Genomic DNA, 144179 nt, shown 5'->3' with positions numbered 1-144179 from the left:
GAATAAAGCACTATAACTTGAAAAGATGTATGAGACATTAGTATAAATTTTTAAACAATGACATTTAAGGAATAAAACAATTTAGTTGTATTTTGTTTATTATTAATTTAATAGCTGTAGGAACTAGTGAATGATATTTAGCAATATACATCAAAAACATTTTTAGAACTTTGGTAGAATGAAGCCTTAGTAATTTAAATAATTTAAAGGGTAAAAAACATTAATCGTAGTTATTAACTTAGTATGATGAATGCGCTGTGTGTATGAATGGACAGTAGCCCAAGAATTTAGGCTGCAATGAACTCTTTTTCATTATAGCGCCATACTATACGTGATAGTACAGATAGGCAGTGGGGGTTTTCTTATTGCACTAGCAGCGGGTCGGCGGTGTAGAAGTGGCCAACGGTCACTTTTATTTCAAATAACACCCTATAACAATAACGTTTTTTAAGTAATAAAACTCTTTTTTGCCCAATGTGTTATTTAAAATAAAACATCCTAAGCATTTCGACATGAAGAATCAAGGAATAACGCGAGCGATCCTTTTTAAAATGACTCTCGCTCTCTCTCCATGTCGCACTTGTGCGTAGAGCCACGATCCCCACACAACACTATCTTTTATTGAAAACAGCTGAGGCAAGTAGTTTTATGAATTTTAAAGTGTGTATAAAATAAGTATAAAATGTGTTATAAAGTATATAGCCAATGATAATTAATAAAGAATTTAAGCATAATATCCCACACGTACCACAGCCTATAGTTCCATCCATAGCTCCATCCTGGGGCCTACAAGATAAAAGCAATAATTTTAATGGGGTCACTGGATGCATCAAGCTTTTCTAGCTAGAGAGGAAAGACAGTCTGGCAGTTTTGAATGGTAAAAGAAGTAGTTGTGTATTGTGAACAGTGTATTTTTTTAACAAAATGTCCTATTTTATATCGGTAAAAACACAGCCATCCTGTTTTTAGGGGGATTTATGTGTATTGCATGTCTAGACATGTCGGTCAACTAATGTCCGTGGCAGTGTATAATGGGGCGTCGGCGCAAGAGCTTTTGGAATCGTGAGCAATAAGCTCATGAGAAGGATGCTTCAATGAAACAAAATGGCCGCCGGTTGACAAATTGTTGTATGGTGCAGAGTGACTGTAACATTTCGTTTAACCACTGGTCCTGAGTGTGAGAAGCAGACAGCCAACAGCCTGACAGAAAGCACATTACCTCTATTTGTTAATATGTCTTATTCGTAAATAGTATAAAATAATATATTTCTAATTTAAATAAAAGTCGATCTCTAACACCACAGCTCTGGGGCTCTGGCATAAGACTGGATACCCACTGCGGGCCTGGGGATTGGATGAATTATCTAACTACAATTGTTTAATCAGCGGGATAAAGTGCCATAACTTAAACGGTTGTATGACAAATTAGTATAAATTTTTAAACCAATAAGATTTAATGAATAACACAATTTAGTTGTATTTTATTTGTTTTATTTTAAATAAGATTCACCCAGTTTATTATCAATTTAATAGCTATAGGAACTAGTGAGCGGTATTTACTGTAGCAACATACATCAAAAACATCTTCGAGATTCCAATATGGAAGGTAACCAACAAAGTTTTCAAGCAGATTTCATAAAACAAGACATCGCAAGGAGAGCATTTGATTACGGAGATGGCGCCGTAGTCCCGGATAGGAACTATAGTGAGCCGTATTTAGCTACGTTCAAACATTTTAAAAGCTTTGTTAGACTAATGCCTTAGTTATTTTAATAATTTAAGGGATAAAAAACATTTGTCGTGTTTGTCAATGTGTTATTTTAAGTAAATGCGTTATTTTCTAACAGAAAGAGCCCTGTCATCATGTATTATGTGCGAAATTATATGGTCTAGCATTATATGGACTAGCAACTGTCTCTGGGGGAGCAGCCCTGGATAGGAATTATTAAGTAGCATTTAGTGGCAAGCATCAAAAACACATTTTAAAAAACTTTAACAGAATAAAGCCTTAGTTATTTTAATAAACAAGTTTTTTAAGTAAATCTTTGTTCACGCTCATGTGCACAAACACACATACTGCTGGTCAGGGGGCTTCAGAGTTTAACTTTAGGCCTGTGAAAGTGTAGGACGATGTGTATTCAGACCCCAAAACATACCAATTTAGTTGTTCACTAACTTGTGAAAAATTGTGAAAAACCAGACAAAATAGACTTGTAAATTTTAAAGAAAAGACATTAACGGCTTTTGTTAATGTTTAAAGGTATATAAACAGTCAAACAAAAATGTATTATTTTAAATTAGTATAAAATATAACCTTAACTTTAGACGCAAGATGAACAACTTACACACACACACATACACAGCAAAGTTTTGGACATGCGCACAACCAAGGGTTGGCCTTTAGAGTTTGATAATCAAACTCAGTCAAAAAACACCTGACATATATAATTTACAGTTTTTCTTAAAATGTATAAGAATCACTCCATTATAGCAAAATTTAAAATTAGTATGAGTGTGATAAAAATCATTTAGGCAACAAGATTTGAGGAATAACTGATTGACCAGGCAGACAGAAGTCTGCTTTTCTTATCTCACAAGCCATGGAAAGGTGTGGGGTGTACAACTGTGGATCAGGCAAGGGTGTAAGAATTTAGGATACATTTTTGTTATTTTAAAGAAGGTGGACATGATTATTTCATTACGTTTAATAGAAATTAGTAAGCTGTATTTATCATCATGCATCAAATACACATTTAAAACTTTAAAGAATAAGGCCTTAGTTATTTTAATAAAGACATCCTACAAGGTGCCCCTTGGCCCCAGTTTATATAATCTACAAGCTTGATTTGAGATGCTAGCTGGAGTACTATGTTAAGTTGAAAATGGTAACTGAGATGTAGCCTGCTTGATAGTTAATGAAACGTAGTCCAGATTCAACATTGCCAGCAGTCATCCACTATGCAGTGAGACTACAGACTGACAATAACGACCCCGTTTATTGACTGACATTTTTTAAAATTTTAACAGAATAAAGTTAAAATAAAGCCTTAGTGTGACGCCCGCTCCGTCCGCTCCTCGTGTGTGCCACGCCCCCTAATTACCCACGTGTGATTTCCTGATCGTGCCCAGTCGTGTCTTGTTTCCTGCTGCCTTGTTTCATGTATTTAAGTTCCTGATTTGTACTAACCCGTGTCTGTCATTGATGTTAGTCGGCGTGCCATGTTCCCAAGTCCTCGTCTGTCTAATAAACCCCCGTTTGCCCTGATTCTGCCTGCTCGCCTGCTTCCTGCCCGCTCGCCCTGTCCGTGCGCCTCACCCGCAGACGCCGAGCGTGACAGAATGACAGACCTCAAACAAGCAGCTTCCGTAACTGTGGAGGACTACCGCAGTTACGTCGATCAGCTGCTATTTTGGATCGCCCAGCCCGGCATCCGGGAAGATCCCCCGGCCTGGGATCTCATCAGCTGGAGCTGGGACATCCTGGACCGGCTGTCCCTGGAAAGGGACGCGCACCTCGCGGAGGAGGTGCGCGATAACTTCCAGCGGGTGGCCGAGCTCCGTAAAGAGCGGTGGGTTGCGCCACGCGAACCGGGGACCATCCTCCCGCCGTCTGCTTTCTCGGACAGTGCGCAGCCTACCCCCCTGACGGTGACGCGGAGAAGGAGGAAGAAGCAGACGGTCGCCCGGACGATCGTCCTAGGGGCGTGCGCTCTCGTCCCCGCCTCCTTCCCAGCTGGTGAGCCTGAGGAGCTCCCTCTGCTCTTGCCGCCCACGCAGCCGCCGCCCTCGGACTTTGCTCCCACGCGGCCGCCTACGCCGTTCGCGCGGCTGCCTACGCCGCTCGCGCAGCCGCATGCGCAGCCGCCTGCGCCGCTCGCGCAGCCGCTCCCGTCTTCGCCTGCTGCAGCCGCTCCTGAGGCACCCCCGTTGCAGTCCCCTGCAGTTCCCGGGCGAGCGCCCCCACGACGACGGTCTGCAGTTCCCGGGCGAGCTTCCCCACAGCACTTGCCTGCAGTCCCTGCTCAGGCCGAGCAGGCAACCCCTGTGCCTGCAGTCCCTGCTCAGGCCGAGCAGGCAACCCCTGTGCCTGCAGTCCCTGCTCAGGCCGAGCAGGCAACCCCTGTGCCTGCAGTCCCTGCTCAGGCCGAGCAGGCAACCCCTGTGCCTGCAGTCCCTGCTCAGGCCGAGCAGGCAACCCCTGTGCCTGCAGTCCCTGCTCAGGCCGAGCAGGCAACCCCTGTGCCTGCAGCCCCTGTTCAGCCCGAGCAGCCGCCTTCGCAGTCGCCGCTGCCTCCCCCATGCGCTGCGCCCCAGTCGGAGGTCCCGAGTGAGCCCCTGGCCATCGCCAATCGGTTCTTTGCCCTCCAGGGGCTGTACTGGAGGATGATGGAGGAACCTGCCACACGGGGCTTCCCGGAGGGGGAACAACTAGCCGTGCACCTGGGGCAGGCTTTCGCCGCGTTCTCCCCTACCTCGCCTCTGAGTGACCTTGAGAGGTTGGCCGGGGATCTCCGGAGGCTGATCTCTCTCCGGAGAGCAGTCCCTGCGCCCCCTCTGCAGCCGCCTGCTGCAGCTCCCGGGCAGGCGCCCCCTCTGCAGCCGCCTGCTGCAGCTCCCGGGCGGGCGTCCCCACTGCAGCCGCCTGCTGCAGCTCCCGGGCGGGCGTCCCCACTGCAGCCGCCTGCTGCAGCTCCCGGGCGGGCGTCCCCACTGCAGCCGCCTGCTGCAGCTCCCGGGCGGGCGTCCCCACTGCAGCCGCCTGCTGCAGCTCCCGGGCGGGCGCCCCCACTGCAGCCGCCTGCTGCAGCTCCCGGGCGGGCGCCCCCACTGCAGCCAGCTCCTGTTCCTGACCGTGCTCCTGTTCCTGACCGTGCTCCTGTTCCTGACCGTGCTCCTGTTCCTGCAGAGGCGCCCCCTCTGCAGCCGCCTGCTGCAGCTCCCGGGCAGGCGCCCCCACTGCAGCCAGCTCCTGTTCCTGACCGCGCTCCTGTTCCTGCAGAGGCCCCCCACTGCAGCCACCTGCTGCAGCTCCCGGGCAGGCGCCCCCACTGCAGCCAGCTCCTGTTCCTGACCGTGCTCCTGTTCCTGACCGTGCTCCTGTTCCTGCAGAGGCGCCCCCTCTGCAGCCGCCTGCTGCAGCTCCCGGGCAGGCGCCCCCACTGCAGCCACATGCTGCAGCTCCCGGGCAGGCGCCCCCACTGCAGCCAGCTCCTGTTCCTGACCGCGCTCCTGTTCCTGCAGAGGCGCCCCCTCTGCAGCCGCCTGCTGCAGCTCCCGGGCAGGCGCCCCCACTGCAGCCACCTGCTGTAGCTCCCGGGCAGGCGCCCCCACTGCAGCCAGCTCCTGTTCCTGACCGCGCTCCTGTTCCTGACCCGGCGCCCCCTCCGCCTGCAGCAGCTCCAGAGGCGCCCCCTCCGCCTGCAGCAGCTCCAGAGGCGCCCCCTCCGCCTGCAGCAGCTCCAGTGGCGCCCCCTCTCCCTGCTGCAGCTCCAAGTCCTGTCACCCTAGTCCCTGAGGTGGTCCCAGAGGACTCCATCGTGGATCCTCCCTCTTCAGAGGTGGAGGAGCTTGAATGGGACCCCTCGGGGACCGCACTAGTGACTCCTTCACCCTCATCCCGGCGACATCGACCCCGACCGGGGGTCGGTATGTCTGTCCCGCAGGGGGAGGGGGCACAGACGTCGGACTGGGGTCCCTCCCGCCCTGCCCCCTGGCTCGCCCTCCCTCGCCTGCGCTCTGGCTCGGTTGGCGCCTGCGGGTCCTGGCCCTCCGGGTCGGCTGTCGCCTGCGGGTTCCCCTCCAGTACCTCGTCGCCCCACCTCGCTCCCCCCTCCGGTGCCTGGTCGGCCGCCTGCGGGCTCCCCGACGGCGGCTCCTCGGTTGCCTGCGGGGCCCCTACCTCCGGCCCTCCACCGGACGTCGCCGCCTGCTGCGGCTCCCCCCTCCTCCGGGCCTTCGCCGTGGGCCCCTCCTGCTCCCTCGTCCCCTTCCCCGGTGCTCCCTCCTGCTCCCTCCCTGGCCCCTCCGCAGGTCCCTCGCCCTGCCTCCTCGGCCCCTCCGAGGTCCCCTCCGGCTCCGGCCTCCCGGCCGCCTGCGGCCCCTCCGGCTGCCTCCCGTCGCCCGCTGGGGCTCCCACGGGCTCCCCTTTGTTCCTCCTCCTTCTCTCCCTTCTTTCCTGTCTCTGTCCCGCCTGTCTTTGTTCCTCCTCCTGCCTTTGTTCTGCCCCGCTCTGTTCCTGGTTTCCCGTCGTTCCCTCCCGTCACTCCCGCTCCTTTTGTTCCGCCTGTTCCCTCTGTTTCTCCCTTCCTGGTCTGTCTGTCCGCTTTTCCTGTCCTGTGTGGTGTCCTGTCTTGGCTTCTGCCTCTGTGTCAGTTTTGCCTGTCTGTCTTGTTCCCTGTTCCCCATTGATTTTTTTGCTCTTGTCTTTCAGGTCCTGTTCTGCCTCGTCCCGTCCGTCGCCCCCTTCCTTGGCGCGCCCGGTGTAGCGCGCCTTTGGGGGGGGGTTCTGTGACGCCCGCTCCGTCCGCTCCTCGTGTGTGCCACGCCCCCTAATTACCCACGTGTGATTTCCTGATCGTGCCCAGTCGTGTCTTGTTTCCTGCTGCCTTGTTTCATGTATTTAAGTTCCTGATTTGTACTAACCCGTGTCTGTCATTGATGTTAGTCGGCGTGCCATGTTCCCAAGTCCTCGTCTGTCTAATAAACCCCCGTTTGCCCTGATTCTGCCTGCTCGCCTGCTTCCTGCCCGCTCGCCCTGTCCGTGCGCCTCACCCGCAGACGCCGAGCGTGACACTTAGTTATTTTAATAAATACATTTTTTTCAGTAAATGGTTGTTCGTGCTCATGTGTACAAACACACACACCGGTGGTCAGGGGCTTTAGAGTTTAACTTTAGGTCAGTGAAAGTATAGGACCGCGATGTGTATTCAGACCCCAAAACATACTAACTTAGTCGTTCACAAGTCTTATTGCGAAAAGCCAAACAAAATAAATTTTAAAAGAAATGACATTAACGGCACTTGTTAATGTTTAAAGGTATAAAAAAACTTTAGCCGCTTTTCTTAAATGACCAGAAAAAAAATTGGCTCAACACTATTAATAGTTTATATGAGGATTGGGTCTTTGCAACAGTCAAAATCCTATCAGTCAAGTATAACATGACAAAGAAACATCTGTTTCATTTATATTAAAGCAGACTCTGTGCAAAAGTTGTTTCCTCATTTCTCTAATGGCCACCAGAATTGGATGGTCCTTAAAGACCTTTCATAAGACTTGGGGGGCCCTGTCCTGAGGTTTATCAAAGACAAGGGGCCTCGTGTATAAATGGTGCGTATGCACGAAAATGTTGCATAAGTCCGTTTCCATGCTCACGTCGAGATGTATAAAAACGAAACTTGGCGTACCCCTACGCACATTCTCACGGCAGCTCCACACATGGCGTACGCACGTTTCAACTCGGTTTTGTAAACGGACGGCTCCCAGTGGTAAGTCATTGCTACTGTGGTTTCCCTTTTTAAACTCACAATCATGACGCTGACTTTATCCAATACACCGACATTAATTGCATGTTGTTTACAAATGTACGGCACCTGACTTTTATTCAATTTGTAACACTAAAACGGTGCAGAAAATGACCGAACTATTACAACTGCCATGGCAGCTCTTGCGTTATTGGAAGACGTAGCTTATGGAAGAATTAGAAGAGAGTGCGTATTCAGGGATCATAGTGATTTAGTCAACACCAAGTCGCGCTATGCCAGCTGTATGGGATGGAATAATCCACTTCTCACCCAGATATATAAAATTTCCTTACACTGTGAACATGCAAACATTAAAGCGCAATTTGCAGTGATGTCCGGTTTTCCTAATGTAACTGGAGCCATCGAACGCACTCACATTGCTATAAAGGCACCTTCAGAGAACGAATTTGCTTATGTAACTAGAAAGCACTTTCACTCTATTAACGTACAAATTATGTGCGATTCGAACATTTGTCTCATTAATGCATGGGCGTCACTGCCATTAAATCTGACAGGGATTTGTCCCCCTCACATTTCAGAATTATTCATTTGGATCCCCCCACATTTAACATAAAATATTAGGTTTATGCCAGTGTGTCCCCCCACATTCAAAATGCTTCTAATGCCCCTGAATTAATGTTGTGGCTAGATGAACTGGCTCAACCCATGATTCATTCATTCTCAGAAACAGTAGTGATGGAAACAAACTTGAAAATGGGGTGGTACGTGATGGCAGGCTGATCGGTAAGAAGATTTTCCCCATTGTATAATTTGGTTCAGTATTGTAAGTTTTGTTTGATTTAACCATTTGACAGTTCCTTAGGGAACAGTGGGTGCCCACTGAAGTCGTGGTTTCTCACGAAGCTCACAAACCCCGAGAATGAACAGGAGCTGTGTTATAATAATAATAATAATAATAATAATAATACATTTTATTTATAATGCCCTTTACATCCCAGGATCTCAAAGGGCTACAAGTTAATATAAAGAGAGACAAAATAAATAGTTTAAAAGTAAACAAATTTAAAACTTCTAAGTGGAAGAACCAAAGGTTTTGTTAAAAAGAAAAGTCTTTAGATGCTTTTTAAAACAGTCAGTGGGTTGTGGTGCCCTCAGGAAGTCAGGGAGGGCATTCCATAGGCTTGGAGCAGCAGCACAGAAAGCCCTATCTCCCATAGTCTTCAGATTGGTTCTTGGTTTGTGGAGGAGGTTAGCCTGCGTAGAACGGAGAGAACGTGTTGCGCGTTGTGGGTTGATAAGTTCTTTGAGGTAGGGGGGGAGGCATGTCCATGGACGCATTGGTGTGTAAGAAGCAAAACCTTATACTCAATCCTGGCGGAGACGGGAAGCCAATGAAGTGAGTGGAGAATGGGAGTGATGTGCTCATGTTTTCGCACTCTCATCAGGATCCTTGCTGCAGAGTTTTGAATGTATTGGAGCCTCTGAAGGCTCTTGCTAGGTATCCCAAAGAGAAGTGAATTGCAGTAGTCCAGTCTAGAGGAGATAAAGGCATGGACCAGCTTTTCGGCATCAGATAGGGAGAGAATGGGGCGGAGTTTGGAAATGTTCCGGAGATGGTAGAAGGAGGTCTTACAGAGATGGTTGATATGGGATTCAAAGGTGAGTTGGGGATCCATTTTTACGCCAAGATTTGTGACTGTTGATGAGAGAGAGATATTAGAGCCAGAGAAGATGATACTGGTTATGGGTGATGATTTTATCTGGTGAGGGGTGCCAACCAGAATGGCCTCGGTTTTGGAGCTGTTGAGTTGAAGGAAATTGTGATCCATCCAAACCTTTATCTCCTCCAGACAGACGGTGAGTTGAGATGGGGATGATGGGGATGATGAGAGTGGCGTTGCAGCTGTGGCATTTACATAAAGCTGTGTATCGTCGGCGTAGCAGTGAAAGGAAAATCCATGGCGGCTGATGACCTGACCGAGCGGGGAAAGGTAAAGAATGAAGAGCATGGGGCCAAGAACTGACCCCTGGGGAACGCCACAGGAGACTGTGTGTGGCTTTGAGGTGGAGTCACCCATAGCAAGGTACTCTATCCGGTTTGCGAGGTATGATTGAATCCAGCTGAGGGCAATGTCAGTGAGTCCAAAGGTGGAATGGAGTCGATTTAATAAGATGTCATGGTCAACTGTATCAAATGCAGCAGATATGTCCAGGAGAATAAGCAAGGAGGAAGAGCCAGCATCGGATGACATCAGGAGATCATTTGTGACTCTTACGAGTGCAGTTTCTGTACTGTGGTTTGACCGGAAACCAGATTGGAATTTTTCATAGAGGTTGTTAAGTTTCAGGTGGTTATGCAGCTGGATGGCAACTACTTTCTCAATCACTTTGGATATGAATGGGAGATTGGAGATGGGCCTATAATTGGAAAGGACTTCTGGGTCCAGGTTGTGTTTTTTGAGAAGTGGTCTTATAATGGCTTTTTTTAAGACAGAGGGGATATGACCAGTTTGAAGAGAGTTATTTATAACAGAGGTGATAAGGGGACTTAAGATAGTGATATGGGTCTGCACCAGGGAAGTTGGGAAAGGGTCTAAGGCACAGGTGGAGGGTTTCATCTTCCTGATGATGTTTTGCACCTCTTCTGATGAAGCCAGAGAAAAGCAGTTTAGGCGCTGAGAAATAGCACATGTTGAGGAAATGGTTTGGATCTGAGGACCGGAAAGGGCAGAGCGAATATGTGCAATTTTGGATGTGAAATAATCCATGAAATGGTTGCACTGCTCTGCTGTGGTGCCAGTAAGTGGGAGGAGGGGTTGCAGTTCGAGGAGATGGTTAACAGTGGAGAAAAGCTGTTTGGAATTTCCCGCACTATTTCTGATGGCATCAGAAAAAAATTTCGACCTTGCCTCTATGAGAGATTTCGAATATTTTTGTTGGTGCTCCCGGTAGGCTTGCTTGTGAACGGTAAGGCCAGATGCTTTATAGCGCCGCTCAAGGACCCGACCTGCTGTCTTCATTTTCCGAAGCCCATCTGTGAACCAGGGCGCTGAGCGAGAGAAGGTCACAGCTCTGGTTTTAACAGGGGCATGGTGGTCCAGAAGGCTACTCAGATGGCTGTTATAGTAGTCCACTGCTTCATCAGCTGATGAAAAATTTGTGGAAAGATGCTGAAGGTCTGCTGCCAGGTGTTCTGGGTTGATGTTTTTGAGGTTCCTAAAGCAGATATTGCGTTCAGGCTTGGTGAGGCTAGAAGGAGATGGCAACTCCATAGAAATTACCTTGTGGTCGGAGACACCTAGGTCATACACCTGCAAGTTGGTGAGAGAAGCAGAGTTTGTGATGACCAGGTCCAAGGTGTGCCCCCTGTTGTGTGTAGGGACATCAACAAGTTGTTTTAAATTAAAGCAGTCGAGCAATTGAAGAAATTCAGCAGCAAGGCGACAAGTGGGGGAGTCAACATGGATGTTCAAATCTCCTAAAATGATGACATTGACAGAGGATGTGCAAAAAGTTGTAAGGAGATTAAACATCTCAGAGATGAACGATGAGTTTGGTTTTGGTGGTCGGTAAGTCAGAAGAAATAGCAAGGGGGAAGGGAGCTTACATTTAAATGCAAGGCATTCAAATGAAGAAAGTTCAGGTAGTGGTAATAGAGACAACTCCAACTCGCTGCGGTGGATGACTGACAGGCCGCCACCACGACCAGTACTGCGGGCTTTCTGGAGGTAGCTGTACCCTGTGGGACAGCTCTCATTCAGAGAAAAATAAATATCTGGTTGGTGCCAGGTCTCTGTAATGCACATAAAATCCAAACATTTGTCGATTATATGGTCGTGTATTAGGCAAGATTTGTTAGTAATAGATTGAGCATTAAACAGTTCAATTTTGGAGCTAGATAAAACAGCAGATCTTTGCAATGGCCGAAGCAGTGTGGAATCCACTCCACGTTTTCCATCTGACTCCCGAAGAGTCATAGGAACGCCCAAACTACTTATCCAGTAGGAGACACTGCTCTGATGACGTTTGTGAGGAGCGACAGTTCGCGTGGCCGACCAGAGAGCCGGGATGGTAGAATTAGTCTGTGAGTAAAGGAACTTCCTTCGGGAACTTCTGTGGACATAACGCGGTCGGCGAAGAAGTCCGAGTTGTTTAATAACTGTAACGCACGGTGGGATACATAAACTGTTGAGATTCATCAGCTGGTCGGCGGAGTAACTCAACATAGAGATGAAGGCAGCGGCATAGATGTAGAATGCAGGCAGAATGTTATTTCGCCGCTTGGCTGTTTTGCCGAAGGTATAATATGGATTTTCGGCTATGCAGCGGCGATGGCGATAGCAATGAATAGCAGCAGGCTTTTCCCAGATGCGCTTCTTAATGGCTGGACAAGCAGAATCGCGCCACGGTGGCAGTGGCAATGAAACTGATCTGTCACGCAGATAATAAAAAGAGGCAAAATATTATTTAAAAACTTGCCGTAATTGTATCCTCAACTCTTGTTATTCGGCTTGATTTGACTGGAGAAGCGGCGAACAGACAACGCCAGCGTCCTCCCCAGCGTCTTGCGTCTTGCGTAGTAAACAGAGTGTGTGGAGAGGAGCTGGTTCTGGTCTGATCTGGTTGATCCTCTTGACTACTCCATGTAGGAAACAATACTGCATCCATGGATTCCATCCATCCACCCATCCATTTTCCAAACCGCTTATCCTACTGGGTCGCGGGGGGTCCGGAGCCTATCCCGGAAGCAATAGGCACGAGGCAGGGAACAACCCAGGATGGGGGGGCCAGCGCATTGCAGGGCACACTCACACACCATTCACTCACGCATGCACTCCTATGGGCAATTTCCAATAAGCCTCAGCATGTTTTTGGACTGTGGGGGGAAACTGGAGTACCCGGAGGAAACCCCATAAAGACATGGGGAGAACATGCAAACTCCACACACATGTGACCCAGGAACCCAGGAATAGAAAAAAGTAGTAAATGACTGCATCAGCTACAAACCTGCTTAGCAGTGTTGATGCCATATACAACAACAGGCAAATGAAGGTCCCAATCATCATGATTCTCATTACCATACTTTCTCAAAACACGTTTTAATTAGTCCTTTCATCTTGCACATTTCAGAAGATTACTGCATTATTCATAAAAAGCAAACATATTTTGTTTCATGGCACAACTATCATTACCTGTCCATTTGTCTGAGGATGGTGGGCATTTGAAACTGTATGCATTATGTTTAGTGTCCCAAAAATGTTCTCATTTAGTTGTGGAAAAGTTAAACAGGATTAATAACAGTACTGCTAACAGTGAGTCTTACAGGGAACATTGTTAGACAAACTTAGTAGACATATGTTAAAAAAACTTAAAGTGAGAAGTAATGCAAAAACTGGCAATCAGTGTCCATCTTTAAAAAGAAACTAAACATCCATCCATCCATCATCTCCCGCTTAATCCGGAGTCGGGTCGCGGGGGCAGCAGCCTCAGCAGGGAGACCCAGACTTCCCTCTCCCCGGCCACTTCGTCCAGCTCCTCTGGGGGGACCGCGAGGCGTTCCCAGGCCAGCCGAGAGACATAGTCTCTCCAGCGTGTCCTGGGTCTTCCCCGGGGTCTCCTCCCAGTGGGACATGCCCGGAATACCTCCCCAGGGAGGCGTCCCGGAGGCATCCTGATCAGATGCCCGAGCCACCTCATCTGGCTCCTCTCGATGCGGAGGAGCAGCGGCTCTACTCTGAGTCCCTCCCGAATGACTGAGCTCCTCACCCTATCTCTAAGGGAGAGCCCAGCCACCCTGTGGAGGAAACTCATTTCGGCCGCTTGTACCCGCGATCTCGTTCTTTCGGTCACTACCCAAAGCTCATGACCATAGGTGAGGGTAGGAACGTAGATCGACTGGTAAATCGAGAGCTTCGCCTTTTGGCTCAGCTCTCTCTTCAGCATGACTGCTGACGCCGCACCGATCCGCCTGTCGATCTCCCGCTCCATCGTTCCCCCACTTGTGAACAAGATCCCGAGATACTTAAACTCCTCCACTTGGGGGAGGACCCCATCCCCAACCCGGAGAGAGCACTCTACCCTTTTCCGGCTGAGAACCATGGTCTCGGATTTGGAGGTGCTGATTCTCATCCCAGCCGCTTCGCACTCGGCTGCGAACTGCTCCAGCGAGAGCTGAAGGTCACGGCTCGATGAGGCCAACAGAACCACATCATCCGCAAAAAGCAGAGACCTAATCCTGAGGTCACCGAACCGAACGCCCTCAACGCCCTGGCTGCGCCTAGAAATTCTGTCCATAAAAACTAGGAACAGAATCGGTGACAAAGGGCAGCCCTGACGGAGTCCAACCCTCACCGGAAACGAGTCCGACTTATTGCCGCCCATGCGGACCAAACTCTGGCACCGGTCATACAGGGACCGAACCGCCCTTAAAAGGGAGCCCGGTACCCCATACTCCCGGAGCACTCCCCACAGGACCCCACGAGGGACACGGTCGAATGCCTTTTCCAAGTCCACAAAACACATGTAGACTGGTCGGGCAAACTCCCATGAACCCTCCAGAACCCTGCTGAGAGTATAGAGCTGGTCCACTGTTCCACGGCCAAGGCGAAAACCACACTGCTCCTCCTGAATCCGAGGTTCGACAATCCGGCGGACCCTCCTTTCCAGGACCCCCGAATAGACCTTACCAGGGAGGCTGAGGAGTGTGATCCCCCTGTAGTTGGAGCACACCCTCCGGTCCCCTTTCTTAAAGAGGGGGACCACCACCCCGGTCTGCCAATCCAGAGGCACTGCCCCCGATGTCCACGCGATGCTGCAGATGCGTGTCAGCCACGACAGCCCCGCAGCATCCAGAGCCTTGAGGAACTCTGGGCGAATCTCGTCCACCCCCGGGGCCCAGCCACCGAGGAGCTTTTTGACCACCTCAGCGACCTCCACCCCCGAGATAGGCGAGTCCACCCCCAAGTCCCCACACTCTGCTTCCATGTTGGAAGGCGTGTCGGTGGGATTGAGGAGGTCTTCGAAGTACTCCCTCCACCGACCCAAAACGTCCCGAGCTGAGGTCAGCAGCGCACCATCCCCACCATAAATAGTGTTGATGCTGCACCGCTTTCCCGCCCGGAGCCGCCGGATGGTGGACCAGAATTTCCTCGAAGCCGTCCGGAAGTCGTTCTCCATGGCCTCATGAAACTAAACAGGAGAAACTAAACAAAAACATTTAAATAGGATAAAATATTTCTTTCCCTGGTACCTCATTGACAAACTATTTCCTTGGTTTTCTTTGATTTTTCTGATAAGACCAAATGTGTACAGCTTTCCGATTATAGCTGCAGAAACTTCAGATGCAGACTTAGACTTCAAGGGCTCAACCACGACCAACTTTGTGATTAAATCTCTCATGGTTAAAACATATTTATTGCACCTTGCAGTTTCACGAAGTGGGCCGATGAGGTCCAAGCCCACAACTGTCCAGGCTTCTTTAACCTGATGTAATATTATTAGCTCAATACAGCATATATTTTAAGTGATGCTGCAATAAATGTTACATGGCACACCTTAATAGAATTTAGGACTGGCGCCACTGTCTTGATTGGGTCGTTAATTTGACAGTAATGACAGCATCTCACTTTGAGTAAGAAATATAGGAAATTTTAATTAGTACCACAAATGAACCTAACAAGATGTAAACCATTTGGAGGAAAAGCACAACTTGAAGTTTAGTGCATATATTAATTGTAAGATGATTATACCACCAAACAAAACAAGCAATCCAGAATTGTTCATGTTGAAATATTAAGACACATGTAAAATAATGGTTTTGGGGAAAACAAAAAGATTTACTGATTGCATAACAATACAGCCTTCACAACTCACCCAGTCTGTCACGTCTTTCTTCAGTGTTGGCCAAAAGTAACTAGCAATAATCCTGTCTCTGATCCCTATTACACCATGATGGTTGCCAGTTCCAGGCTTATTGTGGCACTGCGTTACAGCTGACCTCTTTTCCTCTTCAGTTAAGAGAACAAGGTGCATGTACTGCTTGGCTGGGCCAGTGTAAAACAGCTGTTCATCTGTCATAAATATCATCATTGACATAAAAAAGAATTTTGGTGAAACTGCATTAGCAGCTTAGAAGCTTTAAATAAACTTTTTTGACATGGATACCATAGGGATAGAATATCCTACATCTGTATTTATAATAAATTGATATGCATCCTTTATCCATGTTGAGCTCAGATACTTTAACAGAAAAAACCGTTAACGCGCATAATATAATATATACATGCATAGCAAAACAGAATGTGGGTTTGCTTTAAATAATTGCATTTCACTGCATATTACTGCATTTCATCAAGATTTGGTTGTACTGAGATGCAGACACTTATGCAGGGCTAAAATAAATAATAATGATAAAAGTTAATAATCGACATGAAACCCACTTTAATTTTTAGGCACTTAATAAAGGATTCTAAAGAATTGCATAGCAATTCATTAGTTAACACGGTTGACTCCACAGTGATAAAGATGGCAAAAGACATTTTCAATATTAAAAATTTAAATAACCTAAATTTTGGATGGATCGATGTCGAATTTGACACAGCTGCACGAACACCAGTACTTTTATCCAGGAACTTCTATGCAAGAAAACTATACTGTGACGATCGGCGTCTGTAGGTGAGGCGCACGGGTGCGGTGACGAGCGGAGAGGCAAGCGACCAGGCAGAAGTAGGGTAAACGGGGATGTATTATGATGACAAGGACTGGGGAACATGACACGCCAACGACCATCACCACCCACAAGGGCTACAACATCAATGACGGACACCGCTAACACGTAAGACCAGGACTTAAAACCAGACAAGACTAATCAAAGTAATCCGATACAGCGGGGTACAATCAGGGAAATACACGTGGGAAGGCAGGGGGCGTGGCACACACGAGGAGCGGACGAGCCGGGCATGACAGAGCCCCCCCCCAAAGGCGCGCTTCACCGGGCGTGCCCAGGAGGAGGCGACGAACGGGACGAGGGGACCAAGACCTGAAAAACAAAACCCAAAACCAAGAACAAGAGACCGGGAATTAAACAGAGAGACAGAACAGGCACAAAGACAAGACCAGGGACAAAACCTGACAGAGGACGGGGAACACGGACCGACAGATAAAGAGAGGGGACACAGAAGGAACAGGCGGGACACAAGGGCCAGGAGTGAACGGAGGGCACAGAGGAGGACGGGTAGCAAAGACAGGAGGAACAGAGCCAGAGGGAGCAGAGAGAGGTGGGACAAAGGTGGAAGGAGGAGAGAGGACCAAAGGGACAAAGGGAGGAGCGAAGGGAGACAAGGAGGGGGAAAAGAGGGGAGCCCGAGGGAACGCAGGCGACCGGGAGGCCGGAGCCGGAGGGGCCCGTGGAGGGGCTGAGGAGACAGGGCGAGGGGCCCGTGGAGGGGCCAGGGAGGGAGCAGGAGGGAGCACCGGAGGCGGGGACGAAGGAGCCGGAGGGACCTCCGGCGAAGGCAAGGCGAGCGGGGGAGCCGCCGCAGGCGGCGACGTCTTCCGACGAGCCAGAGCGGGTGGGACTGCAGGCGAGGGAGGAGTCGCCGTCGGGGGGCCCGCCAGCGACCGAGCAATAACCGGAGGGGGAACCGAGGCCAGGCGGCGAGGCCGCGGAGAAAATCCGAAGCATTCTAGGTGTTAATTTAGTTCTCAATAGTATGATGTGTTGGAAACATCTACTACATTCTCTATTCGAGTAATTCATTCTGGATATATCAAACACATTTACACAATGATCATTTATAGTCTTTGCATATGCAACAGTTATATTTAATTGAAACATTTATTCAAAAGGGCACAACCCGAAGGAAAACTGGTAAAAAATGTCTCCCGTAGACTTACATTGGGCTGTTGTACTCTGTACTCCATTACTCTGCTCATCAATTCCCTTTCTAGTCACCTTCTTCATGTCAGCTTTCTCTAACTTTCAAATTCTCTGGCCTCCCTTACATCGTTTTTCCTTCTTTCTTCCATGCCATGTCTATGTCTTCCATTCTAGCCATCTTCTCCCCATATGCTTCCTTCTGTCTGTCTGTCTGTCTGTCTGTTTGGACTATAGTCACAATGTAAAACGTAATTCACAACACCATTACATTAAAAATACCTCTTGGCTGCATTAAACATGTTGCCATTAATCAGAAAGGATTTTCACCAGTTTACATCAATATCAATTGCTTACAGAACACAAAATTCTTTTACCCCAATTTAATTCAAAATTCAACAGGTTGCCATTTGTGCTATAATACTGGCATCTAGTGGACACTTAGCTGAACATACCACATCAAATGAATGTCAAGTATGATGTTGTACATCGGCAACATTTTTCTCTCAAAGAGTAACCAGTAGCCTACAAAAATTCTGATGTTATACATATTTCCAAGCATGTGCAATATACAGGGGGCCCTTGGATTACGACACAATTCCGTTCCTACGACAGTGACGTGACCCGAATTTTTTTGATATCCTTACAATGTCGAATTTCACTTACATCGTGATGGCTTTCCTCTGCACAAATGGTACACTTGCGCTTTTAACAGTCTAAATTGGCGTAGGTAAGCATACTGGGGGACACAAACTCCCTCAGTGATATGCCGCGTTACTGTGTATTCTTGTGCCTCACGCAACTAAACTAGCAGCGAACAACCCAGGATGAGGCGGCAACCCATCGCAGAGCACACTTACGCACCATTTACTCACACATGCTTTCAAAATACATGTAAAGTTGCCAATTTTTTATATTTAAATATGTGTGAAACAGATTGCAGACATATATGGGAAATACACACAACCAGTCAAAAGTTTTTGGACAGCGCAGGTTTTTACCTCTTTTACATTTATTTCATAAACTGCACATTTTTTATTCTTGTTAAGCATTGGAAAGTTGAGTGAACATCTATAATTTAAAATATGTCAAGTAAAACAAGTTTCCTTTACAACATGGAAATGGTTTATAACAGTGCATGTCTGATATCCTGTTAACTGGTTGAGTGGTGATGACACAGTCAAATTCTAGGCTGTCTTTAATTAATGTGATGTAAGAGATGCCTGTCCAGACTGATTTAAGATAGATAAATAAACCATTCGCATCTGCTTATCCTGTATGTGTGATGATACATTGACTTGGGTAAGTGCTGTTTATTACCTAGAGAAACTTAAACCGCCAGGTAATCAGTAGCACCACATTTCCCCTGATTGTTCCCCTGTTTTCATGTCATCAGTTACCGACCTAACTTTACCTGATGATTTTTATGTGTTTTATGTTCACATTGTGACATTTCCTATTGTCATTTGAAGTGCTGTGGTCTCTGCAGTCGGTACTGAATAAGCAGTGTGCTGAATAAGCAGGAAAATGGATGGATGGATAAATTGTTTAAACGTCTTTAGTTATGCTATTCATAAGATTTGTACATATCAAACAGGAGAGTAATTACTTCCCTTTTTTTCTTGCTAAAGCATTTCCCTGGTTCGGAATAGACATTGGTGGGACCCTTGTGAAACTAGTGTACTTCGAACCAGAGGAGGAACAGGCAGAAGCGGAGAACCTGAAGAACATCCGCTCCTGTCTGACCTCTAATGTGGCTTATGGCTCCACCGGCATCCGAGATGTGCAGCTGGAAGTGAAGGGTCTGGAGCTGTGTGGCCGAATGGGGAACCTCCATTTTATTCGTTTCCCCACCCAAGACCTGACTACCTTCCTGCAAATGACCCGTGACAAGCAGTTCTCCGGGCTCCATACCACACTCTGTGCCACAAGTGGTGGGGCCCACAAGTTTGAGGCTGATTTCTGAACGGTGAGTTCTGTTGATGTTACATTTCATTACAATATAATGCAATTCACTTTGTCTTTGAAAATGGGAAATTTCCAGAGGAAATCACAAATCCTATTATGAGCTTTTTTTCCCCGTAACCCCTTCAGATTGCTGGTCTACAGCTCGTACCACTGGATGAGTTGGATTGTGTCATCCGTGGGGTCCTGTTCATGAACTCCAGTGGACCCTCCGAGTGTTTCTACTTGGAAAATCCTACTCCTCCAGAGCAGTGCTTCCTCAAAGCATACCAACTGGAGAACCCTTTCCCATTCCTACTAGTCAACATCGGATCTTGGGTCAGCATTCTGGCAGTCTATTCCAGAGACAATTTTAGACGTGTCACTGGAACAAGGTGAGCTAGGCTCTGATGATAATTTTCAAATCTTCTAAAGCTAATATTGATATAACAGTTTGAAACTGTCTGGCTTTCAGTCTTGGTGGAGGAACTTTCCACGGACTGTGCTGTTTGCTGACGGGTTGCTCCATGTTTGAGGAAGCACTGGAGATGGCCTCACATGGGGACAGCACACGGGTGGACAAGCTTGTGCAGGACATTTATAGGGGAGACTATGAGAGGTTTGGTCTCCCAGGCTGGACTGTGGCCTCCAGGTAGGATGTAGTCATATAATATTTAAGTCAGCCTAGAATGAGCTGCATCCCCGGTCCTGAATCAAGGCTTAAAATTGTGCTTAAACAATGTAATACTGTAAAAAGTCACTACAGCAAGGAAGGATGTCTGGAGGTGGTGGGTGCTGAGTAATCTGAAAAGCAGCTGGCATGCAGTAACCCTCAGTCATGTTTAAACCTAGAATTTAATGATCAGTGTTGACACACCACTGCACAACAACGGGATGTGTCCTCCGCATTTAACCCATATATATATGTGACAATGTGACATAGCAGGGGGCAGCTAATTCAGTGCCCAGGGTGCAGTGCTTGGGGGCGGTACCTTGCTCAGGGTATCTCAGTGGTGCCTTGTTGGTCGGGGATTCAAACCTGCAATCTTTCAATTACAAGTGCACTTCCCTAACCATTAAGCCACCACTGCCCAGAGGTGTTAGCAATAATCTGCATGATACTGATGCTGCAGGAATAACCAAGACATGTCAGAGAAGAAAAAAATAGGGTTTATTTACTATGGATAAATTATTTATCTTTGTTTCAGTTTTGGAAACATGATTTCCAAGGAGCAGCCCGATTCAGTGTCCAAAGAAGATCTGGCCAGAGCAGCATTAGTTGCCGTCACAAATAACATCGGTTCCATCACCAGGATGTGTGCCCGGAATGAGGTAAACCTTTGTCAGGACTTACACACACCGTGCCTGTGTGCTCCGTTCACATATGATTCACATACCTGATGCAGAATGGGACGAACCGTATTACTAAAGAAATTTGCCACTATGTTGAGCAAAACCATATCCCCAGAACAAAGACAGAATTCTGGCTTTTCCCTAATAAACAGCGTTGCCCTCTATTCTGTCAAGATATTAAAAGTTTCTTACAGTTTTTTATGTCTAACAAGCATCAGAATGCAGTTACTCTCTGGTGTCTCCCATGATTTAAAACCCAAACTCCAATAGTAGTAAAAGCCTTTCCTTCATGCTGTTCAGTGACCACCGGGGCAACAAGTATATTTTTGTTTTAAACGGGGGAATTTGTTTAAAACTGCTTGCTAACTGCTTTCTTTATTCTTTGAAGAACATAGAGAGAGTGGTGTTCGTGGGCAACTTCCTGAGAGGCAACATGCTGTCCATGAATCTCCTGGCCTACTCAATGGAATACTGGTCTGCTGGAAAGGTTAAAGCGCTGTTTCTTCAGCATGAGGTATGAGTCATTTTAACCTCAAGCCTCCCTTGACGTCTTGAATGTTAATGAATGTTAATGGCTGCTAGCTTATGAACTTTTCCTATAAGCTGCTAAAGAATCAGCCATTTTGTTGATGTGGTTGATGCACAGTTTTTATTTCCGTTATTTATGATTTTTTTTCTCATAAAGCAGTTATTTATTTGCTATGAGCACCACAAAATGAATGTATACTGTTTATAATGTGCATAATGGTTTTTATTTTTTTACAGGGCTACTTCAGAGTTGTCGGGTCACTGCTGGAACTTTTAAAATCCTCCTAAGCCCAGAAGTATAAATGACCAGAGTGATATAAAATTCTACTGCCCTCCTGTACCTCTGTGACTACATCTTTGCCATGTGATCAGGTAGTGTACTCTATGGTCTAATTCAGATACTATGCATTCTGTTTTCATTTTTGTCTTCTAACTAAGCTTTTCTTTCTAGTGTAGGTAATGGAGAAGAAGAGAAACAGATCCAAGAAGTTTGTTTTATAATAAAAACCTTTAAAAATATTCATGAGAGTGTGTTTCCTGACCTATTCCTGAATAAACTAAGCTTATTTCCTGAAGGAAGATTAGAGCTAGTTCAGGGGGGTATTCCATGAAAGTAGCTAAAGAAGGCCCTACTCCCCCGAAAAAGTGAGACTCAAACTAGCACCATCTCCCAATTAAGCCTGAAGTCATTCCATTAACGCAGAACGAGACTTTTCTAATCAAGGCTACTTCAAGACAGACTTGCATAGTCTCACTTAGTGCACGTACCCGAGATATTTAGGTGGTAGATAAAATGACGCAGAACAAGAGCAAACAGAGCTGCTTTTTTTCTGCAGCAGAACAAATACTTCTGAAGGAGCTATATGAACAATACAAAAATATTATAACAAAAAAAGGCAATACTGTAGCTATCAATAAAGCCAGAGTGATGGCTTGGCAGAATACTGCAGACAGACTAAATGCGTAAGTCATGTATATGTTACGAGTATTTGTGATTATAGTGATTCGGAGATACAGTGATTAACACTGTTGCCTCGCAATAAGAAGGTTCTCGGTTTGAACCTACTGGCTAACAGACTCCTCTCTCTATTGGTTTTATACCATGGTTGCCTGGATCTTCCTGTTCTTGTGTTATTTGGCAGGACAGAATACCCCGCCGCCACTATAGATCCTCAAGACATTCAGGATCAACTCCAACAAGCGCAGACCCAAATCTTGCATCTAACTGCTCGACTGGTTTTCAACCTTCCCAAGTTCTCCCACACCACTCCCTTGCTACGCTCTCTCCACTGGCTTCCTGTAACCGCCCGCATCAAATTCAAAACACTGATGCTCGTATACAAAGCCAAAAATGGTCTGGCACCATCCTATCTAAAAGACCTCATCACACCCCGTACTGCACCCCGATCTCTCCGATCCTCCAGCACTGCTAGACTGGTCCCACCACCCCTCAAGGCACAAGGACGACACACATCTCGGCTCTTCTCTGTCCTGGCACCTAGTTGGTGGAATGAACTCCCCCTTGATGTCCAAACAGCGGAAACCTTGGCTATCTTCAAGCGACAACTCAAAACTTTCCTTTTTCAGAAATACCTGAAGTAGTACTCTGTATTCTTATTCAGCTGTTTTCCGTGTGTGTGTGTGTATATGTACAAAAAAAAATAAAAAATTGTTGCACTTTCTCAACAGTGTTTGGATAGATGGTATTCATAGCTTGGGTCCTTATTGAGCTAGTATTGGAAAAAATTCATCGCAGCGTCTTAAAGCACTTATGTAAGTCGCTCTGGCTAAGGGCGTCTGCCAAATACTGTAAATGTAAATGTAACTGACATGGTAAATCAACTCCAACTTTCCGGAGCGACTGCGGTACCAATCCCTAGTTCAACCCCACGCCCTCCGGTACCGGCAGCCCTGCAAAACTGGTATGATGGGAACCCTGACCAGTGCAAGGCTTTGCTGATGCAATGTGGTTTATATATCGAGCATCACCTTCTCCTCCAATCAGGATCAAGTACACTTTGTAATATCCCTGCTCTGTGGAAAAGCCCTTACCTGGGTCACTGCTCTTTGGGCGGAGAATAGCACTCTGCTTCAATCCTCCTGTGAGTTCCAAAGTGCATTCAAGGAAGTATTCGATCATCCTGCAGTGGGGTGGAATATCAGCGATCAGCTTCTGGACCTACATCAGTGAAATCGGTCGGCAGCTGATTTCTCCCATGAATTCTGAACGCTAGCAACCAGTTTGGATTTGACCACCGACTGCTTATAAATCCTCTATCGCCGCACTCTTCGCTCTGAATTACGGGCTGAACTGGCATGTCGGGGTGCTACCCGGACCTTTGGAGAATACAAGAGGCTGTCAGTCACCCTTGACACCATCCTCCGCGAGCAGTGAAGCATGGCAGTACGATGGGAAGGACTGGCTGCAGCCTCATCACCACGTTCTACAAAGCTCGAGCCAATGGTGTTAGGACATGCGCCACTCACCCTGGAAGACCGTGGGAGATGCTGAAGCCAGGGTCTATGTATTTATTGCGGCGAAGTGGGGCATTTTATGCACTTATGCCTAAAGTGGCCCACACGGAACTGCCACGAGGAGACCCAGGTAAGAATCCTAATTCCTCCTGACCCAGAGGAAGAGGCCATGAAAACTTATGTACAGGAGTCCCTAAAAAAGGGGATCGTTTGTCCCTCCACCTCTCCTTTTGCTTCTGGGTTCTTTTTGTAGCTAAGAAGGATGGAGGCTTGCGACCCAGTATAGATTACAAGACAATATCACCAAGAAAAGAAGAGAACCTCTTCCACTAATCCCCTCAGCCTTAGAGCAACTTCGTTCCGCACGCGTTTTACAAAGTTGCACATGAGAAGTGCCTACAACCTGATCAAGATAAAGGAGGGGGATGAGTGGAAAGCCGCTTTCATCACTACTACTGGAAAATATGAGTACCTCATGATGCCTTACGGGCTTGCTAACAGCCCCTCAGTCTTCCAGTCATTTATCAATGAGGTATTAAGTGACATGTTACATCTCTTTGTGATTGATATTTTGATTTATTCTGAAATAGAAGAACAGCACATCGGGCACGTACGACAGGTACTTCAAAGTCTTAAACAGAATCGACTTTATGTTAAAGGTGAAAAGTGTGAATTCCATTGTGTTAGAGTGAAGTTCCTAGGGTATGTCATATCCCCAGGGAGAATTGCTATGGACCAAGACACGATTGCTGGCATTTCAGATTGGCGCAAAACCGTTCAGGAACTTGAGCAATTCCTGGGTTTTGCAAACATTTACAGATGGTAATTCCGGAGTTTTAGTGCTGTGGCAGCTCCGCTTACAGACCTGATAAGTAATGGAGAGAAGAGGCTAAAATGGACTCCAGGGGCACTTCTCACCTTTGAAGATCTGAAGCAATGCTTCTGCTCCGTCCCTATTCTGAAACAACCCGACTCCCAACTTCCAATCCAGGTAGAGGTAGATGCCTCTGAGATGAGCAACGGTGCAGTCCTGGCTGAAAGAGACCCTCTTACTGGTAAGATCCATCCATCGGCCTTCCGGTCAAAAAAGCTTACTTCAGGCGGAACGCAATTATGACGTCAGAAATCAATTAGCCATAAAAAGGGCATAAGAAGAATGGAGACATTGGTTGGAAGGGCCATTACATCCCTTCTAGGTGCTAACAGATCACTGCAACTTGCAGTATTTGCAAGAAGCCAAGCGTCTTAACGTCCGCCAGGCTTGCTGCCCACTATTCTTCACCTGTTTCAACTTTCAGGTTACCTACCTCCCTGGTCCCAAGAATGGCAAAGCAGATGCCCTTTCTTTCTGATTCCCCTTGTCGAAGAACCCTGAACCTTTGTTGCACATATTGCCTTCCTCTTGTTTTCTGAGCCCTGTCACCTGGAACAGTGTCTCCTTGACTTTAATCAGAACATTCCCCCTCCTCCCAAATGCCCTCCAGAGAAGACCTTCGTTCCCTCTCAGCTATGCAATGAAGTCCTCCAGTGGGTGCGAACTTTTCTAGGTTCAGGACATCCTGGGATCAAAGCCTCTTCTTGCATCCTGGAGAAACACTACTGGTGGCCAGGGTGGCCTAAGGAAATGGTAAGGTATTTTCTCTCTTGCCCTCTGTGTGCTCAGAATTAAACTCCCACTGGCCCACCCTCAGGACTCTTACAATCTACCGGTGCCCGACCGCCTTTGGTCACATATTGCATTATACTTGTGGTAGAAAAATTATAAATCAACCTCTCTGATAAGACACTTAGAATAAAAGTCTGGACCTCTCAGTTTGGTGAGTAAAAAAAATCTCTTTTATTCCAGCAATTCCAGCAAAGCGCTCCCGTCACACTCTGATGATGATGATGATGATGATGAGAACCCTTGCTGTTGCAATACACCATGTCACTAGTCACAAGTACCAGCGAAAAAACTGGCCATCAACCCGACAACACATATACACAAACATCACAGTAGGGGGTAGACAGGTCGGGAGACAGGGGCAAACAGAGAGAAGAAAAAGAAACAGAATAACATGAGGAGAGAGGAGGAGAATAAAAAAACAGCCCCCAGACTGTACTCCAGTGGGGAGGACATTGTAGGAACCGAAAAAAAAACACCTCAGCAACATAAGCACATGGTCACTACACCTTACAACATAAAATGACACAACTTGCAACAGGTGAGGGAAATGGGAATGTGGAGGTAGTCCAGCATAGACAAACATCCACAACAGATCAGCCTGTCCAGGATGGGGGGAGGGTGAGTCTTTGGGATTGGGGGAGAGGAATGCAAGAGAATCTCACTGCCTTGTTCTTCTGGGGGAGTTGTTAGTTCAGCAGCGGCCTTGGCCGAGGCCAATGCTGATTGGGGGGAGTCAAAACCAGATAGGATGGGGTTGTTTGGGTTTCCGGGCCAGAAGCTGTAATTTCCAGCTCCCCTAATGTCCAAGCTGGTCTCTGCCATCCAATAATTTTTGCAAAGCTGTGAGCTTCTCCGTGATATTACCCAATTTGTGATCAATAGTCACAGTCTGAGTGCTAACAGCTCTGCCCACTCCATCAATCATTCCGGCCAGCCTAGTGGGGCTTTGAGCGGCTGTCACCGTTTTCTTCAATCTCCGATAAACCAGGGCAATGCCTAATCCAATCAGCATAACACCTGTAATCATGGTTCCGAAAAGGTAGATGTCCTCGATGTCCTCCACAGAAAGAGCTGCCAGGCAAACGACCCTCCACTTCTCCCATCCGTCCATCGTGTAGCCAGCTGCGTACATTCCTGCAGGACAGTCAGGTTCCCCCGAACCTAGGCTTCTCGTCGAGAAGATGGTGTCAATTGCGTTGAGAGACCAGTTGATCAAATCCATGATTTTACTTAGTTTGGAGAGCAGGGCTGAGAGAGTTTCTCAAAGTATAAGACAGTAGACTAGACGAGACGAGAGGAGCAAAGCAGGGAAGATAAGGGGAGGGAGAGGGAGAGAAGTGCGTCCGCCTCCGCTGAGAGCCAAAGAAGAACACTCTGACACTCGGTACCAAGTCACCCCCAGCACACAGAGCAACCAGTTGATAAACCATAACTCCCAATTCTCAATAAGGACTTCTAAGTCCTGATCGGTCACGAAACACCAACAAACCGAGCTCAAACGTAAGAAACACAATTCTCCTGCTTTATTGGTTCACCTTGGTAGCAAGGTAAAGTCCACCCATTTTGCTCAATTTACCGGAATCTGTCCTGGCTTCTAGACACTACTTGAGATATGTATATAGATATTAATCATATGACGTTCAATCACTGTTAATGTTTGGGTGTTCCATTGATTAATGATTAACACATTGACGTATTGTCACTGAATCACACCAAATACATGGTTAACATATGATTAGTATGATTAATATGATTACTTATACTTTTGCACTCCCATGTAACATACTATATGTTGTCTGCTGCAACTATTTTATAAAGCTACAACTCATTGTGCACCAGTTGGGGCAGTTTCGAATCTCTTCTTGCAAGTGGTTTCTCCCCCGTTTGCTCCACTGTCTGCCTGTCTAAGGTCCGAGCTTTCCTCAGGGTCTGCGGAACTCCCAATAATTAGGCAGCTATCACAAAGTGAGGTTATACAGTATTCAAAACAATGTCTTCTTGCGTAAGGCCTAAGACATAACAGACCCAATATGCTTCCCCTCCCGGGCCTACCAATGTCCAATTTTACTTCCATACTCCCCCCTTTGTGAGATCTGCGCTGTTCACAAATAATCAGAATCCACAGTGTAGTAAACCTCCGGACAAATGCGCAACGGGTCGAAGTGGGCTGGTGGCGGTTGGATGGAACACGAGTCACCAGCAGTGTTGGCGTCGCTGGTCACATTGATGGGGCTGTGGTTCATAGAGCCAAGCAGGAATGGGAGGATCATCCACATATGGAAAAGGGGGAGCCCGCAGGAACATAACAGATTTTGCCTGGGAAAACAGAATACTAGAACAACACCTAAACAGCAACAAGATTAGTAGCAACGCTACAAGCAAAAGCAATATACTAAAAACGGTTTAAACACCCCTGATAAACCCAAAATCAGTGAGGAGAACAAATAGTCCCAGCTGTACTGAAACAGGCCATGCTCTTTGTGTATTTCATCTGTTTGTGCACTACATTCTCTAGATCCTGCACAGCATGAGAAGAATCAGGGTTGTTCGTGCAACATTCTTTCCCCACTGTAGCCATACAGTTTTGCAGAGCTACCTGCTTAACCGCATATATAATGGCTTATATATGTGGCCTTTACAGTGTCACTCTTTCAACTGCAGTCTGCAGGGCCGCTACCTCTTTCTGAAGGTCTGCCACTCCAAGGGATGGAATAAATACCCCACACCATTGCTCAGTTCGACTAAGAGACCGTCTGCTGTGTGAATATGACAGCCCATGTGATAATTATCTGGGCTGAGCAAACCCAGAGATTTTATGTGGTACCTTGCGCGGAGCTTAATATGGCTCCATTAATGACGTCATAAGCAGGAGGAGACGTGTCTCTTACTCTGATTGGTCGGGGGGGGGGGGGGGGGGGGGGGTTATATCCGTTATATATGGTATCATACATTCTTATGCCACGTGTTGCTGATAGGGCGCCATATGGTTTGGGAGATAAGGGTTGCCATTAAACTGTAATAGAATAAAAATACATTAGATGTGTTATTTTTAATTACGGTTTTAAGGGATAATAAAACATATAGTAGGATGAATGTAAGCTAGCGCATACACGTCCAGCAGGGGTCCGTCCAGCCACAGCCATGTGATGTTAGGAGTAGGCATAAGCGTCCCGGCAAGTTGCGTATTTTAAAAGAAGAAAGCACTTAAACTCATTATATTTAACCAAAATGTTTAAAGAAAAAGAAGAACTTTAGCAGTATTTTTAAATAAGAAAGCACTTAAACTCATTGTATTTAACCCTGTGTAGTGGAAAAATACGCAAGCATGCTGTTTGATGGTTGCTAAGGAAGTTAGGCTGCAATATCAGGTTGCTATGCAAATGCAAGAGACTGGAGAGGGGGGTATAGACTTTACCCAAGTTAAACTAGATGAGAGACAAATTTTATTCCATATATGGCAAATATAAGATGCTTGTGCTAGATGAAAAGCTTGTCCTGAGCGTAGACTGTTTAAAAGCAGAAGTGGGTTTTCTGGTTGTGGTTGCTGAGATGGGTTGTTTCTGCGCTAGTATAAAATGAAAGCAGCAGTTTGCTATTTGAGGAACTTCTCAGAATTGTCTGTGAAGAGTCTCCCCCAAGCTCGTACAGAAAGATATCTCAATAAATGAAACCAAGCTAAACCATTGGACTCATCTGTTCATTCCTACCTCCAAATAACCAGAACACCGGCTCTTGCACATGCGCACTGAGAACACTCACGCAGACACACATTTCAAAATGGCGACACCAATGGGGTTTAACCATAACGTTTTTAAGCAATGAAACTGTTTTTCGGCCAATGTGTTATGTAAAATAAAACATCCTAAGCATTTTGACAAGAATCAAGGAATAACGCCGGCAATCCTGGTTAAAATAACTCTCGCTCTCTCTCCATATCGCAATTGTCCATAGAGCCACGATCCCCCACACACCACTGTCTTTTATTGAAAGCAACTGAGGCAAGTAGTTTTCTGAATTTTAAAGTGTGTATAAAATAAGTAAGCGTATATAAAATAAGTATAAAATGTGTTAATAAAGAGTTTAAGCATAACATCCCACAAGTACCCCGGCCTGTAGTTTGTAGAAATGGCGCTATCCTGCGGCCTACAAGATAAAAGCATATGGCCCCAAATTTGAATCAATAGTCTTTAAAAGAATAAAATACACTACATGAATTTATTAATGCGATATTTTAAGTATGTTTTAAGGCATAATAAAACTTTTAACAATAATTTTAATGGCACCACCAGACGCGTCAAGCTTTTCTAGCTAGAGAGGAAAGAGGGTCTCACAGATTTATATGGTAAAAGCAGTAGTTGTGTATTGTTAATGGGGTATTTTTTAAACAAATTGCACTATTTTATATCGGTAAAAACACAGCCATCCTGTTTTTATGGGGGATTTATGCGTATTGCATGTCTAGACATGTCGGTCAGCTAATGTACATGGCAGTGGAGAACGGAGCGTCGGTGCAAGAGCTTTTGGAGTTGTGACGCATCAGTGAAGCAAAATGGCTGCTGGTTGACAAATTGTTTCAAGGTGCCTACAGAGTGACTACAACATCTCGTTTAACCACTGGTCCTGAGAAGCACACAGCCAGCAGCCCCATCCTGGCAGAAAGCACATTATCTCTTATTTGTTAATAGTATAAAATAATGTATTTCTAATTTAAATAAAAGTCGATGTCTAACACCACAGCTGTGGGGCTCTGGCATAGGCCCAGATGCCCCGCTGCGGGCCTGGGGGGTTGGATAAAGTATCTATAACTTAAACAGTTGTATGACAAATTTCTTAAATAGGCAAACAAAAATGTGTTATACTAAATTAGTATAAAATATAACCTTAACTTTAGAAGGAAGATGAACAACCTAGACTGTGTGTTTGTGCGCATGAGCGTGAACAAACATTTACTGAAAAAACCTTGTTTATTAAAATAACTTTATTTATTTTATAGCTTTATTCTGTTAAAGTTTTTAAAATGTGTATTTGATGCTTGTAACTAAATGCTGCTTACAAGTTCCCATACGGGGCTGCTCCCCCAGAGACAGCGGGCAGTTCGGTGACAATATATTGACTCAGGCCATCAGACTCCTGAACCGGAACTGAACACAATCCCCCCCCCCCCCCCCCCCCCCCACACACACACACACACACACATCTGTACATCTGTATATAATATTTATTGTTATTTATTACCTCCCAACTCCTTACTCTTCTATACCACAGCATTTTTGCACAGCATTTTTGCACAAATAACCTTCGCTGCTACCATACAGTAACTTAAATACTGTATCCAGACTGTTACCACTGTTAATTTGCACTGTATGTTGTCTTGTCTTGTCAATCTGTATTGTTATGCTGTCCTGTCTGCACTTATGATGTTGCTCTGTCTTTGTCCTGCTCTGCGTTGCACCATGGTCCAGGAGGAACATTATCTCATTTCTCTATATACTGTGTGTATGGTTGAAATGACAATAAAACCTACTTGACTTGACTTGACTTGACCTGACATAATCATGTTGCGAGAATATGTCTCCCCGTCTGCAGGCCTGAGTCGCCATGTAACTGTTATAGTCCGAGGCGCATGTGGGAAAATATGTTTACATTTTTTATTAATTCTCTGTGCTGTAAAACATTGCTAGACCATATCATTTCCAGTGTTTTATTTCATTGTTAGGTTGAAGAAAGCATTTACCCAGCAAGCTTTTAGGAGGAATAACCTTTAAGTCCGACGGTAGCTGAAAGGCGAAATAAGCGAGTCCCACAGCTCTGGTACGTGCGACTTCCCTGTTTGAACAACGCGGCTGAATACCGCTCAGCCAAAACCTCCACAGCATTGGCATCCATCACCTCCCTTTTTCCTAGATTCAAAACCTGTCGTGGGTTTGGCTCTGTTGGAGTACAGCACTGGAAAAACCAGTTCTCCAAAACATTATAGCATCGATCCCAAATATAACTGACACAATTAAAATTGTTATCATGTAAAGACAACATATTTATGACACTCTCGAGGGCCAATCTCGAAAGAACCACCAGGGTTGGACATGCGTCTGCAGTGAACTTGATGGACCCAGGTGTCGATTCCCTCCACTTTCACTGCGTGAGGTGTCACCATCAGCACCTGGTGTGGTCCCCTCCATCTCCGCGTGTTCCATGTCTTCCTCCTCAAGTCACGAACCAACACCCAGCTCCCTGGCTCGAGCGGAGTCACAGCTTGCGGAGGCTCTCCCTCTGGATTCCTCCAATTGGCATGAACCTCGTCCTAGGCTGCACCTATCGCTGCCGCAAATCTGTAAGATAAGTCAGCAAATCCCCATCCAAGGTCTCCAGTGGTGCATATCTTGAGAGAGACAAAACACTCGTCGGCCTTCCTGTCAACACAAAAGGAGCTAACCCTGTTTGGTGATGTGTTCTGGCATGCATGAACAATAAAGCCAGGGGCAGGGCATTCACCCAGGGCAGGCCCGCTGTTTCTGAAATTTTTGTCAATTTCAGTTTAAGTGTCTGATTTGCCCTCTCAACTATCCCTCTACTCGACGGGTGATAAGCACAATAATGCTTCAAATCAATTTGCATCCAATGGCACAATTTAGCCTGTGTCTCTGTGACAAATGCAGGACCATTGTCTGTGGTGATTTTAGATGGAATACCCCATTGAGGAATCACCTCCTTTAGCAGACATTTTGCCATGCTTAGAGCATCAGGGCGGCAGCAAGGAAATGCCTCCACCCATCTGGAAAACAGATCTACAATCACCAAGCAATACCTGTATCCCCTGCACAGCATTAGCTCCATCTGCAGGTGATTGAATGGGCTTTGGGGACTCGGGGTCACTGCAGGGTCGGTTGGAATGCCCTTTCCCACATTGAATTTCATGCACACCATGCACTTCCCGCAGAATTGGGCAGCAGCTGCGGCAAACCCAGGGGCATGCTACACCCGAGTCACAGCTGCCACCAACCCGTCACGAGACACATGATCCAGGCCATGAACGGCTTTGGCCATCCCTGGATACGCAGATCTAGGGAGATATGGTCGGTTAGTCCCAGAATGCTGCCACACGCCTTCTCCATCACTCCGTGCTCCGCTCCATTTCTATCCGTGGAGCTCACCCTCCATAACACCTGTTTGAATCAAAACAAAGTCATTTTCAGCACATGATGATGATGATGATGATGAAAACCCTTTATTGCTGTTGCAATATACCATGTCACTAGTCACGAGTACCAGCGAAAAACAGGCCATCAACCAACCATACATATACACAAACATCACAGTAGGGGGTAGACCGGTCGGGAGACAGGGGAAGAGAGAAGAAAAGAAACAGAATAACATTAGGAGAGAGGAGGAGAATAACTCCAGTGAGGAGTACATTGTGGGAACCGAAAAAAACACCTCAGCAACATAAGCACATGGTCACTACACCTTACAACATAAAATGACACGACTTGCAACGGGTGGGGGAAAAGGGGTGGTGGAGGTAGTCCAGCAGAGACAGACAGCCATCCGGTCCTGCAGCCATACAGGCGCTGGTCAACAGACCCGCCTGTTCACGCTGGGGGTATGAAGCGGCGAAGGCGTTGGATGGGGGAAAGGGTGCGATGAAGCGGCCTGGTTTATCAACATTCTTTGCCAACAAAACCTTATCCCCAAACCCAGTGGAATCCTTAGCTAAACTTCCACAATGGCTTTCTAAAGTCAGGCACCCCCAAAGCTGGGGCTGACATTAATGCCTGTTTTAAATCAATCAGGGCCTCTTCAGCATCGGGCCACGTCAGTCTGTCTGTCAGTCCTAGTCCAATTATCAAATCAACCAAGGGCTGTGACCTCTGTGCATAGTCCTGAATCCAAGGCCTGCAATAGCCAATCATGCCTAGGACTGAAAGTAATTCTGTTTAGTCTATGGTTTGGTTATCTCCTGTATGGAGGCCACTCGGTCTGGTCCTAATGACCTTCCCTCACTTGTCAACACATGTCCAAGGTATTTAACCCTTTGTGACACCAGCTGCAGCTTTTCTTTGGAGGCTTTATGCCCATTTGGCTCAGCTGACACCACTCTGCCAAAATCATTTTTCCCTTTTGCCCACAAGCAATCAGGTGCTTCCCCTAACCAGTCGGGCAGAGGATCATCACCTTTCTCCTTATTTCCCTCTGCATCCCCCTTTTTCTTTACCTCTACACACTGATCTATTTTGTACCTTTGCACCTGTCCATCTCCACTCATCCACCTTCCATCCTCCACACAAACACTCAGTCCTTCTCTCACACTCTGTCACCCAGAGTCCTAAGTCCTTCCATTCTAATGACCCCTTTTTCCCATATAATACATAGGGGACCGAACCTCCCACATACCACTGCTCCTGGCCGACTGACAAACGGACAGATGCAGCAGACCTGTCTTCTGCCACATGGACGTAATCAAGCACAACAGTCTCTCCCAGTTTTCCTGCAACCTCAAGATCCTTTATGCACTCAGCCCCTCCTTGTCCAGAAAACTGAGCAGTGCAATGCAATCTTTCAGGCTGTTCTTGTCCTTCAGGGATACGGTCTCTCAGAATTGTGTCATCTGCGGCAAAGTTTTCTTTCTCCAATAAGCAAAACAGTCCCAAAGCCTCTGAAGTCACAGTGAAACCGTCTTCCCCCATTTCCACCTTCATCCCCAGCTTCCCCATTAACTCCCTCTCCAGCAGGTTGACAGGACAATGGGGGAAGATGGTCCAGTCTTACTTCCACAATGACATGATTTGTGTCTCAAAGATCACCATGCATTCACAGAACAGTCACAGTCAGTGCACCTGCATAATGCATTTATAATGCATTTATAAGAATAATGTAATTATACCTTAACATGTCTTAAAGCATGGCATTCACAATACTTTTGATTAAAGACATGACAGCTGTAATCTACATTAATAATAAAGTTAATAGTTAACGTAAAGCTTTACCTAATATGTAACTGTAGGTCTGGAGTTTTACAGCAATTTAAATTCAAGAACTTTATGTCTGTTAGAGTTGTTGCATTTCCTTTTTTATCTTTCGACCGTACTTCCCCAAGCTACTCTTTTGAAAGGGGGATGGGTGATCATTAGTAATAGCACCTGCCTGCTATCACTGCTATTCACCCTGTTTTGAAACTCAAATCTGAAAAAATTTGACATTGTGAATCAGGGTTTTGCCATTCTATTCATTTGACTTCTGCCGGCCCCTGGAGGATGGGCTCCCCCTTAGAGTCTGGTTCCTCCCAAGGTTTCTTCCTTCTAAGGAACTTTTCCTCGCCATTGTCACCTCTGGCTTACTTACTGGGGGCTTTGCTCACTTTAAGACAATGTAATGTTGTGAAAACGTCTGCTGTTCAGTCTGCAACACTCAATTCGTATTGTATTAACTGAATCATGAGCAGGGAGGCAGGTGTTGCGACCGCATGTCGGGCAAGCGAGCAGGGAGACAATGGAGCGGGGATGGAAATCCAAAAACACAAGGTTTATTAAGGTAGAAACACAGACGCACGGTAAACTACATCAATCACCGAACTAGGGAAACAGACTTGCGGACTTAAATACGCAGGACTACTCAGAAATAACACGAAACGGCTGAACACAATCAGGAATTCACACGAGGTAACGAGGGGGGCGTGGCACATGGAAGGATCCTACGACAAGGTCATGACAGCAGGGCCATTAGTGTAAATGTGACTTAATAATGAAGTGATATTTGAATACAATCATCCTGAAAACACCTCTAAACTGCCCTCTATTCTCCCATGATCCTCTGTGATGGAGATATTTGTGTCTCCTCTGGATCTGAGGCTACAGGGAAACGATGCTACAGACTGGCTATAGTGTGTCCTGGCATATTGTGTTGTTTTTTCCTGCTGAGGGTTGTCATAGTGCTGTTTGCTTACAGGAAGATTGTTAATAATACATTAATAATAGTCCCATACTTTTAAAATACACAATACTATTTTTTAATCTAGAAGAATATTTAGACGGAAAGAAGTGGGTATTTTCATTGCTGCTATCTTGTCTTTGCTTAAATATTGATTGTATGCTACAAAAGTATGTATGCAGTAATAGATAGCAGAAATAAAAATTAACCTCATTTCACACATATCCATCCATCCATTTTCCAAACCACTTATCCTACTGGATTGCGGGGGATCCGGAGCCTCTCCTAGAAGCAATGGGCATGAGGCAGGGAACAACCCAGGATGTGGGGCCAGCCCATCGCAGGGCACACTCACACACCATTCACTCACACATGCACACCTACGGGCAGTTTAGCAAGGCCAAACAGCCTCAGCATGTTTTTGGACCGTGGGGGGAAACTGGAGTACCCAGAGGAAACCCAATGACAACATGGGGAGAACATGCAAACTCCACACACATGTGACCCAGGCGGAGACTCGAACCCAGGTCCTAGAGGAGTGAGGCAGCAGTGCTAAGCACTGCACCACCACGCTGCCCCATTTCACCCATTTGATGCTTTAAATATCATATGTGTTATGTGCTGCAAATTGCAGATCACAAAGCATTACAGAGAGGAGTACAAGTACAGCTGGTTGCTGCGCATACAGACTAAAGGCAGAAATTCTAGTGATCAGTCTAGATCAGTACAAACTATAAAATGAATGAGGATATTTATGCTAATGCAGATATAATTGAAATACATACAAAATGCACATCCAGCCAAGGAGAACAGACTCCAAAGCGAACTCAACATTCAGGTAAGGACACACAGATAATGATTAATAAGAGTCTGTGAGTTTGTGTAGTAAAATTCCGGTAACTCCAGTTTTGTCTGCTGTTCGGTCTGCAGTACTCCAGACATTTATGTAATTCATGTAAATGTGACTGAATAATGATGTTGTATTTAAATAAAATCACTCTGAAAACATCTCTAAGCTGCACTCTATTTTCCCATGATCCTCTGTGATGGAGAGGTTTATGTTCCCTCAGGATCTGATCCCACAGGGAGACGATGCTACCGACTGGCTATAGTGTTTCTTGGGATATTGTGTTTTCTCCTGCTGACGGCTGTCATAGTGCAGTCTGCTTATAGTAAGTTTGTTAATAATACATTAAGACTTGTCGAGATCAGCTTCATAAAATTATTATAACACTGTTTCTGGGTACGTGTTACTTATAATGCAGTACAAGTTCTGGGTCTCTATTTCTCTTTTTCTCTTTTTTCCACAGATAACAGACTCCTAGGGGAAGCTAAGAGGAACAAAGCTGAAATGGCTCAGATATTTTCATATCTCACCTCCAATTACAGTGAGAATCTGCGGCTGCAAACCAGCTACAGCACCTGCACTGCAGAGAAAGAACAGCTACAAAGCAGTTACAGCACCTGCACTGCAGAGAAAGAACAGCTACAAAGCAGTTACAGCACCTGCACTGCAGAGAAAGAACAGCTACAAAGCAGTTACAGCACCTGTACTGCAGAGAAAGAACAGCTACAAAGCAGTTACAGCGCCTGTACTGCAGAGAAAGAACAGCTAAAAAGCAGTTACAGCGCCTGTACTGCAGAAAAAGAACAGCTACAAAGCAGTTACAGCACCTGCACTGCAGAGAAAGAACAGCTACAAAGCAATTACAGCACCTGTACTGCAGAGAAAGAACAGCTACAAAGCAGTTACAGCACCTGTACTGCAGAGAAAGAACAGCTACAAAGCAATTACAGCACCTGCACTGCAGAGAAAGAACAACTACAAAGCAGTTACAGCACCTGTACTGCAGTGAAAGAACAGCTACAAAGCAGTTACAGCACCTGCACTGCAGAGAAAGAACAGTTACGAATGAATTACAGCACCTACACTGAAAATACTAGAAAAGAACAAGGTGAGTAAATTATTGTAGTGGCTGGAGGACTAGGGCTATTTGATGTTTATTATAGGGCAGTCCTCCCACCTTTTTCTCTAGGGTTTTGGAGATGACGGGAATGAGGGAGTGGGCAAAAGGAGAAGTGGTGGGCTCTGCACGACCTTATATATACTGGGGAACATTACTGTAATTGTCTCTTGTTTTTGGGTCTGTTTGCATTGTGTTCCTGTTTTTGTGAGTTTGGCGTGGGCTCCGGCCATACGGAGTACATTAAAGTGCTCTAATGAGACACGCCTGTTGCGTGGTTATTACAATATTAATAAATGAGCAAATGCTGGGGACATATTAGAAGTTAAGGAACAATATTTTAAGGTAATGTACCAAATAATTCATTTTTGGAGGATGGACAAGGATTGGGACTCAGTTGTACTACTTCTCCACTGAGAAAAAAAACTGGCAGGAAAGCAGACAGGACTGTAAAAATAAAGGAGGAGATCTGATTATCATCAACAGCCAACAGGAACAGGTGAGACATGAAAGTAGAGCTAAGCGATATATCTGCTGTAATATTTTAGAACTTTATCAAAAAAATTTATAAATTAAATCATAAATGTCCGAAGCTGCTGAAAAAGGAAATAAGAATTATCCGGAGAAACATCAAATTCCCCTTTCCAAGAAATGAAATTGAATCAGTTCTAATACCTAAATCTATGCCTAACATTCAAAATCCTTGATTATTGTAACCGACTGCTGAATGTTACATTTACACATTTTCTCTTGATTTTCTCCCACTCCAGATAATAATAATATTGGAGAGGAAAGAGAAATAATGAAAGGATTGACCTGTACACTTCATAATTGTCCTCATCTGATTCTGTTCTAGTTTAAGAAAATATAATCATTGTAGACAATTTAAGTTAATGTTTTGATGATTTTTTTATTTCACTCAAGGACATTATTCGTGGTATGGATGTCTGGATCGGTCTGACAGACAGAGAACATGAAGGAGCCTGGAAATGGGTGGATGGGACACCACTGACCACAAAGTAAGAGAGGTTATATGTGCCATATCATTATAGACACAGAGAAGGATATGCAGTGATGTTCATGGAGCAGAGCTGTAGTATGCTTCTCCTGTTCATTTTGTATTTACATTTATTTATTTATTGATGTCTCATTTAAAGTGACATACAACTGAGAAAGCAGGATTGGCCAGTCTTCATATTAATTATGGTTAAGGGCCTTGCTGAAAGGACTCAAAAGTGAAATCACTAACCCTAACCCACAGAGCCACACAACACCCCCTTAAAATGGTTGCTGATTTGAGACATTTTTATTTAATATTTAGTTATAATTATTGTTATAAATGTTGTTTATTCTTGTTTGTTGTTCAGGTACTGGAGGGAGGGAGAACCTAATAACATTCATGATGAGGACTGTGCATATAACGTGGCAGGAACAACCCACCCGATTGGCTGGAATGATGCAAACTGCGATGCAAAATGTTTCTCGGTGTGTGAGAAGGCAGCTTAGCGCACACACAAACACAGACACACACATGCACACATGGTTGTAATTATATCATTTCTATGAGGAAAATGTTAATCCCAATATGATGACCTTAACCCCAACCTACACCTAACCATAACCAAACAAAATACGACTTTTGGAATTCACTTTTAAAACAACTTGTTAAAGTGCATTTAGTGCAAAAGGTTACTTAAGTAAGTGTAATGGAGTAAGTGTGTGTTGGTGTGTGTGTGGATTATGTTTATAGTACATTGTGGGGACCATATGTACCCCATAATGTGATTAAAAATCTTTTATTTTGTCGTTATGGGGATCATTTTTCAGGTCCCCACAAAGGCAGTAAATGTGCCTGTGTACGTCTCGCTACTAACCACTTCCTCTCACTTCTCACATCTTTTGATCACTTACATGAGTCTATCTCATCTCTGGATTTCTGCCATCCAATCAGCACTGCTTTTTTTTCCTAATGACCATTTCAGCTCAAACCACACCATTTGGCCACTGTGCGTCCTGACGAATAGTCATGTGGCCAATAGAAACCATGCATTGTGCTCCGAACCCAGCGGCCAGCGCAGTGCAAACAGCATTGTGTGTGAAAGTCCCTATGAGCACAAACCATATCCAAGATCAATTTCACTGAATCACAGAGCGTGGATCCACACCATAGCCCGAATTACAGATGAAAGGGCATAAAAACATAATTATAGTGACAGTTATCCGTACCATCACTGTATTCTTAAAATGTGCTTAAAATGTTCAAAAAGAACTGGTACACAAATTCTAATTATTTCACCAAGTTTACATTGAAAACCACATACAAAATTAGTAGCACTATGCACCATTTGTTTGCACAAACATTACATTAATAAAATAGCCAATAACTTGGAAACACATGAAAACCATATCAAATGCATTAGCGTTATTTTTTTTTAACTGAAGGAGTTTATGAACATAACAGTGGCATGAGTTGTCAAATAGGCAAATTGGATGCATGTATTGTAAGGATGTAAATTATTGGGGGGGGGGGGGTGGGTTCTTTGATTAAAGAACAGAATGATGGCAATGTTTTCCTATATTTGCATTTATGAATAAAGAATTTGCCTAAAATAATGATTATAGAACCAGTCGTATGTGCTTTCCCCAAACAGACACTAACTTACATGCATAAAACAGATGATTTTTATTTTCTGGTTTTGATTCCTAACAGAAATGACAAAAAAACAAAGCTACTGTAAAACATGCTCTCTAAAATTCTCCTGAGAGGTAGAGATTCCCAGTTAAAGTGATTTAACATGAATTTCTTTGGCTTTCAGTAAAATTGGGAGTTTGAGATAATTTGTCTTCAGGTTAGCAACATCCCTTTTGGAATATTTATTGGTGGGTAGATTTTTAGAGCAGAAAAGGGTATAAGTTGTCTGTGAGGAATTGTCATGTAAATTTCTTAGAAAATTTGACATTTAGGAAGTTAATTTATTAAAATCTTAGGGAAAGTTATATCCATCCATCCATTTTCCAAACCGCTTATCCTACTGGGTCGCGGGTGGTCCGGAGCCTATCCCGGAAGCAATGGGCACGAGGCAGGGAACAACCAAGGATGGGGGGCCAGCCCATTGCAGGGCACACTCACGCATCAGTCACTCATCAGTCACTCACACATGCACACCTATGGGCAATTTAGCAACTCCAATTAGCCTAAGCATATTTTTGGACTGTGGGGGGGAAACCGGAGTACCCAGAGGAAACCCCACGACGACATGGGGAGAACATGCAAACTCCACACACGTGACCCAGGCGGAGACTCGAACCCGGGTCCCAGAGGTGTGAGGCAACAGCGCTAACCACTGCACCACCATGCCGCCCCCGGAAAGTTATATGTATGGATAATTTTGTAGCCAAAGATACCCACAGCATTTGGTATGGGATTGATTTGATCACAGTTAAATACTGTATCCGATTAGGGACCAAGCCATACTTCACATGAAAGACTTCATGCATTTATAATTTAGTGAATTTTTTTATTTATTTTATTTTAATAGAGGTTATGCATGTGTCAGGTTGGGTCCTAGACTCCATCTCGGGCTCTATTCCCCCCCCCCCTCCCCCGCCACACTCCCTGCCGGTGGATGAGGCCCCTGGCCGCTGGTGCGTTGGTGATTCTCGATGTCCGGGGCTGGATGCTTGGGTGGGTACTGGCTCACTCTCAGTGGTTGCCTGGCAGGGCCTGGCCCTCCTGGCTCTGTCGGGCCCCTGCTGGGGGGTGGGGGGGCCCTTGGATCTCTGGGCCGGGGGACTGGTCTGCCCTGGTGTGGCCGGCCGCCGATGGAGCCTGCGGGCTCGCCGTCACGGCCCCCTGGGGCTCCTGCACTGTGGCTGCCGGATGGCCTCCCTCAGGAGCTCTCCTCTGCCCTTTTCTGGGTGGGGGCTGCAATTCTCCCTGCCGTGGTCCTCCAGAGGCTCCCGTGCCCTGGGTGGCCTCTGGATGTCTGGGGCCCTGGTCTCCTCCATGTCAGCTTCATGTCCTGGGGGGGCCTGTGGCTCCCCACACACACTACTAGACATTTACATGGAGAAACCTTATGAACACCAGCGCGGTCATACATACAGGTGTGCACACAGGTGTACAAACAGGTACTCACAGACACACACTGTCTTGATCAGCTGTTGCTTCTAAACAGATAATGTAATACTAGTTATTTGTACTGTTCAACAACATTTAACATTTAATGTTCATTGTTATGCATACAAATGTTGGGTATTGTTTTCTTTCATCAGCAGATATTGAAGCAGATTATCTGTTTTTTTTATTTTCTCTCCCTCTCTCTATCCCCCTTTTTCTCTGTTTTTTTTTTCCTTTTTTCTTCCTCTCTCTCCCTCTCCTTCTCTTGAGGAAATAAATAAAATTAAATAAATAAATAGAAATAAAGCAGTCCTCTGCATGGGGGAGTGGTGGAGGGACTTTAATAAAAAAAAAAAAATAAAATAGAGGTTCCTGACAAAGTCAAAAAGCCTTGATGCAGTAGACAAATTTATGTGGTGCTTTAATGCATTTTAAACTTACAAACGGGGGTGCGTTTCCCAAACAACGACGGAAGTTAGCATTAACGATGCATCGTACTATGGTCCGGTTCAAAATAACCAACATCCGAAATACGACTGTTTCCCAAAACCGTCGTACCACAGTAGCTTGAACCACATTAGTTCGTTGGAAATACAATGGTTCCAGCAATGATTGGTCTGACTGACGGTGAGTCGTGCGCAAAAACTAACAAACTTTATAATATTAATGGTCTAACTTGCGTACAAAACCTTGCAAACTGTGTAATATATAAACATATAACATAAATATATACTGTATATATGTCATCAATTTATTGTGTCAGTCACATAACCCCAATAAAGTGAAAAACTCGGAAATAGCAATAGCGGCAAAATAATGAGATGCTTCTTGGAGTGGTAAACTTTTAGCTATGACGCTGCATTTTGTGAAAGACGTTCTATCTGTAATTACATTGATTTCAGTTCATTGTGTTTCAATCACACTATGAACACTTACAATTTCCTGGTCCGACGTTGTTGCTTACAGAATGTTGGTGGCTGACTGTATTACAGATATTACAGATGTATGTAATATCCAAACATCACAGACATCAAAAGCATGAATTTGTATCTGACTGCTGTAGTATCGTTCCACTCTTCCATTATGGCACTGATACCTGTCAGTGAATAAGGAGTACCTCATCAAAGTGCTGTACTCTTTTCTAAGGTAACTGTTGTCCCTCTGAAATTATGTGTGTAATGAACAAACTGCACAACACCCAATGGTCTGCATAGGGCTACAAATACACACATGTACACATACAAGGGATTATAATTTATAATTATTTTTGGGTTTTATTTTTTTCTTTTTATTTTATTAACGTTTTTTTTATTATTTCTCTCTCTTTTTTAACTAAAAACTGGCGAAGTGTACGATATGGCACAATGACCACTGGGTACACAACATCCTTTACCAAGCAATACACAGTAACTGCATATGCTACTACAGGAGTGGGCAATCTTATTCAGAAAGGGCCGATTGTCATGCCCGGCTCGTCTGCTCCTCGTGTGTGCCACGCCCCCTGATTACCCACGTGTGCTTCCCTGATCGTCTCCTGCTGTGTCCGATTACTTTGATTAGTCCTGTCCTGTTTTAAGTCCTGGTCTTACCTGTTTGCCCTGTCCGTCATTGATGTTACCTGATGTGAGTTGATGTCCGTGCTTCATACCCGTAATAAACCCCTAGTTTTGCCCTGATTTCGGTTGTCTTCCTGTTCCTGCCTGCCGACCCGCACGATCACCGCTTTGTGAAGCAGTGATCGTGACACCGATGTGTTTGCAGGTTTTTTTCGGATAGCCATTTGATCAGTTGTTCAAACCCAGGTGTGCGAACTCTTCAGCATACCTGTCAAGTTTTGGATTTGAAAATAAGGGAAATTTTCCGGCGTCCGCCGCGAGCAGTCCCACCACCCCAACCAAGCTCCAGTATCCCTTACATTTTAAGACAGGTGACAAGAAAGCTAATCACCACTTGTCAACCACTTATAAACTACAATTGGCTTTATGCACAGCTGCACTACTTCCTGAACTTCAGGCAGCTCCTTTGTTTCCTGTCTGCCATTATTGGACAAACTAATTAATCCAGGTGATCAGTTTGTCCAATAATGGCAGACAGGAAACAAAGGAGCTGCCTGAAGTTCAGGAAGTAGTGTAGCTGTGCATAAAGCCAATGATAGGCCTACCTTTGCTGACACTGACATGCTGTGAACATTCATAGCCTAAATGAAAACACAAAAGGGTATATGTCATGCCCGGCCCGTCCGCTCCTCGTGTGTGCCACGCCCCCTGATTACCCACGTGTGCTTCCCTGATCGGCTCCAGCTTTGTCTGCTTACTTTGATTAGTCTCTGTGTATTTTAAGTCCTGGTCTGACCTGTTCCCCTTGTCCGTCATTGATGTAAGTTAGCGTCCCATGTTTCCTGCACCCTGTCCTTTAATTAAACTCCCGTTTTGCCCCGTATTCTCCTGTTCGCCTTTTCCTTGCTCGCCTGCCCGCGAGGTAAGCGGCGATCGTGCGGGCAGGCGAGCAAGGAAAAGGTGTGTCTGACCATTGCTAGGGTGGTTGCTAGGGTAAGTAGTGAAGCTGGGCATAAAGCCTATTGGAAACTCTTTCTATTATCTACCTGTCCCTGGAGTTATGTTAAGGCGAGCTGCAGGGTCCAGCAATTTCAGGTCCCTCAGGAGTGGAAGGTCGAGGGGAAAGGTGGAGAACATCTTCTTAAGCACTGCCTCATAGAAGCTTCTCACCGTTCTCACAGCATCAGAGTGAAAAAAATGCATTAGTGGTAATATTTTTAGGCACACTACAGCCCGTACTCTCATACTGTCAAAAGATGATACCATAATATAACTACTGGGTAATACACTCACTGAAAGATTTTCTTCTCGGCTGACACAGGGAGCTCAGCGCTTCTCGTGAATGCCTTTGTGTCTGCTCCGATAAAGAGATCTTCATCAGCCAACTGATGTCCATCTCCATACTCCACCTCCCTGAGAGGTACACCCACGATTGCCCTGGCTGGTATGAGGTAGCCCAGGATCCTCTTTATCAGCCTGCACATCTCCTCTTCAAGTCTGTGAATTTGTACTCCCTCTGACTGCAAATAATATCAATGGTCACAACAAAATAACAGTGAAATAAGAATGCTACAATAAACACAAACATTTAATTATATATTATTATTCACTAATTCATTCAATATCATTGACACCCACCTGGAAGGCAATGTTAAATTCAGATAAAGGCTTAAGGGCAGCACTCAGGAACAGGAAATAGGTCTTCATGATTGGATCACGCAGATGGCTTGCCAGATCACGCACTTTAACACTCCTCTCTACTTCCTTATGACTGTTAAAGTAGGCCTAAAGTACATAGAGATACAGGGTATAGTAAACTGCATAGTAAACTGTGTAGATATCTGCTGAGTGGAGTTACCATCCTACCTGTAGTGCATCCCACTGGTTCAGCACCCTCTGGATGCAGGTTAACAGACTTAGCCATCTTGTGCTGCAGTACCTGAGGAGCTTCAGGTGGTCTGAATCAGTGAAGTCTACAAACTCTTTGTAGACTTCACATCTTTTTGCACTGAGAGATAGAAAATTACTCTGTTAGTGGTTGGAATTGTGAGTGAGTGAGTGAGTGAGTGAGTGTGTGTGTGTGTAAAGAATATGAACTGCAGGTCTACTAGGCTACCTTGTTCATGAGCTAGCCACATGAATTGTTGTTACATTGTAACACACACAACATTAGGCGAGATAAATATCAGGCCTATATGTATGCATTTACCTTTTATCAAAGTGGGTGTATATCCCCACCAGGATGTCTTCCACCGGTACCTGGGCTGCTCTGATGCCACAGCCAATGGCCAGCTGTACCAGGTGGCAGATGCAGCCAAGGTCCTGGATGTGGGGCTGGCTGGTCTTCAGTCTGCTGATGACCTAGTTATGTCGGCCTTTCATAACACTCGCATTATCAGAGTTAAAGGCAATCAGGTTATCCCATGGGATGCCTCTTTTTCTATTGGAAACAGGAAGCAATGCCACAAAACGTCTCAGACAAAATGTAAGGTTGTAATTACATCCAAACTACTAAACATGTCAACAACACAGTGCAGTTCCCCTTACCTTAATGCCTCACTCAGCTTTCCATACAGATTTTCTGCATTTCCTACATTGCATGTAGGCATCTCCAGGAATCTTGTAGCGACCTGCAGAGTGGCCTCATCGTAGAGTCTAGTCAGGATGACGAATTCTTTGTCTGTTGTTCTGTTGTTGGATTCGTCACACATCAGTGAAAAGGGCTGAGATCGGCATGTTTTGGCCAACTCATCCTGTAGTTCTGCTGCTATGGCAACTGTTGAGTGTCCAGTAATTAGCTAGTAGCCTACAACATGCATGCCATGGGTTGATGCTCAAATGTTAGAATATTCAAACACATTTCAAACCCATTTTATACCGTTTTAGCAAACGTACAGTAGCCCAGCAGTAAGACAGGTAGCTAACGTTATATAGCTAACTTACCTTTGATGAGCTGAGTAGCCTTCGTTTTTCCCGTTGAGTATTTTTGTGCAATAGCAGAGTCCAGGAACATGTCAGCTACACACTTGTTGAAGTCATCATGGAAGGAGAAAGGAATGTTGTTTTTGGCACACGGCATTGCCATTTTTACCTCTGCACTTGTGACCTGGTCTGCCTCAGTGGCATTTCTCGTCACGAATGCTGACATCGCCTGGGCATGTTTTTGTGCCTTTAGCCCGCGCTTGTGCTTGGCGGATTTGTCATGCTGGCAACATCATTCCTTCCCTCGTGTGCGATGCTAAAGTCGCAGTTACAAATTTTACAAAACGCGTGACTGTCCCCCACCCTGCTCTTCTTCAGAAAAATTAATTCGTTGTCCCATTGATCACGGTATTTACACGAGGGTTTTGATTTTTTGGCAGGAGTGCCTTCCTTCTCTGTCCTGGCGTCCATCATCTGTCTTTTCTTCTTTTTTCCAGTGTTTTTTTTCCCGCGTTGTAGGCTACTGCAGGTGGTAGTTATCGCGAGGCTAGTGACAGAGCTCAGATGTTTTTTGGGGGGGATGTTTTTTTTTTTTTTTTTTTAATAACGCAGGTTAAAATACGGGAGATTTACGGGAAAATACTAATACGGGAGGACGGCGGTAAAGAAGGGTAAATTACGGGACTTTCCCGGCCAAAACGGGATACTTGACAGGTATGCTCTTCAGTCGATCAGTCCTCTACGCAGTACTTTAAATACAGAGTTGCAGCAAAAAGCTGCATGCCTAATGGCCCTTTCTGGATAAAATTAACTACCCGCATACTAATACAATACTTTGCAGTCCGAGAATTCTCCCTATTGCTCACTACAGACAGCTGCCGACTTGGTACAATCATACCGTACTGATGACCAGAGACCCACACAACAATTACGTTTCAAACTACATTTACAGACAACTTCACATTATATGTGATCGTAGAACTAAATTATTCCTTATTAGGTATTAAAGATTATAAAATTTCTTACTTACACGGTTGCTATGCCCTTCTTAGACTGCATTTTCCACCATCGCTGACGTATTTACCCTAAACTAAGTTTCTAACTACAGCTCGAGAACAGTAGTTCGAACTGCACAACTTAATGACAGTGTTTGCGAACGTTCGCTCAAACTATGGTTTTGGGAAACTGGTTTCCAAGTAGCAAAAAATATTTTTGCACAATTTTTGCGCAATTACAATTCCCTGAAATGTTCATTGGTCACCTGTGCCCTCATTAGTTATATTCAAGAATAAAACCAATAATTCACAAGTTAAGCTAAAGCCTACCTACTTTCACATGATCACTTTATGGGATTTACTCAGATTAAAGCAACATATTTGCACTCAGTTTTTATGGGTAAATTTATCATTTTTATGTGTAAATTAAACCCAAGTTTAGCAAATAATATACCCAATGCCAATTAAAGGACCCTGTTAAGCAATCTGAAACAAAGTCATACTAGGCATGAAGCAAGTGAACCACGTATAACAAAAATGAAGCAAATTTGCTCTTGAGAGGCAAAAAACCACAAAAAAACTCTGACATCAGGATACTGCCAGCACTTGAAAAAAGCCCCAACTGGTGACTGAGCAAAGCTCAGGAGCAATTGTCCTTTTCCGATGTTAGTTAATGTTACCGATGTTAGATAATATGTGTACAGGTATGTGTGTGTGTGTGTGTGTGTGTGTGTGTGTGTGTGTGTGTGTGTGCGTGCTCTAACTGGGCACTCTGTATGTGGTTTTCTGTATTTACTCTAACTGGGCACTGTGTGTTCTCTAACTGGGTGACATGTGTACATATATAGGGCAGGAGGAAAGCTCCCCCACTCATCAGGATTACATTTACACTGTACTGTAGTTACATTTTAATCAGAGAGAAAAACTTTACTGTAGTTATTTTTCGTTTATTCAGCACACTGAACAGTCATTTATTTTTGTCAAACATACACTTCAGAGTAAAAAGGATTAAAGGTTAAAAAGCATTTTAAAAGATTTTACCTTTTTGCCAGGAGAATCAGCAACACGTCACAGTGACACGGAAGAGTTTATATAAACAAAAAACCCTGGATAGAGGGACTCAGTGAATGAGGAGGTCAATCTGTGCAGGAGAGTCAGTCCATTAGAGGAGACTCTGTAGAAGGACAGAGCACCAGCCCCCCAGTCCAGATACACTCCTACTCTGCGGGGGCCTGAGGGCTCTATAGGTATAACAGTCCGTTTTTTATTGTGCCAGACAGAGTAACTGTCAGGATCACATTCCAGAACCCATGACTTGTTATTGTATCCAAGCAGACAGTCATCATTCCGTCCTTTCCTCCCGATTCCTTTATAAGTCACTCCTATCTCAGCTCCATTTCCATCCCACTCAGCCTCCCAGTAACAGCGGCCAGTCAGACTCTCTCTGCACAGAACTTGGGGGCGGCCGTCAAATCTCTCTGGATGATCATAATATGGCTGCTGCTCCTCTGGCCCCAAACTGGTCACCTTCCTGTTCCCCCCTGACAGAGACAGGCGTCTGTTTGCTGTGTTGGGGTCCAGCGTCACCTGGCAGGAGTCTGTAGGCAGGAGAAGGAGCCGCTAATACCATCAGGCAGACTGGCATCTCCACCATTTTATCACTTACATTTAGCCTGTACTGTATTTATCTCTATTGTACAATATAAAAAACAGCACAGCTTCCCCTAAAGAAACGGGAACTGAAGTATTTGAAATACAGTGATGCCTGCGCTTTACGAACACAATCTGTTCCAGGAAAGTGGTCGTGAACCAATTTTTCCCATAAGAAGACATTAAAATTTGATTAATTCGTTCAAAAGCCTACCAAATAATAATTTTTGTTACCTTTTGTGGTTTCTATAGAAAACCTTTAAAGAAAAACACAATATAGTGTGTTTCCTCTGGGTACGCCGGTTTCCCTGCACAGTCATGCTGAGGCTAATTGGAGTTACTAAGTTTGTCCATAGGTGTGAATGTGTGAGTGAATGGTGTATGTGTGCCCTGCGATGGGGTTGTTCCTCGTCTTGTGCCTGTAGCTTCCAGGATAGGCTCCAGACCCCCCGCGACCCAGAAGGATAAGCGGGTTGGAAAATGGATGGATGGACAATATGGTGTGGCGATGGGTGGACGGAGGCATCGCGGGGGCAGAGAGAGACATGGAGACTTGCTTGATGGGGAAATCATGTTTTCTATTAACAGTCTTTAACCCTTGTATTGTTGTGGTTGTTAATGTTAATGGTTGCATTTCGACACAGTGGTAATTTTACTCATCACCAAAAACGATAAGGAGAACCTGGCGGTATGGTGTAGGTCCAACTGCCTCAATCTGAATGTCAGAAAAACTAAAGAGCCGATAGTGGACTACAGCAAGAAGAAGCAGTGCTACTTTTCACCCATCCAGATGAACAGTGTTCCAGTGGAGAGGGTTGACAACATCAAGTAGCTTGGGGTTCTGCTCACTGAGCACCTCACTTGGCAATCACAGGTCAGCACTCTGGTCACCAGGGCGAGAAAGTTGCTGTACCACCTGAGGCAGCTGAGGAGATTTAGGGTCACTCCAGTGATCCTAAAAATCTACTCAGTTGCTGTGGAGAGCATCTTGACCATGAACATTACGGTATGGTTTGGGAATTGTTCTCTGAAGAACCGCAAAGCCTTGCAGAGAGTGATCAGGGCGGCTAAGCGTTGTGTCAGATCTCCTCTGCTCTCTCTGTTGGACACCTACATAAAACGCTGCAGGTCCAGAGTAACTAAGATAATTAAGGACTCCTTACACCCTGCAAACTGTCTGTTCCACAGACTGAACTCAGGCAGACGGTTCCGTTGCCTAATGTCCAGGACAGAGAGACCCAGGAAACGTTTTTTTTCCCCCAGGCCACAAGGCTTCTCAATTCAAACTAATTCTGGTCCTTCTGTACACTTATGTATGTTTGTACTGGAATTCACATATACTGCACATGTTCACTTTACTGCACAAATAACTTTAGTCAGTACATCATCCTGCCACTGCAATATATTTGCATTGTATATTTAGATTGTATATTTGATAGACTAATACTTATATGGGGGTGGCATGGTGGTGCAGTGGTTAGCACTGTTGCCTCACACCTCTGGGACCCGGGTTCGAGTCTCCGCTTGGGTCACATGGGTGTGGAGTTTGCATGTTCTCCCCCTGTCGTTCTCCGGTTTCCCCCCACAGTCCAAAAACATGCTGAGGCTAACTGGAGTTGCTAAATTGCCCACAGGTGTGCATGTGTGAGTGAATGGTGTGTGAGTGTGCCCTGCAATGGGCTGGCCCCCCATCCTGGGTTGTTCCCTGCCTCCTGCCCATTGCTTCTGCGATAGGCTCCGGATCCCCAGCGACCCAGTAGGAAAAAGCGGTTTGGAAAATGGATGGATGGATGTATTTATATATTGCAATTTTCTTTTTTTTCTCCTACTTTTGAAATTTTTTACAGTAATTATTAACAATAATAATAATATCACTATCCTATACTTTGGCTGTGTTTCTGAAATTTGCATAACGTCCTGTCCAGCCCAGGAGTGGAGGTCATGTGATTTCTGGTCCCACAGTGGACCCAGTGTTCTGCAGCTAGACTCGTCTCCCGGTTTGGGGAAGACTACAGGTGCCATCTAGGAAAATACTAATGAATCTCAAAGACATAAAAGTAAACTCACCGCATGAGCATGAAGAACAAATGCAAAGGATTTCTTTGTGAAATCAAAGACGCAGAACTATATCAGAACATATTTTAAACCTGTTACACTCCCATACAAAGGTGATATAAGCACCTCCATCCATCCATGTTCTGTACCGCTTGTCCTATGCAGGGTCACGGGGGGCTCGGAGCTTATCCCGGAAACAACAGACACAGGTGGGAACCAACCCTCACACAAATTACAGGGCCAATTTAGACTCACCAATCAGCCTACCCTGCATGCTTTTTGGACTGTGGGAAGAAACCGGAGCCCCCGGTGAAAACCCACGTGAACACGGGGAGAGCATGCAAACTCCACACACAAAGGACCTGGGACTGAATGCAGGACATTCTTGCTGTGAGGCAGCAGTGCTGACCACTGTGCCACTGTGCTACCCTGATATAAGCACCTGTTTGTACAAAAAAATGATGAATGAATCAATAGTGCTTTTGGCGATGTCAGTTTTCTCTGTTTTGTTTTTTTCCCCTTTGGATGCTGTATAAACTGTCACACACAGAGAAACTCACCTAAACACAAACATGAAAATCCATCTACATACAGTGCAAAAAGCCACACTCATCACAACAATTAGATGAATACAATCATAAAATATGATTAATGGTATTATTAATAAAAACATGCAAACACACTTACATTTCTGTAAGCCTGGTCTGGTCCTGCACTCTCCACAGTGGCCCACACTATAGGAGAAGCAGAATGACATAGTACTGCTGTATCCATTTATCTATTGGTGCCTCTTCTTCACATACATGCATAAGTATCTGTAGCGTATCAGACACACACTCTGTACTCACTTCAGCTTCTCCAGTTTACAGCTGGGATCCTCCAGTACAGCAGAGAGCAGCTTCAGTCCTGAGTCTCCTGGGTGATTGTAGCTCAGATCCAGCTCTCTAAGATGTGAGGGGTTTGACCTCAGAGCTGAAGCCAGGGAAGAACAGCCTTCTTCTGTGACTCTACAGCCTGTCAGCCTGTAAGAGAGACAGACAAAACTGTCCAATAAATAATATTATCTCACCATTAAAAGTATTACTTTTAAGTAAACATATCTGGTCTAATAAATATTTCAATAATTGCAGTTTACAGCTTGGAATACTGAGTAATACTGACCTCAGTATCTCCAGTTTACAGTGTGAATCCCCCAGTCCAGCAGAGAGCAGCTTCACTCCTGCATCCTGCAGGTCATTGTCACTCAGGTCCAGCTCTCTCAGGGGTGAGGAGTTTGATCTGAGAGCTGAAGCCAGTGCCTCACAGCATTTCTCTGTGAGTTCACATTGGTCCACCCTTAGGAAAATCAAACACTTATAAAACCACTTTTTGCATTGCTATACTGTATAAATAAAAAGCATATTAACACCTCGGTGTTCATTGGTGTCCATTATGTTTTAATCCGTAACTTTTGTTAAACCAAGCACAGTTAAGTTCTAAATTGCAACATAACTGTCACTTTTCTTCATCTATTAGCGCTGCTAACCAATACAAATCGTGTGCTAAGAATTATTGGTTTCCAGCTGTACATTTCTGTAAGCCTGGTCTGGTCCTGCACTCTCCACAGTGGTCCACACTATAGGAGAAGCAGAATGACATAGCACTGCTGTATCCATTTATTTATTGGTGCCTCTTCTTCACATACATGCATAAGTATCAGTAGTATGTCAGACACACTCTGTACTCACTTCAGCTTCTCCAGTTTACAGCTGGGATCCTCCAGTACAGCAGAGAGCAGCTTCACTCCTGAGGCTCCTAGGTGATTGTAGCTCAGATCCAGCTCTCTAAGATGTGAGGGGTTTGACCTCAGAGCTGAAGCCAGGGAAGAACAGCCTTCTTCTGTGACTCTACAACCTGCCAACCTGCAGAAAGGAAATCAAAAAATTTCGAACAAAATGCAGCTGGCAGCGACCCATCATGCCAGTGCTGACGTGCCGAAAGCCATAGTGACTGGCCCCGACCCGCCCAGACCAAATCATATTACATATAACATGATATTACATGGGAGCTTTCTCGTTTTGGCAGGATCGTCTGAGATTTTAGGAAAGTTCCTTTATTCTGTAAGTCTCCTGCGTTAAAACGTGGTGTCTTTTAGGAGGCAAGTGATTATGATTCTGAACGATTCTGCATTAGACATTTCTTTTCGGGCGCTCTATGAGGGTAAGTCATATATGTTATATGCCAGTACAGGCAGTCTACGATGTTTTGAATATGGAGACATTGGTCATAAGAGGCTGCCTTGTCCGCAGAAGAATCACCCAGTTGAGACGGTGGGGAATGGTGGAGAGGGAGTTCAGATGGTTCAAATGGAACATGGACCTGCAGGGCAGGTCATCGACCCTCCTGCTTCTTCTGAGGAAGGAGGATCGAGTGAGACCGGTGATGGAGTGGGTGCCGACACTGCTGCCGGAGAGACTGGGGATGGTGGCGAGCCGGCCGTAAATGTAGAGCCAGTTGCTGCATTAGCCGAATCAGGTCACCCCCCTGAAGTCGATGACGGGTCGGGGGATACTGTATGTGACGGGGGTTTTGTATCAGACGTTGCTGCCGAGAATGCAAGTGATGACAACAGTCTCTCAGATATTTCAGAACTTGCTTTGCAGGCAGGGGACGATCAACAGCTATATTCCTTACAAGAAGTTAATGATTTTTTGGATGAAAGCTATGGGAAGTCGGTACAACTTTCAGATTTTTTCCTGGATTTTCAGAAGTTTTTGGATTCAGTGCGACATTTCCAGAAGATGGCTAGTTATGAGGAGTTGTCAATGCAGAAAAGGTACTGATTCAGAAAATTTGTTACAAAGTTGCGGCAGGGTTGTGGGTCTGGTCTGCACAAATAACGCGAGTTATTACGTTAGATAGGACTGGGAAGGTGCCTTCTATGCCGTCTGGGGTGGCTTTGGGTTGGGTGGTGCAGGAGCGGGGCTTGACAGATGTGTGGTGGGAGCAGCATGAGGTGGTGGCACAAGTCACCTGGGTAAAAGTAACGGCCGGCAGGGTTAGAACCGCTAGGCTAGACAGGATTTATGTGTTGAAGTGCGGACGGAATAAATTTCTAAGGGCTCGTATACCTCCAAGTGCTTTCTCTGATCATCACTTTGTGTCGGCTGTTTTACTTTTGACAATCTCCTTCTTTTTCAGTTTGGGCAAGACGACGAGACCCAAGTCCCACATGTTACACCTTCGACGTCCAGATGGGTCACTGACTACGCCACTGACGGAAATGCAGCAGATGGCCGTGTACTCTTATACAGAGCTTTTTGGTGGAGAAGAGTGTGATCTGTCTAGCATGGAGGTGCTGTTGACGGGATTGACCAGCCTGGGAACCACGCAGTGGGAGGCCCTGGACGGGGACCTTCGGCTCCACGAACTGGCGTCAGTGGTTCAGTGTGTGTCACTTGGGAAGGCGCCGGACATCGATGGCCAGCCAGCTGAATTTCAAAAACTCAAAACACTCTCACCCTTCCACCATAACCGAAAATCCACCTCAATGTCCCTATTGCTATGTAGCTTCACAAATTCAGCCATCATCGCTCGCTTATCCTTATCTTTCCCACCATTTATTCGGTCTAGATCTTTATGAGATTTGTAACTGGACTCTGAGGGCCAGAAGGCTGCCGACTAGCTGCACGAGAGCTGTGCTGACTCTCCTCCCGAAGAAGGGCGATTTGGGATTGTTGTCGAACTGGAACCCTGCAGGAGTCAAACATATCCTACAGGGGTTCTCCACAGTGTGGGGGCAATGCAGAGTGTTGTGTGAATTCGGCGATGATCAAAGCCTAGTGTTGAAAGTATGACGTGCATGGTATATTTTATGGACCAAAATTTTGCTTTATTTCACTTTTATTTATTTATTTGAATTGTGCATTTGTGTTAATGAAGAGATTTTAAAAGTCAAATCTCTCTCTCTCTGAACACAGACGGCCTGGAGGATGACCACACAGAAGGGACTGCTGCCCCCCACCTGCTCAGACAGCGACCAAGGAGCCGGGCCCAGCCGTGTGAGGAAGGAGCTAGCCTCTGCACTCCGACTGCCCTTAAACTGCCCTTCCTAAATGTTCCTCCCTTATCCCCCTAAAATAAACACAGCCCCTTTAGGGGTGTCCATATGGAATATTATATGGTACTGTATAACACATAGAGAATGTAATCATTAGGACTCCATTAAGAAGATGTAACCAGAAGCTGATATAAATCATACAGAATGTGACCTTGTAACCTTTAGGGAATGTGGACCAATTGCTGATGCACAATGTGATTAAAAATACAGTAGGTATGAATGAGCACCTTGTGTTAGCTTAGGAGTTTTTGTATCTCTCAGCTATCTCATGTTAGCCTCGGTCATATGAATATGCACTTTAATTAGTTTCACAGCTTCACAGTATTTTGAAGGCCCAGAATATTCCGTTCTGTAGCAGAGCATCTCATTTCGACAAGCAACAGAAATGACTGGCAGTCATCAGCCATGTTTCTGCCAGGTGTCCCCAAACCGACTAGGAACTCTGACCAGAGGAGATGTGAACATCCCCAGCAGCTAATGCAGGCCCTTCAGGCTACCTACCTGATGCACAGCTTGTTTTATATTAAAATCGTACAAATCATGAAGTTAAAAGTTAATTGCAAAAAAATTATGGATGCAACAGTACTTTCAGGAATCCTATTTGAGGGACCATAGCACATAAACATTTGAAACACTGTGGTCCATACAGATCTGTACAGTACAGTGGGAGCTGATTACAGGAGTGATTCCTCTCTCACAGCTGACAGGTGGCTGATGTGACACAGGAAGGTGCCCATGCAGCAGGTATCCCAAAATAAAGGAGCATTTTATTTGGTGTAATTCCACGTGAGGAAATGTGATTAAGGGTCCTCTGCTATGAAACTATGATAAGTCCAGCCCCGGTATTTAGTACATAGTGTAACAATATTAAGTCAGTATAACAATATTAAAACAAAGCATGTACATCATGTCCTCTTTTCTGAAAATTAAAAAGCTGAAGTCTATACCTGCTTAGTGGGAATGAAATGGTGTGAGTGCAGTGATTCGCTCGTGTGACTTGCCTTGCAAACATCACAGAAACACTTTATAATATAAAGTACTGACATAGTTCATGCTTAGACAGCTTGGATTCAGGATCAGCTGCATTACCAGCTGAGACACTTCATACATGACAGACTCTTATAATATTAGTCCTTCTGCTGCATCTAGAGGCCTAAACAGGAGTTTAAATCAGAGTAAATGAAGTGGCCATGGGGCAGATCCCTCAGCCCTTCCCAGGACACTCCTTTCTGTGTCTGCAGGGTGGAGGGTGTTTCGTTTGTACTATCAAACACTTGTGGCCTGTGGTTTGATGTGTCCCAGTTGCAGTGTCATTGTGAAATACCAGTTTACTATTTGACTGGGCAAATATGACTGACTCCAGTATCCCCAGTTTACAGTGTGGAATACCCAGTAGCACTGACCTCAATACATCCAGTTTAAATGTGGAATACCCAGTAATACTAACCTCAATTTCTCCAGTTTACAATGTGAATCCCCCAGTCCAGCAGAGAGCAGTTTCACTCCTGAATCCTGCAGGTCATTGTCACTCAGGTCCAGCTCTCTCAGGTGTGAGGAGTTTGATCTGAGAGCTGAAGCCAGCATCTCACAGCATTTCTCTGTGAGATTACAGCTGTTCAGCCTGCAAAAGGAGCCGTGTTATTATACACAGACAGATGGGTATGTATCCTACACATCACTGATCATGGTGACACAAAATATGCAAACAAACCTTTTTCAACATAATAAGAGGCACAGAACACAGTTCAAAGAGAATTAGTGGCTAAATAAAACATTACATTAAATCACCACAGATAATGATTAAATATGGTAATTAAAAAAAAAAAATCTAATGATCATCATGTTCTCTGTCATGAAGAATATAGTGAACATTTTCATTTCAAATCACAAATATCCTGAAAGGTTTTGTGTGCAGAACGTTCAGGAACTGGGTCAATCTACTCAAACGAGCATCTGGTGGCACAGTACAGGTTCTCCTGTGAGTTTACTGTGTATTTTGGCCATTTTTGCAGTCATATAATCATTGACAGCGGATAAGTCTATCATAGGTTAAAAACCTATAGTTTTATTCAAACAAAGGACGGTCATGGAAAACCTGTCACTTTACTACATCACTAACTTCAGTCAATGTAAAATCTGGCTTCCATTTTCATAAGTCATACAGACCACATTCCCTATAATGTTCTGTATGTGTTATATTGCATTATCTTCCAGAGCCAGTTTTAATAAGGGCATGAATGTGAATAAGCACTAAAATCAATTCAGTCACAGGTTCATTAAAATATATCAGTTATTTTGTTGTTTCAATGTCATTGAAACTCTGTATCCAACTCCAACCTGCTTTTTAATGCACTGCTGTTTAATGATCTTAAAGGGCCAGTTACCCTGAGACTCTTTAATATCTGCATAAGTATTTTCATAAAGCTCTGAACAGCGCTTTGGCTCAGTGATCAGCACTACAGCCGACCGTCTAGGGTGCCGGGTTCAGTTCCTAGCTGGGAAATGTGTGTGTGTGTTTATGTGGGATTTGACTGATGTTCAGAGGAGTTTATGTTTTTTAAATGACACCTAAATTTCTGATCCTGTGAGTGAAATCCTTTTTTTCTGTATCGGGAAATTATAAAATCACCAAAACCATAATTGTAGGACTACCAATCCTATCAGATATGCTTTTAAAAAGAACATTCATTTAAAAGAAATATTTATGAACAGTGATACTACTTTCCTCCGAGTGGGGAAATTGTCTTTTCACCCATCCCATTTTGTTCTCCCTGACACACACACACACAGGTGAGAGGAAGTTTGGGGTAACAGCGCAGGTTCAGCCAGCATCCAACGCCCCAGAAGTGATTGGCATTAAGGAATTTGTGCAAGGGCCCAGCGATGACATCACTCTGTCGGCCAGGAGACCAGAACTAGCGGCCTTCCACTCACAGATCTGAACATTCTGTGAAATTCTGGTTCTTGGCCGTTTGTCACACAAAGGACGGTCATGGAAAACCTGTCACTTTACTACATCACTAACTTCAGTCAATGTAAAATCTGGCTTCCAGACTGTCATGGTGAAATAAAAATCCAACCTCGTGATTAATCCACAGGGGAAATAAATGTTACATTTTCATTATACACTTTAAACAATGTTAATATATAACCGTCGACTGGATTTGTTGTTATTGCTGGGAACGTATATGGAGTTTCTTTGTACATGTACTGTGACAATAAAGATATTCTGTTATGTTCTCTCCTCAGCCAGGAGCAGCTTAAGGCCAGCAGAGGGCGCCAGTGAGCAGCCAGAGACAGCAGTCATACGCCTCTGGGCTCCATCACATGAACATGCCTGCAGACAATAACACTCACATACCACTTATACACCCTGTGGATAAAGAGCCCTCACTGTGTCTATAGCAGATTAGGAGGCTGTGCCTGTGATCAGAAGGCAGACTGGATGGGAACGGAAACGTCACTTTTTTGTTTGATACTACATCACTACTTTCAGTCATTTCAGTCTGTGGTCCAGATTAGCTACTGCGATACAAACAGCTGTAGTTGAGATAATCAAAATATTAATATTCATCAGAGATTTCAAACAATATTCATGTATTACTGCCAGACCAGACATGATTTCCCATCCCCATGTCACTTACAGAGCCGTCCTGGAGTCCTTGACCACATGCAGCAGCCTCCTGTGCTCTTTATCTGATCTGATAAATTTCTTCAGATCAAACACATCCAGCTCCTCATCTGACATCAGCATCACAAAGGTCAGAGCTGAGTACTGTGCAGGTGAGAGGTCTCCTGCTGAAAGGCCTCCTGAAGTCAGGTATCTTTGCATTTCCTCTACTAGAGAATTGTCACCCAGCTCAGTCAGACAGTGGAATAGGTTGATGGTCCTTTCTGGAGATAAATTCTCCTGTATTTTCTCCCTGATGTATTTGGCTGTTTCCCTAATGTTATGTGGGCTGGTTCCTGTCTCTCCCAGTAGTTTTTGTAACAGGGCCTTACTGGAGTCTGTTGAGAGACCCAGGAGGAAGCGGAGGTAGAGGTCCAAGTGTCCATTCTTGCTTGTTAATGCCTGATCCACTGCAGTCTTCAGCAGGTTGGCTGATGAGTTTGAACGAAACACATATAAAGCAGCGAGATACTCCTGGATGCTCAGATGCACAAAGCAGTACACCTTCTCCCGATACAGCCCATATTCCTCTTTAAAGACTTCTGTGCACAGTCCAGAGTAAACTGAAGCTTCACTGACGTCAATGTCATTCTCTATCAAATCTTCCTCATAAAATATGAGATTGCCTTCCTCAAGGTTGTCAAAAGCCAGTTTACCAAGTTTTAAAAGGAATTCCTGGCTGTGTGTTTTAAGCTGTAATTTCTTCATATACTTCTCATTTTTAAACCCTGTCTGAAAAATCAGGAAGTGTGTGTACATTTCAGTCAGAGTCCTTGGAATTTTTCCCCTGTCAGTCTCACTAAAAAGCCTCTTAAGCACGTTGGCTGAAATCCAGCAGAACACAGGTATGTGGCACATGATGAAGAGGCTCCTTGATGATTTCACATGTGTGATAATCCTGCTGGTCAGGTTCTGAATACTGAATCTCCTCCTGAAATACTCTTCCTTCTGGGCATCACTGAACCCTTGTATCTCTGTCACCCGGTGGATGCATTTAGGAGGTATCTGATTGGCTGCTGCTGGCCGGGAGGTTATCCAGAGGAGAGCGGATGGAAGCAGATTCCCCTTAACGAGGTTAGTCAATAGCACATTAAGTGGCATTTTCTTTGTTACATCAAACCAGCTCTCATTGTTCAGAAAATCGAGAGAAAAGCGACATTCATCCAGACCATCAAAGATGAACAAGATTTTATAACGAAACAGCTCAGTGGATTTCAGCGATTTCAGTTCTGGGACAAAGCAGTGAAGCAGTTCAATCAGACTGTATTCATCCTTAATCAAATTCAGGTCCCGGAAAGGAAGAGCAAATATGAAATGAACATCCTCGTTTGCTTTTCCTTCTGCCCAATCGAGAATAAATTTCTGCACAGAAATGGTTTTCCCAATACCTGCAATTCCTTTAGTGAGTACAGTTCTGATAGGTGTCTCATGCCCACATAAAGGTTTAAATATATCATTGCACTTGACTGTAGTATCTTCTGTTCGCCTTTTCTTGAATGCTGTTTCAATCTGTCTCACTTCATGTTCATCACTGACTCCTCCAGTCCCTCCTTCAGTTATGCAGAGTTCTGTGTAAATCTCATTGAGAAGTGTTGGCTGTCCTCCCTTAGGTTTCCCTTCAAATACACACTCACAGTTCTGCTTCAGGTTACTTTTGATTCTGCGCTGATATTGCAACATGAGCTGTCCTGAAAAAAAAAAGAGAGGAAAATGCAATAATTCTCGTTGTGATCCAGACCAGTATGGGAGGAAGAATATTTTCCAAAAGCACACTTTTTTTTTACACATAAAAATGTGACAATTGTGAAAAGTTTTATCACACAAATATTACCGCAACACCACCTACAGTATTGTGCATAATACTTTGGCAGGCAAAGAAAAAGTAATGCCGTCAACATTAATGCGTTAATGCTTGCAATTAACCGGGAAACCTTTATGCTTTATTTTGCTTTTAATACAAATTAATTATGTATGCTGATCCAGGGCCGTAGGTTTTGGCAAACTGCACAGCAGCTGCAAAAGATGAAGAGACTCTTCTGAAGAGGAGAACAACGCTTTGTTATTAAGTCCTTAAAAAGACTAACACAGGTACTCAACAAGCACCAAAGCACCATAAGACAGAATCACAGGGAAGTCAGATGCTGAACAGTAAGGCACACGAACTGTGGGCAATTTATATAATGATTGAAGCCACTTGAGGCAGGATTCACGCAAGACACAGGCAAGGGCACACAGGACAATGGGGAACAGCACAAGGATTTACAATAATAAATACAACAGGGCTATGTACATGGCTGGCGAGCATGCTGGGATATGCTAATAGGCTTCACTATATGGAAGCCACCCCATTGGTGCTACGCTGTTAACATTGGGGGGAGCGGGAGACTAAACCATTTTAATGGAGGGTAGGGGTCTCTTGGTGAAAACTGTCAGAAAGAAATCATGCATTATGTGATGAGCTATATTTGTGGTATGTGTTTTATTTTTTTGTAAAACAAGAATTCCAGTTATGATTCATAAATCATCATGTTACATGCCTGTAGAGGGCACGTGTTTTTGCTTCCAGGTGTGTCCTGTCGCACTGGTGATGTCAGGAGAATGATGATTGACACCCTCCTTGTCAAACCAGAAGTTGGACTGGGGCGGTGCTAAGCTGTTATGACTGCGTTGAAGCGGCAAGATGGCGCGATCAGTTTCTATGCTGTTGCCCTTCGGCAAGATATGCGTATTTGTTTGGGTTTAGATTGTTCTTTTGTACTTGTGGTGGATTTAAGAACTGTGTTGTATCTCGTATACCTGTAGTATGGGACCCGGGTTCAAGTCTCCGCCTGAGTTACATATGTGTGGAGTTTGCATGTTCTCCCCATGTCGTCGTGGGGTTTCCTCCGGGTACTCCGGTTTCCCCCCACAGATCAAAAACATGCTGAGGCTAGAGTTGCTAAATTGCCCATAGGAGTGCATGTGTGAGTGAATGGTGTGTGAATGTGCCCTGCGATTGGCTGGCCCCCCATCCTGGGTTGTTCCCTGCCACGTGCCCATTGCTTCCGGGATAGGATCCGGACCCACCGCGACCCACAACATGAAGATCCTTTTCTTTGGCTGCCTAAGACTTTAGCACAGTACTGTACATGTACAGAATGTTAAGGCTCTTACCCTTCTCCAGTAAGTCAGCGAGGTCATTTTGCTTCATGGTCCTCAGGATGTACAGTGTGATCTTCAGAGCACCCTCTCTACCACAGGTCTTCTGCTTCTGACCATCACTGTCCAGGTCATTGTCCTCCTCCAGCTGAGGCTCAGAGCATTCTGGGTAATTCTGATCTAGGTACCTCACAAACTTCTTCAGTTCATCCTTTAGGAACTTTATGGCTTTTTCCTCTAGTGACTAAAATAAACAGTCATGGTTGATTATTGCTACTTGCACCAAAGCTTTCCGCACATTCATTTGTGAATCATAGTTTAAAATATATTTCCTTTAACATGATGAATTATACAGCTGTGTAAAGTATAAGGTAAAATATAAGGTAATTCACATAACAGCTAAGAAAACATCGGCAATAAATACAAACCTTCAATGTGGATGATAAACCGGATTTGTCATGTAGATCTGAACTGCATTCTTCATTTTCGTCTCTGTGAATAAGGCAGAAATGTTAATCTAATTCAATCCAATTCAAATGTATTTATGTAGAGCATTTTCACAATATTATATTGTCTCAACGTGCTACACATCATCTCTGCCAAATGCCCCCAGAGAGCGAGCCATAATGTATGACAAGTACAATGTACGATAATTTTACCCCAGTTATTTCATTAGCATGAGAAGGTACAGATCTGTTTTCATCCGGCTGCGCAGACATACTTGGCCTGTTTATGTGCAGTCGTCTCACGTGCCTTTACAGCCAATCAGCGCACGATGTAACACGTGGTGACACACAAAGTAAATAATGCTGAGCGGTTTAAGCGCAGATTTGCATGGCGGAGTTGCAGTTACGGAAGACGCAAAGAATGAGCATACGCAACATCGCCATCAGACCTACAGAAATGAATGGGAGAAAGACCCCAGTTTTACTGTGATAGAGGTGCTATTCTGCCCAGAGGTGGTTTTTACAAACGTTCTGTAGGTAAAAGTTGCATTACACACTATAATATTGCACAGTCTATGATAATATGTGTTACTGAAGCAGATTTTCTGAGCAACGTCAGAATGGAAATTGCGTACGTACGATAATTTTTCTCAAAATATGATCATTTTAAGTTGCTGGTTCGATACTTCAACAATTAAGATCTGGCAACACTGGTTAACACACACATACCAAGTTGGCCAAACATGGCATATGCTGCAGTTGAAGGACGCAAAAGTGCCATTTTGAAGTATTTTGCAGACGAGCATGGAAAGGCTAAGGATGTCGATAAGCCTCTATGCAAACAGTGCTACAAAGTTGTGGCGACAAAGTCAAGTAGCACGTCAAACTTGGCGAAGCATCTTAAAGACCGACATCCTGGTCTTTATGAGACATTTCGCAAAGTCAGTAAACCTCGTGTTCCAGCAACACTGAACTATTAAACACTAATCAAAAATGCCTGGCTCAAACCTTAACATTTAATTTTATTTATCCTTTATTTTACCAAGAGGTTCCATTGAGATACAATATCTCTTCTTCCAGGACAAAGATGGCACCAAATAATAACAATAATACAAAAATTTCATATACATACGCACAGAGATGATTAATATAAACACAAACTAAAACATATACAAATACTCAAACTCTCCAAAAATACCTAGAATAAAATGAATATATATGAAACAATGACACTGTTCTTTGAGCTCAGAGTTTGAGATTTTTAAACACATTCAGAGAAGGCAAGTCTAAATACAATATATTTTGTAATATATTCTACTCATGTGGTCCATAAGAATAAAAGGCGGATTTCCTCAGGTCTGTGTGTGTGGTGGGAGGCTGAAGGAGAAGTTTAACTGATGAACGGCTTCTGTATGTATTAGTGCGGAATGTCAGCAAACTACATATGTACTGAGGTAATTTGCCCATTAAAGCCTTTGCAATAAAAACCAGGCAATGCATTTTCCATCCAAGAAAAGGAAACATATAAGCAGTTAGCCAACAAACACGTCAGCCGTCTGTTATCATTAAGGTAGTGGATAGGCGCAATTGCTAATAATAAAATAATATAGTTAATTTGGGAACAATACAAAAATGTAAAACAAAAATGTCTCCTGTAAAATCCTGCAAAATGTGGTAAACACCCAGTCATACTTAAAAAAAAATAAAAAATAATAATCATCTGGTCATACTGCCCAACTCCAGATTAAATACACATTTACCTTTGATCTGTAGTAATAAGTCCCTCTCTGAAGTTCTTTGGTTGATCCATTGACCTGTCACTCTTCAGGGAAACACAGCTGGGTACAGGGGAGTCTGCTCTCTTCATCGGGACACTGTGGGCAGTGAGAGGAAACAAACCCTCATGGTATAAATATAATTTATACAACGGGGACGGCATCGCATTGCTGTTTGAAACGGTTGATGCAAGCAGACATATTTAGAGTCAGCAATAATGTGAAATAAATTGTCACCTAAAATTTAGATTCCTATACGAAAGGTTTAGTATCACTGTTAAAAGCTACATAATAAGACTGATCTTTGGTAGTTTTTCCCCGTTTATATATTTGTTTGCTTGCTTATTTAGTTTGTGTTATGTGGCCATTTTGGATAGGAGGGATGATCTGTTGCTTGCCTCTAGTAAGAAAGAACTCTCTGATTGTGGGGAAAAAAAGGCAAAGAAAGAAGATGACAAGGTGTTTTTATTAAGCTACACATATTAAAGTGCTGCCCACTGAGCCAGTCCTACCTAGAAGCCCAGGTTACATTTATGTTAAGACCCAGAGAGACATGCATGCTAGCGGGCTGTAACACTGTTACCTCTCAGGGCTCTTTCTGTTACCCCCCACAGGAGGGGGCATTTCAGAAGCAGCTTCCTCCATTGTTGTGCTGATCCAGACCAGATGATTCCTGCTGGGGCCTCTGTGAACATGAAGTATAAATAGATACATACTGTACACAAACAATATCTAGTACTCAGCACTTTTACATCGAATCACCGCACTGGGTCTCCATTTTGTTACTCTGACACATTTCATGTCCGGGCTGCAGACTGACTTTCTCCACTAGTAGCACTGGAGGTCCTTAGTGAAAATTTTAGGAGCACCAGCACAAAATTTTTAATTTAAAAACACTTAGATCGACATGCAATGCAACACATCTTGTATTACTGAGAAATGCTTTGGAATAAATGTACAATTTACAGCAATGACAATGTGACGTTTTACTTTCAAAGAGAAAGACAAAAAAATAAAGTAGTGCTTAAATCAATGGCTTTGCCGCTCTGTCATACATGCTAATTTTAGTTGACATTAGTTGTCTCTCTTGACTAGAATCTTACCTTGCAATAAAAAAATATAATTTTTTTTCCGAAGAATCTTATGTGTCTTGATAAAATGGCGACTCCAGTTTTAAACGACTTTCACTTTCATTTATAAACAGGAAATGATCCGCTTCGTGTCAAACGCGGAAGAGGTCTGAGCAGAAACGGACGCGGTCTCAGTGGCACGGCGGACCGTTTTTGGGTATTTTATCCATGTAACTTAATAATAAACGATAAGCGAAAGGGGACAAGCTCCTATCGCCACCTAATTCTGTCATAACACACATTCTGCATTATATTTCTGCATATAACACGCAGTAGTGCAGTGACACTTTAACCACAATTAAATCATGATTCTCTATTCATATTTGTTGCCGTGCTGCAGCTCCCTTACACTGATATTTCCATTATTAATTTCATGTGCGTTGAATTACAGGGCACCTTTTAAATTCTTAAATTCTCTAGTAAGAATTAGTGCAAAAGCATCATGGCACATTTTTCCCTTTGCATAGTGAATCCCAGCTGTTTCTAGTGACACTGTTCATCCAGGGACACGGTTATGTCACTTGGAACCTATGGCGCTATATTTGTGCCTCATTTCTGACCTCATAGAGGGTGTTACGTCCCGGTCTAGGGTCCGGGCGTAAGCAGCGATAAGAGCAGGAAACAGGGAGTGGGGAGGTAGAGGATATGGAGGTCGGGAAATAATCAACACCCAAAGTGATGATATTAACAGAGATCAATGTGTATATATATTTGGGAAATGTGGGATAAGCGAACACCAGGATGTGGCACTCTTCGGGAGTGACAATGGCCAACACAATAAACAATACCCAGTGAACTACCTACACGTGTACCAATGAAAACTTCCCTAACCCAAAAGAAAACAAAATACATATGCTAACCTAATCCTTTCTAATCACAAACAGAGACAAAATGTCGCAAAATGTCTGGAAAAGAGCATCTGCTAAATGCTGTAAATGTCAGTGTAAATACAAGAGCATAACAACCAAATCCAAATCGAAACCTAAACGAGAGTGTACCGAAAACCAACACAGATCATAACAGGCAGTCAAATACAATAATCACAAGCCAAGACAAAAAAAAAAATTGCAAAAGCTGGAGCAGAAGTTGTCCAATGGATTTGTGGGGGTTCTTTTATAGTCCATGAGTGGAAAGGCGGGAAACAGGAACCAGGTGATGGAAAGCAGTTGATCCAGATTTGGCACTGCGTTCATGGAGAGAAATGGAAAACGTGGAACCAGAACTTCAAACGGGATCTGAAGGGAAAGATGGATACATGTACACACCCCACCCACAAGTGTGGACCCATGCATGCAACAACCAAAAATAAACAAAAGAACAAAATAGGGGTCCACAAATCAATTCGACCTCAACAAAGCATCAGCCACTACATTCTCTGACTCACACCAATGAACAATGACCAAATTAAAACTTTGCACAGTCAGAGACCAACATAACAAGCACTGATCTGTAGAGGACGTTTGACACAAAAACACAAGTTGGTTATGACCAGTATAAGCTGTAACAGGGACAACTTCTGGTACATTACTGTTTTTACAAAAGTATTGATAGTAACCTGCCATACTGAGCAGCATGACATACATGCAGTAGGTGGCGTATGCTGTGACCATCATGGCAGGACTTAATGGAGCTGGTTTGGCCAGGATGAATCAATTTAGAAATCACCACCTGTAGCTAACAAGAAAGTTAGTGAGCAGCGTATCGAGCAGGGACAATAAGTGATAGCTGGTACAGTCTGTCAGGTCTTTACCTTGTTTAAGGAGTAAAGTTAACAAGGATGAATTAAGAGAAGGATGAAGACGAGAAGCAGAGATAGCAGAATTCAGCATGTGGAGGAGTAGAGTAGAAAGTTGTTTCCAGTAGAAAGGAGTTCAGGAGGGAGACCATCGGGTCCTGGAGATTTCCCAGGGCTCATGGAGTCCAGAGCCTCTTTGAGTTCAGTGAATGAAAGAGGAGCATCGAGCACAAAGGCTTTTGGACCCGAGAGCTGGGGAGGGGTAAGGTATCAAGAAACAAATCGGGATCGGAGGGTGGGGAGGCAGAAGGTAAATCTGAGTAGAACTAAAAAAAACATTTTCAAAGGGTTAGTGGTGACGACCCCAGCCCTAGTTTTGATTGATGAGATCACTGGAAATGAGTCGCATTGCCTAAGCCTGACAGGCAATAATTTACTAGGCCTGGCACCAGAAACATAATAGTGCGACCTGGTGCGATGCTCCATAAACTTAGCATATTCTACAAGTTCACAATAACCCAATAAATCTAAGACTAATCGTATATTGTTAACTATGTTATGGTGTCTCATAAAGCCAGATTGGGTCTCATCTATAACACTGTCCAGGCAGCCCTTGAATCTCCTGGGAAATGATTTGACCGATTTTATAATCATTATTCAGGAGTACGAGTATAATGGGACATCAGTTGCCAAATTTGGTGAGATCTTTTTTACTTGGGAATTAATGTAATAACTCCCTGAGTTAGTGTAGGGGGAAGTTCCTCTTTATCAATACTTTCTATAAAAACATTAACAAGGGAAGGAGAAAGTTGATCAGCAAACAGCTTATAAAATTCTGCTGAAATTCCATCATTGCCTGGGGATTTATTATTCTTTAAATCCTTGATTACCCTTATTTCTTCAGTGGAGGTAATATTACCATCACAGATAAGTCGGTCACCGTCAGATACTACTTCACAGTTAGTGATTGATTTCCTGAAGAATGCAGATGTTTCCTCTGAGTAGCTGGCTCTATGAAGGTCGCTATAGAAGCTTGCACAGAAGCTAGCTATTTCTGTGGGGTGTTTAGTGATTCTGCCATTTACCCAGAGCTGGTCAATGGAGGAAATTTGTCACGTTACGATTCTCAAGTCTAAAAAAATATGAGGAGAGTTAAGTTTCCCTTCTTCTAACCACTTTCCTCTGGATCTAATGTCCGCTCCCATTGCCTTTTCCTTATATCAAGCATCCAAAGCATTCTACAAATTGGCATCCTGTGTTTTATCTTGGTCAGACTGATCAGTCACATTAGAAAGTTGTAACTGTGAAATAACATCATCCTCAAAGGTTCTGCTCTTTTTAGCCAAATCAGCAGCAAAACTTCTCATAAATTATCCAGCCTCAAACTTAAGCAACTCCTAATTAGTTCTGTAATATTTAGGAAGCAAAGCTTTCTAGTTATTAACTCAATTTTTTTTGTGTGTAACTTCATTCAGTTCCAACACTGAATTATTCATTTTCCAAAGAGACGTTCTAACAGGACCCAACACACAATCTGCTGAGAGAGATGTTGCTAAAAAAATAACTGCCCTCTGGTCGGTTAACGGAGTCCACGGAGTATCAGAGAAGTTGTTGTTAGCCATAGATTTTGATAAAAGCCAGTAAGCGATAGGAGGCTGCCTATAGCCGTCTCATGGCCAAGTAAATTTCATAGTCTGAGGGAATCGCTCTCTCCATATGTCACCCAGCTGTAATCTTTCCATAAAAGATTACATAACACGATTAAACTGGTCAGCTCTCCTACCTGGACATCTCTCCATTTTGGGGTTAATGGCTGTGTTAAAGTCTCCTCCTGATACAAGTAAGGTGTGCTGCCCTCACGACACGCGACTATGTGAAGCTAGACAGCCAGCGAACAAAATAAAAGAGGTCTCCACTCAAGGCTTGCTTTTCTTGATTTTACTTTAGATCTTTTATGAACATTTTTTTGTAACTGAAATATACAGAAAATGAAAAATAAATTACTAGCTAATACACGTCTTAATGCCACACTTAATGATTAGCCTAACTTAAACACATGCGCATTACATTACATTGGCACCACATTTTATCAACCAAAAATAATTCCAACACATATCCGAATGCTTTCTGAACACATTAATACTCACAAAGACGAAAGTTCCCCAAGGCACAAGCGTGCAGGGCACATTTAGTGTCAACATGAGCTGTTTTATCTATTACGTTTGCCGAAGAACTTGTTTACAACATTACCTGAGAAAACGCCAAAGATAGATCTATAGCGTGAGCGCTCACTCGCTCACGTAGCATACAGGCTCTTTGAAGTAGCGCCTTATATTGCATGCGGTCGGTCGGTGTAACTGCGCTTCACTTGTTGCCCGTGTCTTGGTAGCGTGAACGCCACCTCTACAATTAGGTGCAAATGAAATCAAATTAGAGACTGAGACGGTGGCTTTATGCAATCGCACAGCGTATTTCACTTCGCTTTCCGCTTACGCTCATTTGAGGGGCAGATGTCCTACATCAGATTCCCAAACTACAACATTTACACCGTTTTTATTATGAATTTACTTTTTATTTACTACGAACTCATTTATCACCTTATTTGTGTAACTTCATCATGAACTAATTACTGCCTTTAACCAAAAGGCATCACACTCCCCGCTTGATATCCATCCATCCATCCATCCATTTTCCAAACCGCTTATCCTACTGGGTCGCAGGGGGTCCGGAGCCTATCCCAGAAGCAATGGGCATGAGGCAGGGAACAACCCTGGATAGGGGGCCAGCCCATCGCAGGGCACACTCACGCACCATTCACTCACACATGCACACCTATGGGCAATTTAGTAACTCCAATTAGCCTCAGCATGTTTTTGGACTGTGGGGGGAAACCGGAGTACCCGGAGGAAACCCCACAACGACATGGGGAGAACATGCAAACTCCGCACACATGTGACCCAGGCGGAGACTCGAACCTGGGTCCCGGAGGTGTGAGGCGACAGTGCTAACCACTGCACCACCATGCCGCCACCCCCGCTTGATATAATTACATTATATCACTTTAAACATATTGAATACAAGATAGTCAAACACATTAGGTCATTTATTCATTGTTGTTTGCAAGCAAAACAACAATCTCAGTCCGCACTTCCACTTTGTGCACCTTCTTGTCGCTGCTGGGTAATGATTCATTCCTGCTTACTTGGGAGTCCTTTAGCAGGACGGTGGATATAGGGACCAGAGGCCTCGCATTAATAATTGCAATCATCTCAGCCATAATGGTGCTTAACACTTTGTGAGTGAGACGTGTTTGTTCTGTTAGTGATAACATTGCGTCTAGAATACGCTTGGTGTAAATAACCATCTGAAAGGTTTATTTTAGTTAAATTACCTATTCGATTTTTCAGAGCTATTTTATTTCAGCAACAGAACACGCCACAGACATCAAAGCAAAGAGTCTCACATTCAATGATGCAGCTTTAGAGAGCACTGGGAATACATTAGAACATTGAGAATGACTGTTTCACTTTCAAAGTCATACCCAAGGACCAGCCAATGACACGACGTGGTATCCTATTATCTGCTGCCTCCGTGTACAACCCACTTGGCTTCATAGTGCCCGATCTCCTCAATGGGAAAAAAGTTCTCCAAGAAATGTGCCATCAAGGAACAGGTTGGGATGACCCAATTCCAGAGAGGTTAAAGTCACAGTGGGAGAAATAGCAAGACCTTATGAAACTGGAAGGAATACACATAGCTGCCAACCACCTGATCACAATGAAGTCCACTGCTGCCTTCCTCCCTCCTGGCAACTTTGAAAAAATGGATCTTTATCCAGTACCTGACAGAACAATATTGGACTAGATGGAAAAGGGAGTACCTCCTCAACATCACAGCGAGACAATGCTGGCATAGCACTAAAAGGAACCTGCAAATCGGCTATGTGGTTATGGACACTGAGGACACTTTACCCAGGAGCCAGTAGAGACTTGGGAGAGTCTCAAAAATCACCAAAGGCCCAGACGGACTAGTGAGAAGGGTCACAATGCTGCTTTGAGAAAGGGCACTGAATGACAAGGGAGAGCGCACCAGCAAACTTTCGCTAGTGGCATTTTAGAAACTAATTCTGATGCTTGAATACAATACAGTTTTGAAATGTATACCATGAATGTTTAAAGGGCCATTTTTTTCGGTGGAAATTACGTGTTTTAAGGTCTTCATGTTGTAAAACACTATAATTCGGTGGGAGTGTAAATAACTTGAAAGCTTTATTATTTTAGTTGAATTACCTGTTTGATTTTTCAGAGCTATTTTATTTTTTAATACTGTCTGAAATGTTCTATTATTAAACTGAAGTACAGAAGCCTTAAGCCATCCTATGCACTGAGCTAGAAAGCAAATACATTACATGTATTTATTAATGTGTTATTTTTAATTACGTTTTTAAGGAATAATAAAACACGTAGCAGGATGAATATAAGATTCAGCAGAGGTCCGTCCGCAGTAGACACAAGCGCCACGGCGTATTTTAAAAGAAAATGTTTCAAAGAAGAAAAACTTTATCGTTATTTTTAAAGAAAGAAAAGCAGGCGTAATTTAAACAAATACAAACATACCTGAACGAAACACTGTCAGAAGAGCAAACGCTGAGTTTACACAGGCGAAACCAATTAACATACAACACGTGGTTTAAAAAAAAAGCACTTAATATATATAATATATTAATATATTATATTTAATTATATATATTATATTTAAACAAAATGTTAAAAGAAAAACTTCAGCGGTATTTAATAGTGTTTTATTTCTTTGTTAGGTTGAAGAAAGCATTTAAACAGCAAAATTTTAGGAGGAATAATCCAAAAGGCGAAATGAGCGAGTCCCGCAGCTCTGGCACGTGTGACCGGCCTGTTTGAACAACACAGCTGAAATGATTGCCCGAGACGGCACCGATCTTGCGCATGCGCACTCATGCAGACACATTTCAAAATGGCGACAACAACGGGGACAGATGTTGCCCTTTTATTTCAAATAAGACCCTTTAACCATAATGTTTTTTGAGTAATGACAGTCTTTTTTGGCTAATGTGTTATTTAAAATAAAACATCTTAAGCATTTCGACAACAAGAATCAAGGCATAATGCGGGTGATCCTTGTTGAAATGACTCTCGCTTTCTCTCCATGTCGCACTTGTGCGTAGAGCCACGATCCCCACACACCACTATCTTTTATTGAAATCAGTTCAGGCAAGTAGTTTTCTTAATTTTAAAGTGTATATAAAATAAGTATAAAATGTGTTATAAAGCATATAGCCAACGATAATTAATAAAGAATTTAAGCATAATACCCCACACGTACCACGGCCTATAGTTGGTAGAAATGGCTCCATCCTGGGGCCTACAAGATAAAAGCATATGGCACCAAATTGGAATCAATGGTCTTTAAAAGAATAAAATGCATTAAATGAATTTATTAATGTGATATTTTAAATATGTTTTAAAGCATAATAAAACTTTTAACAATAATTTTAACGGAGTTACCGGATGCGTCAAGCTTTTCTAGCTACAGAGGAAAGTGAGTCTGGTAGTTTTAAATGGTAAAAGTTAGTATAGTTGTGTATCGTTAACGGGTTATTCTTTTAAACAAAATGCCCTATTTTATATCGGTAAAAAATCCTGTTTTTAGGGGGGATTTATGCGTATTGCATGTCTAGACATGTTGGTCAGCTAATGACCGCGGCAGTGGGAAACGGGGCGTCGGCGCAAGAGCTTTTGGAGCTGTGAGCTATAAGCCTATGAGAAGAATGTGTCAATGAAACAAAATGGCCGCCGGTTGGCAAATTGTTGCACGGTGCCTACAGAGTGACTGTAACATCTTTCCGCTGGTCCTGAGTGTGAGAAACACACAGCCAGCAGCCCCATCCTGGCAGAAAGCACGTTACCTCTGTTTATTAATCTGTCTTATTCATAAATAGTATAAAATAATATATTTCTAATTAAAAAAAAAGTCTTTCTAACACCTGTGATGCCCGACCCGTCTGCTCCTCATGTGTGCCATGCCCCCTGATTACCCACGTGTGCTTCCCCGATTGTTTCCAGCCCTGTCCGATTATGTTGCCCAGCTTTGGTGTATTTAAGTCCTGGTCTCCCCTGTTTCTGTGTCTGTCATTGTGGTTGTTACTAGGTGTTGCCTCCCGAATAAACCCCAGTTTGACCCGTTTCCGCCTGCCTACTCGTTCCTGATCGCTCTCGCTGCCAGAGTGATCTTCTGTCCGGCAATTCGCGTGACAGAATGACAGACCTGAAAAAGACAAAGAGTGAAGCAGTGAAGACTGGGCGCTTGCTCCCTCGCTAACTCCTGGACTCTCGCGGAGGACGAGAGAGAGGAGCTCATCCAGGGCTCTGACCCTGAACCGCTCCGGCTAGGAGCCTACTTCCTGGCGAGGTACGGGGCTCCCAGTGACGCCGAGGAGGACACTCCCTTCTCATTCCCGGAGCTGGAGCCGATCGCTCCGGATCAGCTACCGCCCCAGAACCGGTATGATTACCGGCCCGAACGTCTGGCGAATGGGGGAGGTTTTAGGGCTGTTAGGGACTCGGTCCCTCGAGTACCCCGGGTCCCGAAGAGGACCGCGCCCGTCTCCCCTTCCCGGGACTTGCCAGTCCCGCCTCCGCCGGCTGTCCCTCCAGAGGCGCTCCCCTCGCCCTTGCCAGAGGAAGTGACAACTCTGGCAAACAAGTTTTTCACCCTCCAAGGACTCTACGTGAGGGTGATGGACGACCCAGCGGCGCCAGAGGGACCTGAGGCCGAGCAGCTCATCGCTCGACTCAACAGAGGCTTCGAGACCTTCACTCCCGCCTCTGGTTGGGTGGCGCTCGAGAGCCTCACCGGGGACCTGCAGCAGCTGCTCCAACTCCGGAGGGCTGCGGACCCCGCGCCGGAGCCACTGCCGCTGCCGGCGGACCCCGCACCAGAGCCACCGCCTTTGCCTGCGGACCCCGCGCAGGAGCTACCACCCCTGCCGGCGGACCCCGCACCGGAGTTACCGCCACTACCTGCGGATCCCGCTTCCGATCATTCGCGGTCACAGCCGTCTGCGCTATCCGCACAGACACCGCCTCTGCAATCTGCGCAGCTGGGACAGCCGCCTTCGCTGTCCGCCATGCTAGCGCAGCTTCCTCTACCCAGGGCTGTTGACCTCGTGTTGCCGCCCAGACCTGCGGTCCCCAAGCACGTACAGCCAGCAGCTCCCGGGCCGGCGCCCCCTCTGCAGCAGCCTGCAGCTCCCGGGCCGGTGCCCCTGCCTCGACCAGCCAGTGTGACTATGCCCCCGCCTTGTCCTGCCTGTGTGACTATGCCCCCTGTGACTCAGATCCCAGCTCCTGAGTCTTTGGTTTTGCCTGAAGCCCCGGCGCCCATACCGAGGCGCCTTTTATGTCTCCCATGACTGTGGCCCCTGGGGCCCTCGTTCCTAGCCCGACCCCTGCTCCGAACCCCTCTCCTGTCTGCCCCGGTCCCCTAGGAGGTCCCAGGGAACTCCGTCATCGATCCTCCCTCCTCGGAGGTTGAGGAGCTCGAATGGGACCCCTCGGGGGGCCTTCTGGTACTCCCTTCCTCCTCTTCGCGATGTGCCCGACCCCGACCATGGGGCCTTATATCTGTGTCCCGTAGGGGGAGAGGGCATAGACGCAGAGCGGGGGTCCCTCCCGCCCGGCCCCCTGGCTCGCCCTCCCTCGCCTGTGCTGGGGCTCGCTCGGCGCCTGCGGGTCCTCTACCTTCGGCCTGTCCGTGGACATCGCCGCCTGTGGCGGCTCCCCCCTTCTCTGGGCCTGCACCTAGGTCCCCTTCTGCTTCCTTGTCCCTTTCCCCGGTGGCCCCTCCAGCTCCCTCCTCGGCCCCTTCCTCGGTCCCTCGCCCGGTCTCCTCGGCCCCTCCGGGGTCCCCTCTGGCTCTGGCCTCCCGGCTGGCTGCGGCCCCTCTGGCCGCCTCCCATCGCCTGCTGGGGCTCCCTCGGGCTTCCCCCTGTTCCTCCGCCTTCTCTCCCTTCTTCCCTACCTCTGTCCCCCCTTCCTTTGCTCCCCCTTTCTGTTCCTGGTCCCTTTGTTCTGCCCCGCTCTGCTCCTGGTTTCCCGTCGTTCCCTCCCGTCACTCCCGCTACTTTTGTTCCTCCTGTTCCCTCTGTTCCGCCCTTTCTGGTCTGTCTTTCGGCGTTTCCTACCCTTTGTCTCGTCCTGTCTTACGTCCTGTCCCTTGCCTTGTTCTGCATCTCCGTCTTGTTCCTGGTCCCTCGTTAATGGTTTTGGTTCTTGTTTTCTAGGTCCTGGTTCCTGTGTCCCATTCGTCGCCTCCTCCCTGGCGCGCCCGGTGTAGCGTGCCTTTGGGGGGGGGGGTTCTGTGACGCCCGACCCGTCCGCTCCTCATGTGTGCCACGCCCCCTGATTACCCACGTGTGCTTCCCCGATTGTTTCCAGCCCTGTGCGATTATGTTGCCCAGCTTTGGTGTATTTAAGTCCTGGTCTCCCCTGTTTCTGTGTCTGTCATTGTGGTTGTTACTAGGTGTTGCATTCCGTGCCTTGGATGTCCGTGTTTGCCTCCAGAATAACCTGGAGGTTGGATAAAGTATCTAACTACAATTGTTTAATCAGCGGGATAAAGTGCTGTAGCTTACACTGTTGTATGACAAATTAGTATACATTTTTAAACCAATAAGATTTAAGGAATAAAATAATTTAGTTGTATTATGTTAGTTTGACTGTTGCAAAAACCCCATCTTCATATAAACTATTAATAGTGTTGAGCCAATTTTTTTTCTGGCTATTTAAGGAAAGCAGCTAAAGTTTCTTTTATACCTTTAAACATTAACAAAAGCTGTTAATGTCTTTTCTTTAAAATTTACGTCTATTTCTCTCTGTTTTTCGCAATAAGTTAGTGAATGACCAAGTTAGTGTGTTTTCGGGGCTTGGATACACATCGTGGTACTATACTTTCACAGACCTAAAGTTAAACTCTAAAGCCCTGAAAATCGGTGTGTGTGTGCATATGAGCATGAACAAACATTTAAAAACCGTGTTTATTAAAATAACTAAGACATTATTCTGTAAAAAAATTTCAAAAACAACACCAGCGGATAAACGGGTCGTTATAGTCAATCTGTAGTCTCACTGCATATTGGATGACCACTGGCACTGTTGAAATTGTACTGTGGTTCATTAACTATCAAACAGGCTGCAGCTCAGTTACCAATGTCAGCTTAGGATTGTACTCCAGCAAGCATCTCAAATCAAGCTTGTAGATGATATAAGCTGGGGCCGTGGGGCACCTTGTAGGATGTTTTATTTATTATTGCTGTATGTTTATTATTGTGTATGTATATAGATATGGTTTTACTCTATCATTTTTTCTTTTGTTTCCTTTAATGTCTTACTCCAGAGGTGGGTTTGGGGGCCGGTGGACTTTTTGGTTCTGGTGTTTTTTCTCTACTTTTTTGTATGTTGAACGGTTTTGATGTGTGACTTCAAAAAATTGGTTGCAAAAACAAAAGGATTTGGATATAATTAAATTTTCCAGTGTTTTTTTTTATGTTATGTCTCCCGTTAAATAATCATTATATACATCGATTAAATGTAATTTTGTTAGTTATGTTCAGCTGCGGTTGTAAAGTGAATTTAACTTAATCCACCACACTGCGGTTTCATTTTGTTATGTTATGCTTTGGGTGACGCTGAACCAGGACATTAATAGGACAGAACAGAAAGCCTTTATTGTCATTGTACAGGGAGGAAATACAGTAAATAGGCATAAAAATATAAAATGTATATATACAGGGGAGGGGGAAAGCCCCCCCCCCCCCCCCATTCATCAGGATTACATTTTGTTACATTTTAGTCAGATAAAAAAACGTTTATTTTGGATGTTTAACTCGCTGAACACTGACATTTATTTTTGTCAAACATATATTTCAGAGTAAAAATTATTATAAAGGTTAAAAAGCAGAGATTTTACCGTTTTTGCTATGAGAACCAGCAATATGTCACAGTGACACTGAGGAGTTCATAAAAACCCCCAACCCTGGATAGAGGGGCTCAGTGAATGAGGAGGTTAATCTGTGCAGGAGGGTCAGTCCACCAGAGGAGACTCTGTAGAAGGACAGAGCACCAGCCTCCCAGTCCAGATACACTCCTACTCTGCGGGAGCCTGAGGGCCGTATGGGTATGACAGTCCATTTATTATTTTGTAGAACAGAGTAACTGACAGGATCACACCACAGAATCCATGACTTGTTATTGGCTCCTAGCCCACAGTCCTTCCCTCCTTTCCTCCCGATTCCTTTATAAGTCACTCCTATCCAGGCTCCATATCCATCCCACTCAGCCTCCCAGTAACAGCGGCCAGTCAGACTCTCTCTGCACAGAACTTGGGGGCAGACGTCAAATCTCTCTGGATGATCAGGATATGACTGCTCCTTTGCCCTACCTGTTACCTTCCTGTTCCCCCCTGACAGAGACAGGAATCTGTGTGCTGTGTTGGGGTCCAATGTCACCTGGCAGGAGTCTGTAGGCAGGAGGAAGAGCCGCTAATACCATCAGGCAGACCGGCATCTCCGCTATTTTATCACTTACATTTAGCCTGTACTGTATTTATCCATACAATATGAAACAGCACAGCTTCCCTCAACGAAATGGGAACTGAAGTATATGAAATAGGTCAGGAAATGGTTGGACGGCATGCAACGCTGGCGTGCAAAGTGTCGCCGCCCGATCTAACTTGTTTGTGAGTGAAAATATTTATTAAAGCTGACTTTCTTGGCTGTATATTTCTCACCATAAAGGTCACAATCAGTGTGACACCACTGTGTGAAACCAATGCCTGAGTATCGGCGCCAGTTTGCCCAAGAGCATCTGGCTACAGCCTCCGCCAGGAGGAACTGTACTGTGGGGCTGGAAACTCCACTCCTGGCCCGGACATGGCGCTACTAAAGAGAACTCAGTAGGCTGGATTGTTAAAGCTAGTTACTATAATAATACTACGATAATGATTAACAATAACAATAATAATATCTCTATTCAACACGTCGGCTCTGTTTCTGAAGTTTGCATAACGTCATGTCAGACCCAGGAGTGGAGGTCATGTGATTTCTGGCCCCACAGTGGAGATCCTCCTAGCAGAGGTCACCCAGTTTTCTGCAGCTAGACCCATCTCTCGGATTGGGGAAGACTACAGGTGCCATCTAGGAAAATACTAACGAATCTCAAAAAGATGAAAGTAAACTCACCATATGAGCATGAAGAACAAATGCAAAGGATTTCTTTGTGAAATCAAAGACGCAGAACTATATCAGAACATATTTTAACCCCATTACACTCCCACACAAAGATGATATAAGCACCTATAAAGTATTTGTTTGTACAAAAAAATGATGAATGAATTAATAGTTTTTGGTGATGTCTGTTTGTCAGTTTTCTCTGTTTTGTTTTTTTCCCCTTTGGGTTCTGTCTAAACTGTCACACACAGAGAAACTCACCTAAACACAAACATGGAAATCCATCTACGTACAGTGCAAAAAGCCACACTCATCACAACATTTAGATGAATACAATCATAAAATAATATTAATGGTATTATTGATAAAAATATGCAAACACACTTACATTTCTGTAAGCCTGGCCTGGTCCTGCACTCTCCACCGTGATCCACACTATAAGAGAAGAAGAATGACATAGTACTGCTGTACCTATTTATTATAAAATTAGTGCCTCTACTTCACGTACATGCATACTGTAAGTATCTTGGCTCTATTCCACTCTGGAGTTGCCCATGGTGAGAGGTGGAGGGCACGGGTGAGTCTGCTTATAGCCCCCCGGGTCAGTTGGAGTTCACCCCAATGAACGAGAAGGTCACCTCCCTTCAACTTAGAGTCGGGGGGACGGGCTCTGACTGTTGTGTGTGTTTATGCACCAAACACCAGCTTAGAGTATCCGGCCTTCTTGGAGACCTTGGATGGGATGTTGGAAGGCGCCCCCTCTGGGGACTCCATTGTTCTGCTGGGGGACTTACGTGGGTAACGACAGTGACACCTAGAGGGCTGTGATTGGGAGGAAAGGCCTGCCCTATCTGAACCTGAGGCCTGCTTTGTTATTGGACTCCTGTACTAACTACAGTCTGTCCATAACAAACACCGTGTTCCAGCATAAGGGTGTTTATAAGGACACCTGGCACCAGAGCACCCCAGGCCACGGGCATTTTATTTCTTATCTTTTCCGTAAAGCACTTTGAATGACGTCGGTGTTTGAACATGTGCTACATAAACGAACTTGCCTTGAACTTACATAAAATGTTCATTCTGTACTCACTTCAGCTTCTCCAGTTTACAGCTGGGATCCTCCAGTACAGCAGAGAGCAGCTTCACTGCTGAGTCTCCTGGGTGATTGTAGCTCAGGTCCAGCTCTCTAAGATGTGAGGGGTTTGACCTCAGAGCTGAAGCCAGGGAAGAACAGCCATCTTCTGTGACTCTACAGCCTGTCAGCCTGCAGAGAGACAGACAAAAAATGCTCCAATAAATAATATCATCTCACCCAGAAAAGTATTACTTTAAGCAAATATGTCAGGTCTAATAAATATTTCAATAATTGCAGCTTACAGCATGGAATACTGAGTAATACTGACCTCAGTATCACCCGTTTACAGTGTGGAATACTATCTCAGTTGTACTGTCAAATACTTGTGGCCTGTAGTTTAATCTGTGTGCCAGTTGCAGTGTCATTGTGAAATACCAGTTTACTGTTTGACCTGACAAATATGACTAACCTCAGTATCTCCAATTTACAATGTGAGATACCCAGTAATACTGACCTCAGTTTCTCCAGTTTACAGTGTGGAATACCCAGTAATACTAACCTCAGTATCCTCAGTTTACAGTGTGGAATACCCAGTAATATTGACCTCAGTATCCCCAGTTTACAGTGAGGAATACCCCGTATTATTGACCTCAGTATCTCGAGTTTACAGTGTGAATCCCCCAGTCCAGCAGAGAGCAGCTTCACTCCTGTATCCTGCAGGTCATTGTCACTCAGGTCCAGCTCTCTCAGGGGTGAGGAGTTTGATCTGAGAGCTGAAGCCAGTGCCTCACAGCATTTCCCAGTGAGGTCACACCAGTCCACCCTTGGGAAAACGAGACACTTAAAAAACCACTTCTTGCATTAGTGCACACTATCTTACATTAAAGTGAACACAGTCATCACAAAAGAGATTTTTTTAAACAGTGAATTTATTGCACAGCATATAAAAGCATATCACTCTGGTTTTGATTAGTGTCCATTATATTTTCATCAGTACTTATTGTTAAACCAAACATGGTTAAGTTCTCAATTGCAACACAAGTGTCGCTTTTCTTCATCTCTTAGTGCTGCTAACCAACACAAATCGCATGCTAAGTCTTATTGGTTTCCAGCTTTACTGATTAATCATTTCTAACATGGTTTGACTGCTGATACACAACTCGGGGTCTGGAACCAAACTTCTGGAGAGGGGCTGGGCTCTATTCCACTCTGGAGTTGCCCATGGTGAGAGGCGGAGGGCAGGGGTAGGTCTACTTATAGCCCCCCCCCGGGTCGGTTGGAGTTCACCTCAATGAATGAGAAGGTCGCCTCCCTTCGACTTTGAATCGGGGGACGGGCTCTGACTGTTTGTGTTTATGCACCGAACACCAGCTCAGAGTTTGCGGCGTTCTTGAAGACCTTGGATGGGATGTTGGAAGGCGCCCCCTCTGGGGACTCCATTGTTCTGCTGGGGGACTAACGCTCATGTGGGTAAGAACAGTGAAACATGGAGGGCTGTGATTGGGAGAAACGGCCTGGACGATCAGAACCCGAGGCCTGCTTTGTTATTGGACTCCTGTACTAACCACAGTCTGTCCATAACAAACACCATGTTCCAGCATAAGGGTGTTTATAAGGGCACCTGGCACCAGAGCACCCCAGGCCACGGGCATTTTATTTCTTATCTTTTCCGTAAAGCACTTTGAATGACCTCGGTGTTTGAACATGTGCTACATAAACAAACTTGCCTTGAAGTGACATAAAATGTTCATTCTGTACTCACTTCAGCTTCTCCAGTTTACAGCTGGGATCCTCCAGTACAGCAGAGAGCAGATTCACTCCTGAGGCTCCTGGGTGATTGTAGCTCAGATCCAGCTCTCTAAGATGTGAGGGGTTTGACCTCAGAGCTGAAGCCAGGGAAGAACAGCCATCTTCTGTGACTCTACAGCCTGTCAGCCTGCAGAAAGGAAATCACAAAATTTCAGACAAAATACAGTTGGCAGCAACCCCTCAAAACACCAGTGCTGACGTGCCCAAAGCCATGGCCTGATTGGGACCAGCGACTGTCCTGGACCCCACAAGACCAATCAGCCTTTCAGGACTTCCCCCCTTTCCTCCATCCCTGGTCTCCCTGTTCCCGATAAAAAGCTGCCAGTTGGGGGCATTATTCTGAACCCAGGTTTGCCTGTGTTGTGGCCAGGACTGGGAGAGGGTGACTGGTGAGCAGCCTGCTTTTCATCTCTCTCTCTCTCTCTCTCTCTCTGAACACAGACAACCTGTGTCAAAACACTGGCAGCAAGTGAATATGTCTAGAGTGGAGTTTAAAAAAGTGTACACACCTGTATGGTATCTGTGGGCTGATCTAAAGCTTTTTAAGTATTTTTTTAAAATAGTTCCTCATCTTTCCCACGCAAATATAGCTCACATTGTTTTCATTTCAGCCTTTACATGAACTGAAGGTGAGTGCAGATTCATGAATTTAATAAGCAAAAATTATCTGTGAATCCTCCAGTAGCATATTCAGACCAATGAAACAGTCTCCACTGTGGTCATCAGCCACCTTTCTGCCAGGTGTCCCCAAACTGACTAGGAAAGGAGGAGATACTAATGCAGTAGCTAATGCAGGCCTGTCAGGCCGATCTACCTTATGCACAGCTTATTTTATATAAATACTGTACCAATTATGTTAAAGTTAAATTTTAATTGCAAAAAATGAATGGATGCAGTACCGCCAGGAATCATATTTGAGAGACCTTAGAATATGAACATTTTGTACACTGTCTTCCACACAGATCTGTACAGTACAGTGGGAGCTGATTACAGGAGTGATTCCTCTCTCATAGCTGACAGGTGGCTGATGTGCTATAGGAAGGGGCCCAGGCAGCAGGCACCCAAAATAAAGGAGCATTTTATTTGGTGTAATTCCACGTGAGGAAATGTGATTAAGGGTCCTCTGCTATGAAACTATGATAAGTCCAGCCCCGGTATTTAGTACATAGTATAACAATATTAAGTCAGTATAACAATATTAAAACAAAGCATGTACATCATGTCCTCTTTTCTGAAAATTAAAAAGCTGAAGTCTATACCTGCTTAGTGGGAATGAAATGGTGTGAGTGCAGTGATTCAGGTATTTCATCTGCTATGAAACTGAATAAAATATGTAGACATTCATGCTGTTACAACAGTCGATTGCCGCACGTATCGCTTTTAAAGGTGAATGTGTACTTGCGTACCAGTTATGTCAATTCCTGCGTATACCCTGTCATGCCCTGCTCGTCGGCTCCTCCTGTGTGCCACGCCCCCTGCCTACCCACGTGTGTTTCCCGGATTGTACCCAGCTGTGTCTGATTTATTTTCAATCAGTCCTGTGTATTTCAGTCCGTGTCTTACCCGAGTCCTTTGTCCGTCATTGATGTTCATTGATGTTTGTGTGCGTGAGATCCCCATATTCCCGATTAAACCCCGTTCGTCCCGTATCCTGCCTGCCTGCTTCCTCCTTCCGCACAATCGCCGCTCTCCGCCGCGCTCGCGCACCACGTCCCGTGACAGAATGACAGACCTCAAAAAGAAAAGTAAGCGGAGAAGAAGGAGGATCCCTGAGGAGCCGATCCGCCTGGGAGCCTGCTCGCTCTCCAGGCTTTGGATCGCGCCGGAGGAAGAGGTACCCGTCCGGTCTCCAGCCCGGGGGCCGCTCCCGCGAGCTACCTGCCCAGTCTCTATGTTCTGGCCCTCGAGTGAGGACGAGGAGGAAGAGCCCTTCCTCTTCCCTTACCTGGAGCGGGAGCCGGTGTTTTCGCCGTCTGTTTTTGCAGACATCGCGCCACCTCCCGCTGCCACCAGGCGCCAGAAGAGCAAGGAGGAGTCCTTCGAATACCCGGACCCACTGCTCATCCCCCCTGCAGCAGCCACCCCGGAGGCGCCGTCCGCGCCTCAACCAGGGAAGACGGCCGACTGCATCTCCCAGTTCTTCGCCCTCCAGGGGCTATTCTGGAGGATCTGGGAGGGACTGGGCACTCCAGTGAGTCCGGAGGCAGAGGACATTATAACGCGGCTCCAGAAGGACTTTGCCGCGTTTACTCCCGCCTCCGACCGGGGGGATCTGGAGAAAATGGCAGAGGGGGTTCGGCAGCTCCTCCAGCTCCAGAGGGCTGCGGACCCCGCTCCCGTGCAGCCGCCATTGCCGGCGGACCCCGCTCCCGTGCAGCCGCCATTGTCGGCGGACCCCGCTCCCGTGCAGCCGCCGCCACCTGCGCAGCCGCCTTCGCTGCCGCCGCCGCCTGCGCAGCCGCCTTCGCTGCCTGCTGCAGCTCCCGGGCCGGCGCCCCCTCTGCAGCACCCTGCAGCTCCCGGGCAGGCGCCCCCACTGCAGCACCCTGCAGCTCCCGGGCAGGCGCCCCCACTGCAGCCACCTGCAGCTCCCGGGCCGGCGCCCCCACTGCAGCCACCTGCAGCTCCCGGGCCGGCGCCCCCACTGCAGCCACCTGCAGCTCCCGGGCCGGCGCCCCCACTGCAGCCACCTGCAGCTCCCGGGCCGGCGCCCCCACTGCAGCCCCCTCCTGTTCCTGACCGCGCTCCAAGTCCTGACCGCGCTCCAAGTCCTGACCGCGCTCCTGTCCCTTCTCCCCCTGTGACAGTTTCTCCCTCGCCCCGGCGAACTCGACCCCGACCTGGGGTCATGTCTGTGTCCCGTAAAGGGAGGGGACACAGACGCAGGGCTGGGGTCCCGCCCGCCCTGCCCCCTGGCTCGCCCTGCCTCGCCTGCGCTGGGGCTCGGTTGGCGCCTGCGGGTCCTGGCCCTCCGCGTCGGCTGTCGCCTGCGGGTCCCTCTCCGGTGCCTCGTCGCCCTGCCTCGCTCCCCCCTCCGGTGCCTGGTCGGTCGCCTGGGGGTTCCCCGACGGCGGCTCCTCGGTCGCCTGCGGGGCCCCTACCTGCGGCCCGTCGGAGGACGTCGCCGCCTGCAGCGGCTCCCCCCCTCGCCTTGCCTTCGCCCTGGCCCCTTCCAGCTCCCTCGTCCCCTTCCCTGGTGCTCCCTCCTGCTCCCTCCCTGGCCCCTCCGCGGGTCCCTCGCCCTGTCTCCTCTGCCCCTCCGTGGTCCCCTCCGGCTCCGGCCTCCCGGCCGCCTGCGGCCCCTCCGGCTGCCTCCCGTCGCCCGCTGGGGCTCCCACGGGCTCCCCTTTGTTCCCCCGCCTTCTCTCCCTTCTTTCCTGTCTCTGTCCCGCCTGTCTTTGTTCCTCCTCCTGCCTTTGTCCCGCCGTCCTCTGTTCCTGGTCCTTTTGTTCTGCCCTGCTCTGTTCCTGGTTTCCCGTCGTTCCCTCCCGTCACTCCCGCTCCTTTTGTTCCGCCAGTTCCCTCTGTTTCTCCCTTCCTGATTTGTCTCTCTGCCTTCCCGTCCCTTTGTCAGCTCCTGTCGCACGTCCTGTCGCTTGTCCTGTTTTGTGCCTCGGTCCTGTTCCCCGTCTCTTGTTGATAGTTCTGTTTTTTTTGCTCCAGGTCCCGGTTCCCGTGTCCCGTCTGTCGCCTCCTCTCTGGCGCGCCCGGTGAAGCGCGCCTTTGGGGGGGGGGTTCTGTCATGCCCTGCTCGTCGGCTCCTCCTGTGTGCCACGCCCCCTGCCTACCCACGTGTGTTTCCCGGATTGTACCCAGCTGTGTCTGATTTATTTTCAATCAGTCCTGTGTATTTCAGTCCGGGCCTTCCTCGAGTCCTTTGTCCGTCATTGATGTTCATTGATGTTTGTGTGCGTGAGATCCCCGTATTCCCGATTAAACCCCGTTCGTCCCGTATCCTGCCTGCCTGCTTCCTCCTTCCGCACAATCGCCGCTCTCCGCCGCGCTCGCGCACCACGTCCCGTGACATACCCTTAAAATGATGTTGAATAATGACTTTCAAGTTATGAATGGCCGTTCAGAATGTAACTCATTCGTAAGTAGAGGAGCATCAATACATGTACTGTGACAAAGATACTCAGTTCTATTCTATTTTTAGCCAGGAGCAGCTTAAGGCCAGCAGAGGGCGCCAGCGAGCAGCCAGAGACAGCAGTCATACGGAAGCTCCCAGCTCTGGGCTGCATCACATGAACACGCCTGCTGACAATAACACTCACATACCACTTATACACCCTGTGGATAAAGAGCCCTCACTGTTTCTATAGCAGGTTAGGTCATAAAAAAAATTCAGCATAGTTACTAATACACAAGGAGTAATGTATATTTTATATATTTCAAATTATAGTTTTTTTACAATCGCTATAACAGTTTTTGCAATACATTTAACAAGTTTCCTAAACTCTTAACACAGTTAGCACAACATCCATCTTTGTAGGCTATACAATTAACACATTTCTTGTTGCTATGATACAAAATGCATAGTTAACACCAATTTAAAATGCTTGAACTTCTTTTACACACAAGCTCAACCAAGACCAAAACAATGTAATTTTACAGTCAAATCTACAAATGCTTTCACACTGTATGTCAGAACAGACAACATCATGTTCTAAACATAACTTATATAGGCTAAAGTCAAAGTGAAAAGCTGTTCATATTGTGAATTGAAACACAAATATATTCCCTGTATTTTATTCCATTGCCAATTAGAAACAGCTTATTGCGGTTATGCAAATATATAAATCACAGCTGATTCCCATCTAGGAACCACACTCAGGTGTTGAGGTTTTTCCAATCACATGATCATATGTTCTAAAAGACTACTCTTTGGGCTGATCTTGTGTGGAAAAGGAACAATATAGAGCAACACAAAGAAAGAAATAAAGAAAGAAAGAAAGAAAATGCCTGCACGAGGGAGAGGAAGACGAGTACCAGGACAATTGAGAGGAGTGGGACAAGGACAATTCAGAGGAGTGGGGCAAGGTAGAGAGAGAGGAGAATGCGTGGTGGTGCTCAAAGAAGGACCAGAGCTAGGGTAACTGATCAAATAAGACCTACTATCATTGACCATGTCATGAACCACGGGCTATCATACAGAGAGGCTGGGGAACGAGTACAGCCAAATCTCATCCGGGACACAGTAGCATCCATTGTCCGTATTTTCAGAGAAACCAACAGGTAGGATATTGCTTCTCCTACAGCAAAGTGTAAATAATTTTACCATTTACTGTATGAGTGACTATATGCCTCCGGTCTCTAATATGTAACTGTATTTTGTCCCTCTAAGGATTCAACGTCTACCTCCCTCAGGGGGCAGAGGAAAGCTCTTGAATGAAGAACAGGAACTTGCTATTGTCAACATGGTGATGTCATGCCCGGCTCGTCTGCTCCTCGTGAGTGGGACCCCTCGGGGACCTCCCTGATGACTCCTCGGTCCTCACCCCTGCGAGCTGGACCCCGGCCAAGAACCCCCATGTCGGTGTCCCGCAAGGGGAGAGGACACCGACGTAGGGCTGGGGTCCCTCCCGCCCTGCCCCCTGGCTCGCCCTCCCTCGCCTGCACTGTGGCTTGGTCGGCGCCTGCTGGCCCTGGCCCTCCGGGTCGGCTGTTGCCTGCGGGTCCCCCTCCAAAGCCTCGTCGCCCTGCCTTGCTCCCTCTGCCAGCTGCTCGTCGGTCGCCGGCGGGCACGCCCGAGGCGGCTTCTCAGTCGCCTGCGGTCCCCCCCACTCCAGCGCGTATGAGGACATCACCGCCTGCTGGGGCTCCCCCCCTCTCCTTGCCCTTGCCGGTGGTCCCTTCAGCTCCCTTGTCCCCTTCCCTAGCTCCCCCTTCGACTTCCTCCTCATCCCCTCTGTCGGTCCCTCGCCCTGCCTCCTCGGCCCCTCCGGCTCCAGCCTCCCGGCCCCTCCGGCTGCCTCCCGTCGCCCGCTGGGGCTCCCTCGGGCTCCCCTGTATTCCCCCTCCTTCTCTCCCTGGCCTCCCTGCTTTGTCCCTCCTGTCTCTGCCCCCCCTCGCTTCGTCCCTCCTTCGTTTGCTCCTCGTCCCTCTGTTCCACCCTTCTTTGCTCCTTGCTCCTCGATGTTCCCTCCACACACTCCCGGTCCTTTTGTTCCACCCGTTCCTTCTGTTTCGCCCTTCTTCCTCTGTCTATCCGCCTTCCCTGCCCTCTGTCAGATTTTGTCCTATGTCTTGTCCCTCACTGTGTTCTGTACCTCGGTCTTGTTTCCAGTCCTGCGTTGACCATTCTGTTCTTGTTTTTCAGGTCCTGTTTTCCCTCGTCCCGTCCGTCGCCTCCTCCTAGGCGCACCCGGAGAAGCGCGCCTTTGGGGGGGGGGGTTCTGTCATGCCCGGCTCGTCCGCTCCTCGTGTGTGCCACGCCCCCTGATTACCCACGTGTGCTTCCCTGATCGTCTCCAGCTTTGTCCACTTACTTTGATTAGTCCCGTCCTATTTAAGTCCTGGTCTTACCTGTTTCCCTTGTCTGTCATTGATGTTCGTAGGCGTCTGATGTATCCTGGTTCCCGTCTCCAGATTAAACCCCGTTTACCCCTGATTCTGCCTGCCTGCTTCCTGTTTGCTCGCTTGCCCGAGCGATCGCCCGCTTAATTAACGGCGATCGTGACAGGTGATTGCTGACAATGAAATAAAACTGAAGGACATTCAGTCCAGAGTTGTAGAGGACAACCTTGTCTTTGGGAACATTGCAGCAATCAGCATAACATCCATTTCTCGGACTCTAGCTAAGCACAGAGTCCGAATGAAAACACTATACAAAGTTCCTTTTGAAAGGAACAGTGAACACATCAAAGAACTTTGTCACCAATACGTCCAGGTAAGGTTATGCAATACAGTCATTACTGTACTATACAGTGTGTTTTGCGGCAAACTACTCTATAACAGTACAGCACAGCATTTACATACACTGTGTCTACTACTTTCAGAGAGTCATGGAGTTGGAGGCCAATGTATTCCCATATAAAATTATCTATGTTGACGAGGCTGGCTTCAACTTGGCGAAAAGGTGTTGCCGTGGGAGAAACATAATAGGCCAAAGGGCCACAGTTACCGTGCCGGGCCAGAGAGGAGCCAACATCACCTTGTGCGCCGCAACCTCCAACAACGGTGCACTCCTGCATAAATGTCAGATTGGCCCCTACAACACCGACCGCCATCTCCTGTTTTTAGAAGACCTGCACGAAAGACTGCTGCCAGAGGTAGAAAGGGGACAGGTGGGAGACCACTTGCCAATATATGTCATCACATGGGACAATGTGGCATTCCACCATTCCCGTGCAGTCACAGCCTGGTTTGACGCCCATCCAAGGATGATGTCCCATTTCCTTGCCCCTTACTCCCCTTTCCTCAACCCCATTGAGGAGTTTTTCTCAGCCTGGAGATGGAAGGTTTTTGACCATCGTCCACATGACCAAATGTCCCTCCTGGGTGCAATGGATGCTGCATGCCAAGACATCACAGCTGAACACTGCCAGGGGTGGATAAGGCATGCCAAAAGATTCTTCCCACGATGCTTTTCCAGAGAAGATATCAGGTGTGATGTGGATGAGAACATGTGGCCAAATGCAGAAGACCGGGCAGAACAGAAGGTGACTTTGTTTTTTTATTATAATTCTGGTGCTTTTTCTGTTTATATCTTGCAGTAATGTCCTTTTGCAAATAAAAGTCTGTACTGCAGCAGTTCTGTGTCTGTATTTTTTTTTACATAAACTGTACATTTTATAAAGATACTCTGAGATGGTCATTACAGTTTTTTTCAATTGCTTAGACACTAAAATTAAAACTTTCTCACAATTAACAAATCCTTATACTCAAGGAGCAAAACACCGACCTAGATTTGCACATTTGTAAGCACATTTTCAGCTTCACACTTTTTGCAAAACATAACACACAGTGATTTGCAAAACACTAAACACACTTAACATACATTACACACAAAAATTTATCATGAAGTCACTTCCTTGCAATACCAAAGCACTGACTGTCAAATAACCGCACCGTCCAACCAATTGGTTCAACACAGTCATCAGGTGTGCAAACAATTGTTTGCTTACAGTTTTTTCTGATGGCTTAAACCCTAACTATGATTGTTATAGCACAATTTCTAAAACTATTAATACTTATAGCAAAACCACTCACTGAGTTTGCAAAACTAAAAGCACAAACACTGCTTTGCACTCAGTTTGCAATTTTGTAACACACACTTTGCAAAACTGTAGGCACAATTCACTGCACAACACTCTTTTTGCAGAACTTTAAACACAACTCACTGCTTACACTCAATTACCAAATTTCCAACACACTCCTAGCAAAATTATGCACATGTATGGCTATCATTAACACTATTTTGCCAACAGTCTGGCACACTTTCACATGTGAAAACTACTTAGATAATTAGTTCACTTTGCAATCAGCCTAAGCACTATAAATAAGCCACAGGTAAGCTGTCTATGTGGAGTACAATGGAAGGAGCAGTAAGAGTGAGAAGAGTGAGAATCAGAGGAGGCCAAGGAGGCCTAGGGAGAGGACGTGGAGGTGAAGAAGTTGGAGGAAGAGGACAAGGAGGAGCAAGAAGAGGACGAGGAGGGGAAAGAGGAAGGGTAAGAAGAGTAAGAAATAGAATAACTGATGACATCAGAGCTACAATAGTGGACCATGTCATCAACCATGGGATGACCCTGAGGGAAGCTGGCCAATGGGTTCACCCTAAATTGAGCCGCTACACTGTGGCAAGCATCATTAGGACATTTCAAAATGAGAGTACTTTGTAGCACTGCCATACTCTAATGAGAAACACAACAGTACCATACATGCAAAAATACTGAAATTGTTACTTTACAGAATTGCTAGACATCCAGATGTTGGGGGCAGAGGCAGAATGTTCACTCCAGAGCAAGAGACCCATATAGTGAACATGGTGATTGCCAATAATGCAATAAGACTACGCGAAATACAGCAGCGCATAATTGATAATGACACCATCTTTCAAAATATACACAGTGCAAGCATTTCTGCACTAAGTCGTGTACTTGCGCGCCACAGAATAAGAATGAAGCAAATTTACAGAGTTCCTTTCGAGAGAAACACAGAACGTGTAAAGCAACTGCGATATGACTATGTGCAGGTAAGCTATAGTGTCATTGGTTCTGAATTTGGAAGTGCATACTGTAGTGCTGTGCATGGGCCTCATGTGTTGCATTTGTTTTGTCTTGTCCAGAGAGTGATGGAACTAGAAGCAGATGCCATGAGACATGAGCTACTTTTTGTAGATGAGGCCGGTTTTAACCTCAGTAAAACCAGGAGACGTAGCAGGGACATTATTGGACACCGTGCCATCATCAATGTCCCAGGACAACGTGGTGGTAACATAACCATGTGTGCAGCTATAAGCCAAAATGGTGTTGTTCACCATCATGCAACCATAGGCCCATACAACACTGCACACATTATTGAATTCCTGGACACCTTACATGACACTCAACCTCCCTCCATACTCTCCATTCTTACAGTTTTTGACGATTGCTTACGCACGATTTTCAAAACAGGGCCCGTGTTTTCAAAACAGTACACACAATTAGCACAACCACACACCCAATTAGCAAAACACTACAGATCCTTTGCATAATGAAATACTCTTGTAAAAACTATATACTTATGTTTAAAAACCACACTTTTGTACCATAAGAAACACATGTTTCACATTTACCATACTCTGTTTGCACGAGTTACACTCTGCTGTGATAAACCTAAAACACTTTTAGCACTTCTACTTCCCTATGATTAGAGTAGGCTACCATCAACAAAGTACAAATGTAAAGTAAATCCACCAAACACTACACAAGACCAATGTTGCACACTGAAGAAACTCATTTATTTCTCAACATGCCCCAAAATGTTGACATGGAGATTCATAGTACTGTAACAACATGTCACTTTACGTACTGTACTGTCAGTTTACTGTAACAAAGAAAAACACTAGACATTGTCACTCTGCCTAGCTGGATCTGGCCAGAGAATTTCATCAACATCGCAGGCAATGTTGTCATTAGCTAGACACCTTGGGAAGAAACGTCTTGAATGACGAATCCATCCTTGTATTGCTGCTACCTCCATCTGGTCACAGACCTCCTCCATGGCTTGGAGGAGGGGTACCTCAGCCTGGAGACGGTGATCATATACCTTCCACCGCCATGCCGAGAAAAACTCTTCTATAGGGTTGAGGAATGGAGCGTATGGTGGAAGAGGACAGTGAAATGTAGATGTTGCTGAAACCAGTTCTGAACCAGAGCAGAGCGGTGGAAAGACACATTGTCCCAGACAACAATGTATTGCATATGATCGATTTGATTTGCTGCTGTTATGTTGTGCAACTGGTCCAAGAATGTAAGTATGAGTGGTGTGTTGTAAGGGCCCATATGGGCATGGCGGTGGAGGACCCCATTCTGTGTAATGGCTGCACAGAGTGTTATATTTCCCCCACGTTGCCCTGGGACATTGACTATAGCCCTGTGGCCAATGACGTTTCTTCCCCTCCTTCGTGTTCTCGTCAGGTTGAACCCAGCCTCATCTACGTAAATGAACTCATGCTGGATCTCCTCTCCATCCATTCGTAGAACTACCTGAAGAACAGTGTCAGGCAAAATTGTGTAGTTCAGTGTCGATGTAGTATACATATTACAGTACAGTAAAAGATGAGACAGTATGCAAGATCACACTGCTAAAGTGAATACATACCTCTGCATAATCATGCCGCAGTTGTTTCACCCTTTCGGAATTGCGCTCGAAAGGCACTCGATAAATTTGCTTCAATTGAATATGGTTTTTTTTTAAGGATGCGTGCCAGTGTTGATATTGAGACCTGATGGATATCGTTGAAACTGGCATGCTTATTGACAATGTTAGCTTGGAGCTGTTTGAGTGTTATAGCATTGCTGGCCAAAACCATGTTTACTATCTCCCTCTCTTGCTGTTCTGTGAACATTCCTATGTCATGTCAACCATGGCCTGACGCTGAGGGAGGCTGGACTGCGAGTACAGCCAAATCTAAGCCGATACACAGTGGCAAGTGTGATAAGAACATTTCGGCTGGAAAATAGGTATTGTACAAATATCACCATATCAAAAACATCTGCACGGTTTCAGTAACTGCTTTACAGTACTGTATTCTATGCAGTATCAGCACTTCTGTTACCTTGTCCTGTGAAATATACTGTACTATTGTTTACAGATTTTTTTCTACATAGGATTGAGGGTCAGGAACAACAAGGGGGAAGGCCTCCTATGTTCACAGAACAGCAAGAGAGGGAGATAGTAAACATGGTTTTGGCCAACAATGCTATAACACTCAAACAGCTCCAAGCTAACATTGTCAATAACCATGCCAGTTTCAACGATATCCATCAGGTCTCAATATCAACACTGGCACGCATCCTAAAAAAAAACCATATTCAAATGAAGCAAATTTATCGAGTGCCTTTCGAGCGCAATTCCGAAAGGGTGAAACGACTGCGGCATGATTATGCAGAGGTATGTATTCACTTTAGCAGTGTGATCTTGCATACTGTCTCATAATCTTTTACTGTACTGTAATATGTATACTATATCTACACTGAACTACACAATTTTGCCTGACACTGTTCTTCAGGTAGTTTTACGAATGGATGGAGAGGAGATCCAGCATGAGTTCATTTACGTAGATGAGGCTGGATTCAACCTGACGAGAACACGAAGGAGGGGAAGAAACGTCATTGGCCACAGGGCTATAGTCAATGTCCCAGGGCAACGTGTGGGACATATAACACTCTGTGCAGCCATTACACAGAATGGGCTCCTCCACCGCCATGCCCATATGGGCCCTTACAACACAGCACTCATACTTACATTCTTGGACCAATTGCACAACATAACAGCAGCAAACCAAATCGATCATATGCAATACATTGTTGTCTGGGACAATGTGTCTTTCCACCGCTCTACTCTGGTTCAGAACTGGTTTCAGCAACATCCACATTTCACCGTCCTATATCTTCCACCATACTCTCCATTCCTCAACCCTATAGAAGAGTTTTTCTCAGCATGGCGGTGGAAGGTATATGATCTCCATCTCCAGGCTGAGGTACCCCTCATCCAAGCCATGGAGGAGGCCTGTGACCAGATGGAGGTAGCAGCAATATAAGGATGGATTCGTCATTCAAGACGTTTCTTTCCAAGGTGTCTTGCTAATGACAACATTGCCTACGATGTTGATGAAATTCTCTGGCCAGATCCAGCTAGGCGAAGAGACAATGCCTAGTGTTTTTTTTTGTTACAGTAAACTTAGAGTACAATACGTAAAGTGACATGTTGTTACAGTACTATGAATCTCCATGTCAACATTTTGGGCATGTTGAGAAATAAATGAGTTTCTTCAGTGTGCAACATTGGTCTTGTGTAGTGTTTGGTGGATTTACTTTATATTTGTACTTTGTTGATGGTAGCCTACTCTAATCATAGGGAAGTAGAAGTGCTAAAAGTGTAACTCGTGCAAACAGAATATGGTAAATGTGAAACGTGTGTTTCTTATGGTAAAAAAGTGTGGTTTTTAAACATAAGTGTATAGTTTTTACAAGAGTGTTTAATTATGCAAAGGATCTGTAGTGTTTTGCTAATTGGGTGTGTGGTTGTGCTAATTGTGTGTACTGTTTTGAAAACACGGGCCCTGTTTTGAAAATCGTGCATAAGCAATCCAAAAAAACTGTAATACCATATGGAAACTGGAAAAATGTTTTGTTACGTAGGAATGTTTCGTTCAAATGTTCAGTATTGACTGACTTGAGTACATGAAAAGAAATAAATATGTTCATCAAGGTGCAGTACTTGCAGTCTCATGTGTTGTGTTTGCTAAATATATTCATGTTCTTTATCAATATCCCAAAAAAGAGAAAAAAAATCAAACCAAGACTGTATCATTATAAAAGTAGAAATGTTACAAGTGTTTAAGATTGAGCACAGCAGTGTGTAATTGGTTCAAACAGAATCCGACTGTATGAACCATGTGTGCGCCATAGGGCAGTGTTTCCCAACCTTTTTTGAATTGTGTACCCCCTGAGAGATTTTCTCATACCACAAGTACCCCCTTTGTCAAATGTGTTGATGATTCAATAAAAGTAGAACGTACAACTGATTATCAAATTTAAAACATTTTATTAAATCTCCATAACTTGAACATTTAATTCATTAAGCAACACATCCCAGATAGATTTTCTTTCTATACCAGGGCACAGCTAATGGAATGGCTGATAATATTTACCCATCATCAGGGAAATTAAATATAAAAATTTTTTCCACGTACCCCCTGTAATGTGCTCGCGTACCACTAGGGGTACGCGTACCCCCGGTTGGGAATCACTGCCATAGGGTACCAAAATGGGCTTTTGGTAAATTATTGTACAGTTTTGATTTAAGTGTTTCATTTTGCAAAAGATCTGAGATGTTCTGCTACTTGTGTGTGTAGATGTGTGAATTGTGTGTAGGGTTTTTACAAAATGAGCCTTGTTTTTAAAATCGTGCCTAAGCAATTGTAAAAAACTATTTTTTTTGTATTGAATTTCTGCAGCAAAGGAAACAAAATGCATGCATTTATTAAACCCAACAAAACAAAAATGTAGAAAGGCTTCAAATATAAGGGCAGACCTGACATAAAATAATGCAGTTTCTGTAATTACAGCTAATGATAGTGTTTTTTTTGTCAATGTGTTATGATTGACTAAATGTTCCTGTTGGAAGAGAACTTGTGTTAGTGTTTTTTTTTTTAAACACTGCAAACATTTTAAAACTTGTTTGCAGTGTTTTGCTAGACATAATGTACTGTGGTAGATTATTATTGTATTTTGAAAATTAGTTTTGAGGTTTAGTTTACAACATGTGATTTTGAGCATGAAGTTAACCGTTTTGTCAATTGTGTGTTTTAGGTGTGTTGGTGCGTTAAGAGTTTAGGAAACTTGTTAAATGTATTGCAAAAACTGTCATAGCGATTGTAAAAAACTGTAATATGCTATATATTCAAACATGTCCATGTAAAACTCCCAGACCAGACATCATTTCCCATCCCTACGTTACTTACAAAGCTGTCCTGGAGTTCGTGACCACAGGCAGCAGCCTCCAGTGCTCTTTATCTGATCTGATGAATTTCTTCATATCAAACACATCCAGCTCCTCATCTGACATCAGCATCACAAAGGCCAGAGCTGAGTACTGTGCAGGTGAGAGGTCATCTGCTGAAAGACGCCCTGACTTCAGGTATCTTTCGATTTCCTTTACTAGAGAATTGTCACCCAGTTCATTCAGACAGTGGAACAGATTGATGGTCCTTTCTGGAGATAAATTATTCTGTATATTCCACTTGATGTATTCGGCTGTTTCCTCAATGTTATGTGAGCTGGTTCTGGTCTGTCCCAGAAGCCTTTTTAACAGAGTCTTACTGGAGTCTGTTGAGAGACCCAGGAGGAAGCGGAGGTAGAGGTCCAAATGTCCATTCTTGCTTGTTAATGTCTGATCCACTGCAGTCTTCAGCAGGTCGGCTGATGAGTTTGACAGAAATACATATAAAGCAGCGAGATACTCCTGGATGCTCAGATGCACAAAGCAGTACACCTTATCCTCATACAACCCATATTCCTCTTTAAAGACTTCTGTGCATAGTCCAGAGTAAACTGAAGCTTCACTGACGTCAATGTCATTCTCTATCAAATCTTCCTCATAAAATATGAGATTGCCTTCCTCAAGGTTGTCAAAAGCCAGTTTACCAAGTTTTAAAAGGAATTCCTGGCTGTGTGTTTTAAGCTGTAATTTCTTCATGTACTTCTCGTTTTTAAATCCTGTTTGAACGTTCAGGAAGTGTGTGTACATTTCAGTTAGAGTCCTTGGAATTTCTCCCCTGTCAGTCTCACTAAAAAGCCTCTTAAGCACAGTAGCTGAAATCCAGCAGAACACAGGTATGTGGCACATGATGAAGAGGCTCCTTGATGATTTCACATGTGTGATAATCCTGTTGGCCAGGCTCTGTTCACTGAATCTCCTCCTGAAATACTCCTCCTTCTGGGCATCACTGAACCCTCGTATCTCGGTCACCCGGTGGATGCAGTCAGGAGGTATCAGATTGGCTGCTGCAGGCCGGGAGGTTATCCAGAGGAGAGCAGATGGAAGCAGATTCCCCTTAACGAGGTTAGTCAGCAGCACATTAAGTGACATTTTCTTTGTTATATCAAACCAGCTCTCATTGTTCAGAAAATCGAGAGAAAGGCGACATTCATCCAGACCATCAAAGATGAACAAGATTTTATAACTAAACAGCTCAGTGGATTCCAGCGATTTCAGTTCTGGGACAAAGCGGTGAAGCAGTTCAATCAGACTGTATTCATCCTTAATCAAATTCAGGTCCCGGAAAGGAAGAGCAAATATGAAGTGAAGATCCTGGTTTGCTTTTCCTTCTGCCCAATCGAGAATAAATTTCTGCACAGAAACTGTTTTCCCGATACCTGCCACTCCTTTAGTGAGTACAGTTCTGATAGGTGTTTCACGCCCAGATAAGGGTTTAAATATATCATTGCACTTGACTGTAGTATCTTCTGTTCGCCATTTCTTAGATGCTGTTTCAATCTGTCTCACTTCATGTGCATCATTGACTCCACCAGTCCCACCTTCAGTTATGTAGAGTTCTGTGTAAATCTCACTGAGAAGTGTTGGCTGTCCTCCCTTAGGTTTCCCTTCAAATACACACTGAAATTTCTGCTTCAGGTTACATTTTATTCTGTGCTGACACTGCATGAGTTCCCCTGAAAAAAAAGAGAGGAAAATGCAAATTCTCATCATGATCTTGATCAGAATGGGAAGAAGGATATTGAAAACACACAAGAACGACACAACGTTTGTAATCATTTCCCTATGCCCACCAATGACAACCTTAGCCAGAAGTAACCAAGCAAAACACGAGACTTTTGACATTTTTAGTTTTTCGATTGCAGTCACAGATTCAGAAATAATTTTGAGGTTCCCCTTGTGGTAACGGACAAAATGGTCCCCACAAATTCAAAATAACTGATTTTTATTACATGGTGGATGTGTGTGTGTATATAAATATATATATATATTTATACTACGGGACCGTTGAATGCTTGAATCTGATTGGCTGACGAACGTTCTGAGGTGTGCAATTATTTTCAGGGAAACGCACGGCGAACGTAGTTCCAGGCAGCTCTCTTGACCGCATTACAGTTCCATATCACTTCGCATAGTTAACTGTAATAACGGAAATTAGCATACAGTACCTATACAGCACACAGGACTAACAAAAACAACAACATGACAGACGATTTTCCGAAAGTAAATTTTTATATTTACGGTGAATATGAAACTTTCAACAACTGGGCTGCAGCAGTATTAGTTAGCCTAGTGTACCAACTTAAAGGCTAAACATGACATTTCTCACTAGCGAGGTAATAACAGCGCTGCATCTTAAAGCAGACTTACAGTTTAGAGACGGTGCTTCAGAACACTGTTGAGGGACACACAGAGGTAGCCTTCATACAAGCTCTGTCTCTCTCTCTGTTTCTCTTTCTCTGTGTCTCTGTCTCTCTCGCTCTCTTTCTAATAACTTCATTATTAACTGCATTAGTCTGCTATCAACAGCTCAAGCCTCCATTGCCAGCTTTAAAATGACGTTTTGGAACTAGCAAATGAGTCGTTGGATGAGATGCGGAAGAAATAATCCTACTCACAATAGCGATTTAAGTAGAAAAACCGGACGAATCCCTTGAAATATATCATCTGATCAATGTCTTGAGGTGTGGCAACCGTAGTATAAGCGGAATAATTGACTCCGGACCGTTGAATTATTAGAAAATAATGCACACCCGAGGTGGTAATGCAGCCACGACGCGAAGCGGAGTCTTTCTAATAATTCAACGACCTGTCGTCAATTATTCCTTACATATATCCCCCTTTTTAACTAGTAGTTCAAAATCTTTGCAATTTTATTACTGATTAGTTCAAGGCGGAAGTGAGATTATATATATATATATATATATATATATATATATATATATATATATATATATATATATATATATATATATATATATATATCACTTCCCCCCTGGACTAATCAGTAATAAAATTGCAAAGATTTTAAACTATTAGTTAAAAAGGGGGATGGGAACAGAAAATAATTTTATTTGACTATTACAATTTACATATACAGTGGACGGTTCATGCAGGTGCAGCAGGACACTTCACGATAAAGTGTGTTTCTGAAAATGATGCGATCCCATACACCTGAAAGGTATTTCCAACTTTCCCTAATGAATTTACGTTGGGAGTAACTGACATTAATTTTAGCTATTTACTAAATTAGCAAATGCAGAATTATCCAAGGTAAGCTAATAACACTCCACGTACCACAGAGAGTAATACGGTAATTCAGTGTTTCCCAACCCAGTCCTCAGGGACCCGAAACAGTCCATGTTTTTGCTCCCTCATAGTTCCCAGCCAATCAGGAACACTGAATACCTGGTACACGTGCACTGGGAGCTGAGAGGAAGCAAAAACATGGACTGTTCGGGGTCCCCGAGGACTGGGATGAGAAACACTGCAGTAATTACTCTGATTAGTGATTATTACCTTTGTCTTTTTCCCGTTTTTCCTCCTCTCCTCTTTCTTTTTTTCCTCCCTGGGCACTGGAGTCCTTTGATCTTTTTGACATAATAATGTCTGTTTGAATTAAATACCATTAATCGTATCACACAGTTATAAATCGTATTTTAATTTAAATTTTCCCCCTTTTGAATGGACAGCACCCCTGGGATTTTCCTGTACTGGCCCTGATATACAGGGTTCAATTCAATGTATTTTTATATAGAGCCTTTCACTACCGAGTCCAAGGTGCGTTACATGGGCATGTTCTGATACATTCCTGCATCATTTATACAGAATAATTCAAAAACACGGAAAACAGAATACAAAGAGAAACAGATGACAACGGAAAAGGGGAACCAAAAACTCCCAAGTAGGGAGAAAAAAAAAACCCTGGGGATCAACTGGCTGCCCCCCGGGCATGCTTATATTATAAGAAAAGAAAGAGTGGGCTTGCTTGCTAAAAGCAAAGTGTAAACTACAGAACAGCATACAGCTCTTACTCTGCTCCAATATGTCACCCAGCTCACTTCCTGCTTGGGGACCTGAAATAAGGAAGAATTTCAGATTTATTTCTGTCTTCAGCATCCCTATCTAACAAACATCAACATTTCCCATTTAATGATATACAATATGTTAATTTTTCAGGTTACAAGGGTTACAATTTAGACAAAAAAAAAACAAGAAAGGTTAAAAATATGATTACCCTTCTTCAGGTCTTTACTCAGTCTCTGAACAAGATCATTTAGGTTCATCTTCTTCAGGATCTCAAGCGTGACCTTGAGAGCACCGACTTCACCATAGGAACGTATTATCATGTCGGTGATGCCTATTCTGTCCAAATTCTCCAGCTGACCCCTGGGAATGCGCTGATACTCTTCATACACCAGGTGAATCAGGTAAAATGTAAACTTCTTCAGCTCATCTTCAGTGAGCTCCTCCAGAGAATGCATCAAGAGGACAGCGAGCGAGGTCTGGGTCTGCAGAATGTCGGAGATGAGTCCATGAGACCTCACAAACCTGTACATGGTCACTCACACACATGCACTGACCTTTACATTAACAGAAACCACTTTTCCTGTTGTATGTGGCTGCTGGAGACACCTATTGTGATTCTGTCATTACTATATGTGTGCGTTTATTTTCCGCATTATTATTATTAAACCTTTATTTAAGCATATCAGTCCACTGATTTTTAAAATGTCTTGAGAGACCCTTCCGATTTAAATAGCAATAAAAATAGTTTAAGACCCAATAGAGCACATTAGAACAATAAAGGTCAAAAACAAAATACATTACAAACATCTTGTTAAGACAGCATCCAATATAATTCTACATTTTTTATATGAAGTTATTCTGTTCTGTTACAGTACATCTAACATTTCGTGCAGTGTGCTATGATATGGAAGTAGCCTGAGGAAGTGCACGGTGGAGAGTGAGCTTTTTGTCTGCTAAGTTATTCTGTTCTGTTACAGTACATCTAACATTTCATGCAGTGCGCTATGATAAGGGAGTAGCCTGAGGAAGCGCACTGCGGAGAGTGAGCTTTTTGTCTGCTATTTTCAGCAAATCAATTGAATTGACTCTGAATTGACGTTTTTGCTACCTGTTCATTAGAATAGGTGATATATCACATATATATTTAAAAAAAAAAAACATAAAACCTAGTGTATTCAGCTGAAAATAGTTACTCAACTTAAGCTTTCCTGCCTTTCAGTGTCAGGTTTTTAGAGAAAACATGCATCTTATGCCAAAACATTATAGCCAAACCTCTCCATGGGAATGGTGAGCCATTGCTTAGGTGATTATGGCTGTAAAGAAACCAGTTCCTGTGTATCACAGCCTGACTCTGTAATACAAACCGAAAGTAATGTTAGCTTTATATTCAAACGTCAGTTTTCCAGCTGTAGTGTCTTTCAAACATAGCAAAATGGGCAGTTATTACTCGGCAGGTCCAGGCAGTTTATAATCACAGGCAGAGATGTCCACTAATTTGGACTAATAACTACAGTATATGCTGTATTCTACCGTATGCTTCAGTCAAAAAAGCATGTAGTCATTGACATGAGTGCTTTTAAAGCACCTTTACAACTATATGCTCTGGAAGGCTATATGTCACAGACCAGGGTTAACAGTCTACAACAACAACAATAATAATAATAATAATAATAATAATAAGACACTTTATTGGTGCCCATGGGGAAATTCCCTTTATGCCTCCCCCAACTTGCCCTTTATAAGAGAAAGCAAAGGGCAGCCACCCACAGCAGCACCCAGAGAGCTGGGGGTTAAGGGCGTCGCCGAAGGACCTGCAGATGTGCCGAGGCCGGGCTCGAACCAGCAACCTTCCGATCACAAGCCCACTGAGCCACATGCTACCCAAAAATGGACCACAAATTAGCCAGAATGCTTTGCTCCTGTCTTTGAGTTTGAAATGACCTTGCTCTCTAAATTGTTTGTATCTGTTGGTTTCATTACTTACCTTATTTATACTTACATGTTCCTCCAATAATCAATTGGCAGTTTGGAAATGAAACGATACATGATACATTCAGTACTTGAAATTGGTCAGTACTCACAGGTACACAGTACAGCACCTCTTCGTAATGGTACTTCACAATATATGCTCAGAGTATTGACACCTAGAAATGAATAACAAGGGGAGTACCAGCACCTGGTGCTGAATAACAAGGGGAGTGATCAAGGACGATATACTGTGGATATTAGTCTCTACCACATTTGATTGTTAGTTATTTTTAGGGATTGTTTAGGTTGCCTGAGTTCATTGCTGTATGCTGATTGATTCCTTGCCTTTAGTGCTGCAGAAGTACTTACAAGTGTGTAACTCGAAAGGAATCCTGAAGGATTCTCTCTGGTGGGTGGGGTCCATCAGTGTTAGTATGAGCAGGTCTTGATGTATTATTCTTGTGAGAGGGGGCTAACCTGGGAGAAGAAACAGAATATCCATTACTGAGGGAGGCTAATGAATTCTGTTTGTCATTCCATCCCCTTTATTCCATCTACGGTACCTCCGCATAGGAGAACCTTATCTGCATCCCAGGGAGCCCCATGCAGAGAAGCACCTGGAATAAACCAAAGCTTCTGAAACATCTACTGACTACTGTAAGTCATAAGAGCAAGTCCCACAAAGTCAGCAGCCAGTGAGCTTTGCTATATCAGGTGTTTTATATTGTTGCCCTATTAAACAAAATCGCGGTGAATTAATAATAATAATAATAATAATAATAATAATAATCTGTTAAATCAAAAGCAGTACCATATCATGCTATGCAAATACACATCCAGCGCCACTGGTCTACAGGGGAGTGGGCGGTACCATACCATGCTACGGACATATAGGGTGCATGATACTTCATGCAGCCGCTTACAGCGCTGGCTTAAAGCAATGCATTCTGGTCCTGACGCAATGCATCATGCTTAGTTTTTTTTTGTCCAACTTCAGCCGGCGCTGCAAAGTGTCAACTGTGTACAAAAAGCTCACGAGAGCAAGACGATTTAAGACAGATCGTGCAGCACTTCTCAGCCGGTTGCACAAACTGGAATCGCCTCCATGATGACACAACTTTGCCCTTAAGAACATAAGAACATAAGAACTATACAAACGAGAGGAGGCCATTCGGCCCATCAAGCTCGCTTGGGGAGAACTAAACTAATAGCTCAGAGTCGTTAAAATCTTATCTAGCTCTGATTTAAAGGAACCCAAGGATTCAGCTTGCACTACATTATCAGGAAGGGTATTCCATACTCTGACTACACGCTGTGTAAAGAAGTGCTTCCTTAAATCCAGCTTGAAGTGTTCTCCCGCTAATTTCCACCTATGGCCACGAGTTCGTGTATTTAAACTAATGCTGAAGTAACTATTTGGTTGAACAGCATCCAAACCTGTTAGAATCTTATATACCTGGATCATGTCCCCCCTCAGTCTCCTTTGCTTGAGACTGAACAGATTTAGCTCAAGTAACCGTTCCTCGTATGACATTCCTCTAAGACCAGGAATCATTTTTGTGGCCCTACGCTGCACCTTTTCTAAGGCCACAATGTCCTTTTTAAGATATGGTGACCAAACCTGCACACAATATTCTAGGTGAGGTCTCACCAAGGAATTGTATAATCTTAGCATTACCTCCCTTGACTTAAACTCCACACACCTGGAGATATACCCCAACATCCTATTGGCCTTTTTTATTGCTTCCCCACACTGGCGAGAATGGGACATGGAAGCATCAACATACACACCAAGGTCTTTCTCATGATCAGCTACCTTTATTTCAGTGACACCCATGAAATACCTGTACTTTATATTTCTGCTCCCTAGATGGAGTACCTTACATTTATCGATGTTAAAATTTCATCTGCCAGGTATCGGCCCAGTCACTAATTAAATCAAGATCCCGCTGTAGCTGCTGAGCCACTAATTCAGTATCTGCTACACCACCCACCTTGGTGTCATCTGCAAATTTCACCAGTTTACTGTATATATTGGTATCCATATCATTTATGTAAATTAGGAACAATAGTGGTCCTAAAATCGAACCCTGCGGTACCCCACTATGAACGCAAGCCCACTTTGACATTGTGCCTCTTATAACTACTCGCTGTTTCCTATCTGTTAACCAGTTATCAATCCAGGTCGCTACGGTACCTAAAATACCTGTCGCTTTGAGTTTAAGTAGGAGCCTCTTGTGGGGGACAACATCAAAAGCCTTTTGGAAATCTAAGTAGATGACATCATAGGCCTTCTTATCATCAACTTCCTGAGTAGCTTCCTCAAAAAACTCCAACAGATTTGTTAAACAGGATCTACCTCTCCTAAATCCATGCTGGCTATCCCGCAAAATGTTATTAGAGTCCAGGTAATCTACCATTTTCTCTTTGATTATAGCCTCCATAACTTTACCAGTTATACAAGTTAGACTGATTGGCCTATAGTTAGACAAATTACTTCTATCCCCTTTTTTAAAAATAGGCGTTATGAAGGCGTGCCTCCAATCAGAAGGTACCACACCTTCAGATAAGGATTTTTGAAACAGTAAAGGGTCGGCAAATAATATCCCTCATCTCTTTTAATACTATAGGTAAGATGCCATCAGGACCCTGTGATTTATTTATTTTGAGCTTAGCTAGGCTTTGCAAAACATCTGCTTCAGTTATATATATATTAGCTATAGACAATGCTGGATAGGTAATAACTGGTAAATTACTAAGGTCCTCAACAGTGAATACCCATGCAAAACTATCATTGAACTCATTTACTATATCAATGTCGTTTACTATTATAAGACCCTTACTATCCTGCAGATTAGTAATTTCAGGTTTTAGAGCTCTTTTAGAGTTAAAATACTGGAAGAAACTTTTAACGTCATCCTTAGCTTCCAATGCAACCATCCTTTCGACATTTCTTTTAGCTCGTCTAATATCATTTTTTAACTCAGTCTGTAGACTTAGATATTCCTGCTTAATTCTGTCATCGTCAGTTATTTTCCATTGCTGGAACAAAGCCCTTTTCCTCCTTACTTTATGATTTATTTCCCTAGTAAACCACCTAGGTTGCAATTTCCTAGATTTATTCTTGCTGGAAACAGGTATGAAGTCCTCTTGCACTTGCAATAATGTGCTTTTAAAAAATTCCCAGGCCTCTTCAACAGTTTTGTTATTTAACTCCATCCAGTTCACAGTTTCTAGTTTTAGTCTCATACACTTAAAGTCAGCCTTCCTAACATTATATATTTTTGATTTGGACTTAGCTCTTCGAACACTAAACTTAACCTCAAATTTGACCATGTTATGATCGCTACTGTCAAGTGGTTCTAAAACGTCTAATTTACCAATCCTGTCCTGGTTATTAGAGAGAACAAGATCAAGAATGGCATCTCCCCTGGTAGGGGTGTTAACAAACTGAGTAAAAAAACAATCCTGTACTAATTCCACCATCTCCAGTTCATTTTCTGAAGAGCCAGTGACAATGTCCCACTGCATTCCTGGTAGATTAAAATCACCCATAACTACCACATCATTTTTATTGCTCATAGTCCTAATATCACTGTATAACAATCTGCTTTCCTCAGCAGCTATATTAGGTGTTCTGTAACAAACACCGACAATTAGGCTATTTGAGTTTTTAGCATCTAATTTTACCCATATTGCTTCCGTAGTTTTATTTATATCAGTAAGTTCCCTTGCCTGCAAGTTTTCCTTTACATATACTGCAACACCACCTCCCTTTTTTCCTATACGATCCTTACGGAACAACGTGTAACCATCCATATTATATTCTTGTCCATCCTTTTCACTCAACCACGTTTCAGTTACTCCTATAATATCATAAGAGTCCGATGAGATAAAAGCCTCTAAATCATGAATTTTATTCCTAATACTTCTGGCGTTTAAATACAGACAACAAAGGGTAGGCCTATTACGGTGCCCACTTACAATATGATTATTTGGGGCTTTCCGTTTCCCCCCACTGACATAGTTAACTAACCTCCCTGCCCCCCCAGTCCCTAGTTTAAACATTCCTCAACTACTCTACACATACGCCTCCCCAATACACTGGTTCCCCTCTGGTTCAGGTGCAACCCATCCGGCTTGAACAGGTCCCACCTGTTCCAGAAGGTCCTCCAATGCCCCATAAACCTAAACCCCTCTTTCCTACACCATCCTTTTAGCCACGCATTTAATTTCCTTATCTCAGCTAACTTAGCCTGACTTGCACGTGGCACGGGGAGTATTTCAGAGAATACCACCGTGGACGTTCTGCTTCTAAGCTTATTGGCAACTTCTATAAATTTATCCTGCAGAACAGCCCTTCTACCCTTGCCTATGTCGTTGGTGCCAACATGCACCACGACAACTGGATCCACCCCAGCTGGGGCCAAAAGCTTATCCACACGATCTGGAAGGTCTCCTACCTGGGCACCAGGCAGGCAAGACACCGTACGGGACCCTCTATCACGCGTGCACACATAACTGTCTACTCCCCTAATAATGGAATCCCCCACTACCACAACCTCCCTCTTCCTGGGCGGAGGGGGCTCCTCAGTGCCCAAGGGCCCACCTGCCTCCCCAGTCCGTTCCGGCTCTAAAGCTGGAAGAACCTGAAATCTGTTCGACACAGCCACCTCAGGTGATGCCGCCTCTGCAACGTGTGTACGCCCCTTCCTGCGTCTACGACCTACGGTCACCCACCTCTCTCGACCTCTCTGCTCTTCATTCTCCCTCCTCCCCGCTAGTGGCGTACACACATTCTCCCTAAAAGGCGTATTAACTTGCTCCTCTAACTCACTGTTGCATTGGATGAGAGCCAGTTGCTCCTCAAGGCCGCGAACCTTGACCATGAGCGAGTCCACTAGCTTACATCGCTCGCAGATGAAGTCCGACTGGACACTAACGTCCAGAAGGGCAAACATGTTGCAAACGCAACATTGAGCCGGCCCCATAATTAACTAACTCACTATGACCCCGTACTCCCAGCCCAGTAAATTTATATAGCGTATTTAACTTTAAAGATTAATTCGCGTACCGTTAAATGCAATAAAGTGCCGAGTACACTAAAATAAGTTACTTGGGTTGAAACGGAACTTAATTATTATTTTTATTTAAAATTTTAAATCCGATAAATTTACTACTACTTACCAAAGGAACTTCTGCCTGAACCAAGTATGAACTAAAAACAAAACGAAATCGAAGTTGCTCTTGGGAGGTCGAAAAACCACAAAAACCCCCTCACAGCAGGCTACTGCCGGAGCGGGGAAAAAAGTGGAAAATGTCCTCCCGGCCCCGACTGGCGACCGAGCAAAGCTCAGGAGCAACTGTCCTTTTCTGGCGCTGAGTAACGTTACCGACGTTAGATATTATTAGCTATTTCGCCCCGCCGGTGTTTTTTACGGAGTTAAACGCGAACAGAAAACGCAGCTCACTGCCCGTAACAATCGCGCTGTTAATAAACAGACAGGACAGACAAGCACTCACGCCGACCAAAATAAGAACAATAAATAGAAATAACACAGCCACCCACTAAACAATTAAAGCACACAAACACTCAGAAAATACGTTCCAAACACCCCAAAAACAATCACAAACAATCCCAAAACAATCGCTGCAGCTCAACACCACTCTCTCACAGTATCCCAGCAATCTCTCGCAGCAATCCCAGGATCTTGGCTGAAGATTTGTATGTTTGTATCCCAGCCAGTTCCAATGCGTTATGTTATTTCTCCCGAAAAGCAATGACAATTGGTTTTCAGTTAATTTACCTGGTAAAATAAAGGTTAAATAAATAATACATAAATGCAAGTACACGTGAGTTAGTTATTTATTTATTGTTAGTTACTGCAATGCTGTGCTGCTTTATTTGTTTAATCGTCTAGTCTGTGAAGAAGAAATTCAAGTAAGAATTGCATTGTACTCTGCACGACTTGGCGGCAGTCATTTTATACTCCACCCTGGCAGCCACTAGCAGATCTCACTCCACGTCATGTCAGCTGCAGACAGACATAAGCTCTAGTCGAACTCACCCATACACCCAGCGCCACTGGTCTACAGGGGAGTGGGCGACTACAAAAGCTGCCCAGCAAAGGGCGTCAGCTCTAAGGGCTGGTTTAGAACTAGTCTCGACGCTCGCAATGCGTTTGCTTAAGCATCATGGCTGCCATGTGTATTCTGCATTCTTTAGTCACCACTCTAATTGCAAACAGCAGCAGAGGGATCCCATTATGCCAATCTCTCCAATTCAAGGCAATAAGCTCGAAACAGTTTTGAGAGCTTAATGGAACTTCTCTAATGCATCCTGTGATTCCGGATGATATGCTGTACAGTAGCTATACAATGTTGGATGGACAACTGCTTAAGAACTTGGGAAAGTGTACAGCTCAAGGTCTGAGCCCTGTTCAGACTGGCAACTTTTGGCAAACCAAACACTGAAGAACTTAATTAAAGCCTTGGAGATAGCAGATACTGTAATCTTCCTCAAAATTCATTGCTTCCGCAAACTTAGTTGGCACACACAATTGTCAGAAGGTATCGATTACCTGACTTGCAAAGTGGAAGCGTTCCAACACAATCAAATAAGACGCGTTCAAAGCTCTCCTTAAACAGCAGGGATAGGATGGAGAGGAGCCGCAGGGATTGTTTGATTTGGCTTACCCAACACTTGACACACGTGCCGTGATCTACAATACTGGGAGACATCTGATTTAATTTCAAGTAAAAGTGTCTTACCACCCAATTCCAAGTCTTCCTAATCCCGAGATAACCAGAAAGACAGTGATCATGAGCCATATGCAATCTCTCATTTCTAAAACAAGATGGAACAATGATCTGAAATGTCCTGCTCCAATCACCCTCACCTGACATGGCAGGATGAGTCCACTTACTCAACACCCCATTACTAAAGAAATAGCCAGAGGCAAACCTTAATAATAGCATCTTCTGACACAGCCCCTACAAACAGAGGACCAAGTGTAGGGTCAGCTCCCCGCTCTGACACAGCCCCTACAAACAGAGGACCTAGCGTAGGGTCAGCTCCCCGCTCTGACACAGCCCTTACAAACAGAGGACCTAGCGTAGGGTCAGCTCCCCTCTCTGACACAGCCCCTACAAACAGAGGACCTAGCGTAGGGTCAGCTCCCCGCTCTGACACAGCCCTTACAAACAGAGGACCTAGCGTAGGGTCAGCTCCCCGCTCTGACACAGCCCCTACAAACAGAGGACCTAGCGTAGGGTCAGCTCCCCGCTCTGACACAGCCCCTACAAACAGAGGACCTAGCGTAGGGTCAGCTCCCCGCTCTGAAACAGCCCCTACAAACAGAGGACCTAGTGTAGGGTCAGCTCCCCGCTCTGAAACAGCCCCTACAAACAGAGGACCTAGCGTAGGGTCAGCTCCCCGCTCTGAAACAGCCCCTACAAACAGAGGACCTAGCGTAGGGTCAGCACCCCTCTCTGACACAGCCCCTACAAACAGAGGACCTAGTGTAGGGTCAGCTCCCCGCTCTGACACAGCCCCTACAAACAGAGGACCTAGTGTAGGGTCAGCTCCCCGCTCTGACACAGCCCCTACAAACAGAGGACCTAGTGTAGGGTCAGCTCCCCGCTCTGACACAGCCCCTACAAACAGAGGACCTAGTGTAGGGTCAGCTCCCCGCTCTGACACAGTCCCCACAAACAGAGGACCTAGTGTAGGGTCAGCTCCCTGCTCTGACACAGCCCCTACAAACAGAAGACTTAGTGTAGGGTCAGTTCCCCGATTTGCGTCCTCCAAAGAGCAAAGACACACCATAAAATGGAAACTGCGGAGACAAAGCAACCACTTCACCAGATACCAGCTCAGAATCTAGGTTGTGTAAGGATAGATTCAGAGATCCCTCACCAAATCCCTTCACCATAGAAAAGAACAGGAGTGCATCTTTGAGCATTACAGATTAGAAAGCTCCAGTATCTTCCCATATTTTAATAGGGCATTTAGTCTCAGGATTAGAGCTTAAAAACACAAAATCATTTGTTAGAAAGGATGAAGAACCTAACAACTCTTGTTTCAGATAGACCATCAACTAGTCAGACTGATGGAACCATATGATTTCTCTCAACAGTCTTTACACAGGCAACAGGCTTAAGATATTTCAATTTCATTAAAATATTTTCCTCAGAACAGCACAATCCACGATAACATGGCCAGATTTCTTAAAATAGAAACATAGCCTCACTGATGAGAGAGCAGAGGGGGACTTTGGAACTGAGCCAAATGGATGCATTTCTCTAGAAGGCTTTACTTTAGAAAATATACCTCTCTCTCAGTTATAGGTGACTTGTCCCACAAAGTTTGTTTTATGATTGAGGACAAAGTCATCTGCAAGCACAGCAGCTTGATTCAAAGTCACCACTTTCTGCTCATTTAAATACACACAGACAGCTTACGGCACACACTCCTTAAAGTCCGCAAACAACATGAGCTGTCTGAGCTGTTTTTTGGAGTCAACTTTCTGCAATAAGCACCACCTATCAAAGAGATTTACCTTCTCTTGTGCAAACTCAACATAGCGTCTCTCACCTGGCTTCATGTAGCTCCTGAAACCTTGCCGATAAGCTTCTGGGACTTTGTAAGGGCACCTTTCCAACAAGCACACTCTGTAAAAGGAGAGTCCATGACCGTTTAGGCCATTTTGAACAGGCACACATTCAAAATGAGGAAAGAATTGCTTAACATCCTTTTCATGAAAAGGAGGAACTATCCTTATACTGTATGGCTGGTTACATCAAACTATACTGAACAAAAATATAAACGCAACACTCTTGTTTCTGCTCCCATTTTTCATGAGATGGACTTAAAGACCTACAATTCATTCCAGATACACAATATTACCATTTCTCTCAAACATTTCTCACAAATCAGTCTAAATGTGTGATAGTGAGCACTTCTGCTTTGCTGAGATAATCCATCCCACCTCACAGGTGTGCCACATCAAGATGCTGATCTGACATCATGGGTAGTGCACAGGTGTACCTTATACTGCCCACAATAAAAGGCCACCCTGGAATGTGCAGTTTTTTGCTTTATTGGGGGTCTGGGGACTCAGAACCGGTCAGTATCTGGTGTGACCACCATTTGCCTCATGCAATGCAACACATCTTCTTCGCATAGAGTTTATCAGATTGTCAATTGTGGCCTGTGGAATGTTGGTCCACTCCTCTTCAATGGCTGTGCGAAGTTGTTGGATATTAGTGGGAACTGGTACACGCTGTCGTATACGCCGGTCAAGCACATCCCAAACATGCTCAACGGGTGACATGTCCGGTGAGTATGCTGGCCATGCAAGAACTGGGACATTTTCAGCTTCCAAGAACTGTGTACAGATCCTTGCAACATGGGGCCGTGCATTATCTGTCTGAGTGGCTGGTCTCAGACGATCTTGGAGGTGAACCTGCTGGATGTGGAGGTCCTGGGCTGGTGTGGTTACACGTGGTCTGCGGTTGTGAGGCCGGTTGGATGTACTGCCATATTCTCTGAAACGCCTTTGGAGACGGCTTATGGTTGAGAAATGAACATTCAATGCACGAGCAACAGATCTGGTTGACATTCCTGCTGTCAGCATGCCAATTGCACGCTCCCTCAATGCTTGTGGCATCTGTGGCATTTTGCTGTGAGACAAAACTGCACATTACCAGGGTGGCCTTTTATTGTGGGCAGTATAAGGTACACCTGTGCACTACCCATGATGTCAGATCAGCATCTTGATGTGGCACACCTGTGAGGTGGGATGGATTATCTCAGCAAAGCAGAAGTGCTCACTATCACACATTTAGACTGATTTGTGAGAAATGTTTGAGAGAAATGGTAATATTGTGTATCTGGAATGAATTGTAGATCTTTAAGTCCATCTCATGAAAAATGGGAGCAAAAACAAAAGTGTTGCGTTTATATTTTTGTTCAGTGTATGACCTAGGTGATATAGAAGCATGCTGAATTTCAGACTCTTTCAAAAGTCGTTCATGTTTCAATAACATTTTCTTCTCATTCAGCCTAAACTGACCCTGTCTTTCCTCCAATTCTCTTTCCCTGTACTTTAATTGGATAACAGTCTCTGACAACACGGGTGATTTAGCCATAAATTCAGCTTTTGGGGGCGAAGGCTGAAAGAGCCCGCTGGCGACCAGCCCTTTTTTAAGGGCATCGCTGAAGTTAGCTTTTAGCATTTTATCATCACTAGAGAGCTCAATTTGACAACTAGATGCCAACAGAAGAAGTTATTCTTTAGTGAAATCTTCAAGCAACTTTTCACTAGGCTGTACAAAAAAATCTTCAGGAGTTGCCATTGTTCTATTACATGTATAAATCTTGCTCACGAATTTCCACTAAGATGAATGATTTAGGTCAGAAAAACTAAACACATATGGGGCTCAAACAATGGAACCACTGCACAAAACGGGTCCAATACAGCACACAGCTGTCACAATGTGGCAAAATTACACACAATGGCTGTAACACCATGCACTTACAGTAAGTAGGCAAAGACAGTACCCATCAAGCTACCAAAGCAGCACACAGATTACCCTGCCTCATGCAGGCACACAACAGAACCTGCCGGTGATCATAAAAAAGCCAAAAGCATTAAGAAAACTCGGGATTATGCCACGCTTACACAAGTTCACACTAGAACTTACTACACAGTAGCCACTGAACACAGTAAGGTTAGGATCACAGACTCAACAGAGTACCTGAGAAAAAGAACACCACTCACCTAACCCAAAACAAGTGCTCCCCTAGTAAAGCATGCTGAGTTTGCTCAAATACTGGAAACAAAGACCAGAAAAACTCAGACGTGAGAGCAACCCCAGGCACCCACCTAACAAACAAAATTAATCCAGGCTTGAGACGACTTTAAAGGCTGAACTCAAGTTCTCACAGCAAACCAAAGACATAGCTCACTGCAGTAACCTGAAGCATGTGCCTGCCCAGGATAACCCCAAAAATAAAACAGGCAAAACAACAAAAGAATGAACCACTGGAAGGTCTAACGTCCAGCTGGAACACTCAACCTATCTAACAAGTGAGCCCACACACTGAGTTTATTTCTATATCGCTGTTTATTTTATCTACTCACCAAACTGACCTGACCAGGGGGGTATTCCATGAAAGTAGCTAAAGAAGGCCAGACTCCCCCGAAAAAGTGAGACTCAAACTAGCGCCATCTCCTAATTAAGCCTGAAGTCGTTCCACTAACGCAGAACGAGACTTTTCTAATCAAGGCTACTTCAAGACAGACTTGCATAGTCTCACTTAGTGCACGCACCCGAGATATTTAGGAGGTAGATAAAATGACCCAGAACAAGAGCAAACCAAGAGCAGCTTTTTTTTTCGCAGCAGAACAAATACTTCTGAAGGAGCTATATGAAGAATACAAAAATATTATAACAAAAAAAGGCAATATTGTAGCTATCAATAAAGCCAGAGTGATGGCTTGGCAGAATATTGCAGACAGACTAAATGCGTAAGTCATGTACATGTTACCAGTATGTGTGACTATAGTGATTCGGTGATACAGTGATTAACACTGTTGCCTTGCAGCAAGAAGGTTCCTAGTTTGAACCTCCTGGGCAACAGACTCCTCTCTCTTTTGGTTTTATATGTTCATTTTACTTTATTGTGTAATTCTTTATTCTTTGATCTCCATAAAGTACTTTAAATTGCATTGAAATTGCACAAATATGCGTAACTATCTCGTCTTTCCATGTTACTAATAAACTTAGATTGTTGATCTATGTGACTTGGCAGTGGTCTAGGAAATACAATTTAAGCCTATGTGTAATCCCCATAACTACAAAGACTTTACGTTGTTAATTACAGCTCTACTGACTTAGATGTGTGTGTGAGCTCCACTGACCCACTTGTCTAACCCTTGACTTGCATATCCATCCTTCACTATTATATCTCAACAGAAGCACTCTCAGTGGAGAGCGAAGAACCTGGCAGCAAGTAAAACAAAATATAAAAATATCATGTCAGTTTGAGAACAATAGTTTACAAAATTCATAAATGTAACTGTAGCCACGAAGAAAAAGAGCCAGGCCACTGCTACTGGTGGGGGGCCTCCACTTAAGGGCCTCACACCAGCAGAGGAGCTGGCACTGAGCACCAATCGAGGACAGCCTCAGGTAGAAGGAATAGAAGGGGGGATATTGTCAGAGATCATCCCCCCAGGTGCCCGGGAGAAATATGTAGAAGGTACTGTCCACTTCTTTCTCTCTAGGTGTCCATCCCTTAATACTGATGTCTGATAACTGTTAGTATGCCTGTCTCTGCAGTGTGAGGGGATGTAATATTTCTCGCTGATCCCACAGTCACATCAGTGCATGACATTCTTGACCCATGTGTAAGTATGTAATGTTTTTTGTTTTAAATAACGGATATAGTGTCATGCAATTTTCTGTTGCTTCAACAACTTTAGTGTTCCTCATTTTGCAGTTTGATGAAGAAACGGTGTCAGCAGACATGGACATGCCAGAGGTACGACCACATATGAAATGCTTTAGATGTGTTGGCAGTCTGAAGAATGAAATTTTTATTAACAATATACTTTACTACAGGATTTAATCAGAGAATGGTCCCTTTCTGTCATGCCCAGCTCGTTCGATTCTTGTGTGTGCCACGCCCCCTGATCATCCACGTGTGCTTCCCTGATCGTGCCCAGCTGTTTCCTGTTATCTTCGGCTTGTCTTGTGTATTTAGTCCGCGTCTGAGTCCCTATTCCTGAGACTTGTCATTGATGTTAGATGTCGCCGTCTGCCCTGTTTTTCCCATTTCCTGAATAAACCCCGATTCCGGAGATCCTTCCGGAGAACCCGAACAGTTCTTCACCCTCCAGGGACTTTACTGGAGGGTGATGGAAGAACCGACCACTCTGGACTCCCCGTCTCCTGCTCCACCCGAGGCGCCTGCCACGGCCCCGCCTCCAGCTATTTTTCTGCTCCCTGCACCGCCTGAGCTCCCTGTTGCAGCTCTGCCCATGCCAGAGGTTCTGGCTACGCCTGTGGTTCCTGCTACGGCACCACCCGTGGCTGCACCTGCTACGCCGCCTCCGCCTCCTGCTCCACCTGCTGCACTGCCCAAGGCGCCGCCTCTGCCTGCTGCTTTGCCCGCCTGTTATGGCCCCACCTCTGGCTACTGCTCTATCGAAGTCCCGCCTGGCCCTCCTCCACCCGAGGCCCCTCAGCCTCGGCCTGCGGCTCCGCCCACGCCTGTGGCCCATGTCCCAGTCCCTGACCCGGCTCCAGTCCCCATAGCACTGGCCCCATTCCCCGAGGAAGTCCCAGATAGTCTGACCACTGCTCCAGAACCAGATCTGAAAAACACACTCCTTGGCTGCACATAAAAATCAATGAGCCGAACTGGTCAGTGTCTGGCTCCAAAGACCTGGCTCGATGAGGAATCTATTGAGTGGGCCATCACAGGCTACATAGGTCAAGCTAAGGGATTGGACTCCGATCTGTGTATGTCCCCCATTATTTATTAGATGGCTGCACTTTCAAACTTTGGCCCAGTTTTACAGTTTTGTGCAGCTCAGAGAGCTTTAAATTTTGAAACAGTCCCGATGCCCTTTAATATTGATGTGCGAGGCCCTGGTTCACACTGGCTTCTTGCTGCAGCAGATTTCACAGAACGGGACATTTGCATATTCTTCTCAATCCACAGTTCTGAAATGGCAAGAACCACAAGCTTAACTCTCCTGAAAGTTGTGGCGTGCATTTACAAGGCAGCTGGAGGAACTGAATGGACAGTTACGGATGTCATAAATGTCCCACAACAAGCAAATGGTTATGACTGTGATGTTTTTTCCATTGTGTATACCTGCTCAATTATCAGCAACTCACCAATAGGGTCAGTTCACAGCCATAAAGCCAGGTTGTGGATTCACTCCCTAGTTGAAGACTGCAAGCCAGTAAGGCCTCTGACAAAAAAAAGCTGTTATGCAACAGGAGAAAGGTGCAGTCATGTTCTGTAGAGATGAAGGCTGTGTCTATGAGAGAGGGGGTACAACTCCACCTTGCAAGGGCGAAAGCTAAATCAGACAAACATTAAAAACTGGACCCTGTGCTATTCAAAATGTACAGTAAGGATGATCCAGAGTACAGGGACGAGTACATTTTGTGTGTCATTTGTAGGTATTGGTTTCACCTTAATTATTTACAGACCTCTCCTGACTACAGGAACCTCTCTGTAGGAAACCCCATGAACTTGTGCCAAGCTCGAGTCGGTACCCCAAATGACGTCCATCCAATCTCGCCGTCCTCATTTAGTTATTGTTCGATTGCATAGGAGATTGTTAATGTAACCGACAGCCCCTGGAAACTAACGTGTTGGATAAGCAGTTTTTTAGTAGGCAGAAGGGACAAACTGTCCTGCCCCGATTGTCCTTCCGTGTGCCACGCCTCCCTCGATAACCCCATGTGGATTCCCCGTGTTTATCGGCTGTTTCTGATTGTTGTCATTAGTTCAATGTACAGGTATTTAAGTCTGCATTAGGTATGTTTTCCCCAGTCCGGTCACTGAAGTCTTATGTCAGTCTTATGCTTTACTTCACATGTTCCTATAATAAATTCCTCGTTCCCCGCTTCCTCGCCTCTCTGCTCCTGCTTCCCCGGTCGGCGTGCATGACACAAATGTTGTTGCACTAATTAAAATGTAGGACTTAATAAGATTGTGCGTTCATAGGTGATTTGGAATACACCATTTGTGGTTTGTTTTTATTTGCACTTTTATGCAGCATACTGTTTCTTGAGTAGTCAAGTACTGCGTCAATCCATGTCATTTATTGTGGGTTTTTTCCCTGTATAATCAGTGTAATACCTTGCAGTGGTAATAAGTTTAATGTTTATCATTCTCCACCAGAATTTGTCAGTATATTAAGTAATTGAGAGCTAAATTTACCTCACAAGTAATATTGATGTGTGGTTGGCATCTGTTTTAAAGTACTGTAACAGGGACATATCTAGAATATGACGATCAATCACAATGATGGTAGGCTTCAGTGATATGGATATATGGATTGGTCAAACGGGGGCGCTACGGCCACTGGTCAAATATATGACCCATCACCATGAAATGAGTCTTGCCCTTTCCCAGCAGTATGACCCCCCTGCTGCAGTGGATCAAACCTCCTCCATCCTAGCCCCATCATGCTTTGCGGCCACCATCTTATGGTCCCTGGAGGAAACCCTTAGAACTGCGAATGAACATTCCACTCCACCTACCGGCTGCCCCCCAGGAAGACTATGTACCTGCCCCCCATCGGTCAGCCATGATCAGGTGGGTGCATACGTCTCGCAGTGCAGGACATCTGGGGGTTGCCACTACCCTCCGGCTGGTGGCCTGCAAATACTGGTGGCCCGGAGGTAGAGCAATATGTGGCCTCGTGTCCAGAATGTGCTCAATTCAAGGCTTCACACCAACCACCTGCTGGGTTGCTTTATCCTCTGTCAGTCCCTTCTCGACCCTGGTCGCACATTGTGATGGATTTCATTACCGATCTTCCTCTCACAAAGGGGAACACCGTAATCCTCACCATAGTTGATTGCTTCTCCAAGACCTGCCTTATCACTCTTCCTAAGCTTCCCAACGCAGCAGACTTGGCCGAGTTGTTACTCACCTGGGTGTTCAGGTATTATGGCATGCCAGAAGATGTAGTTTCTAATCAAGGCCCCTAGTTCTCTTCACAGGTGTTTCGTGCATTCTGTACCAAATTGAACATATCCCTCAGTCCTCAATCTAACAGCCTAGCAGAAAGGACCAATCAGGAGCTCTCAAAAGCTCTGCGATTGTTTTGCAAGGACAGACTCACCGAGTGGGCTACCCACCTTCTGTGGGCAGAGTATGCCCTGAACAACTGTGTCAACCCTGTCTCTAACCTATCCCCTTTTCAGTGTGTGTTTTCCTACCACCCACAGCTCTTCCCTTGGGACTCACCGACAAGCGAAGTTCCTCGAGTGGACAACTGGTTCCAGGGAGCCCGGGACGCATGGCATTGAACCCAGCAAGCCCTCTCTAAACAATCCTCAAAACAGAAGGTCCAAGCCGACAAGCATTGACAAGCTGCTCCCCCCTATCGTGTGGGACAACAGGTTTGGCTTTCCACCCGTAACCTTAAGCTCCCATCCTGCCATAAGTTTGCCCCCTACATTGGGCCTTTCCAGATTGTCAAACGTGTGGAACCCAACTCCTTCTGTTTATAGCTGCCCAGGGTATATCGCATATGTCCACATTCCATGCTTCTCTCCTAAAGCCCGTGCGGTACCGCACGGCGCATCCCTTGTTGGATGTGGCTATGCCCCCTCCATGCACCTTGAAAGACGGCTCCAAGGTGCCCTCGGCAGACATCCTGGAACCTGCTCTGGTCTCCGATTTCTATGCTGCCCATCCATCCAAGCGGGGCCGTCCGCATCGCCACTCTCAGCCTCCAAGAGGCAGCCGTCAGAGAGGGGGGTACTGTCACGTCCACAAGGGCAGGACCGAGCACTGGCAGGCAATCATCAGCTAATCGTTCTGGGTCATAAAGCTGTCAAAGTTCCAGGCCCATTGTGAAGTATTGTTGCCATTGTTCTAACGTGCTATACCGAGCAATTCTCTGTCTCTTGTTTTCCCTCAATCGCCCTGCCTGCTGTGTCTTGCCCTGCTGTTCCACCTGCCCTCCCTGTCTCGCCTGTTCCATCCATCCACCTTTTCCTGCCTGCCCTACCTGCCTGCTCCGTCCTGCCCTGCTCCTCCATCTGCTTCGTGTCCCCCTTCCCATCGTCATCTTGTCCCATTACTCCACGTTGGACTGACCCTCCTGGACACTAACCTCTTGCCTGCCTCACAACTTCGGATTCTGCCTTTAACCATGCTTGTTTCTGGTTTGATCATAAAACCAATTGGGCACTGCATTACGGGGTCTGTCTCCTCTGTCGTGACCGGACATCACAACGCATAAGGCAATCTTGGAAACAATGGCGTGTGCAACTGTCGCCATGAGCCCAAAATTCTAAACCACCATGTCATTACAGCTGAAAGGACCTATTATATTAGCTATTAACATGATTTGGCACAAATAAAATTTAAATAATCGGTGAGCATCGCGTACTGGACATCACAATTTTGTCATTAAAAATGCCCCACCTTACTTCTGTTAAAAGTTATTAAAACCAGAAAACTGAATATCGAACTTAACCATGGTGACAGGTTCCTAATCGTTTTCTCACTACACATATGCTTCTGCTTTGTCCTGTTGTATATCATTTGTTTGTTAAACAGTGGCTCACTTTCTGTAAGTGTAATATGAACAGACACCTCTGTTAGCCTCTGTATTTATTAACAGTATTTCAATTCTTTTCAGACAACACTTCATAGTCTAATACTCATAGTCGTGAGATATTTTAGACCACGTTTTATGACCATGAAAACGTACTTATGCATTTACTCGGTCTGCAATACGTTGCCAACAAGCCTGCCTGCTTTTGTTGGCTGCAGTGGTATTGGACCTTCTTTGCGTTGTTAATTTAAACTTCTCATAACCCTATATAATTAGCATGCAGTCTTCCACCGTGACATATGGAGATAGTGCCATGACCCAAACAGTGACTTGTGCTGCCGAAGGTGCTCCATTTATGTGAACGTGCACAAACTCCAATGCAGTTTTAACAAATCACAGATTTAACAAATCAACTTCTTAATTGGCCTCATAATACTGATTAGCACCGATTGCGACAACCTGATTTTGTCAATCCAGCGTTTGCAAATTAACTCCAGGTTAAATCTGATTTGGTTAAACCCCCTTCGTAGTACAGGCCACTGGTGTCTTATAGGACAACACTCCTTCCTCATATGAATCGGGATCAGAAAATGAACTATCCTCAAAGGAAAGTATCTTTGCAGATGATTAATGAACTTTCATACCTTGTGATCCTTGTTACAAGTTTTCCTGTTTAATGTCTTATACATCTTATTTAAAATGTTCATTGCTTTGATGTGAAATTTCTAAATATCTTGTGTTTAAAATTGTCCATGTGTAAATACATTGTCATGGTGTGCAAACGGGTCACAGAGTTTGTTACTTCTCAGCTTTATTTATAGGCAAAATAAAAAAAATTTTGTTGTGCTAAATTAATAATATATAATAATTATTGGGTATAAGTATTATGGTAAAATAATAATCACTTATCTTCTTTAACTTTGGATAAAAAGCAACAGCTAAACAATGTGACTTGCGTAATTACAGGGACAATACCCTATAGCAACTTGCGAGTTGAGTGCCTTGGTTAGGAGCATATACTATAGTAGTAGATTCGAATGCTGGTTTCCTCATTCCCAACACAGTGCCTTACCCATAAAATTCTTGTCCTGCGTCACACTATCCTTAAAATTCATCTATTCTTCCCTGCAGGACCAAGATGTCCCTTGGGCTGGATTAGTTTTAATTTCACATGTTATTGCATGTCTGATCAACGGAAGGCATGGACTGACAGCCGGGAGGACTGTAGACATAAGGGATCAGATCTACTATTATAAACAGCATAAAGGCACAGGTCAGAAAGTATTTGTTTTGAATTCCCATTTTTCACCACTAGATGGTAGCATGTGACTGTGGATTATGCATTCTAGCAAGGCAGTTAGTAGAATTGCTATGAGTGGTCCTTAAGAGTCCTCAGCTTGCATTCAAGTTGTGTTCTCTTTGTCTCTGTTCTGCACTTGTGGGGAAACAGCAGACGAGTACATGAGCAATGTAAGTTGCTCTAAATGTGAAGTATTAAGGTGTTATGTGTTACATTTTGAGTACTTCACTGCTGCTGCAGATTGTATGTATAATACGTTGATGTTAAATGTTAGTGTAGCTCGTTAATACTAATGTTAACCGCTAATGTTGATGTCAATAAGATTTACACTATTAATGCATGATAAAGTGTATACTGACATGTTCCTTTGCTGTTGCTGATTTAGGTTAGATACCATCATTAAAGTTCAACGCAACTGCACTACCTGCTCCTGTGTCCCTCTCTGACCGGAAGTCTACTGTGGATGAGGAAACTAGCCTAAGTTTAATTTAGTAGCCGTGCCTACCAGAACCTTGCAAGTCCACAACAATATTCATAGGATAATTTCATAGGATAACTTCTTCCACAATGATTATGAAAGATATCAATGACCATAAAGAGAACATGAGGGGACCTGGAAATGGGTGGATGGGACACCACTGACCATAATGTGAGAGAGATTACTGATAAGGACACAAGGACAGGAAAATAGGTAACTGTCACATGCTTTTGATAAAATTCAGAAAGAAATCTGCTTTTAATTGTTTTTTGTGTTTGACTTTGCATTAATTGTTAGCAAAGTTGATATATAATTATGCTGGTGCATATTCTCTTATGTTTTCTGGAGCAATCCGTTGCACATGAAACCAGATTCAAAATTAATAGAGTGGAGAAACCAGTTTATCTACCTATATGCAATGAAATTAACAGAGTTGTGCATATCGAGTGAATGCAGCAACTATGGCATTCCCAACACAGCCTTATGAAAAGCGGATCCGGCGTCGCAGTGTTAAAATCTGTAAAACATGGCGATAATTGGACGGGTGGAAGAGTTCAATGAGTCGCGAGAGGATTTCACATCCTACCTGGAAAGGTTTGAACTGTCGATGTTGCCGAACAAAATTAGGGATGAGAAAATGGTCAGTGTCTTTCTAGCGACTACTGGACCGGAAGTCCATGGGCTTTTAAAGAACTTAGTCACGCCACACAGGCTAGCAGCAATGACGCACAAACAGTTAACAGAGACATCACTTTCTCATTACGAACTGAAGGCCTTAGTAGTAGCAGAGAGATACCGCTTTCAGAAACACAATGAAAAGGAATCAGAGTCAGTGTCTGGTTATATAGTGGCGATAGGCCAATTGTCAAAGCACTGTGAGTACAGTAGGCCGAGCACTTAGATGAAGCTTTAAGAGATCGGTTAGTTAGTTGGCTGATCTCCAAGTCAATGCAAATTGCTGCCGGAAAAAGAACTCATGTTTGCAAGAGCATGCGAGTTAACGCAGTCCATAGAAATGGAGCCAAAGAATTCTCTGGAAATCTTTGGAAAAACACAGAATGCATCTGTGAATCAAGTCTATAAAATGAAAGGAGCAAAAAAAGAAAAAAGCAATTTAGAAATGGGACTGGGAATTCAACTCAGTAGAATGACTGTAAAAGGCTTAATGAACATAAATGTTACCACTGTGGGGGAAGACATTCACAAATTTAAAAATGAGAAATGTCATGCCTGCTCAAAAACAGGACACATTGCAAGAGCATGTAGAAACAGGAGCCAAACAGCTAAAACCCAGTTTGTGGAAACGGAGGAGCAGACGTTGGTCAATGAGGATGACACTTTAGGAGTGCTTATGGTTTATACTGCTTCCAGTGGAGACAGGGGTATCACCATTAATGTGAAGTTGGATAATGAAGTGTGGTAGAAATATTTTAAATATAACACTTAGAATAAAAGTCAGACCTCTCAGTTTGATGAGGTAAAGGAAATCTCTTTCATTCTAGCAACTCAGCAAAGCGCTCCCGTCACACTCTGGCACTTGGTACCAAGTCACACGGAGCACACAGAGCAAGCAGTTGATAAACCATAACTCCCAATTCCCAATAAGGACTTCAAAGTCCTGATCGGTCACGAAACACCAACAAACCGAGCTCAAGCGTATAACAAACACAATTCTCCTGCTCTATTGGTTTACCTTGGTGACAAGGTAAAATCCACCCATCTAGCTCAGTTTACCAGAACATGTCTCGACTGCTAGGCTCCTACTTGAGATATGAATATAGATATTGATTACATGACATTGAATCACTGTAAATACTTGGTTGTCCTTTGATTAATGATTAATGTATTGACATATTGTCATTGAATCACTGCAAATACATGGTTAACATTTGATTAATATGATTAACATAATGTCTTAAAATTGATGAGAGAGGGATATAGGGCTCTCGAAGGAACAAACAGGCACGCTTAGGTTCACTCAAAAACACTTTAATACAAGTGATACAAGATAACCTCGCATTAAAATCAATATCAATTAAAAACAATGCAAGACAACCTTATACCACCAGAGATATAGAATAGTATAAATTATACGAATATATATATAGGAAGCAACAATAAAAATATAGGTAAGGCGAACTATTATCACAAGCGGTGATAATTAATCCCCTTAATCAATCGAACGCAAAAGCAGCTGCTAAACTATTTACACTCGGGCGTGCCATCATCACCCACCTTCACACACGGACTGGGGAGCCCTTTTCAGTCCTGGCAGGAGACCAACACGTGAGTCTCGAGAAATGCCGGGCGATGCGCGCTCTATCCCACGGCTGAGCTCCGGTCAGTACTGAGTTTTCCCCGTCCTTTATACTAAATTGGGTGCTGCCTGTGGGCAGGAGGTGATCTGGCCAGACTCACCCCTTCCCCCCAGGGCAAGGTGTTATCCAATTCCCCCTTTTGTCCGAGTGTTGCTGCTTGTGATAATAAAATACAATAGGCGTCCTGGTGCCGGGTGTTTGCGCAACGCCTCCCCGTCCCCCCTACCGACAACATAGGGTGCTAGATAACGACCCCCCTCTGTCTCCCGAAACCAAGATAAGCATTCTGTATGCCGATCTAACGGCTCAGATAAGCATCCTGGTTTCTTTCATGAGCTGAAGTTCTTTATTGCAGGACAGGGTTTGCGGGGGATCGGCAAAGTATAACATGTTCAATGACATTCTGGCTGAATCATGGACGATTGATCTTCAGGACGATCAGTCTCCACACGATCAGAATTACTCCACAATTACGACCTCCCAGAATATTACAGTAAAAGGATTAATTCCATATACGTGGGTGACATAATTGTCCGTGAATTCATTCTAATACAGATAATTACTTATACATTTGCACTACCGCATAGCTTGCTATATATTGTCTGCCACAACTATTTTATAAAGCTATAACTGGCTGTGCACCAGTTGGGGCAGCTTCGAATCTCTTCTTGCAGGTGGTTTCTCCCCCCCTTTTGTTCCGCTGTCTGCCTCTACAAGGTCCGAACTTTCCTCGGGGTCTGCGGAACTTACTGTAGGCAGCTATCGCGAAGCGAGGTCACACAGTATTCAAAACAATCTCTTCTTGCCTAAGGCCTAAGACATAACAGACCCAATATGCCAACCTCCCGGGCCTGCCAATGTCCAGTTTTACTTCCACATTCCCCCCTTTTGAACATGCAAGATCCACACAGTTCACAAACAATCAGAGTCCGCAGCGTAGTAAAATTCCGGACAAATGCGTGGTGGGTCGAAGCGGGCTGGTGGCAGCTGGATGGAACAGGAGTCACCAGCAGTGTTGGCATTGCTGGTCACATTGATGACAACCTGGGGCTCAGGGTCGTACAGCCAGGCGGGAAGAAGGGAAGAAGGAGGATCATCCGTGTAGGGAAGAGGGGGAGCCCATAGGAACATAACAGAATTTGCCTGGAAAGACACCTAAACAGCAAGAAGATTAGTAGCAACACTACAAGCAAGATCAAAACACGAAAAACTAAGGTCTGAACACCCCAGATAAACCCGGAATCATTGAGGAGAACCAATAGTCCCAATAGTACTCAAACAGGCTATGCTCCTCATGAATAGCAGACATCTGCTTGTGCACCACGTCCTCTAGATCCTGCACAGCCAGAGTGGAATCAGGGATGTACGTGCAACATTCTCTCCCCACAATAGCACAAACTCCACCTTTCTCAGCCAACAGGAGATCCAATGCCATATGGTTTTGCAGAGCTACCTGCCTAACCGCTGACAATTCACCCGAGACGGCCTTCACGGTGTCAAACGTTTGATCACCTTTTCAACTGCAGTCTGCAGGGCAGCCACCTCTGTATGAAGGTCTGCCACCCCAAAGGATGGAATAAACCCAAACCATTGCTCAGCAGTCACTGCTCGGGCCAAAAGCTTCACACCATTAGCATCGGCATTGGCATCCATCACCTCCCTTTTCCCTTGGTCCAAGACCTGTCGTGGGCTTGGCTCTGTTGGAGTACAGCGGGTGACACAACTGGAATAAGCAGTTGTCCACCACAAATAGCATCAATCCCACATACAACTGTCACAAGAAGGGCCAATCTCGAAAGAACCACCAGGGTTGGACACGCGTCTGTAGTGGACTTGATGGACCCAGGCATTGATTCCCTCCACTTTCACTGCGTGAGGGGTCACCATCAAGACCTTGTGTGGTCCCCTCCATCTCGGCGTGTTCCATCTCTTTCTCCTCAGGTCATGAACTAACACCCAGCTCCCTGGTTTGAGCGGCGTCACAGCTCGTGGCGGCTCTCCCTCTGGATTCCTCCAGTTGCCATGAACCTGGTCCCAGACTGCACCTATCGCTTGCCGCAAACCTGTAAGATAAGTCAGCAAATCCCCATCCACAGTCTCCAGTGTGACATATCGTGAGGGAGACAAAACACGCATTGGCCTTCCTGTCAACCCTGTCTGGCAGTGTGTCCTGGCTCGCATGAATAACAAAGCCAGGGGCAGGGCATCCACCCAGGGCAGGCCCATCGTCTCTGAAATTTTCACCAGTTTCAGTTTAGGTGTCTGATTTGCTCTCTCCACAATCCCCCCACTCGAGGGGTGATAGGCACAATAATGCTTGAAATCAATTTGCATCCAATGGGACAATTTAGCCAGGGTCTCTACGACGACCGCAGGACCGTTCTCTGTGGTGATTTTAGATGGAATGCCCCATCTTGGAATCACCTCCTTTGGCAGACATTTAGCCACACTCGGAGCATCAGGGCGACAGCAAGGGAATGCCTCCACCCATCTGGAAAACAATGTACAATCACCAAGCAATACTTATATCCACTGCACGGCGTTAGCTCAATGAAATCTATCTGCAGGTGATTGAATGGGCTTTGGGGACTCAGGGTCACTGCAGGGACAGTTGGAATGCCCTTTCCCATATTGAATTTCATGCACACCATACACTTCCCGCAGAATAGGGCAGCAGCTCCGGCAAACCCAGGGGCATGCCACACCCGAGTCACAGCTGCCACCATCCCATCACGGGACACATGATCCAGGCCATGAACGGCTTTGGCCATCCCTGGATACGCAGATCTAGGGAGATAAGGTTGGTTAGTCCCAGAATGTGGCCACACGCCTTCTTTATCACGCCATGCTCCGCTCCGTTTCCATCCGTGGAGCTCACCCTCCATTGCACCTGTTTGAATCAAAACAAGGTCATTTTCAGAGCATGGTTTATCAACATTCTTTGCCAGTAAAACCTTATTCCCAAACCCAGCGGAGTCCTTGGCTAAACTTTTAGCCCACTGGTCTGCGAGGTCATTTCCCTGACTGATTTCATCAGTCCGCTTTCTGTGGGCCTGGCACTTCACTATTGCCACGTGTTCAGGTAGCATGACAGCGTCCAGTAATTGTTCCACTAACTGATGATGCTTAATGGGTTTTCCAGTGCTGGTGCGAAAACCTGTCTGCTTCCACAATGCACCATAATCATGACACACCCCAAAGGCGTATCTTGAGTCTGTGTAGATAGTGAGTTTTTGTCCCTCAGCTAATTTGCAGGCCTGTTGCAGTGCAAACAGCTCAGCCGCTTGTGCGGACCAATGTCTGGGCAGATGCCCTCCGTCCACAAGTGATCCGTCTTGCATCACCATGGCATAGGAGGTCGCTGGGGATCCGTCCTCCAGCCTCAAAGAACTCCCATCGACAAACAGGATGTCACCTTCCTCCAGTGGGATGTCAGTCAGATCCGGCCTAGGTCTGCACACACAGTCAATGACCTGCAAACAATCATGCAGCTCCCCGTCCGCCTCCGTGGGAAGGAGGGTCACTGGATTCAAAGCAGAGCATCTTTCCACAGTGACATTTTCCAGTGTTAACAAAACATTCTGATAATGCACCGATTGCGCAGGCGTCAAATGAGATGTCCTGACCTGTGTCAGGATTGCATGCACTGCATGGGGAACTCGAAGTTTCAGTGGATGTAACTGGACTAGATCTGCACTTGCCATCACTGCCTCTGCTGCTGCAGCTACCACTCGAAGACAAAGGGGTAATGCTCGAGCCACCGAGTCCAAACGCTTTGAGTAGTATGCAACCGGTTTGCCCCTTTCCCCGTGATACTGAATCAGAACTGAAGTCATGAACCCTTTTTTCTCGTCCACATACTGCACAAATGGCTTTCTATAGTCAGGCACCCCCAAAGCTGGGGCTGACATTAACGCTTGTTTTAAATCAGTCAGGGTATCTTCAGCTTTGGACGTCCACGTCAGTCTGTCTGTCAGTCCTAGCCCAATTGTCAAATCAACCAAGGGCTGTGACCTCTGTGCATAGTCCTGAATCCAATGCCTGCAATAGCCAATCATGCCTAGGACTGAAAGCAATTGCTGTTTAGTCTCTGGTTTGGGCATCTCCTGTATGGAGGCCACTCAGTCTGGTCCTAATGACCTTCCCTCACTTGTCAACACATGTCCAAGGTATTTAACCCTTTGTGACACCAGCTGCAGCTTTTCTTTGGAGGCTTTGTGCCCATTTTTTGCCAGGAAGTCTAATAATAATAATCGATACTTTATTAACCCCTGTGGGGAAATTGTCTTTTTTACACCTCCCTCAAATTGCTCTTTGCGAAGTATGTTGTCTGCGAAGAGCAGCCTCCCGTACTGGCGCCCAGGGAACTGGGGGTTAAGGGCCTTGCTCAAAGACCCGCAGACGTGCTGAGGCTGGGCTTGAACTGGCGACCTTGTGATTACAGGCACGCAGGCGTAGCCCACTGCACCACACACTGTTGTTCCTAATAAAGCATACCTATGGTGTCCTGTTTACAGGACTCACGAGTGTGAGAGCAAAGCAGCAAATCATTCACATACTGTACCAGTGTGTTGCCCCTAGGCTTAGTAAACCCCTCCAAATTTTTGCCAGCTCCTGCCCATACATGCTAGGTGACTCTATGTAACCCAGGGGAATCACTGTTCAAGTACACCTCTTCCCCTGAAAGGTGAAGGCGAACCAATACTGGGAATCTGGATCTACTTGGATAGAAAAGAAAGCATTAGCCAAATCAATGACAGGGAACCATTTAGCCTCCGCTGGTATGTAAGCCAGAATCGTAAGCCAGAATTAACTGGAGAAAGGCTATTTCCTTAATAGCACCCCCTTTCACCAGATCTGCATGTACTTCTCTCACTCCCTCCTCTGCATCTCTAGATAAGGGATACTGGGCCTTGTGAGGCCGAAAGTCAGAGTTGGGGTGGACCACCAAAGGCTCATCCAACACCACTCTGCCAAAATCATTTTTCCCTTTTGCCCATAAGCAATCAGGTACTTCCCCTAACCAATCTGGCAGTGGATCAACAATTTTCTCCTTACTTTCTTCTGCATCCCCCTTTCTCTGTACCTCTACACACTGATCTATTTTGTACCTTTGCACCTGTCCATCTCCACTCATCCACCTTCCTTCTTCTACACACACTTACTCAGTCCTTCTCTCACATTCCGCTACCCAGGGTCCTAAGTCCTTCCATTCTAATGACCCCTTTTCCCCATATGATACATGGGGGACCGAACCTCCCACATAACACTGCTCCTGGCCGGCTGACAAACGGCATGCATGTCTTCTGCCACATAGAGGTAATCAAGCACAACAGTCTCTCCCAGTTTTACTGCAGCCTTTATCCACTCAGCTTCCTCATCATCATCCCCTTGGTCATTGCCCTCATCTTCCTCATCATGGGAAGACTCTTAATATAATAAAATAATATTCTGGCTTGTACATTCCCATACTACAACAAACATTCCCTCTCCTTTCCAATAACGTTTCACAACATTCTATCTCCAATATGTTTAGAGTGCCCTCCTTTGGTCATCTACCCCCAGTCTGATGATACCAATTTTTACAAGCCTTCTTTAGTCTCAGGCCAGTCACCCGTTCCATTATTTGCCTTTGGGATGGTTTTCCCTTATCCCCATTTTTTTTTTTTTTAACATTTCCTCATTATCCCCCTCTTGATCTCTGAGTCCCTTTCAGGGGAGTGCGAATGTTTACAAGGTAGCTGCCGTCCGTACAAAGCACGTGGAGCAAAATCAATTCCATGTATCAATTTATCTCAAGGAGGATACTGCACCTGGGAGACCCACACCCTTTACCACATACACATTCTCCAAAACCATACACCCTTTATACTCCCGTGGGACCGAGAGTGGACCAAACCCCAAACAGTCCCTCAGCCTGGCGTCAGGGGTCTACGACAGCGCCCGTCTTAGGTTGTCCCTGTCCACACACAGGAATCTTACCCGTCCTTGGCCTGTTACGCAGTGCTGTGCTACTGCATGCAATGCATTCACTGTCCAGCCTCCGCCATACAATGCCACGCCACGCAGTACATACCAAGCCTTCACTGTCGTGTCTGGCCCTCCGCGGGTGACAGCTTCCCTGCTGTCTGACGGCTTCCCTGCCATCTTGTGCCCCGTCACACAAATACACAGTGGCGCCACTCAAAATCACAGACTTTCCCAAGGTCTCGTCCATCCACCTAACCCACGTAATAGGTCACTCAGGTCTCCCCTTGGACCGCATTACAGGTGGAACCTTTCCCTATTACAGGTGGATGAGCGCTCTCCCCACGGCCTTCCTATCTGCGTTCAGCGCTTCCCCGTGCTTGGATCCTACAGTCACAGCGGACTCTCACACACTCAAACGCTACCACAACATAACCTTCAGCACCAAGCAAAGCAGCAGCAAAAATGAATAAACAGAGAAGCCTTTACCTCACCAACACAGGTCCGGCCAAATCAGTCTCAGGAATGTTCAGCTCTGGGACAGCGTGATCTCCGTTGTTCCTTGACGAGGGACTGGGCCAATCCTCAATCTCATCTGGATCTGGTCCCATCAGGCTCTACGCCTTACCTACTTCTATCGTAGGACCCCATCGTCTGGAACAATTAACTCAGCTGCCCCACGTTGGGCGCCAACTGTGGTAGAAAAATTTTAAATATAACACTTAGAATAAAAGTCGGACCTCTCAGTTTGATGAGGTAAAGGAAATCTCTTTTATTCTAGCAACTCAGCAAAGCGCTCCCATCACACTCTGGCACTTGGTACCAAGTCACATGGAGCACACAGAGCAACCAGTTGATAAACCATAATTTCCAATTCCCAATAAGGACTTCAAAGTCCTGATCGGTCACGAAACACCGACAAACCCAGCTCAAACGTATAACAAACACAATTCTTAAACTATTTTATAAAGCTATAACTCGCTGTGCACCAGTTGGGGCAGCTTTGAATCTCTTCCTGCAGGTGGTTTCTCCCTCCCTTTTGTTAAGCTGTCTGCCTCTCCAAGGTCCGAGCTTTCCTCGGGGTCTGCGGAACTTACTGCAGGCAGCTATCGCGAAACGAGGTCATACAGTATTCAAAACAATCTCTTCTTGCCTAAGGCCTAAAATATAACAGACCCAATATGCCAACCTCCCGGGCCTGCCAATGTCCAGTTTTACTTCCACAGAAGATATTAGCATGCAGTTAGATATGGGGGCAGCAGTGTCTTTGGCGTCTGAAGTTTTGTACTGGAGAAAATTTCCACACCCACCCATAAAAGAGACTAACATCAAACTAAAGGCTTACTCTGGAGAAAACATTCCATTGCTTAGATACGTCGCAGCCACGTGTTGTTAGGAGTAGGCACAAGCGCCACGGTGTATTTTTAAAAAAGAAAGCACCAAAGAAGAATTTTTTTTTTTTTTAAAAAAAAGCAGGCAGAATTTAAAGAACTACAAACATGCCCGGACGAAATAAAAGAGCAAATGCTGAGTTTAAACAAGCACAAGCGAAACCAATTAACACACAGCACGTCGTTTTAAAAGAAATCACTTAAACTCATTACATTTAACCAACATTTTTAAAGAAGAAAAACTTCAGCTGTATTTACCAGTATTTTATTTCATTGTTAGGTTGAAGAAAGCATTTAACCAGCAAGCTTTTAGGAGGAATTACCTTTAAGTCCGATGGTAGCTAAAAGGCAAAACGAACGAGTCCCGCAGCTCGTCCATATGCAACTGGTCTGTTTGAACAACACAGTATTTTCTTTAAAGCGCCGACTCGTGGGCTGTCAAATTGGAAACAAAATGGCTACCAGCAGAAATTGTTGTCGTGATGCTAACCGATGGCCCCGGATTGTGAGAAGCACGCCACCATCCTGGCAGAATGCATATTAACTCTATATGTTAATCTGGCTTATTTGTAAATAGTATAAAATAATCTATTTCTAATTTTAATAAAAGTCGATCTCTAACACAACAGCCCCAGATTGTTTAGCTAAATTTACCTATGTCTAGATAATCAAAAGGAATAAAGCACTATAACTTGAAAAGATGTATGAGACATTAGTATAAATTTTTAAACAATGACATTTAAGGAATAAAACAATTTAGTTGTATTTTGTTTATTATTAATTTAATAGCTGTAGGAACTAGTGAATGATATTTAGCAATATACATCAAAAACATTTTTAGAACTTTGGTAGAATGAAGCCTTAGTAATTTAAATAATTTAAAGGGTAAAAAACATTAATCGTAGTTATTAACTTAGTATGATGAATGCGCTGTGTGTATGAATGGACAGTAGCCCAAGAATTTAGGCTGCAATGAACTCTTTTTCATTATAGCGCCATACTATACGTGATAGTACAGATAGGCAGTGGGGGTTTTCTTATTGCACTAGCAGCGGGTCGGCGGTGTAGAAGTGGCCAACGGTCACTTTTATTTCAAATAACACCCTATAACAATAACGTTTTTTAAGTAATAAAACTCTTTTTTGCCCAATGTGTTATTTAAAATAAAACATCCTAAGCATTTCGACATGAAGAATCAAGGAATAACGCGAGCGATCCTTTTTAAAATGACTCTCGCTCTCTCTCCATGTCGCACTTGTGCGTAGAGCCACGATCCCCACACAACACTATCTTTTATTGAAAACAGCTGAGGCAAGTAGTTTTATGAATTTTAAAGTGTGTATAAAATAAGTATAAAATGTGTTATAAAGTATATAGCCAATGATAATTAATAAAGAATTTAAGCATAATATCCCACACGTACCACAGCCTATAGTTCCATCCATAGCTCCATCCTGGGGCCTACAAGATAAAAGCAATAATTTTAATGGGGTCACTGGATGCATCAAGCTTTTCTAGCTAGAGAGGAAAGACAGTCTGGCAGTTTTGAATGGTAAAAGAAGTAGTTGTGTATTGTGAACAGTGTATTTTTTTAACAAAATGTCCTATTTTATATCGGTAAAAACACAGCCATCCTGTTTTTAGGGGGATTTATGTGTATTGCATGTCTAGACATGTCGGTCAACTAATGTCCGTGGCAGTGTATAATGGGGCGTCGGCGCAAGAGCTTTTGGAATCGTGAGCAATAAGCTCATGAGAAGGATGCTTCAATGAAACAAAATGGCCGCCGGTTGACAAATTGTTGTATGGTGCAGAGTGACTGTAACATTTCGTTTAACCACTGGTCCTGAGTGTGAGAAGCAGACAGCCAACAGCCTGACAGAAAGCACATTACCTCTATTTGTTAATATGTCTTATTCGTAAATAGTATAAAATAATATATTTCTAATTTAAATAAAAGTCGATCTCTAACACCACAGCTCTGGGGCTCTGGCATAAGACTGGATACCCACTGCGGGCCTGGGGATTGGATGAATTATCTAACTACAATTGTTTAATCAGCGGGATAAAGTGCCATAACTTAAACGGTTGTATGACAAATTAGTATAAATTTTTAAACCAATAAGATTTAATGAATAACACAATTTAGTTGTATTTTATTTGTTTTATTTTAAATAAGATTCACCCAGTTTATTATCAATTTAATAGCTATAGGAACTAGTGAGCGGTATTTACTGTAGCAACATACATCAAAAACATCTTCGAGATTCCAATATGGAAGGTAACCAACAAAGTTTTCAAGCAGATTTCATAAAACAAGACATCGCAAGGAGAGCATTTGATTACGGAGATGGCGCCGTAGTCCCGGATAGGAACTATAGTGAGCCGTATTTAGCTACGTTCAAACATTTTAAAAGCTTTGTTAGACTAATGCCTTAGTTATTTTAATAATTTAAGGGATAAAAAACATTTGTCGTGTTTGTCAATGTGTTATTTTAAGTAAATGCGTTATTTTCTAACAGAAAGAGCCCTGTCATCATGTATTATGTGCGAAATTATATGGTCTAGCATTATATGGACTAGCAACTGTCTCTGGGGGAGCAGCCCTGGATAGGAATTATTAAGTAGCATTTAGTGGCAAGCATCAAAAACACATTTTAAAAAACTTTAACAGAATAAAGCCTTAGTTATTTTAATAAACAAGTTTTTTAAGTAAATCTTTGTTCACGCTCATGTGCACAAACACACATACTGCTGGTCAGGGGGCTTCAGAGTTTAACTTTAGGCCTGTGAAAGTGTAGGACGATGTGTATTCAGACCCCAAAACATACCAATTTAGTTGTTCACTAACTTGTGAAAAATTGTGAAAAACCAGACAAAATAGACTTGTAAATTTTAAAGAAAAGACATTAACGGCTTTTGTTAATGTTTAAAGGTATATAAACAGTCAAACAAAAATGTATTATTTTAAATTAGTATAAAATATAACCTTAACTTTAGACGCAAGATGAACAACTTACACACACACACATACACAGCAAAGTTTTGGACATGCGCACAACCAAGGGTTGGCCTTTAGAGTTTGATAATCAAACTCAGTCAAAAAACACCTGACATATATAATTTACAGTTTTTCTTAAAATGTATAAGAATCACTCCATTATAGCAAAATTTAAAATTAGTATGAGTGTGATAAAAATCATTTAGGCAACAAGATTTGAGGAATAACTGATTGACCAGGCAGACAGAAGTCTGCTTTTCTTATCTCACAAGCCATGGAAAGGTGTGGGGTGTACAACTGTGGATCAGGCAAGGGTGTAAGAATTTAGGATACATTTTTGTTATTTTAAAGAAGGTGGACATGATTATTTCATTACGTTTAATAGAAATTAGTAAGCTGTATTTATCATCATGCATCAAATACACATTTAAAACTTTAAAGAATAAGGCCTTAGTTATTTTAATAAAGACATCCTACAAGGTGCCCCTTGGCCCCAGTTTATATAATCTACAAGCTTGATTTGAGATGCTAGCTGGAGTACTATGTTAAGTTGAAAATGGTAACTGAGATGTAGCCTGCTTGATAGTTAATGAAACGTAGTCCAGATTCAACATTGCCAGCAGTCATCCACTATGCAGTGAGACTACAGACTGACAATAACGACCCCGTTTATTGACTGACATTTTTTAAAATTTTAACAGAATAAAGTTAAAATAAAGCCTTAGTGTGACGCCCGCTCCGTCCGCTCCTCGTGTGTGCCACGCCCCCTAATTACCCACGTGTGATTTCCTGATCGTGCCCAGTCGTGTCTTGTTTCCTGCTGCCTTGTTTCATGTATTTAAGTTCCTGATTTGTACTAACCCGTGTCTGTCATTGATGTTAGTCGGCGTGCCATGTTCCCAAGTCCTCGTCTGTCTAATAAACCCCCGTTTGCCCTGATTCTGCCTGCTCGCCTGCTTCCTGCCCGCTCGCCCTGTCCGTGCGCCTCACCCGCAGACGCCGAGCGTGACAGAATGACAGACCTCAAACAAGCAGCTTCCGTAACTGTGGAGGACTACCGCAGTTACGTCGATCAGCTGCTATTTTGGATCGCCCAGCCCGGCATCCGGGAAGATCCCCCGGCCTGGGATCTCATCAGCTGGAGCTGGGACATCCTGGACCGGCTGTCCCTGGAAAGGGACGCGCACCTCGCGGAGGAGGTGCGCGATAACTTCCAGCGGGTGGCCGAGCTCCGTAAAGAGCGGTGGGTTGCGCCACGCGAACCGGGGACCATCCTCCCGCCGTCCGCTTTCTCGGACAGTGCGCAGCCTACCCCCCTGACGGTGACGCGGAGAAGGAGGAAGAAGCAGACGGTCGCCCGGACGATCGTCCTAGGGGCGTGCGCTCTCGTCCCCGCCTCCTTCCCAGCTGGTGAGCCTGAGGAGCTCCCTCTGCTCTTGCCGCCCACGCAGCCGCCGCCCTCGGACTTTGCTCCCACGCGGCCGCCTACGCCGTTCGCGCGGCTGCCTACGCCGCTCGCGCAGCCGCATGCGCAGCCGCCTGCGCCGCTCGCGCAGCCGCTCCCGTCTTCGCCTGCTGCAGCCGCTCCTGAGGCACCCCCGTTGCAGTCCCCTGCAGTTCCCGGGCGAGCGCCCCCACGACGACGGTCTGCAGTTCCCGGGCGAGCTTCCCCACAGCACTTGCCTGCAGTCCCTGCTCAGGCCGAGCAGGCAACCCCTGTGCCTGCAGTCCCTGCTCAGGCCGAGCAGGCAACCCCTGTGCCTGCAGTCCCTGCTCAGGCCGAGCAGGCAACCCCTGTGCCTGCAGTCCCTGCTCAGGCCGAGCAGGCAACCCCTGTGCCTGCAGTCCCTGCTCAGGCCGAGCAGGCAACCCCTGTGCCTGCAGTCCCTGCTCAGGCCGAGCAGGCAACCCCTGTGCCTGCAGCCCCTGTTCAGCCCGAGCAGCCGCCTTCGCAGTCGCCGCTGCCTCCCCCATGCGCTGCGCCCCAGTCGGAGGTCCCGAGTGAGCTCCCGGGCGGGCGCCCCCACTGCAGCCAGCTCCTGTTCCTGACCGTGCTCCTGTTCCTGACCGTGCTCCTGTTCCTGACCGTGCTCCTGTTCCTGCAGAGGCGCCCCCTCTGCAGCCGCCTGCTGCAGCTCCCGGGCAGGCGCCCCCACTGCAGCCAGCTCCTGTTCCTGACCGCGCTCCTGTTCCTGCAGAGGCCCCCCACTGCAGCCACCTGCTGCAGCTCCCGGGCAGGCGCCCCCACTGCAGCCAGCTCCTGTTCCTGACCGTGCTCCTGTTCCTGACCGTGCTCCTGTTCCTGCAGAGGCGCCCCCTCTGCAGCCGCCTGCTGCAGCTCCCGGGCAGGCGCCCCCACTGCAGCCACATGCTGCAGCTCCCAGGCAGGCGCCCCCACTGCAGCCAGCTCCTGTTCCTGACCGCGCTCCTGTTCCTGCAGAGGCGCCCCCTCTGCAGCCGCCTGCTGCAGCTCCCGGGCAGGCGCCCCCACTGCAGCCACCTGCTGTAGCTCCCGGGCAGGCGCCCCCACTGCAGCCAGCTCCTGTTCCTGACCGCGCTCCTGTTCCTGACCCGGCGCCCCCTCCGCCTGCAGCAGCTCCAGAGGCGCCCCCTCCGCCTGCAGCAGCTCCAGAGGCGCCCCCTCCGCCTGCAGCAGCTCCAGTGGCGCCCCCTCTCCCTGCTGCAGCTCCAAGTCCTGTCACCCTAGTCCCTGAGGTGGTCCCAGAGGACTCCATCGTGGATCCTCCCTCTTCAGAGGTGGAGGAGCTTGAATGGGACCCCTCGGGGACCGCACTAGTGACTCCTTCACCCTCATCCCGGCGACATCGACCCCGACCGGGGGTCGGTATGTCTGTCCCGCAGGGGGAGGGGGCACAGACGTCGGACTGGGGTCCCTCCCGCCCTGCCCCCTGGCTCGCCCTCCCTCGCCTGCGCTCTGGCTCGGTTGGCGCCTGCGGGTCCTGGCCCTCCGGGTCGGCTGTCGCCTGCGGGTTCCCCTCCAGTACCTCGTCGCCCCACCTCGCTCCCCCCTCCGGTGCCTGGTCGGCCGCCTGCGGGCTCCCCGACGGCGGCTCCTCGGTTGCCTGCGGGGCCCCTACCTCCGGCCCTCCACCGGACGTCGCCGCCTGCTGCGGCTCCCCCCTCCTCCGGGCCTTCGCCGTGGGCCCCTCCTGCTCCCTCGTCCCCTTCCCCGGTGCTCCCTCCTGCTCCCTCCCTGGCCCCTCCGCAGGTCCCTCGCCCTGCCTCCTCGGCCCCTCCGAGGTCCCCTCCGGCTCCGGCCTCCCGGCCGCCTGCGGCCCCTCCGGCTGCCTCCCGTCGCCCGCTGGGGCTCCCACGGGCTCCCCTTTGTTCCTCCTCCTTCTCTCCCTTCTTTCCTGTCTCTGTCCCGCCTGTCTTTGTTCCTCCTCCTGCCTTTGTTCTGCCCCGCTCTGTTCCTGGTTTCCCGTCGTTCCCTCCCGTCACTCCCGCTCCTTTTGTTCCGCCTGTTCCCTCTGTTTCTCCCTTCCTGGTCTGTCTGTCCGCTTTTCCTGTCCTGTGTGGTGTCCTGTCTTGGCTTCTGCCTCTGTGTCAGTTTTGCCTGTCTGTCTTGTTCCCTGTTCCCCATTGATTTTTTTGCTCTTGTCTTTCAGGTCCTGTTCTGCCTCGTCCCGTCCGTCGCCCCCTTCCTTGGCGCGCCCGGTGTAGCGCGCCTTTGGGGGGGGGTTCTGTGACGCCCGCTCCGTCCGCTCCTCGTGTGTGCCACGCCCCCTAATTACCCACGTGTGATTTCCTGATCGTGCCCAGTCGTGTCTTGTTTCCTGCTGCCTTGTTTCATGTATTTAAGTTCCTGATTTGTACTAACCCGTGTCTGTCATTGATGTTAGTCGGCGTGCCATGTTCCCAAGTCCTCGTCTGTCTAATAAACCCCCGTTTGCCCTGATTCTGCCTGCTCGCCTGCTTCCTGCCCGCTCGCCCTGTCCGTGCGCCTCACCCGCAGACGCCGAGCGTGACACTTAGTTATTTTAATAAATACATTTTTTTCAGTAAATGGTTGTTCGTGCTCATGTGTACAAACACACACACCGGTGGTCAGGGGCTTTAGAGTTTAACTTTAGGTCAGTGAAAGTATAGGACCGCGATGTGTATTCAGACCCCAAAACATACTAACTTAGTCGTTCACAAGTCTTATTGCGAAAAGCCAAACAAAATAAATTTTAAAAGAAATGACATTAACGGCACTTGTTAATGTTTAAAGGTATAAAAAAACTTTAGCCGCTTTTCTTAAATGACCAGAAAAAAAATTGGCTCAACACTATTAATAGTTTATATGAGGATTGGGTCTTTGCAACAGTCAAAATCCTATCAGTCAAGTATAACATGACAAAGAAACATCTGTTTCATTTATATTAAAGCAGACTCTGTGCAAAAGTTGTTTCCTCATTTCTCTAATGGCCACCAGAATTGGATGGTCCTTAAAGACCTTTCATAAGACTTGGGGGGCCCTGTCCTGAGGTTTATCAAAGACAAGGGGCCTCGTGTATAAATGGTGCGTATGCACGAAAATGTTGCATAAGTCCGTTTCCATGCTCACGTCGAGATGTATAAAAACGAAACTTGGCGTACCCCTACGCACATTCTCACGGCAGCTCCACACATGGCGTACGCACGTTTCAACTCGGTTTTGTAAACGGACGGCTCCCAGTGGTAAGTCATTGCTACTGTGGTTTCCCTTTTTAAACTCACAATCATGACGCTGACTTTATCCAATACACCGACATTAATTGCATGTTGTTTACAAATGTACGGCACCTGACTTTTATTCAATTTGTAACACTAAAACGGTGCAGAAAATGACCGAACTATTACAACTGCCATGGCAGCTCTTGCGTTATTGGAAGACGTAGCTTATGGAAGAATTAGAAGAGAGTGCGTATTCAGGGATCATAGTGATTTAGTCAACACCAAGTCGCGCTATGCCAGCTGTATGGGATGGAATAATCCACTTCTCACCCAGATATATAAAATTTCCTTACACTGTGAACATGCAAACATTAAAGCGCAATTTGCAGTGATGTCCGGTTTTCCTAATGTAACTGGAGCCATCGAAAGCACTCACATTGCTATAAAGGCACCTTCAGAGAACGAATTTGCTTATGTAACTAGAAAGCACTTTCACTCTATTAACGTACAAATTATGTGCGATTCGAACATTTGTCTCATTAATGCATGGGCGTCACTGCCATTAAATCTGACAGGGATTTGTCCCCCTCACATTTCAGAATTATTCATTTGGATCCCCCCACATTTAACATAAAATATTAGGTTTATGCCAGTGTGTCCCCCCACATTCAAAATGCTTCTAATGCCCCTGAATTAATGTTGTGGCTAGATGAACTGGCTCAACCCATGATTCATTCATTCTCAGAAACAGTAGTGATGGAAACAAACTTGAAAATGGGGTGGTACGTGATGGCAGGCTGATCGGTAAGAAGATTTTCCCCATTGTATAATTTGGTTCAGTATTGTAAGTTTTGTTTGATTTAACCATTTGACAGTTCCTTAGGGAACAGTGGGTGCCCACTGAAGTCGTGGTTTCTCACGAAGCTCACAAACCCCGAGAATGAACAGGAGCTGTGTTATAATAATAATAATAATAATAATAATAATACATTTTATTTATAATGCCCTTTACATCCCAGGATCTCAAAGGGCTACAAGTTAATATAAAGAGAGACAAAATAAATAGTTTAAAAGTAAACAAATTTAAAACTTCTAAGTGGAAGAACCAAAGGTTTTGTTAAAAAGAAAAGTCTTTAGATGCTTTTTAAAACAGTCAGTGGGTTGTGGTGCCCTCAGGAAGTCAGGGAGGGCATTCCATAGGCTTGGAGCAGCAGCACAGAAAGCCCTATCTCCCATAGTCTTCAGATTGGTTCTTGGTTTGTGGAGGAGGTTAGCCTGCGTAGAACGGAGAGAACGTGTTGCGCGTTGTGGGTTGATAAGTTCTTTGAGGTAGGGGGGGAGGCATGTCCATGGACGCATTGGTGTGTAAGAAGCAAAACCTTATACTCAATCCTGGCGGAGACGGGAAGCCAATGAAGTGAGTGGAGAATGGGAGTGATGTGCTCATGTTTTCGCACTCTCATCAGGATCCTTGCTGCAGAGTTTTGAATGTATTGGAGCCTCTGAAGGCTCTTGCTAGGTATCCCAAAGAGAAGTGAATTGCAGTAGTCCAGTCTAGAGGAGATAAAGGCATGGACCAGCTTTTCGGCATCAGATAGGGAGAGAATGGGGCGGAGTTTGGAAATGTTCCGGAGATGGTAGAAGGAGGTCTTACAGAGATGGTTGATATGGGATTCAAAGGTGAGTTGGGGATCCATTTTTACGCCAAGATTTGTGACTGTTGATGAGAGAGAGATATTAGAGCCAGAGAAGATGATACTGGTTATGGGTGATGATTTTATCTGGTGAGGGGTGCCAACCAGAATGGCCTCGGTTTTGGAGCTGTTGAGTTGAAGGAAATTGTGATCCATCCAAACCTTTATCTCCTCCAGACAGACGGTGAGTTGAGATGGGGATGATGGGGATGATGAGAGTGGCGTTGCAGCTGTGGCATTTACATAAAGCTGTGTATCGTCGGCGTAGCAGTGAAAGGAAAATCCATGGCGGCTGATGACCTGACCGAGCGGGGAAAGGTAAAGAATGAAGAGCATGGGGCCAAGAACTGACCCCTGGGGAACGCCACAGGAGACTGTGTGTGGCTTTGAGGTGGAGTCACCCATAGCAAGGTACTCTATCCGGTTTGCGAGGTATGATTGAATCCAGCTGAGGGCAATGTCAGTGAGTCCAAAGGTGGAATGGAGTCGATTTAATAAGATGTCATGGTCAACTGTATCAAATGCAGCAGATATGTCCAGGAGAATAAGCAAGGAGGAAGAGCCAGCATCGGATGACATCAGGAGATCATTTGTGACTCTTACGAGTGCAGTTTCTGTACTGTGGTTTGACCGGAAACCAGATTGGAATTTTTCATAGAGGTTGTTAAGTTTCAGGTGGTTATGCAGCTGGATGGCAACTACTTTCTCAATCACTTTGGATATGAATGGGAGATTGGAGATGGGCCTATAATTGGAAAGGACTTCTGGGTCCAGGTTGTGTTTTTTGAGAAGTGGTCTTATAATGGCTTTTTTTAAGACAGAGGGGATATGACCAGTTTGAAGAGAGTTATTTATAACAGAGGTGATAAGGGGACTTAAGATAGTGATATGGGTCTGCACCAGGGAAGTTGGGAAAGGGTCTAAGGCACAGGTGGAGGGTTTCATCTTCCTGATGATGTTTTGCACCTCTTCTGATGAAGCCAGAGAAAAGCAGTTTAGGCGCTGAGAAATAGCACATGTTGAGGAAATGGTTTGGATCTGAGGACCGGAAAGGGCAGAGCGAATATGTGCAATTTTGGATGTGAAATAATCCATGAAATGGTTGCACTGCTCTGCTGTGGTGCCAGTAAGTGGGAGGAGGGGTTGCAGTTCGAGGAGATGGTTAACAGTGGAGAAAAGCTGTTTGGAATTTCCCGCACTATTTCTGATGGCATCAGAAAAAAATTTCGACCTTGCCTCTATGAGAGATTTCGAATATTTTTGTTGGTGCTCCCGGTAGGCTTGCTTGTGAACGGTAAGGCCAGATGCTTTATAGCGCCGCTCAAGGACCCGACCTGCTGTCTTCATTTTCCGAAGCCCATCTGTGAACCAGGGCGCTGAGCGAGAGAAGGTCACAGCTCTGGTTTTAACAGGGGCATGGTGGTCCAGAAGGCTACTCAGATGGCTGTTATAGTAGTCCACTGCTTCATCAGCTGATGAAAAATTTGTGGAAAGATGCTGAAGGTCTGCTGCCAGGTGTTCTGGGTTGATGTTTTTGAGGTTCCTAAAGCAGATATTGCGTTCAGGCTTGGTGAGGCTAGAAGGAGATGGCAACTCCATAGAAATTACCTTGTGGTCGGAGACACCTAGGTCATACACCTGCAAGTTGGTGAGAGAAGCAGAGTTTGTGATGACCAGGTCCAAGGTGTGCCCCCTGTTGTGTGTAGGGACATCAACAAGTTGTTTTAAATTAAAGCAGTCGAGCAATTGAAGAAATTCAGCAGCAAGGCGACAAGTGGGGGAGTCAACATGGATGTTCAAATCTCCTAAAATGATGACATTGACAGAGGATGTGCAAAAAGTTGTAAGGAGATTAAACATCTCAGAGATGAACGATGAGTTTGGTTTTGGTGGTCGGTAAGTCAGAAGAAATAGCAAGGGGGAAGGGAGCTTACATTTAAATGCAAGGCATTCAAATGAAGAAAGTTCAGGTAGTGGTAATAGAGACAACTCCAACTCGCTGCGGTGGATGACTGACAGGCCGCCACCACGACCAGTACTGCGGGCTTTCTGGAGGTAGCTGTACCCTGTGGGACAGCTCTCATTCAGAGAAAAATAAATATCTGGTTGGTGCCAGGTCTCTGTAATGCACATAAAATCCAAACATTTGTCGATTATATGGTCGTGTATTAGGCAAGATTTGTTAGTAATAGATTGAGCATTAAACAGTTCAATTTTGGAGCTAGATAAAACAGCAGATCTTTGCAATGGCCGAAGCAGTGTGGAATCCACTCCACGTTTTCCATCTGACTCCCGAAGAGTCATAGGAACGCCCAAACTACTTATCCAGTAGGAGACACTGCTCTGATGACGTTTGTGAGGAGCGACAGTTCGCGTGGCCGACCAGAGAGCCGGGATGGTAGAATTAGTCTGTGAGTAAAGGAACTTCCTTCGGGAACTTCTGTGGACATAACGCGGTCGGCGAAGAAGTCCGAGTTGTTTAATAACTGTAACGCACGGTGGGATACATAAACTGTTGAGATTCATCAGCTGGTCGGCGGAGTAACTCAACATAGAGATGAAGGCAGCGGCATAGATGTAGAATGCAGGCAGAATGTTATTTCGCCGCTTGGCTGTTTTGCCGAAGGTATAATATGGATTTTCGGCTATGCAGCGGCGATGGCGATAGCAATGAATAGCAGCAGGCTTTTCCCAGATGCGCTTCTTAATGGCTGGACAAGCAGAATCGCGCCACGGTGGCAGTGGCAATGAAACTGATCTGTCACGCAGATAATAAAAAGAGGCAAAATATTATTTAAAAACTTGCCGTAATTGTATCCTCAACTCTTGTTATTCGGCTTGATTTGACTGGAGAAGCGGCGAACAGACAACGCCAGCGTCCTCCCCAGCGTCTTGCGTCTTGCGTAGTAAACAGAGTGTGTGGAGAGGAGCTGGTTCTGGTCTGATCTGGTTGATCCTCTTGACTACTCCATGTAGGAAACAATACTGCATCCATGGATTCCATCCATCCACCCATCCATTTTCCAAACCGCTTATCCTACTGGGTCGCGGGGGGTCCGGAGCCTATCCCGGAAGCAATAGGCACGAGGCAGGGAACAACCCAGGATGGGGGGGCCAGCGCATTGCAGGGCACACTCACACACCATTCACTCACGCATGCACTCCTATGGGCAATTTCCAATAAGCCTCAGCATGTTTTTGGACTGTGGGGGGAAACTGGAGTACCCGGAGGAAACCCCATAAAGACATGGGGAGAACATGCACACTCCACACACATGTGACCCAGGAACCCAGGAATAGAAAAAAGTAGTAAATGACTGCATCAGCTACAAACCTGCTTAGCAGTGTTGATGCCATATACAACAACAGGCAAATGAAGGTCCCAATCATCATGATTCTCATTACCATACTTTCTCAAAACACGTTTTAATTAGTCCTTTCATCTTGCACATTTCAGAAGATTACTGCATTATTCATAAAAAGCAAACATATTTTGTTTCATGGCACAACTATCATTACCTGTCCATTTGTCTGAGGATGGTGGGCATTTGAAACTGTATGCATTATGTTTAGTGTCCCAAAAATGTTCTCATTTAGTTGTGGAAAAGTTAAACAGGATTAATAACAGTACTGCTAACAGTGAGTCTTACAGGGAACATTGTTAGACAAACTTAGTAGACATATGTTAAAAAAACTTAAAGTGAGAAGTAATGCAAAAACTGGCAATCAGTGTCCATCTTTAAAAAGAAACTAAACATCCATCCATCCATCCATCCATCATCTCCCGCTTAATCCGGAGTCGGGTCGCGGGGGCAGCAGCCTCAGCAGGGAGACCCAGACTTCCCTCTCCCCGGCCACTTCGTCCAGCTCCTCTGGGGGGACCGCGAGGCGTTCCCAGGCCAGCCGAGAGACATAGTCTCTCCAGCGTGTCCTGGGTCTTCCCCGGGGTCTCCTCCCAGTGGGACATGCCCGGAATACCTCCCCAGGGAGGCGTCCCGGAGGCATCCTGATCAGATGCCCGAGCCACCTCATCTGGCTCCTCTCGATGCGGAGGAGCAGCGGCTCTACTCTGAGTCCCTCCCGAATGACTGAGCTCCTCACCCTATCTCTAAGGGAGAGCCCAGCCACCCTGTGGAGGAAACTCATTTCGGCCGCTTGTACCCGCGATCTCGTTCTTTCGGTCACTACCCAAAGCTCATGACCATAGGTGAGGGTAGGAACGTAGATCGACTGGTAAATCGAGAGCTTCGCCTTTTGGCTCAGCTCTCTCTTCAGCATGACTGCTGACGCCGCACCGATCCGCCTGTCGATCTCCCGCTCCATCGTTCCCCCACTTGTGAACAAGATCCCGAGATACTTAAACTCCTCCACTTGGGGGAGGACCCCATCCCCAACCCGGAGAGAGCACTCTACCCTTTTCCGGCTGAGAACCATGGTCTCGGATTTGGAGGTGCTGATTCTCATCCCAGCCGCTTCGCACTCGGCTGCGAACTGCTCCAGCGAGAGCTGAAGGTCACGGCTCGATGAGGCCAACAGAACCACATCATCCGCAAAAAGCAGAGACCTAATCCTGAGGTCACCGAACCGAACGCCCTCAACGCCCTGGCTGCGCCTAGAAATTCTGTCCATAAAAACTAGGAACAGAATCGGTGACAAAGGGCAGCCCTGACGGAGTCCAACCCTCACCGGAAACGAGTCCGACTTATTGCCGCCCATGCGGACCAAACTCTGGCACCGGTCATACAGGGACCGAACCGCCCTTAAAAGGGAGCCCGGTACCCCATACTCCCGGAGCACTCCCCACAGGACCCCACGAGGGACACGGTCGAATGCCTTTTCCAAGTCCACAAAACACATGTAGACTGGTCGGGCAAACTCCCATGAACCCTCCAGAACCCTGCTGAGAGTATAGAGCTGGTCCACTGTTCCACGGCCAAGGCGAAAACCACACTGCTCCTCCTGAATCCGAGGTTCGACAATCCGGCGGACCCTCCTTTCCAGGACCCCCGAATAGACCTTACCAGGGAGGCTGAGGAGTGTGATCCCCCTGTAGTTGGAGCACACCCTCCGGTCCCCTTTCTTAAAGAGGGGGACCACCACCCCGGTCTGCCAATCCAGAGGCACTGCCCCCGATGTCCACGCGATGCTGCAGATGCGTGTCAGCCACGACAGCCCCGCAGCATCCAGAGCCTTGA

At 45.3% G+C, this 144179-nt stretch overlaps 5 protein-coding genes, 2 long non-coding RNA genes and 1 pseudogene across 12 annotated transcripts; 3 read left to right on the top strand and 5 right to left on the bottom strand.

Moving 5' to 3' along the window:
• The first annotated feature begins 18919 nt into the window (after nt 1-18919).
• Nucleotides 18920-21699, top strand: LOC125728380 (pantothenate kinase 2, mitochondrial-like; annotated as a pseudogene).
• A 14179-nt stretch (nt 21700-35878) lies between these two features.
• LOC125728383 (uncharacterized) lies at nt 35879-36797 on the top strand. The gene is made up of 3 exons (XR_007389051.1): nt 35879-36083; nt 36316-36417; nt 36556-36797. It is a non-coding gene; the product is annotated as an uncharacterized LOC125728383 (long non-coding RNA).
• Nucleotides 36798-37029: 232 nt separating this feature from the next.
• LOC125728382 (CD209 antigen-like protein D) lies at nt 37030-39013 on the top strand. The gene is made up of 4 exons (XM_049005381.1): nt 37030-37200; nt 37584-37708; nt 38134-38228; nt 38577-39013. The coding sequence occupies exons 1-4, from the start codon at nt 37158-37160 to the stop codon at nt 38713-38715; spliced, it is 402 nt and encodes a 133-aa protein (XP_048861338.1). The 5' UTR covers nt 37030-37157; the 3' UTR covers nt 38716-39013.
• Nucleotides 39014-41596: 2583 nt separating this feature from the next.
• On the bottom strand, nt 41597-45970 carry LOC125728385 (uncharacterized). Its single transcript, XM_049005383.1, has 8 exons — nt 45829-45970; nt 45433-45661; nt 45095-45235; nt 44752-44893; nt 44524-44670; nt 44179-44405; nt 43932-44059; nt 41597-43153 (listed from the first exon to the last, which is right to left on the bottom strand). The coding sequence occupies exons 1-8, from the start codon at nt 45968-45970 to the stop codon at nt 43122-43124; spliced, it is 1188 nt and encodes a 395-aa protein (XP_048861340.1). The 3' UTR covers nt 41597-43121.
• Nucleotides 45971-47737: 1767 nt separating this feature from the next.
• LOC125728377 (NACHT, LRR and PYD domains-containing protein 12-like) lies at nt 47738-64829 on the bottom strand. Of its 5 annotated transcripts, XM_049005373.1 has the most exons (12): nt 64739-64829; nt 64219-64320; nt 63621-63734; nt 61843-61906; nt 61430-61658; nt 58251-59964; nt 56054-56227; nt 52235-52408; nt 51669-51842; nt 51356-51529; nt 51195-51241; nt 47738-48400 (listed from the first exon to the last, which is right to left on the bottom strand). In XM_049005373.1, the coding sequence occupies exons 2-12, from the start codon at nt 64278-64280 to the stop codon at nt 47871-47873; spliced, it is 3456 nt and encodes a 1151-aa protein (XP_048861330.1). In that variant the 5' UTR covers nt 64281-64320; nt 64739-64829; the 3' UTR covers nt 47738-47870. The 5 variants fall into 5 exon arrangements, with proteins under 5 accessions (XP_048861330.1, XP_048861333.1, XP_048861332.1 ...); XM_049005376.1 differs by lacking the exon at nt 51669-51842 and having other exon boundaries at nt 51356-51472; nt 52352-52408; XM_049005375.1 differs by lacking the exon at nt 52235-52408 and having other exon boundaries at nt 51669-51754; nt 56140-56227.
• Nucleotides 64830-65402: 573 nt separating this feature from the next.
• On the bottom strand, nt 65403-66636 carry LOC125728384 (uncharacterized). Of its 2 annotated transcripts, none has more exons than XR_007389052.1 (3): nt 66516-66636; nt 66347-66439; nt 65403-66000 (listed from the first exon to the last, which is right to left on the bottom strand). It is a non-coding gene; the product is annotated as an uncharacterized LOC125728384 (long non-coding RNA). The 2 variants fall into 2 exon arrangements; XR_007389053.1 differs by having other exon boundaries at nt 66347-66433; nt 66516-66635.
• A 9602-nt stretch (nt 66637-76238) lies between these two features.
• On the bottom strand, nt 76239-109566 carry LOC125728378 (NACHT, LRR and PYD domains-containing protein 12-like). Its single transcript, XM_049005379.1, has 12 exons — nt 109446-109566; nt 101219-101326; nt 100963-101025; nt 99090-100232; nt 98887-98928; nt 98372-98461; nt 94818-96528; nt 80598-80771; nt 79485-79658; nt 78851-79024; nt 78149-78195; nt 76239-77051 (listed from the first exon to the last, which is right to left on the bottom strand). Exons 4-12 carry the CDS (start codon nt 99409-99411, stop codon nt 76531-76533), a joined length of 3255 nt encoding a protein of 1084 aa, XP_048861336.1. The 5' UTR covers nt 99412-100232; nt 100963-101025; nt 101219-101326; nt 109446-109566; the 3' UTR covers nt 76239-76530.
• Nucleotides 109567-124351: 14785 nt separating this feature from the next.
• On the bottom strand, nt 124352-129998 carry LOC125728379 (uncharacterized). The gene is made up of 2 exons (XM_049005380.1): nt 129954-129998; nt 124352-125745 (listed from the first exon to the last, which is right to left on the bottom strand). The coding sequence occupies exon 2, from the start codon at nt 125617-125619 to the stop codon at nt 124693-124695; it is 927 nt and encodes a 308-aa protein (XP_048861337.1). The 5' UTR covers nt 125620-125745; nt 129954-129998; the 3' UTR covers nt 124352-124692.
• Nucleotides 129999-144179: the final 14181 nt, after the last annotated feature.

The sequence above is a fragment of the Brienomyrus brachyistius genome, unplaced genomic scaffold, assembly GCF_023856365.1.
Source record: "Brienomyrus brachyistius isolate T26 unplaced genomic scaffold, BBRACH_0.4 scaffold272, whole genome shotgun sequence".
Classification (NCBI taxonomy): domain Eukaryota; kingdom Metazoa; phylum Chordata; class Actinopteri; order Osteoglossiformes; family Mormyridae; genus Brienomyrus; species Brienomyrus brachyistius.
Note: the sequence above shows the minus strand (reverse complement) of the source record. Positions and strands in the feature narration are given on the sequence as shown.

Coding starts and splice junctions, on each gene's coding strand:
- LOC125728382 (XM_049005381.1), top strand. CDS start 37,158: ATGAATTACAGCACCTACACTGAAAATACTAGAAAAGAACAAG. Junction 37,201..37,583: donor AAATACTAGAAAAGAACAAG/GTGAGTAAATTA, acceptor TCATTTTTGGAG/GATGGACAAGGATTGGGACT. Junction 37,709..38,133: donor TCAACAGCCAACAGGAACAG/GTGAGACATGAA, acceptor ATTTCACTCAAG/GACATTATTCGTGGTATGGA.
- LOC125728385 (XM_049005383.1), bottom strand. CDS start 45,970: ATGGCAATGCCGTGTGCCAAAAACAACATTCCTTTCTCCTTCCATGAT. Junction 45,236..45,432: donor AAGCTGAGTGAGGCATTAAG/GTAAGGGGAACT, acceptor GGTCATCAGCAG/ACTGAAGACCAGCCAGCCCC. Junction 43,154..43,931: donor TAACATAACTCCAGGGACAG/GTAGATAATAGA, acceptor AAAACTTGACAG/GTATGCTGAAGAGTTCGCAC.
- LOC125728377 (XM_049005373.1), bottom strand. CDS start 64,280: ATGGAGGAAGCTGCTTCTGAAATGCCCCCTCCTGTGGGGGGTAACAGA. Junction 51,843..52,234: donor TGTAAACTGGAGAAGCTGAA/GTGAGTACAGAG, acceptor GATTTTCCTAAG/GGTGGACCAATGTGAACTCA. Junction 48,401..51,194: donor CAGACCAGGCTTACAGAAAT/GTAAGTGTGTTT, acceptor TCCTGCCTACAG/ACTCCTGCCAGGTGACGCTG.
- LOC125728378 (XM_049005379.1), bottom strand. CDS start 99,411: ATGTACAGGTTTGTGAGGTCTCATGGACTCATCTCCGACATTCTGCAG. Junction 98,929..99,089: donor GAGTAAAGACCTGAAGAAGG/GTAATCATATTT, acceptor TCCTTATTTCAG/GTCCCCAAGCAGGAAGTGAG. Junction 96,529..98,371: donor AAAACGGGAAAAAGACAAAG/GTAATAATCACT, acceptor CTTTTTTTTCAG/GGGAACTCATGCAGTGTCAG.
- LOC125728379 (XM_049005380.1), bottom strand. CDS start 125,619: ATGGTGATGCAAGACGGATCACTTGTGGACGGAGGGCATCTGCCCAGA.